This window comes from Astatotilapia calliptera, chromosome 7, assembly GCF_900246225.1.
Source record: "Astatotilapia calliptera chromosome 7, fAstCal1.2, whole genome shotgun sequence".
Classification (NCBI taxonomy): domain Eukaryota; kingdom Metazoa; phylum Chordata; class Actinopteri; order Cichliformes; family Cichlidae; genus Astatotilapia; species Astatotilapia calliptera.
In genome coordinates, this window is record NC_039308.1 from 50,028,848 (window position 1) to 50,138,602 (window position 109,755).

General features: G+C 40.2%; 3 protein-coding genes across 4 annotated transcripts; 2 read left to right on the plus strand and 1 right to left on the minus strand.

Moving 5' to 3' along the window:
* The first annotated feature begins 3,042 nt into the window (after positions 1–3,042).
* Positions 3,043–4,935, plus strand: szl (sizzled). The gene is made up of 4 exons (XM_026177060.1): positions 3,043–3,709; positions 3,811–3,977; positions 4,113–4,205; positions 4,315–4,935. Exons 1-4 carry the CDS (start codon positions 3,429–3,431, stop codon positions 4,623–4,625), a joined length of 852 nt encoding a protein of 283 aa, XP_026032845.1. The 5' UTR covers positions 3,043–3,428; the 3' UTR covers positions 4,626–4,935.
* A 2,127-nt stretch (positions 4,936–7,062) lies between these two features.
* On the minus strand, positions 7,063–11,421 carry dbx2 (developing brain homeobox 2). The gene is made up of 4 exons (XM_026177061.1): positions 10,947–11,421; positions 10,005–10,088; positions 7,928–8,112; positions 7,063–7,699 (listed from the first exon to the last, which is right to left on the minus strand). The coding sequence occupies exons 1-4, from the start codon at positions 11,221–11,223 to the stop codon at positions 7,514–7,516; spliced, it is 732 nt and encodes a 243-aa protein (XP_026032846.1). The 5' UTR covers positions 11,224–11,421; the 3' UTR covers positions 7,063–7,513.
* Positions 11,422–18,444: 7,023 nt separating this feature from the next.
* On the plus strand, positions 18,445–104,450 carry nell2a (neural EGFL like 2a). 2 transcript variants are annotated; one of them, XM_026175366.1, is made up of 20 exons: positions 18,445–18,912; positions 19,180–19,308; positions 30,220–30,370; positions 31,590–31,763; positions 32,738–32,834; positions 34,929–35,001; positions 36,024–36,106; positions 36,494–36,622; positions 38,822–38,924; positions 44,089–44,180; positions 45,753–45,858; positions 46,404–46,532; positions 65,238–65,363; positions 76,097–76,219; positions 78,747–78,842; positions 91,162–91,302; positions 94,337–94,530; positions 98,354–98,530; positions 101,422–101,646; positions 103,628–104,450. In XM_026175366.1, exons 1-20 carry the CDS (start codon positions 18,861–18,863, stop codon positions 103,667–103,669), a joined length of 2,442 nt encoding a protein of 813 aa, XP_026031151.1. In that variant the 5' UTR covers positions 18,445–18,860; the 3' UTR covers positions 103,670–104,450. The 2 variants fall into 2 exon arrangements, with proteins under 2 accessions (XP_026031151.1, XP_026031152.1); XM_026175367.1 differs by lacking the exons at positions 98,354–98,530; positions 101,422–101,646; positions 103,628–104,450 and adding an exon at positions 96,331–98,347.
* The last annotated feature ends 5,305 nt before the right edge of the window (positions 104,451–109,755 follow it).

Consider the following 109,755-nt stretch of genomic DNA (forward strand, 5'->3'; position numbering starts at 1 on the left):
CAGCATTATGTGCTCACATGTAGCACATAATGGGGACAGTCCGTGCCAGCTGCATTCTCACTAGTTTGTGCTTATTTTATTATAGCAGGTGGTGCTTGTAAGGAGGTAAGACATACCTGTGAATTCCTCAGAGCAGACAAGTTGGTTACCAAAGGAGGAGGGGGGTTATATCACATATGGAAAGATTGCATCAGCCCTTCAAACAAAAAAAACTACTTGCCATAAAGTGAAATGTCTTGGCCAGCTAAATATACAGCAAAAACGCAAAAGTTAAGATTGGTTAATAATGTTGGGGGGAAAACATGAATTAACTCATTAAGCAATAAGCTGTTAAAACAAGCTAGCATGGGCTGATTTTTTTTTTTTTTCCTTTTTTTCTTGTAATCATTAGTGAATGTGCGGTTAGAACTACTAGCTAAAATTTGTAGATAAGTAGGTAATAATCAATAAATAGTTAACTTAAAGTATTCTTGTTTTTATTGTACTTGTATAGATATGTATATATTAGATGTACTGTAAATACCATGTAGTTTTGTACCACTATTATTTTTGCACCATGACACCAAGACAAATTCCTCATGTGGGTAGAAACTTCGAAATAAACATAATTCTGAGCTAAATATGATACATTTACCTAATGAGGGACAATAAATTATATTTCTATAAGCTGTAAGCTGAAAATTTGTATTTTATGCATTTAAACAGGGAAATTCATTGAAAAACTAAAAATTCTGCGTATAAATATATATGCGTAGCTTACTCGATTTTAGGTATTTAGTGTAAGAATCACTTTAACTTAAATGAAAATGGTAACAGGTAATGATGGACTGTTTAAGTCCATATGACAGCCCTGAACTTAAAAGTTGATCGCTTGGTCGTACAGATCCTCTGCTCAATGTCTATGAAAGCCAGATGGTGCAGAATATGTAGGAAAATGGCTAAAGCTACTCTTAATTGTTGGCTTTAAGGGATAATTGTCCAAGCTAGACCGTCTACTGTATTAAGACAGAGCTGCTCAGGTATTAGGATCACTACACTATCACCTTTTCACTGAGGTAGGGGCAGGCAACACATTACCAAGACAGACACTGTGTCTACAAGGCATCCATTAGGCTCAACAATATATCCCTGCTGGGCACTCAGCAGGGGGAGCTTGTTAAATGTGTTGACCTATTCTCCCAAATTAGTCTTGAACTATTGTTGCTCAGTTAGTCCCCATCTTACTGACTGTACTCGTCTACCCAAGCTCTGGAACCAGTCTCCGCTCATCAGATTGTAAAAGTTGACTAAGCTGTTGCTCATTGGAGGGCTTGCAACCATGGAGGGCTCAATGGTGCATTGTCCTCACAGCAGACAGCGTTGACACACACAAATGTGGTCAGTCAGAAAGCACTTTACTTTGTCATCTCTGATCACCAGCCACAGGAGGCTGGTTAGGATAGAGCCTTCTTGTTTGTAAGAGAAAGTCTTAGTGGCATCAGCCTCAGATACAGATCTAAACCTAGAGACAGACGACATCAAAACAAACATGACGATGCTGTAATGGAGTTCTGTTGTATTGACAAATGAGTGTCTTTATCTATGGTTGACAAATAAAGATGAGACCTTTGGTCTGTTGAATGGGTTTTTGGGATGCACTTTAGGCATAATTCTCACTGACGGTGAATGCTATACATTGCTGCGTTATTAAATTATTTATTGTTATTATTTTGTTAAAAAAAAACAACTTAAAAAGGGTATTCTTTGACATATTTTCTCAGGATATTTTTCCCACCTCAAATGTACATAGGAAATTTATGGACATGTTACTAGAGAAAGAAGAATTGAAATGGTCTAAATTCTCTAAACTGATCTGGAATATGTCATTATGTCACTGCATTGGTTAATGAAACAGGAATTTTCTCAGCTTCTATTCCATGAAATGGATAAATTAAAGAGTTTACATCTGGATCTGAGGTTGGGTTATTGGTAGATCAAAGCCAGGTGTGCCAGAGGAGACACTGGTTTGCTAATGAGAACTGGAGGCTCTTCAGATGAGTCTCCAATTAGGAAGCAGGAACACATGAAAGAGGCTTGCCGTATAAGGGAGACAGCCTGACTGTCTACAAAACCTCATTTATTTATTTTTAAATAGAACTTTCAGAGATGCAAAACAACTTCATACACAAACTGCATTCCAAAAACGCTGGGATGCTGTGTAAACAGAAACAGAATGCAATGATTGTTATATATTAGAAACCCATATTTTATTAATGTTAGAACACAGAAATATTGTGGAACAGTTCCTTAACATAAATTTGTTAAGGACTGGTGAATATCTAATGAATCGTCTAAATAAAATTGTTTGAAAATTACGCAAATCTGGAGAAATCTCTGTGCGCAAGGCTGAAAATCATTGGAAATGTCAGGCCGAAGGTCATTTAAAATGGACCGAAGCGAACTGGAAAAATGTTCCACGGTTAGATGAATAGAAATTTGAAATTATTTTTGCAAAACATAGACTCCACATTCTCTACACTAAAGAGGAGACAGACCATCCAACTTATCACCACTCAGTTCAAAAGCCTGCACAAGTGAAAGCACATCATTAATACTTAAATGCACATACAACCCTTAAAACAGCATCCTGACAAAACAATTTTCACTCTTTAGCAAGACTATCCTAAACCTGTAACTGCAGCTATTACAACGTGGCTTTGTATAGTTGAAGAGTCTGTGCACTGAAATGGCCTAAATGCCATCCAGACCTTACACCAACTAAAACCATTCGGAGCATCATAAAATGAAAAATAGGAAAAGAAGACCCGGGACTGCTGAGCAGCTGAGATTTTATAACAAGCAAAAATGGGACAACACTCCCAAAAATCCAGCAGCTGCTCTCCTCAGATCTCAGACATTTACAGACTATTGTTTAAAAAAAACAGTAATGCTACACAGTCGTAAACGTGACCCTGTCACAACATGTCACACCCTGTGTGTGTGAAATGTTGCTGCCATCAAATTCAAAATGACCTTTTTTCCCCCTGAATACTGAAACTTTCCTTTTTTCTTTCTCATGAACATTTTTGTGCCCTGTAGACCTATAAAAGCGAATGCAGGAGACCGTGTGACTTAACTGAGTGGTGAAAGTTGGGGCTGGGATTCCCCAGTGTTTCCCCCTCCCCGCCCCCCTATTCCACACACCATCTGCTTACTGCCACCCCCCCTGTCGTCTGCGGTCATCACAAAACAAGTCGTTATCTCCAAAGACACGTCTCTGCATCTTTGATTGGTGGTTGATAACAGACCTACAGACTCATGGGGCTGGCTGACCTTGCTGTATATATATCATGCCATTTCAGCAGAGACTGGCAACAAGAAAGCTGGTTTAAAGCTCTCCCTGTTTATCCTTGTGTCCTCTCCTGGTTTGGCTTTCTGATCCTGACATTATGGCTGTTTTCTTCACTGTGGCTCTTATGACTATGGCTTGTCCTTTACTGGCATTTGACATGGGTCAGTCTACTCGTTGTGTTGCCATTCCCCACAAGATGCATGTCTGCAAAGATGTTGGATACTCAGAGATGCGTTTGCCAAACTTTTTGGGCCACAGTAGCCTGGAAAGCGAGGTGGTGCCACATTCAGAGGATTGGAGGCCGCTGTTGCAGACAGGCTGCCACCCTCAAGCACAAGCCTTCCTCTGCTCCCTCATTGCCCCTGTTTGTCTTGACACGTAAGTAGATTTTCTGTGTTGAGCTTTGCTTTCTTTTTATTCTTTCCTTTAATAATCATGACCGTTGTTCACTGTGTAACATCTTGTTGCTATTTGTTCAGTTTCATCCAGCCCTGCCGTAGTCTGTGTGTGGCAGTGAGGGAAAGCTGTGCCCCAGTGCTTGCCTGCCAAGGACACTCATGGCCTGATGTTCTTGACTGTGACCGTTTCCCTGCTGAGGAAGACATGTGTCTTTCTCACCATGGAAAACCTGGCATCTTTTCTAAAGGTAAAGACTACATGTTCATTATTAAGGATTATAATGTTTAATTCCACTGGAATAATAGAAAACCAGTTCCTTACTCTTTCAGGTTGTTTTATGATTACCACAGTTATTTTAAATAATGTTTGATTTTTATCGCAGGGTTGCCTAAATCTGCCTGTCAAAACTGTCCTTATGTGGAAGAGGCTCCTGAATCAAAAACAATCTTGGATTCTTTCTGCAGCCATGATTTTGGTACGTTCAAAAAATCTCTCAAAAAGCTGCGGTATAGTCACATCTGTTTGTTTTTGTCACAACTTCCGATTTTCCTGGTGTTTATTATTATTCATTTTTTCCTTTACAGCTGTTACTGCCAAACTCCACCGTCTTCGCCTACCCACAGGAGAGCCAGAATTTGAAATTGAGGGGCGGGTCGAGTTTATCCGTCAGGGTCCTCTGTTGCCTTATGACACCCAGCATCTGCTCCAGCAGTGGCTCCTTATCAACGTTAGATGTGCCCGTGCCCTTGTGCGTCCTGGGAGGTCACAGCTTTATGTGCTGACTGGTTCTGTGCAGCATGATGGGACCCTTTCTCTGACTCGTGTCTTCCCTTGGCACAGAAAAGATGCAAACATTGCAGTGGCATTTCGAAAATGGAAGCACCACAGATGTTGAAGGGACATGGACCAAAACAGGAGCTTGAAATCTGTGTTTTGAGGCACAGATGGAGCTCAGTGGCACTGGGTTTTAAGAAGCATTTGTAAAAGAGGGTAATTGTTATGAGAACAGACTCTGACTCAAGCAATTTGCTCATCTGAGCAGGTCGCCGTCTCATTTCATCTTTGTTAGTGCTTTTGTTAGCACACTGAATTAAGACGCACTGAAACCTGTACATAGTATTATACATATAAATTTATAGTAGATTATATTTTCTGTTAAAAGCTGTATTTATGATGTTCCGTGTGTTGTTTGGAATAAATGACAATAAAATAGTCGTCCTATGAAACCACATATTTGTGAGGTTTCTTTCCCTCATGCTTATGCTCAAAAGCCTTGCTTTAGCCTAGTATGTTTATCTCTTTATTACAACAGTTATTTAGTTATTGCTCTTACAAGAGAGAACTAATAAAAATCAGAAATAAAAACCACTTAACACTTATGTCACCACAAGGTGGCACACTAATGCCACTTGTTCTGAAACATTGCATAATACAATGTAAAACTAACACCTAGCATGCAGTAATGGTTACAAATTGGATTGCCTATAAATTGTTCTGCATAAGATGCCAAACTGTTTTAAATGTCTTGATCACTATGTTCACAGCGTGAGGCCCATTCTGTGTAATGCTAACGAGAAGATCAATCACTCCCTTTACATTTGAATAGTCTTGTTTTCACAGCTCGTCCAAACAGACATAGTTCATGAACAATGGATGTGTTTGGTACTTTTGAAAAATCTCCTTTTGGGTTTTATGTTGTCTTGGAGTTTAAAATAAATGCTAAATATTTGACTGTTTTGGTGAAAGCCAATTCAGCCTCGGGAATAGCTGTGAAGTAAAATCATCAGCATTCCATATAATACACAATGTGTCACATGTCTGATGTGATGAAGGTTACTTTGATAATGGTCATTTATTTAAAATCATTTATGTGAACTGAAAATGAATAGGAGACAAGCGCAACAAATTAAAATCTTTTATTTATCCCCAATAATAATGTTCTTTATTTGAAATGTCTGAGTAAGTCTAGTGTCTGTAATACTTTTTCCCGTGTGGGTACATTGGCTAAGTTGCTAAATAAGCAAATTGTATGACATGAAAATATCATTTTTATCCACTACAAACAAATTTGTGTTTGTGGAATTTAAGAATGGTGTTTTTTTTTTCTTTCTAATTGTTCATGCCTGAATTTTCAATGCGTGGCAACGCGCTGGTCCCGATGGACAGGCGGGATTCCATGTTCCCTTCCATTCAGATCTCTCTATTTCATAGAGTCACACAACAGTCTTCAAGAATGCATGGCATCTCACAGACCTGCATGCTAAATTTGTGGGGGTTTTTCATGCTTAACAATGATCATCAATCATTACCCATTAGCCTTTATCTGTCATTCATTTATCATCATCAACCACCCTCATTTGAGTTGCCATTAAAACAAAACTATAATTGTGTAGTTTGTTTCCCCGTGTTCACAAAACAAAAATATTATTTCTTTCTTAACCAACAGAAAGTTCCACACATGGTAACCAAACACCACGTGACCAAGAGAATACTCAAAGACTGAAAGTGAGTTCATGATGTTGTTAATGATAAAGACATATGGTTAAGATAAGTAATGTCACTCAATCATAGTAGCAAGACATTTTTTTGGTATGGTGACTGGAGTGATGTTTTAAAGCAACAAGTTATTTAAGTTTTTCTTTCACATGCAACAACAACAACTGACAGGGTTGATTCTGACGTTATCTGTGGGTCTGGAATGAGCTCCTGTCACAACTACTGGAGCATGTAACGGGATCACAATCAGGATCAACTAGTACAGCTTCAACAAGGGTCTAGGGCTCACTGATACAGTGCATTTTAATGATTCACACTGCAGTTGAAAATGTTTCACTTTGTGTTCACTGCAAATCTCAGATGATTTTTTATGTTTGCAGGAATGAAGTATAAAATATAATTATGGCAAATTATGAAATATATATTTTGCGTCTTCTTAATACTCAAAAGTTCACTTTTAGTCCATATATAAATCCATCATACAATGCATTCTTTGAAAGAATTTGTTTTTTCCCTTTTATTCTTTTCAGCACATATTCGAAACATGGGTTACATCTCTGCATAGAGTTTAGTTGTTCTTCAGACTTTTTCTGGCTATAAACAAGGAGGATTCAACCATCATAACCTGCTGCTTCTGCAGAGACTCCAATAAAGTCAAAAATCATCTCTGCAGCCTGAAATGCACTCAGCTGGACTGTGATCACGATAGCGCGTGATCTATATACAATTCTGTTTTAAACAACAATTCATTATGGTTTTTGATACCTTCATTGTAATTATGCTCTTCCATTAACAAGATTATATTTAAGAGCAATGAATAATATATAGTAGGGTGATCACTAAGCACAAACAATGTCTAAAACAGGAGTTATCGAAATGCTTTATTTACAGTTGGACAAAAATATTTACAAAATATAGAAAGTGAAACATGAGTTCCAATGGACTTGGATTACAAACAAAGCATAAGTGTAGAGCTTATGAAAATGTGAAATATAAAACAGCCTAATATGGAAGTGCAGTAAATGAAATGAATCATTCCGGCCTTTAATGGACTCCAATTACAGTCTCTCCTGGAAATACTTGTCAGGGTAATAGCCATGAAACTGCTTACTGAAGCCAGTGCACTGCAATGTGATTGACCAAGCAGCTGAACCAAATTGCATTTATCATGCCAAGAAACGTGCCATACACAGACAATGTTTCATCCATATATTTTTAGAACCATCAGAGTATTGTAGTCTTTTTATTTTGTAGATGTAAAGTTTGCCCTCCATACATTATGACCTCTCATGTGTCTTTGGCACTCTTTTGCTTTGATGATCTCTCTGTTTTTGCATTAGTGTAATTCTGTGGTTCTTCTTCCTGACCAAGACCGCGGGCCATGAGCTCATCCATTGGGGAACGAATGTTATGAACCTCCTTCTCTTTACAGTTTCGCCACTTCATGCGCCGGTTCTGGAACCAAATCTTTACCTAAAGCAGTGCGACAGTGTAAAGGTTTTAGTTCAGTTTGTGAAGTCCTTCATTATAATTATGTTAGCTTCTCATTTTAAGTTGTAAATGCAGTTTAGAGATCTTGGTCACTGTGTGGAATTTAGGTTTGATCTTTAAGGTGAGCTGTTACAGCTGTCACTTTCCCCTGCACCCTTTTGTAAGGCAGGATCACATATTCGAAACATGAGCTCATTTGAATTCGATTACCTGTGACTCCTTAAGGCTGAGATTAGCTGCCAGTTTGTTCCTGTCTGTCTTGCTAATGTACTTCTGTCTTCGAAAGGTCCTCTCCAGCTCTTTCCTTTGTTCTTCAGAGAACACAGCTCTCCTAAGGATCCCTCTACGTGAGTTTGGACTTGCATTAGCAGACCACATCTGAATGTTTGCTCCCTCTGAAAGTGAATTAGAGGAACAATAACATGTCAGTTTATTGACATCAGTTTCAAGTACTAGGCATATTCAATGGGCTATTTATTAGAGCAATAAAAATCAATGGTGGGTGGTTCATCTCTGCAAGGTAGGTTGTAACACATACTGTATCAGTTTAAACAAAAAGTGTAGATTCATGAAAAAACATCTTGGAGAAGGTAAGTAGCAGACAGTGGAACACCAAGGTAGTGTCTTATAAACGGAAACAGGTTATTCAAGCTTTGGATAAAATCGGATCTTCTCCACATTTATAATATATCCACTTACTGTTTCACATTTCCTACTTTTTCAAACCCAGTTGTCTTTGTCACACTTACTTTATCGCACATTCTTGAATCCTCTTTCTATTTGTCCAATTTAACAAACTGAGGGTGACTAAATGAGAATAGAAAACCATTTCAACCTGGAAAAAGGAGATTTGGTGACCTGAGAGGGCCAATACCACGCTGCTTCACTCACAGGTGCACACACAACAAAAGTCAAGTGAAACAATTTATCTGATCTATTCAACATTGCCTTTTTAATCTGTACGACAAATCTGCACATAGACCACCTCTAGAGAGCACAAAACTGGTTTGGACATGCTTTTCACTTCTCTATTGGCATTCAATAGCTTTTACTTAAATAGCTGATTACCAGGTCATTCCTGGGCAACGTGTGTCTACTCTAGTGGGCCAACTATAGAGCCATATGGGACACCAACAATAGAGCTGTTCAATGGAAATGCCATTACTCGATGGTTCAGTGGCCCAACACTAAATCTTTTCTCTTGCAAGTTTGAAGCCAGTTTGTATGTGAAGATGAGCTCAAATAAGTCTATAAAAGTCACTTTCATTGAATGCTTTATGTCCTAGTCAAGAGGTCTTCAATGGGCAGGAATGAGAGTTGAAGGACAGGAGAAAGACGGGGGGTCGGCGAACCAAGCCCTGTAGCCACACAATGGGTGGGGGATGTTACTTGTCCAGCCCTCTTCTACTGAAAAATGGGGGACTTTTTTGTGCTTAGTGGAGTTCATTGCTGGAGTGAAAAATTGCAGCGAGGTCGCGTGTGGATGGTGGAGTGAAAGTGGCAATTGGTCATGGCTAGAGTTGGCATTGTTTCGTTGCCGGGCACTGTGGGAAAGTGTCAACCTACTAAGGGGACCCCAGGGACTTGTGGGATGACGGCTTTCTGATTTGTGCTATTTTGCACGACTCTTGACAGGCATCACAGGGTGCAGAAACTAATAACTTCCAATTAATGAGGGAAAATGACCAAATATCAGAACTGCCTGACTTATTTCAGTCTTTTAAATGATGATGAAGAATTAGTACTCTTCACAAATCCTAAATTAGATACTTTGAACCATGCTTTAAAAAATGTAAATTTTCCTTCAGTGGAAGCAGTAATAGCTTTTGTAACTGTTGCCTCATTTTATTCACCTTGAAAGTTTTATTTCAAACTCTTTGTGTTGCCACCCAAACTTGTTAATGTGCTGAGGGAGTAAAGCTTTGAAACATTTGGCCTTACTCAGCAGTAAGAATCACCCACACCTGGTAATTATTATCTTAATATAGCAGAAGACAAGATGTTTATTAGTGCTGCATATTTGCACTATTAAATGTGTATTTGCATGTACAAAAAAAGGTGCGTGTCTGTGTAGGGGGGCCTCTGGGACTCTTAAAAGCCTTGCAGCCCACCCCTCTTTCCCTTTCCTAAACAACCGTGAATGCTTATGAATAGAGCTGTGCAGAACTGAACGGAGAATTAGCTCTTTGGCATTGCATCGGTAATTAGCTGTGGAGAGCATGGGAGACCCTGCTGCTAATGCTTAGAGAGTAGCTGAGGCATTGCTGATGAGGCATAAAACACTCACTGGAGAAGACAGGAGGGGGGCTGGACCCACCGCAGCATGCCAACAGATACTGCGGGCTCGGCAGGAAAACACTGCTCAGCACATCTGCAAACACAGAGACAGTCAGATAGGGTAATGCGATTGCCAGGTGTGATATCTGTGATCCCCAAAAGCACTTACCTGAATCACTAAGCTCATATTTCTGAAGGCCTACAAAACTGAGTCTCAGATTGTATTTAAACATTAACGGTTTTAAAATAAACTGGCATTTGTGCGAATTATGATTTAACATTTTCAACGATTTTTAGAAGTCAGATTTTGTAGAAACTAAGTAAATAGTAAAATTGATGCATTTACTTACATCTTTGCTTACCAGTTGTATGTTGACTAAGCTGTTATCAGTCACTAGTTTTCTGTCTTTTAACTGACATTTATTTGCAAATCTGCATAGAATTTAGAGACTGTTCTGTTAAATATTTAGACTACATGTAATGACATTTTTTAGCATTTACAAATTGATGTTAAAAAACTATTACTTTTTTTTTTTTTTTTTTACAAAATGTTGTTATTACTCAGAAATAAGTGATTATTATTTCTTTCATGCAAGGGTATAAATCTGTTAATTATCTGTTCATTTTTTCATGTCTTGGACTCACACATGACACTATTAGCAAAGATGGATATACTTACCTACTTTCATGTTTTATAAAACCTCTAAGCAGCATCAAAAGTAGCAGTATTACATTATTAATTGAACAATGTTTTTCCTCTACATATCTGGGTTTGATAGATGGTGCAAGACCGGGGGGAAAAAATTAGTGTGATTTGAATGTAAAGTTGTAGCTTTACATTCATAAAAAAAAAAAAACAAACTACATTACATTACAATCAAATTAAAACATACAAGGAAAAACAGTTTACATTTTGTTTAAAGGTTCACTTGCATAAAATCAATCTCTTTACCAGAACGTGGCAGATGTGGCCCTCCTAAGTCTTTCACTGGCCGAAGACTTTGGGTCCGACTTTCCAAGGCTCCGTCCTCAGGGCCCCAGGTTCTCCTTGGGTATTCACACGCTGCTCGTCTCAGGTGTCCACTCGTTGTCCATTTTGAAGCGGCTGAAGGTGTCTGAGACTGCAGCAGATTGTCGATAAGAAAACTCTTTCCTGAGCTCCCATATCCCGGTACAGCAGGAGGACAGCCAGCCATATTCTTCCTGGTACAGCTCTGAACTGAGACCATCCTGATCACACAGTGACCTGAACACTAGAGTTTCCTCTTCAGCAGTCACAGCCCAGTGACACTAAATTCTCCTTTAATCCCTTTTTGAGTGACTAGGCCAACTTCATTAAACTCTGAAAAAACAACCACAGAAAAAAACCAAAAAAACCCCCAAAAGTTGTCTGCTCTTCCTCCTTCGGGCCTGCACTATGCTACAGGACTGTGTCACGATTGGCCGAGGGGCTCTAATGTGCTTCTCAATTCAGATAAGGCTGGGGCCTTTCTGGAGTGGCAGAAGGTGGGTCTGGCTCATTCATTATGTCAACTAGCCTATTAAATGATCGACACCAGAGACAATGAAGTGCTGGCCAAAGTTTAGCATGCACCAAACACTCTTCTGCAGTAGTAAATAGTTCTCTCCTTTCTCCAGCCTCCTTCGGAGCGCTATTGTGCACCATGCAAGCACCTCCGTCGTTCATTTGTGCTCTGTAAGAGTTGTTTTCATTGCTGAAGGTTTAAAAAGAACATCTTGCGTTTTTCTGGAATATCAGTTGGCAAATTAATCCGATTGTAATGTTTTTGCCTCACTTATAAGCAAATTTCAGTTGGGTCATAAAAAGAAAGTGTCCAGTTGTTTTTCTAAATCACTTGCACAAGACACCTTGCACTGTTTACAAGATAACTGGGCTTATTTAAGCATGCAGTTTAATTTCTTAATAAATAATGGAAAAACCCTTAATTGTTTTAGTTAAAATAAACCTTTTGAGTGAAATTTACAATTTTTCATCGTATTTTTCTTCCCTCTGGTTGCAACTGATATTAGTTGCAATTTAGGGTATTTTTTTCTGTAACATATTATATGAAATAAACAGTGCAATGAGCAACATTTGTTTATATTAGAAGACAAACCCTCAGAACTATGACTTGTTCAGTTTTGGTAATTGTTGCAGAACTCTATTTGTCAGCTTTAAAAATTTTACATGTACAAATGATTTTACAGAGATCCATAAAGCTCCTCAGGCAGAAAAATCAAGCACTTAAATATTCAGTTTTCACTATATGGATTGTATGTGTTGCATATGAGTGTGTTGCAGCTTCGAGATATAGGTTGCCACCCAAATACACACGTGTGTTAGTGTTTTGGCATAAACACATCCAATAAGAGGCTTGTGTAACCTTTCACACTGCAGCTAATGATCCTCAACATTGTCATAGAAAGTCCAACAAGAGGGGCGACAGACCCGTAGTTTAGGCACAGTAAACAGGCATATCCACACTCATCTGGGAGCGTGTTTGTGTGTTTGTGGGGCCGACTGGGAGCGCCAGGCTGCGCGTGTAGATGCCTCATGCTGAGCATGGAAATTGGCCCAGACAGCTCAGGCTATTGTGTGATGGCCAGGGAGCCAAAGGTTGCTTGTAATCAAATTTGAGGTTTTATTCCTCAGGCTGGTGGAGAACGCATAGTGCTCTGTCACATGATGAGTGTTAGCGCGTCTGCGTGCACTTTCCACTGTTGTTAAGCGAGTTCATGTTAACATGCTTCACATAGACCAGTGGCTGTGATAGCCCCCTGAAGCTTTTTGTTCGCCAGAGAGTCATTTGTTTACATGACAGAGAGAAAGCAGGAGGGAAGCCTTGTTTAGTGCTATTTTTAACTGTTTTTGTTTCTTAAATAGCTTATTGTGTATCAAGGCATGTTTTATGTGATAACACTGAGGACTTTCACCGAGTCACGTTCTCTGTTCTTAAATTAGCATTTGAGCAAAAAATGTCAGTGTAGTAAGTTTAAAAGAGGTCAGAAACATGATGACACTCGTCAAAGCATTATGCGTGTCTATTAACTTTGTATATTTCTCTGTGTTCAGTGACTTTTTTTTTAGGTAGAACAAATCTCATCCAACTTTGTGCACATTTTAAAAGGCATCAGTAAGCACGTATCATTATTAAAATTCACCACTGTGTAATTAGCCAGATTCCAATAGAGCTCTCCAGGAGAGGGAGGTATAATTAGGCTTTTCTTGACGGGTAGGTCTTAGAAACACCCTGAAGCAAGTTCATGTGAATTTATTTGATGCCCATCTCTTTTTAGAACTGGAGGGAAAAAACAGGGCTCCCTTCATTCAGATTCCTCACAATGGGTCTGTTGAAAACTAGCACTCTGCAGACCGACTGAGATCCCTTTTCTCTCTTTTTTAACCCCACTAAAGCTCTTAAAAAGATACTGGCCCATTGCACACGCAATTGATATTCCACCACTCGAACTTAATATCGTGAATGGAGGGCCAGGTTCTATGAATCAGGAGGACAATGCGCTTAGTTTAGCAGCAAACTGGCACTTTGTGTGCAGTGTCTATGCCCCAGAACAGGAAGTTTCTAATGTGAGCCTCTCAATTGTGTGCCTATAGAGTTCTAATGAGCTTCTGTATGCTGAGTGAATGGCTGCGGGCCATTCACCATGAGGGCCCAATGAGCCAGCTCACTGCACATGTTCACAATAGGATCCTGGGGGAATGGGAGTGGCTTTGTGGAGCAACTGCTCTGCATGGACAGTCTATAAAGGCTTCAACATACCTAAGACCACATTTTCATTAAGAGTACGGCACATTAAGCTGATTGCAATGAAAAGCTTTTGTTTTTATCTCCACTTTAAAGCTTTGCATGTAGGACACATGAGTCTCTATTATCAAAAGAGAGCGCTGAAAAAAAAAGTAATGAGAGTGAATAAATGTATTAAATGAAATAAAGTGCCACTATGGTGTCTTATTGTGTACCTTTCACAAAACAACGTCATGCCTGTCGGATCATATTTGTGGAGCTGTGCGGCACTTAGGCATGAGAAAAACACATAATTTTCAGAATAAAAGGCTGTCAAAGCTGTGATCGAACTTTTCTGAGTTTTCAACGTGTACATATTGCTAATAAAAGGGCAACAATGCAGCCCCATTAATATAGATTTAAAATTATTTTTTCCCTTTACCATCTGAGGTTAGATATGAAATATCTATATATAATTTAATGTAAGTGATTTTGACTCATAATTTGTAATATTCAAATATAGTGTGCAAAAATGTTTTATTAAGCAGTCAGTTTCTACAGAAAATAATAGGGCCCTTAATACAGGGTGACTCTGCTCACAGAGATCTGGTAGTACATAGTTTGTCTTGCTCATTTTTGTCATTTATCTTGATTTATGTCTCATCCCTGAACTCACTGCACTCATAAGCCACTTAAATCCTGCTAGTACCAGGTTTGGCTAACTGCCTTAATTATTTGTGGCATGGATTCAAACCGGTGCTGCAAACATTCCTTAGAGCTTTTGGTCTATATTCACATGCTAGCATCATACAATTGTTCCATCAGCTGCACATAAATGATGCAGATCCTGTTTTTACCACATCCCAAAGGTGCTCTATTAGATTGAGATCTGGTGACTGTGGAAGTGAGCAAAGTGAACTCACCGTCATGTTCAAGAAATCAGTCTGAGCTCATTTGAGCTTTGTGACTTCCCTCTGATGACAGAAACACAGTGGTTAGATTGTGATGGCTAGATCGTCAACCATACTCAAGTAGGCTGTTGGTTTAAATAATATCTGTTGTAATTAGTCTAAGTAGTTGTGTGCTAAGAAAATATCGTCCACACCATGACATCATAAGTCAGGACACAAGTCGCCATGTGACTGGTTAATTAGGTATTAACGAGCAACAGTTATACCAAGTAAGTGGCCCGCGAGTGTATGTTGCCCATTTTTCGGGTAGTTGAGCATTTACCCTTTGGCATGGTCCAAGAGTGACACTGTCTGTTTGGCCTCAGTACTGCTCCACTGTGATCGAGTGCCTGCAATACTCTGTCATGTACCCACGATGGCGCTGAGAGAACGGGGACCATCAATATTTTAACTGCGTGATTCCCAAAACTCTGTCTGGTTTTTGCATCAGCATCAAATATTTAAAAATGCAGCTTTGCAACAAATAGCAGATGACTTCCATCAGTCCACCGCAGCTTAATTTAAATATTTTTCCATTTATATTGAAAATAATATTCATAATAATTAAAAAAAAAACATGTCAAAGCAAAGGTATTAGAATACATTACTGGGCAGGATGATGCAATAAAACGTTACAGGTTTAATAGAATATAATTCAAATTAGAAACTCAGAAAAGGACATTATAACATAGAAATATGAACCAAATGAATCCCAGGAGACCCCTGTGGGAACAATATGCAAAGTTTTTTTTCTTTCTTTTTTCCCAGCAGTTCATTCGTATTCCGTCACTGCTACTTTAAGTGATTTTAATTTTGTAGATCTTGCATTAGTATGTCTATATGGTATATTTATTTCCTAAGTGAACAAGCCCCTGAGAGCTTTGCAATGCATCATCCATCTAGTTTTCATTATTTATTTATTTAATTATTATTTTTTTAGATAAATGAAAGTACCGCTGTTCTTCTGCCTTTGCCTTGAGAGATTTGACGTGCGAGCGCAGGTGTGTGTTGGCAGTGCGCGTGCTTATTACTTTTGATTCTTTGCTGGGCGCATGCTTTAATGACTCTTATTTTCCTGATGGCACTTTAGGAAATGACAAGTTGTGGGCAATACAAAGTAATTACATTTCCTGTGTCTGGACCCAGAAGAAATGGAATTATTAATAATGAATAGTGGGTTGGTCGCCCTCTCAGACAACAGATGTGACACTGCATGAAGAGCCATTGCTTGTCTTTGTTTTGGTCACAATAGCCACCCATTAGCTGCATGCTGTAGATGCGCTCTCAGTTGGTACAGATAATAGCCTGTTTGTCAAAAAACATCTGTTTTGCATGAATTATAATTAAAACAAAACATGTTATTGGCATTGATGAAGGCTATATTGAAGGAGAGGCGCATTTAAATGGCAAATGTGCTGGTGTTAATCTAAGGTCCTTGGGATGGATCTGAGCACCACAGCGGCCCATGAATCATATCTGCTGATGCCCACTTGTCAGCTCGACTTCAGAAACCAGCATAGCCAGCAAAAGATGTTTCTTGTCATCCAGGGATTGGCCTGAGTTTGTTAAGGACTTATGATCGATTGCCTCTGGAAAAGTCTTCAATTTATGTTCCTCTGGCAGAAAATTGATCAGGATTTAATGAAAATGTAATAATTTCAAAATCAACATCACTGGCATAACATGGATGCTGATTAAACAGTTAGGTTTCAGAAGGTTAGTATGTGCCATGATAAAGAAGATGCGAGATAAATAAATAAATTTTCAACCCACAGAGCGCCTTTGCTTCAATTGGCACACAGTCAGCCAAGGACTCAATTTTAATTTGCTTTCTTGGCACCTGCTGAAAAGCCAGACGTCACCTTTACAGAAGGATTGAGAACGTGTGCTTGCAGCAGGTCACAACTCTAATCAAAAAGCAGTTTTAGCATATATGATAATCCAGTAAAATGTTGTGCTTTTGTGACAGGTGGCTTTTTCTCCATTGACTTCTTCACAAGGACAGGGAAGGCAGATGGTTTGGAAGAGACGTAAAGGAGGTTATCAACATCAACTGAAAAGAAAACCCAAACATTGCTAAAAAGGAAAGGAAAAGAGGGCGAGCCTTGACAATGCCTGAAGGATTGTTTATCATGGTAGGTTCCTACCATTTACCACTATAATCGCTGGGACTTTTAACCTCCAAAGTTGGTACACAACCTTGACAACTTCAATAAACAGGCATAACTCATAAAATAGCTTTTTGTGCTTGCTGGCCTTCCACCTTTCAATAGTAGTTAGGCCTTTTGTGCTGCAATGTACTTAAGATGGAAAATAAAAACAATTATGTACCTTTGTCTCAGTAAATTGAAAAGCAATATACTTATACTAGCAATGCTTATCTCATTTATTGTTTCCTTTTTCCCTTTTAGACTTTTTAGATATCCCATGACTTAGTTTATATATAAAAACTGAAATATATTGCTCGGTTAGCTAGTAATTATCCAATTATGAATGATAGAGAGCAAGTGCATTTTCTCATTTGATTGGGCCGACTTTGCAGCAGTAACTCATTCAAATTTCGTTTCAAACATGCGTATCTATTTATACTAGACCTATTACGGTCTTTTCAACTCTATATTTTCATTCTTGGACTCTAAAGTTGTTTTGTTTGACTCATAGTTCAAAATAATCTTTATTTATCTCATGTTGAGACTTGATGCAACCCCTCACTTCATCAGCTGCTTGAAACAAGCTGTGTCAGCCTCTCTACGGAAACACAAATGAAGAAGTAAAGTAAACAAAGTGTTTAGAGCAGCCTAAAGTCTAAGCTTTTGACTCACCTGAATTATTTGTTGATATGCTGACGTCTTCATTTGAAACTTTGATTACATTTAACATGAGTATCCAAGCACGTCACACCAAGTAGACTTCCAAATGGACAAATCCAAATAATAATTAAGTATGTAAATTGTACATCAGTAGCATATGGAGCTTATCTGCCACATATGCAGGTGCAAGACACCTTAAGGCTTTAAACACAAACAGTGCCACTGCATGATGGATTCTGTAATACACAGTGAGCCATGTAAGGCTGCCAACACTGGAGTAATGTGATCACTCTCTCTCTCTTTCTCGTTGTCCCACTCTATAATCTGGCTGCAGCTTTTTGGACTAATTGTAAGTGGGCGAGAGATGATGGACTAACTACAGCATGCAGTGCTCTAAGTAGTCCAGTTTTAACATAACAAAGTCAAGGAGTTTTTAGTCCGGAGATGGAAGAAACTGCTTCCAGACCACAGAATTCATTTGACTGTCAAATTTGAAATTGGAGTCAAAGATCAAGGTTGCTACCCAGTGTTTTAATAAGATGAGCCAAAACCCTAGGATTATCCCGTAATAATAACAATATAATAACATACGCGCACACAAAGCCTGTTTTTATTTATTTATTTATTTATTTTGCTTTATATAGAATAAAACTGAATAATTAGATTTTTGTCTTGATCGTCGTTACTTCTTGCTTTCTTAAACATTTAAACATTGACCCTAACCCTGAATTTCATGTAAGCTAAGGCACTGACAAAAATTCCTTTTTTTCTTTTCTTTTCTTTTTTTTTTTAGAGAGAGATTACAGTAGACATGGGCCAGGATGAGGCGTGGTTGCAATCGAGATGCATGTAATGGATATAAAAGCTTTTCCCATCTCAGGCCACCAGGGGGCTTTATTGCCCCTCTTTCCCCCCTGTCTCTCGCTCCTTGACAGGTTTCTCCTCTCCCTTCCTCTCTCTGTCTGCACTCCTTCAGCGCACACAGCTCGTTCGCACTGCTGTAGGAGCGTCTGTTGAGCTGCCGAGGCAGAGCAGCTCGCTTTGTCCGTCCTCTGTCAGCCACCTGTGCCGCGGATGATGCGGATGGAGCAGACCCTGTGTTACATGGAATAATTTCAGCATCATTGCTGTGTTTTTTCCTCCCCCTCTTTCGGATTTGCTTCTCTCTCCCCCCTTTTTTAAAAAAAAAATTCGCATCGCCGGGCATCTAAAGTTGTGATGATGCCTCCGCTCAGCATTTGGGATTGGTAACAGCCTCCCGTGCGAGGGTGATACATCATTCGCATGTGATTGAAGAACGCTGTCTCTCGGAAGTGGACAAAACATGGACTAATTTTGCTTTTGTTTTTTTTATACATTCATCATGAGATTATTACAGCTGTTTCTGATTTCCGGTGTATTTTTCGTCTCCTCAGGTAGGACAAAAGGCTGTCACTGATTTTTAAATGAACCGTTATGTCGCAACATTTTGCTTTTTAACATGAGATCAGCTTCATTAAATGATGTGCTGTTTTGCTTAACTTGTGACCAAACCTTCTCAGAAATAATCAGCTCTTAATCTTAACCTGACCTGACACATCTCCCCCTGAAACAAACATGATATTTTTTTCTAGCATCACAAGACTCTTTTTTTTAATAACAGTGGTTTAAATAAAATAAAATGTTTTCTGTTTGTAAATTAGTTATAGGTTTTGGGGTTGACCCTGCCCTGCGCATCAGCGTATTTGATGAACTAACGCTTGGAGAAGGCTTTGATGGAGTTACTCAGGTCCAGGGCTTCCACAGCGAGTCTAGAGCTTTCCACTTCCAAGGTACCATAACACACATTCACTCTGTCTCTGTCTGAAGTTAAAATGTAAAGCAGATGAGATGATGTCCATGCAAAGAACATGTTTTCCTATGATAACTACTCATTTCATTTTGTTTATTTCCTTTGTATGTTTTGTTTACACAACTAGAAAGGCCAACATGATGCAGCCCAGTAATCCACAGATCCTGAGCTGAGATGCCCGTAGATGTCTGATGTTAGATCATCGAATAATGCTGTGCACCAGATTCCTTTATATGATTCTTGTGTTTGTCTGTTCCTGTGTAACAGACTGTAAACTGCAACATACAGTGCATTATCAGTTTTTTCTCTCTATTTGGATTTAGCTGGGGGGGTGGCCTCAGACTACCACCTGCCTGAACAATAGGCATGTTCGGTTTTCATGAAAAAGTGTTGTGTTGAGGGCAGGCAGAGGGGGAGAGATGGGAGGATCATACAAAGAATCATAGAATGGCTGAGCTTAATCAGATTAGGCTGAGACAAAAATCCCACAGTCAGAGTTGATATATGAAGTGAGTCTGGAGAGTGAATGGGCCCCCTGCAAGAATTCACCCATTTGGTGATCTTCTGGAGTGTGTGAGTTTGAACAGTTTGCGTCGCTAAAAATGTGAATGGGCCGCAGAGTGATCATGTTGTCAGCTGCAAGGCAGTGCGTGTAGCGTGCAAAACAGAGTTGTCAAAGATGAGGTCGTGCTTGACTTTTTAAAATGCTTTTTCACTTCTTTTTTTTTTAAATTTCTGTCAGTGTTACGTCTTTGTTACTTGATGTCAGACGCTCATTACAATCCAAATGAAACTGTTAACAGCTCCATCACAGGGATGGAGATGTCTATCATAACCCAGGCAAAAGTAGCAAAAGAGGAAATTGTTTTTTGCTCCCAGATCAGTGGCAAAACAAAAGATATGGCGATGTAACACATCTCCACAAGAAGGTTCTCATCACGGATCACGTAATGTACCAAAGTGACGGCATTGTTTTGGGACAGAGAAACACCACAATCATTTGTCGACCCCGCCTCCTCGCTGATATCTTCTAATCTCCCTGCACAACCGCTGAGACAGCGGCACTTCTGCATGGAGCAGCAACTCCAGTATCTTTGTGAAGGCAGGCCATTTGATGTCCTCTGTGTAGACAACACTCAGAAGTGCTCTACACAGGCGGGTAGCAAAGGGAGAGTTAGAGAGAGAGAAACAAAGACAGTTAGTGAAAGAAGCTACCTGCAGGTTTCTTTCCACAAAATAAAAGGAGAAAAAGAACAACTATTCTGTGACTGGTACCCCTTTGTCATTGCGCTATCTTATTTTCCTACGATACCTTTTGCTAAGTACATACAGTTATCCAGGCGGAGACAGCAGTGTCTTATTTATGGTAGCTTGCCTCCATCCTTCATTTGGGATGTCTATGTTAAGTCGATGATGCTGGGTGAGGGGGAGGCGGGCAGAGCTGCAACGGCAGAACGGACCTGGGCATCTGCTTGTTTGCAATCAGGAACAGAAAGGAGGAGGCACGTTCTGTAAAAGAGAAAATGAGTGCGGGAGCTCGAGAGAAAGAAGCTGGGATGGGAAGGAGAAAGAGAGAGAGGAAGAGATAGAAATGCAGAGCAGAGCTGTCTGCCAGCTGTTTGATAGACTGTGCTGATTCCACATGTATGGAGGCTTGGCTAGCTGGGACCAGCAGACAGGCCCACAGTGACATTCCGACGCTCATTAGATAGCAGGCAGAACATATCCATGGCTGTCCCCTCCGCTGCTTGCCTGCCTGCCTGCCTGCCCAAAGGGAAGGCTGTTATCTCTGGGTGCTGGATGGAAGCGGGAGGGAGGGGGAGTAGCTGCTGAGAGCTAAGAGAGAAGTGGAAGAGTGTAATTCACAGTATAGAAATAGGTGTATGTCCACGTGCAGATAAGCGGCTGTTGTGTTGTGTGCTGTTAGTTTGCTGTATGCTGTTTCTATGCATCTCTGTTTGCTGAATGTGTTTGTTTTGAAAAAAAGGAAATAGGAAAGGAATGAGCAGTGGGGGGATTTCTGTTCAGCGAACCCCTGCTGATGCTTTTGAAGGTAGCTGTCAGAGCTACATTGCATGACATTAGGAGAGGTGGACCTCAGGGACGGGCATAATAAAGGCAGAAAAAAAGGCCCCCTCCCTGCCCCAGGCTGTGCTCCTCTTGTGCCAAGGTGATACTCAGGCTCGCCACAAAACCATCACATCATTAGCACTTCCCCCACAGTTTTTAATATCTAGACATCCGTATATCTATTGGTATACACGAGCAGGGAGGGGGGACCACACCCAGAAGCACTCCCTTCCCCCAACACACATACACCCACGCTCTCTCCCTCTATGGCTACAAGTGTATGGACCGAACTCATTCAAAGTGCAAACAACACAGTTGCTAGAAGCATTGTTTCAGCTGCAGCACAAGGCTCCCTTGTAATTGTGTTGGTCTGTGTTTATATGAATCCTGCCTGTCTCAGAAGCATGTTTCTGCTCAGGCTGTTTAAACACTGCCAGAGAGGTGTTTCTTTGTATGTTGTGGTGACGACGCCCCTGGCTCCTGTGACACTAAAGTGTAACAGGATGGAAGAGGCTCGTTTGTAATGCCTTGTTAGTGCGCGCGCTTATTTGTACATCTGTATGAAGCAGGGAGGAAATGTCGGTTTGTTGTCCGGCATTTCTGTGTACGTCACAGATGTGCTTCCAGTGCAGAGGCTACACTTACCAGCTGTTAGTAACTATGATGCAGTGGAGTACTGTGCTATAGAAAGATGTAGAGGTTCAGAGGGCAATTCAGTCCTTCAGCGGCAGAGCTCTGGAGAAAGCTTGCGTACAGGATAGCTGCACTCTGCTGAATTGTATTGAGCAGGTTCACCGGGTGCTGTTCTGCAAACCTCACACTTAGAGGAAGGACAATAAAGCAAAATGGGAAAGTGGCTTCAGGAAATAATAATGCAATTAACACTGGCAAAAAGTGGTTAGCGTAACACATCATGCTGAACTTCTGCGCACTTCTTTTTTCTCACTGCAAGTGCTGCGTTTGCTGCTTCTCTTTTATTGAAGTTTCACGATGCAAATAGATTCAATTAAAAGGAAAAAACCTCCTGAAATAGACAAGAAAATGTTATTTAATGTAGGAAAATGTGCCAAAAGAATCCATAAATAATTAAATAGAAAAATGTGCTAATGGGGTAAAACTAGCATGCCAATCTAGCTCTGCAGGAGTCCTTAAAATAACTAAGAATCAACACAACTAATTTGGCATAGAAAATCTACAAAACAGAAGGAAATTTGAGGTTTTTAGATGGAGAAAGATCCATTAAAAAACACCATTATTGGTGTATTGTTAAACTCTCAGTGCTTGCAGAAGCTTTCAGTTAAAATGAATATTCTACAAATCTTTTCTAAGATAATAGAATGGCTGACATCACTCAGATTTCCTTTGTCACACTGTCCATGACAGCTGCATTCACTTTCAATGAGATTGAAGCTTTTTACTCTCATATCAATACAAATATGCAGAGTTCAGCTAGATGCTTAAAACCATTTTACCTTCAATAAAACCATCTAGTTAATAACAGAAAATATGAATCCAAACAAAAACATAATCACTAAGCTCTGAGAAACCTTGGGTAAAGTTCCTCAGCCTTTTTTCACACTCTGATGCTGAATAGTTAAAAAGGTTAACTTTCTTTTTTGCTAAACGCATCACTGACACGTGTGTAAATTAAAATCAGTTACATGTTAATTTGTTGATCGTATGGACTTCAAAAAAAATCTATATCCAAAGTAATAGAGGAACAGAATCCACATTCCTCCGTGCTCCGTGTGAAAATGCTCTCCAAAGTGAATCTGAAGCTAACATGAAGCTCTTACAGCCTCAGACAAGTCAGTTGGGTTTTCCTGAAGTCAAAGAGTCCTTATTATGAAATTCCTTCTTTGTGGATTCACAGAGTGTTTCCTTGATGAGCCAACGTAGAGGGATGGGAAAAGAAAGTGATAATTTGGTACTAAAAGAGATTGAGTGTGGAAAATCCCTAGCTGACTGTCTCACACTGCCGTAGCCTCACATTAAGCTGAAGTTCTGCGTTTCTGTGTGGAACAAAGATTAGCGATTTTATCCTCATCACTCATATTCTAACAGCATGCAGAAGGCATCGCTTTGTGGCAATATGGGCTGGATTACAGCGACTAGTAACACAGGTTTATTGCATATTGCATACGTGCTGTAAGTGTCCAAGTGGTGTGTATTTTATCTTCAGCGGGCGTGCGTGAAGCTCTGAGGAGATGTAGCCTCTAATTTGTTGTGATCTGGTACAATTGTCAGTGCAGATACTACACTTTAAGGGTGCAAACTGTGCATGCAACTGCCAAATGGACTCTAAGGTAATATAGTGTAATCCCAGCCTTAAAATATGAATACAGGCATGATTGTATTCAGGTAGGATGAATACAAACCTAACAAGAAGACTATAATATGTACAGAAACTCAAGAAACTCATTCTTTCAAGAATTTTCCAGGACCAAGAGTAATTTTTCTTGAAAGTGTAAGGTAACAAAGGTCTGCTTTATTCTGCCTGAAGCCAATTTTCCCCAAAACATTTTGAAAAATTGTGCAGTGTGGACAATTTTCTTTAGCAGGTTTCAGAATAAAAACATTTTTAAGACTCAGGGGCTAATGTTAGACATTAGATGTTAACATAAATGTTAGATGTGAACTTTATTCTTAGCAATCTTTAACACCATAACATTTTGTTCTGCTTAAAGATGAACCAAACAGAATTGTCGGTGAAGCTGAAGCTAAAAGCAAAATTTACCTGAGGTCAGAGCTTGCTTGATCCATTCCACCTGCATTTTATATTCATATAAAATAATCCCATATCCTTCGATATACAGCAGTCGTTGTGTCTTGTGCTGTATTTCAAAGAAAAGTTGTCCAATCTTTCCTGATGACTGACATTATCCACAACTCCCTGTGGCCAGTCATTTTTGCTTGCTGCCTTCTGAGGCAAACCTGATCCTCTGTTCCACACAGGAGCTCCAGTGACCATGGAGGGGGAGATATTTCTATCCCCCCAGGGTTGTTATACAGTTGGGTGGCTGGAAGGCTGTCATTAGCTGTGTGTATGTGTGAATGTCAGACAGGCGGTCACCGAGGAGGCGATCTGAGAATTGGGAAAATATTGCTGGCCAAGGCACTACTGGAGGTGCCCTTGGCTCAGTTTAGTATTTGTTCCAGGAGAGTGGAGACACAGCAGGGGGGGAGATGGTCCGCCGAATGCAGATTGCCTGAGTGTGGCGGAATATCTAGGAGCTGTAACGACCTTTAGGGGGCTGGTCTTTGTATATGTGTCTAGTGTATGTAGAGGTACCTTACCGCAGACCTCTGCATCCATTTCTCTCTCTGTACTGACGCAGTGTTTGTTTAGAGTTGCACAGGCTAGGCAAAATGTTGGCATTACAGTGTCTGCGTATGTGTTGCTGTCCACACCTGTTCATCTACGTGCATGCGTTCACAGGTGATTGTGCGTGTGCATTGATAGTAATGAAGGGTTTTGAGTTTGCTTCTGGCGGAGAGTTTATCATTATTCTAATCCTCCAAGAGAGATATTCTCTTGCCTGTCCCTCCCACGCACATCCCTCTACACTCAGGCCAGCAGATAAAATGTCTTGTGTAAAAACATTGTGTAATATGACAAGTTTACATGGTTTATGGCAGCGTTGGGTCTTCCCTCCTCTGATTGCATCAATGCGTTATTTGGACCCCTCTTGGCTTTATACATTCTCTGCAGCTCATGGCTCAGTCCCTCTTAACTGATAGGAACATCGCTTATTTGGAAACTGTTGTTGAAGAGTTGTTGCAAAAGATGTAGGAGGTGTTATTTTGTTCTGGCAATCCACTAGAGACCGGAGAACGAAACTCTTCATTATTCGCATAAAAACGAGGCTGTAATCTTCATACTTAATATCAGCGATGGTGCTTTTAGTAGCAATTTCACTCCGAGAAATTTATAAATCGCTAACCAATGCCTTTTGCGTGGTGGGAAGACAGAAACTCGGCGTCTGTTCACTAGAAAAACTCCCATTCTGTGAGCGCAGGTCGACATGAAAGCAGTGTGTGAGAAAAGGATTGTGGCAAAGCTGGGCGTATCTGGCCTCTCACGCTGTGCTGTGGGGGCACCTGTTCGAAATGCTAAATGTGTTAGCTGATGATTGGTGCGGTTCTGCCAATATTTTTCTATGAGAATAGAGTGCGTGGGTGTGGGTGGGGGTGGATGGGTGAATGGGAGTGCTCGGCTTGTGTACCATGGGTCAGACAAAATAAGACCGTTAGACAGTTAAAGATTAGACGTGACGCTGAAGGATGGAAATCGTGGCCTGAGTATAACTAATAAAGCAGAATGTACCCAGGAGATAAGATTAGGCTGTAGCCCTAAGCTGCGCTTCCGAGGGATGCTATTGAGCCTGAGGCTTTTGGAGATCTTTAGTCAGCTGATAAAACTCTGTGTGTCTCAAAAGCAGCTTCTTCACTATCAGCTGCTCCTTATAGCCTGTAAACATCGACAACAGATGACGTGAGATGTGTTATTGCACCGAAAATACGCTGATTAGAATTTTATGCACCGTGTCATCATTTTCAAGCTATTTTGTGTCGGTAGCTCACATCAGAGTGGTCATTAGGAGCAGGTGGCTGTCCCATCCAGGCACTTGCCAATATATAATTGACCAAAGGCCCCCCTCAGCAGGGCCTTATTGATTTGGCACACGGGAAAGTTGTCCTACTCATCGCAGCACAAACTCATCTACTCGTTTTTCACGTATATGTTTAAAGGAATGCAGAGATGCTCCTAATACATATGCTAACTTAATCTTTGCTGGATTGAATTCATTCAGTGTAGACAGATCTTTTTGCTCCATGCCAACGTAGCCTCTACTCGACAAGCCCTTAAAGACCCATATAAAGATGCCCCTTCTCTTAAAGTAATAAGATGGGTGATGAGAGTTGTCCACATATAGCCAATGGCTCATAGCTGCCAAGTTGTAGAGCAGACAAGTAGTAGAGGTTCCTTGATCCTTACCATCCCCCCTGCCTCATCAACCCTGGGCCCCGCCCTGACAGATGCTCCTGCTGTGCTTATTTTGCTCATGATTGAGATGTCATTTTTACTTTCTGTTCAACTCATGGCATGGCAGTAGATTGACCGGTGCATAATATCAAAGACTATAAATGTCACAATCTGGTAGTAGGAACTCAAGCGCAGAGCGGTTAGACGTCTCCAAAAACAGTTTATTTACAGCACTAGTGCACGATATATACAGTGAAGGGAAATCCAAACTCCAGGGAATCACGGGGAAGCGCTCTCACACTCGCTCACGTCTTCTTGCCCAAACTTACACACGTTCACACGGCAGGGAGGTCACAGGTCCGGGGAGGAAAGTCTCTGTAGCAGAAGAGAGGGAAGTCACTCACAACGCACAGGTTCACAGGTGCTGGGAGAATCACTAACGTCTGTAGTACAATCATCCAGCGACGAGAGGATCTGTGTTCCAGCCTCAAATAGTGCTCCTAGGTGATGACAGCTGATTGTTGTCAGGTGTGTGGGCCAAGGGCGGGAGCCCACAGTGAGCTCCGCCCAGGCAGAGAGAGAGAGAGAGAGAGAGAGAAAACCAAACAACACATGTAGCCGGGCAGGAGACCATGACAATAAATATATGACTTTTCTTAATAAAAGCAATTAAATCTGACTACAGATTAAATTACCATTTAATAATTTGATGAAAACAAACTCATTCTGAGATTATTGTCAGCAGTGCCATTTGGAATTGGTTACTAAGTAGGATCTGTTGATAGCAGCAGATTATTGCTCAGCAGAAACCCTGTTGCAGTCATTGGGCCATCTGTCCCACCCCGGCCAATGTCACTGGGATGATACTCCACTGGTGATGCAAAATGCATGAATCCCTGCCCTCTGCATTTCCTTTGGTGTGAGACAAATCTAGTGTACGCTTTTGTTTAAAGAGAAATGACTCAAAATATGCACCTAATGGGCTTAAAAGCCTGCATCAGAAGAAAAAAAAAAGCTAATGCTTGCACTATAAGTGTACACTGCAAGTACCGCAACTGAATCGAAACAGGCCTTTTTTTTAAAGCATGCTGTCATTGTGTCTTATGTAAGTGATGAGTATGCGTATTCAGTCTTCATCACAGCGTTTCTTGAAGTTTCACATTGCATTGTGTTAATTGGCTACTCCCACCAGCTGGAAGTAATGCTAATACACTGAGGAAAAGCCACCATGCTAGCTTCCTGGAGCGCTTAAGTGTGCCAGGGCATCGTGCATGCATCCCGTAGCTGGAAGTGAGCTCTTTGATGTGATTGCTTCTGAGAAACGTCATCTTTTATTGATGCTTCCATTAAAGTAACATAGACATCTGTGTAGACTTGGTGGGGAGGGAAAGAGGGCACGCTGGTGGAACAGGAGTTTACCAGCTAACTACACACAGAAAATACCCTCCCATCCACACCAGCACCCGTATTACTTATTTTTCCTCTAGTCCTCAGCTTAATACGGCTATTCCAATACTACACCTAGGAGTAAGTAACTTGACCTGATTTTTAAGTTAGCCTGCACCAGTGAGAGAAATCATTATCCCCTTTGGCAAATGATGACAGATGATGAATAATGTTGATCTTTTTTAGCAAGAGCACTTGTTATTTTCTAAGATATATTAGCAGCAGTTAAGTTATAGTAAACATTAGGGTTGAGCAGTTTTCTCCATAGTCTAATTATCTTATGCCAATAACCAATACCATAGCTGCCATGCAGCCATTAAGATTGAGGAATCTGCTGTACATTGTGCATAGTATGTGGTCCAGACATACAGCTGCACTGTAACTGCTGGCCAGAGAGACAAAGACAGAGAAGAGGTTATGCCCCATTTCCAGCATAAAGAGAAAGAACCAGCTGGAGAGAGACGTTCACACACAGCCATAAATGATTTACACTTAAGTTTGCTTTAGGATTATAGTTCTTTTTATCATAGCTCTGCTAACTTGATCAGTCTGTTTGATGCATAAAGGTGGCTCACCTATCTCTTCCTGCTCTGGCTGTGCTCACCTCACACACAGCAGGGTCTTTTACCAGAAACTCACACAACACCTGGTGACATAAATAAGGTTAAAGACACGAGATAAACTAGCATCTCTGCAAACACACGGCTACATTAAGCTCCAATTTTAGAAATAGAAATGTTCCTCTTCTGTTTTCGCTTATTTTGAGATGAGAGTGGTTCACAACGGTAATTTGAAAGAGAGCAAATGTGGGAACGTGAACTTGTGTGTTCACACAGGAAAACAAGTCAAAAGGAAAAAAAAAAGAGCACTTTGATTGGCAAGCTGTTGTCACGCACTCTGACTGTTGTTTATCATCATCCACTGATACAGCCTTAGTGTTGTAGGTGGGTGTAAAGGCCAGAACAACAAGGGCCAAATCATTATGGTAGATGACTAGGTTAGAGCAACTCCAAAATGACAGGGCTTGTGGCACGCCTTTGACTAGAAGCGGTGAATAGCTGTCGAAGACAGTTTAAAAAATGGATGTAGCTACCGTGACATTACCCACTGTTTTCTGAAGTCCCATTTTGAAGACTTGATGAGATGAGTGTTTCTGACAAAACACAGGATGTGTGGGATCAACTTTGATGTAATTCACAGCTCTTTGAAGATGCTGGAGCTAAAAAATGTTTGTATCAGATACCACAGAGCATTCTCAGGTCTCTTTGTGTTTATGTGGGTCAATTATCCTACAATACAAAGGACAAACAGCATATTAGACAGAGGTGGTCATCACTGTCCAGCTGGTACAGTATTTGGCAGCAAAGGGTTGTTGCAGGCGGACAACTTCAGAAGTTTTGCTTGAGGTGAGATTTACAGCAGCTGGCCTTTATTAGGAAGCCATGAGTTTACAATAAACTATATATATGAACAATTCTTGGACCAAAAACAGTACTCAAGCTGTTTTCCAAATGAATGCAGTAAATGTCAAAGGTTTTATTTGGGAAGTATTTGACTTGCAGCTTAATAAAGCTTTTAAGCTTGGCACTTTTTTGTTGTTCTTTAGCATTTTGCTCTCACTTTAATAAATAAACTGTAATTTGTGCCAGTGCTCTGAATGTTTAGTGCTGATTTTTATTTCATGAATTAAAATTTATCAGGCTTGTCTTATGTCACTACATGAAATATTTATAAAATCCCAGCAGAATGTTGTCTAGTTTTCCACAATACAGCAGATTCACTAGAGCACATTTTACTCATAACTTTCACATCGACTAATTTGTTATTCTTACTAAATTGTTAATATTATATATCAATAGTGGCAATAGAGTTAACAACAAAAGGAAAAGGAAAAGTTGTGTCGATTCACTGTTTCAACCAGAACTTCTGTTTTTCATACATCGTTAAAGGAGCTGAAAAAGAATAGATAACTCATTTAATTTTTATTTATATAGAACCAAAGCACAACAGCAACTCCCTTTTTAATGAGAAGATTCCTCATGTTTCTTCCATCTGTGGTGACTGGTTTGGGAGAGAAGGGAAGAGGGAGACATAACAGGAAACAAAGTATGGAAGAAAGCCAGTAATTAATAATAATTAATGATTAAATGCAAAGTACGTAAGTAAGTAAGCACAAAGAGTGAAACGCAGTGAGTGAAAAAGAAAAACTTATGGGAAACCCCATAAAGACTCAGGGTCTCTTGATCCAGCTCTAGCTAAAGACACATTGTTAGTTCTGGAGTTTATTTTCCCAGTGGGGATGTTTTGGTCAGATGAATAGACAGTCTTTCTGAGGACGTACTTATTGATGGTATTAATAATTTCTTCTAATCCCTGTCTTTAATCCAGGGTCCTCCAGGGAAGTAAAAGCTCCCGTGGAGGTCTCAGAGCAAATGGTCCAGAAGCTAAGAGGCAAGAATGAGTTTACTGTGTTGGTGACCCTCAAACAGGATCACCTGAACTCTGGGGTGATCCTCTCCATCCATCATTCTGAACACAGGTAAGATCACTTCTCGTTTCACCACGTGTGTAAAACGGCTTTTGTCGTACACAGGTAAAGTGGAGCATTAGCTCATTTTGGATATATTTGCAGATACATGAATGGAATACACTAAATAAAATACATTTTAAGAAAGTTCAGTGATTCATGTGTATCACTGGGAAACTAAAGTATAGCTCATTTAGTACAGTGAAGCCTGTCAGAATAAATCTCCCTGCCCAATGATTGCAGTTTCGCTCTAAATTTAGTAACTCTCTGTTCTGTCATATGAGCAGACTGGATATTTGTATTTGATAAGCATTTAGATGTTTTACACACTAGTCAAATAAACAAAGAAAATCACCCTGTATGCCAGAGTATTATTCACAGTCCATCAACGATGCAAGCGTCGAGTCTGTAATTGTGAATCGAAAACTGATGAGACACTATCTGCAGTTAGCATGCTAATGTTTTCCATTACTTTGTGGTAGCTGAGCCGTTGGATGATCAGAACAGCAATCTAAATTCCACATAATGCGTTGATTGAACAGTCTGTACATTAAAGTCGGTCCTGAGAAGAGAGCTCACAGGGATGTTAATGACTTTCTCCCACTGATGATTAGCCTTCCCAGCCATTCATATGCAACAAAGCAGCACTGCATGGTTTCATTTAAAACATGGCAGAAATAATTCAGCATCCAAAGTGTTAGCCAGCGCGTTTATGGAGTCAAGATGAATGTGCATGCACGGCTAGGGGAGAGTAAATCTATTAGATGTGGTTTGCAGATAAATCAATTCCATTGCTACACTGTCTATTTTTCTTTTGAATAATGTTTCTTGAAAATGACTCTTGTTCAAATAAGTCTGTCTTTAAAACGCTGAGGTGATGAGTGTGTATCGGCAGCTCTTTCCATTAGTGTCACTGTGCTGGGTGAATCTCGGTGGTGTGGAGAAGAGGATTCTCCTGGAATACTAATGCTCTAACGTAAAGAGTTGAATCGCTGCATGCGGGCCATTGCTGTGTGCTGCTGATGTTGCATTAGACAGCAATACAGCACCCCTATGTTTAGCCTTTAATGTGATCAAATTCTTAATAGAGGAGTTCAGACAGTTTTGCATTTCTTTGTGTAACAAATACATTTTTTTAAGCAACACGACTTTGCAACACTGTAAGACGCAGGAAGGTGTCACAGAACTTACCATGGTTTTTACTTAAGTTGCTGGAACTATTGTGTTGCAGGTTCCTGGAGCTCGAGAGCAGCGGCCAACGGAGTGAAGTACGCCTTCATTATCGCACCAAAGGGCAGCAGGATCACACGGAGGTGTTCCCTTACAGCCTGGCTGACGACCAGTGGCACAAGGTCTCTGTCGCCGTCAGCGCATCTCACGTCATACTACATGTGGACTGTAACAGGTAAGATCCTGGATTGAGAGTCTTCGCTTTTAAAAGGAAAAATACAGATTTAAATGTCGCTTGTGTATCAGCTTCAAACTTTGCATGTACTAATCTCATGCAACATACCGCGCAAGGACCTTCATTATCTGAATGACCTGATCTGCCATAATATAATTAATTCACATAAAATCTGTTTTCTGAGTTTCTGCAATGAGTTGCATTTGTAAGCCTCCAACTCACACGGCAATAGATACTGCTATGTTAAATCATGTAAAAATTATTGCAATGACTCCAGGCTTAGAGAGATACCGATTTTAAATTTGGGGAAAAAAGAGATTTCTCATACTGAATTAGCATGTGGTGCTTTAATTTAAATAGGACTTTAAATTACTTTAAACTAAGTGATCAAATCTATTCTGGATCATCTTTCAGGGTTTTTTTGTCTGTGTCTTTGCATGGAAAAATACAATGTGTAATATCTCTCCAAAAGCAGAAACTCACTGAAAGACAATAGTGAAACCAAAACCTGTTAGGTAACAATACGGCGCTTTAAACTATGGTTTGTGTTTTTAGGCCATGACATGCTGCGTTGTGTATGGACCGTGTTCACTTGCTGACTCTGGCATGCACGTATCGACATCGGCCATATGTCTCATGGGTCCGGCGCAGGTTGAACTCACCTTGAGGAAACCGGCGTTTTTACATGCCTCTGCTGCTCACTATGACATGGGAGTCACTGTTTGCGTGTGATGATCCTTCTTGGCACGATAAGAGAACAGACGGCAACGCCATGTGCATCCAAGAAAGCATGTGGCTATCTATACCCTGCATAGGGAAAGAGTTAACAGAAGGATTTAAAAGGGCAGGACCTGCAGTGTGGGTGGGGGGTGGGGGGGGGGGGGGCATCTTTTCATCACATGAGCCAAACAGGTAGCATAACTGACTTTTTTGTGATTTTAGCCGTTGACCAATTTATGATCATGTTTTTTCAGGATCTATGAGCGGGTGGTGGAACCTCCCTACATGGACATACCCGAGGATACTTCCTTTTGGCTCGGACAGAGAAACGCTGCTCATGGCTTCTTCAAGGTTAATGCTGCAATAAAAACCTCTTTTCCAGAATATATGCATGCTGATGCCTCTCCTGATCTGTCATTACTAAGCCATAAATGATTCAGAATAGCACAAACAAGTAATTCATTTCAGCTGCGGCACCATCTTTTCACCCCGTACTCAGTCTTGGTTTATACTGTATCCTTTCCCTCTTTGTTTGGCTTGTTTGTTTTTATTTATTATAGCTGTTGGATTTAATTGCATGCATTTCTCAAGGCTTACCATTTTAATTTGAGGGCTGCTCTGCCTACCCTAGGAATTGACATTTTTTTGTCACTGTTTGTTCCCTGTGACTTAGTCTGCAGCTAAGCCCAGTGCAATTATCTCAGCAACCCCCACCATGCTTATTTGGGAGAAATCATTAAATAGCCTCTGGACTATGCTCATTAAGCTTAGTCTATAGTATTGTTTTTCAGACAGAGAGACTTATATCGCCTCTTTCAGACTAGACCGCACTCCCAAATTTCCCACCTGGGGAGACTTGCTGGGGCAAAATGTCAGCTTACTAGCAATTTTAACTACTTTAATCAATCTGCTGGTGACTAGGTCTGTGTTTGATGGTGCGGTGGTGGCTGTGTGTATGTGTACCTGTTAATGCTTTATACACTATGTCCTGGCATTTGAATTTCCTCTGTGTTAATTGGTTGATGAAAGAAGCTCTGGAGGTCACCCACTAATCTTGTCACACAGCAGCATCTTTCCTCGCCACTCTGTGAATCCTTGATTAGTTGCTGGGAAGACATCTCCTTTTTTTCTTTTTCTTTCGTCTTTTTTAAACACTACTTCATTAGGACACATGCACGCCCACACACATAGAGAAATGGTCAATATCTGTATGTGTTAGCTAAAAATGAGAAAATCATCATTAAGACTTTAGACAGAGCACATGCACTGTTGCTTCTTTACTCAAGAAGTTTGTTTGTTTGTTTTTTTACATTCAGACACTATAGATAACTAAATGTCTTATCTAGTAACTGAAGTTATTCAGTAGTTCACTTTTTTCTTGGCCTGGTAGGGTATCTAATTTTTGCAGATCAAAAACTGGATTAATTTTTTCTATGTGTTAATATTAAGTATTTTCTCACTGCCCATTAAAAAAATCCCTCTTTACTTTCTAAAATATTGTTGGGCACAGTTATTAAATAATAGCTCCCTTCTTTCACACAAACACAACAATATTTAACCACTAAAAATTTCCTATTCAGCGATGCAAGCAAATAACTGTAATTTGGCATCTTAGTTTAAACAAAACAATAATGTGCAAGTAATATGCAATACACATTATAACACAGTTTCTGTTTATGGTTTGTAGCAGTTGTATTTTGCAGAATTTATACTGTGCCGGTAAGTAAATAGTGTTATTTCAGATTTGATCGACACAGCTCCTATCTTCTGCCATTTCTGCACGTTACCGTAAAAAATCAGCAAATAATTTCCCCAGGATTTTACATTTATGGTTGGCAAATTGAAGTGGCGAGACAATTTAAAAAAAACAATTTCTCCTAAGTTGCACTGTTCCACTTCTGTAAAGGTAATAAATGCACCCATGGAGTGAAATGGACCTGGTTACTATGGCAACAGAGTGTCTGAACACAGGTATGTGTTTGGGATTCGGACGTAGGACAATTTGGACTTGTGAAATGATTGAATCTCTATCTCCTGTTTATGCTTATCAGAGGAGATTGGGGAAAAAAAAATCCACGTTCCAGCTAAATTGGCCACATAATTAACCTCCTGTAGGTTTGCAGATATGAGATGATTGATCAGAGCGACAGTCTGGGACACATATTATCCAACAATCACCCAACAACCTGTCTGTCATACTTCACAGTGAAAAACACAATTCTACCTGTTTATTTTTGTGAGGATACATATGCTTGGGTCCCACATTATCTCAAACATTAATTAGTTAGACAACTTAGAGAAATATTACCACCCTACCCACACTCCCAACTCTCAAAGTCCTCATGTATTTACTACACCTGCTTGATGTTTCTTCTATATTTTTCTTCTTTTTAGCATGAGGTGTTACTCCCTATGATCAAAAGGTTGTTATGTCTGTGTATGTAGGGAGTGATGCAGGACGTGGAGATCCTGGTGATGCCACAGGGTTACATCTCACAGTGTCCAGACCTTAACAGAAGTGAGTGCAGTAATCCCATTACTGTTGATTCTGAATAACCCTCAAACTTAGTTTACACCAATTTTAACTTATTTACCTGCAACCCCACTTTTAGATCACAGTATAGATAAAACGTACATTTTGTATTTATTTGATATTATTATTTATTATTAGTAGTATTTTTAAATCCTGAGTAGCGCTAAGGCGTTTAACAGTTGTGGGGTGTTTTGCAGTTAGTCAATCAGCAAAAAGTGGGTTTTCTTGTGTGATCGTTATCCTCATTGTTGCCACGATTTTGATGATGGTTCAGTTTTATTCAGTTTTGCGAGGACAAAGAAACCAGCTGTTTATATCAGTGCAAAAAGCTGTGAAATTTTATCTGAGAAAATATGCTAGATGAAATAAACTGTATCAGGCATATTTCAGAAATCGGTTTCACATTACTTTTAAGTGGCAATCTGTGAGACTATTTGATTTAGAAATGTTCTGATGCAATGTTTTTTTCCCCATTCAATCACTGGTTGTACAGTGAAATGTTTTATTGTGCGCTATGATGATGTGTTTTCACTAGGAACCTTTTTTATATTCCAGGTGGCTGTTTTACCTATCTCATTGTTAGAGTTTCTGCAGACAAAAACTATTTTTGCAGAGAGTGAAAACCACACACCCACACCTCATGCTTTAAAATGATTTTTCACATGGATTATATGTTCCTGTCCCTCAAAAAGTTTGCTTAATGCGTTTTCCAGTAAATTACACCCTTTTACAGAGAGGACATTTTTTTGTAATATAAAATAACAAGTGAAATTTCCTCCTTCAAAGAAAAAAACATTAGCAAGTATTATTAATGTTATTATTAATTATTAACTATTACTGTTAAACTACTGAACTGTTTCTACTATTAAACGTGTTTAAAAACTGTTATATGGTTAGACAGGTTTTTATCTGCTATAGTTATGATGCAGTTAACATAGATTTTTAGAAATGATGACCACGTTATTGCACGTACCTAAGTTACTTTTGTATTGTTCCTTGTATGTCAGCATGTCCAACCTGCAATGATTTCCATGGACTAGTGCAGAAAATCATGGAGCTACAGGATATACTTGCAAAAACATCCAGCAAGGTAATGTAATGTGTATGTTATTTGTGCTGATTTGACATTTAATCCAAAACAGAGAGAGGAACGGTAATTGCTCCTTTGAATTAAATGAGTAAAATATATCCCCTTGTCAGTACGGTTCTGTTATTAACATTCACTGCAACAGGCATTCAGAGCCGTATTAACATTTGGCTCTGCCTATTAATGAACTCTTTTCTCTTCTGATGGAGAGACTGAGAGTGTATGAGGTGTTAATAGTATGAGTTTTGTGATGCTACTGGTTTGCTTTTGAAGCTCCTTTTTTCATGTGAATATAGACATAGAATGAGGCTGACTCATGTCTTCTTTTCTACTTGGTTTTTGTCTTTCGGGTGTGTTGGGGGGGGGGGGGGGGGGGTGTTGGTGGTGCAGCTGTCCAGGGCGGAGGAGAAGATGAATGGGCTGGATGGCTGCTATTGTGAGAGAACCTGCAGCGTCAAGGGGGTCGTCTACAGGGAGGATGAAAGCTGGACAGATGGCTGCAGGAATTGCACATGCACGGTGGGGCTTCTCACAAGGGTGCTCGACTGCTTCTGCGTGCATGCTAGTGTGTGTGTGTCTGACCATTAAAAAGAAAGGGGAGGGGACATTCGGTTTTGTGATTGTGTGCATTTGAACATACTGGGTCTGAAATTATGTACTTGTCTCGCTGTGTGTGATTATATGTTTGCAGGCATGTGAGCGAGATATGAATGTGTGCGGGCATTTGTATGAATGGGATATGCATTTGTGTCTGACAACATGCATTTTTAATCATGCATTGTTGTATTTATTGTATCGTGTGCATGCCTCAGTTGATGTGCGACTGTGTGTGCAAGCGTCTGTGTGTAGACATACATTCTCTGCTCTTATTGTAAGCTGCCTTTTTGTCTTGAACCCCTGTTGATCAAGTGTGTGAAGATAGGGCTTTGGGTGAGGTAGAGGTGCAAAGTGCAGGGGCACCGTTGTTGACAGCTTGTAGTATCATTATTTTCATGCACTAGCTTGAGGGTTGCCCTAGTTACCCAAGAAAAGATACTGTATTAAAAACCTCCACAGTACTCAGGATTAGACGCATCAACAGCAGTGCTTAATAATACGCTATTCTCTCAAGGGTCTACTTTGTGCTGCACAAAGTGTGAATAATTGCCAAAAGAAGAATTATAAGCGGCTGGAGATCTTGTGCTTGTACTACATCGACAAACAGATTTCACTGGCTTTCAGTCTACTCAGCTTCGGAACATGAAACTCATTCACTGCTACTGAACTGCTCCAACCAGCCAATGAGATGACTTTGCGCACCACTGCCCAACATGCAAAAGATAGGAAATCACATATCTCTCAGTGCACCGCACCTAATTGCACTTGACAGATGATAATTATCATCAGGGATTTGTTCTACCCACTCATCCAATGAAATCGCTTCATTCGTCGGGATAGATGTTTTGCCACTCCTGGGCTGCAATTAAGGCATTAAATGGGATATGTTCTTACCTTATGTGTGGTAATTAGCTGTGACCTTTAAAATTCAAAGGTCATGCATTAAGATGTTATCAATTATGTGGATCAGGTTCATAAATGTTGCTGTCACAGAGCTTTCATCCGTGGAAACTATGTTAATTACAGTAACAGCCGGAGAAAAGGAGATAGTATTGAAATATGTTAGATATGCAGATTACTGTAGAAATCTTCAGTTTAGTGGATTCGCAGCACAGTATTCATAGTCCTCGGCTTGGCCAGAACCCTCTGAATATTTAGAAGATGCAACATAGGATTTGGGGGGTTGAGTAAGCTGCAAACATCTGTGCATCCTGTGATTTATAATGTATTTATAATGGCATAATTACAGTCTAAAATGCATTAATTTCAATAGCAGCCTTGCATGCATTTAGCCTATGCCAATTATACAAATGGGGTGAACAATATAATAGAAACATCAACATAATGTAGTAGTTCATCATTACCAAAAAATCAACAAATACTAGCTTCATAAAAATATAATTTATTGATGGACCACTGTGTTTAGCTTCAATTGTATGTTGGACAGTAAGGATTTAAAAATGGCTGACAGAAATTCCAATGTATGTCCAGGAACAATGTTATTAGCCAATATCAGCCTTTGATATTAGCTGTTTCATCATCATTTATAAAAGCCAGTACATAAATTAAAAAGGAAGAGATGTGAGAAACACCCTTCAACTATTTTATGAGTGTCGACACTGCATAGATTGCCCACCAGAGGGCGCTCTGTAACTTTCCTGCAGTACCCCACCAATTACCACCAAACAGTACTGCCAGGAGTTCTCGAGTATTCCAAGTAAAGATTATATTTAATTAGCATTGTTATATTATGTTAATGAGGACAATTATTGGGGAAATCTATTTGCGTTTGAAAGAAAAAACAATATTGGCCGACATATCAGATTTTTAAATCACCAAATATCATTGTGGGTATCGGTAAAACCCGATATTAGTTGTTTTTCAGTTTTTCCAGTCTTATTTTTTAATGTTAAATCCTAATTATTATATATCTTGTTCAAAATGTAGTATTTGCCCAATTTAGGCGATTATTTCCAAAAAAGAAAATCAATATAAATATAGTCAGATTTTTAGAATTGTTGATACTGAAGTAATATGTATCAGTTCAAGCACCAAACGCCCAGTGTCACTTGAGTTCTACTAGTCACTCTTTAAACTAAGTGTTGTGTTTCTCTCTACCAGAATGGCACGGTGCAATGTGAGGCCATCTCCTGCCCTCCCCCTCAGTGCCCGGCGGGCACAGCGCCTGCCTACGTAAAGGGTGCCTGCTGCAAGGAGTGCCAGCGTGAGTGAAGTACCCTTAACCTCAGCACCCTCCTACACTCATACAATCATAGACACAATTGCGCACAAACGCGCACACATAACAGCAAAACAACCTCCATCACCAGATTTAGAGCACATATAACGCCTCCACAAGGGCTGCCTGACAATTGACCAGGGCTCTGCTGTGTTGCTAAGCTACCTCCTAACATGTCTCTTGAGATGAGTCCATCCTTTTTGCATATACATGGACCAATCAATTATTCACTAGCTGGCTTTCAAAACACAGATGGCCACCAGTCACACAGACATGAGCCAGTAAATCTGGGATCGCTGCATGTGATGTAAACTAGTTCCTATTTATGGCATGGCATGTTGAGGCTGTGAGAAAAGTGAAGAGGAAGGGAATGTGAAGGGTCTAAAACGATGCTCATAATCACACTGGCAATAGTGTCTCCATAAATGTCCATTTATTAACTTTTGAACACTGATATGTTCTAGCTGGATAAATAATTCCATTTCATCACATTGCTACATAGAGGGTCTGTTTTTTTTCTTTTTTCCGAAAGACTTTGAGCTAAGCAATGAACTCTTATTAGCCTCTTCACCGCAGCACTCTGCATCTCATATTCTCTCAATTCCCCTCTCAATAAAAATGGATTTCAGTGGGTATTATCGTATTATCTTTTTTTTTTTACATTCTGCTGATAGTATCCCAAATGAAACTTTAACAGATGTGATATATTTTCTTTTGAGAGGCAAAAAGAACTGCCCGCCAACTTATAGAACACAATCTAGCACATGCATTAAGCAAAGGAATTTATTACCGTACGTCTGAGTGTTTTCAATAACTGGTGTTCTCACCTGAGATGTGTTGAAGGTTACACACCATATGAGCGATAGAAAAATGTACCAGACTTTGTGCGTGTGTATAGTATTTCTTAGCAGATTTGACTCCACGTCTTGTGCAGGCTGACTTCATTTGAGAGCTTCTTCATCACAAGCACCCACGCACTTCTGCCATCCCTCTTCCTGCTTTGCTTGTAAGCGAAAGACACAGTGAAAATGCTGCAAAAGCAAATAATAGACAAGATTTACTCTCTATCAGGAAGAGACAATTAGTCTGGGATGCTAATCATCTCGTGTCAGCATCTTTTTCCACGGAACCATAGGCCTAGGCCGATACGCAGGGGCTTTAAGCGGGACTGTAAATCTGCTGCCGTGTTACCCAAATACAAACACGTAGCAAGTAATGCCCTTAAACTCAATATCCCTATTCTCCCTTGTGTCAATGAGGTAGACAAACACACAGCTAATTACACGTGCTCTCGCTTTGGAGAGAAGTGTACCGCAAGTTTCCTTGCTACAAAGACATGATTTGCTCTCCAAATTAAAGGCTTATCTCACAGCGCCGGGCCTTCCAGGGAGGAGTTCTGAGTCTCTATGTTTTTGTGTGTGATTGTCTGTCAAGTAGAGCGCCAAATGGCTGTTTCAGAAGTCCTTCGCTTTTATGATACGCTGCTTTGTGATAGGGCCTGACCTCCAGTGTCAATCATTTCTCCCCCTTGTATCAGACTAGATCTGTCTGACCCCAACTGCTCATCAAACACACGCTTTCTGCCCATGTGATTATTTTAACCTCCACCACCCCAAGAACCCCCAGTTACATGAAATAGCTTCTCCTCAGTGCCTCACTCAGGAGTGCTTTCTCCCTCTGCATATTAATTATGCCATCACTTCTTCTGTTGTTACTTAATTGAGTTTGACACGCTTGATTTGGTTCAACTGTATTCACCTGAGGGCTTTAAAAAAAAGGCCTCACAAAAAAAGTGTAAATAATAAGGACAGAGTGCGTGATGCACGTTAAACAGCACTGTTAAATAACTCTTGACATCTAACTAGTGTTTGCGGTCACAGCTGAGCGGAGACGCACAGATTTGGGTTCAGCAGTTACAAAAAGAGAACAGTATGAGTCAAATCTTTTTCAGATGAAACAAGAAAAAACCTCACAATCTGAACAAGAGCCTCTATTCTTTACAAACAACAGCAATTCAGATCAACTTCCTGTTAGATCCACATCATCTACGAATTTCAAGAAAGGTCCCCTAAACAATTTCTAACACTCCTTACTTTCCCTTTAACTTATTATTTCAAATGGAAGCTCTCACATCATTTGTCTTTTTTAGTTTGTAACATTTGGTCATTTTCTAAAACAATGCTGTTAGCTTTGTGGCATTTAAAAAACAAGGGTCAAAATGTTTGCTTCTTTTTTTTGAAGTAATTTTGTTTGTCTGGATATAAACCAAGTAGAAATGAGCTCAGGGCTTGTGCAATTTCTGTTTGAGATAATTTTCTTACATGTCACTCTGACCTCTTTTCAAAATATTTGAATCTTTCTGCTCTGCCAGCCTGGAGAAAAATAGTGTCTCTTTATCAACTGTGTATTTAGCTTACGGGCGTGGTGCATTTTTTTTTAAATTATATTGATTTAACTTGGTGGGAGTTACACATGCTTGCATTGACCAGTTCTTAGTGTATTCACCACCTGCAACACATGCCAATTTCCTCTGCTTAGTTTTCAGCAACCGAATTGTTGTTCCTTGCGTGTAGCTTAAACTGTGAGCTCTCTCATGATAGGATGTAAGCAGATTATAAAATTCTGATGAGCCTTTTTTTAAAGAGCCTTTTGTCCTCATTATTTCAGCCGCTGGTTGTGAGGTCTAGTAAATTAGTTATGATGATGCGATTTTACAATTCAGATTAAATTTGTATTGGAATTCTTCAGAGAACATGCAGATCCCAAATCTTTTCAAGCCGTATAAGAAGCTCCAAACCAGAATGAAGCATCTGTTCTTCCTGGGGTGAAAAAGTGGTTACCCCTAATTTGGGTGATATTGTGACAGATTGTTTGGCTCTTTTAATTATTTTCCCACATCATACTAAATCATTTGTATGATGTCAGAGAATATATACACTGCTCAAAACATTAAAAGAACACCTTTTCATCAGAGTATAGCATCAGGTCAGTTAAACCTCTGGGATATTAAACTGGCTAGTTAAGTAGCAGTAGGGTGTGTGTGTGGGAGGGGGGGGGGGGGCGTTATTAATTAGTTTCAGCTGCTTTGGTGTTAATTAAATTAATAAGAGGTGCACCAGAGGTACAACAGTTAGACAACTTACAAAACAGGAATGGGTTTACTGTTAGCTGCCACTCTGTTGCTTTTGCTAGTTTTTGCAGTTCTGGATCCTACAAATTCAATTACACATTAATACGTGCCATTACCAGAAGGTTTGCTGTGTCTCCCGGCAGAGTTACAAGAGCATGGAGTAGATTTCAGGGGATGGGTAGTTACTCGAGGAGAGCTGGACAGGGCCGTAAAAGATCCTTAAACCATTAGCTGGACTGGTATCTGCAGGAACAGGATGAGCACCGCCAGAGCTACAAAATGAGCTCCAGCAGCACACTGTGTGAATGTCTCTGACCAAACAATCAGAAACTGACTTCATGAGTGTGGCCTGAGTGCCCAACGTCCACTAGCGGGCCCTGTGCTTGCTGCTTGGCATGATGGAGTCTAATTGGCATTTGACATAGAATATCAGAATTTGCAGGTCCACTACTGGCGCTCAGTGCTTTTCACAGATGAACACGTGCCAGAAATGAAACGTTCTGGAGAAGCCATGGAGAACATTATGCTCCTTGTAATACGGTTCAGCATGACTGGTTTCCTGGTGGGTCCATAATTATCTGGGGAGGCATATCCATGGAGGTATGCACAGACCTTTGCTAGGCAGGCTGACCACCATTAGTATCAGCACAACATCCTTGGACCAATGTCAGACGTTCCTGGTGCACAACAATACCCGGCCTCATGTGCTGAGGATATGCAGGGAGTTCCTGGAGGATGAACATTGTCAGACATAGAAGACACACATGCACTTAGGGGCCACACGAATCACTCAATACTATTCTGAGTTATTCTGGGTTGAAAGCCTGCTGCATCATTTTTTCAATTTGATTTTCGGAGTATCTTTGAATTCAGCCCTCTGTAGGTTGATGATTTTCATTTCCATCAAGTGATGTGGCATCCTGTCCTTCCAAACACATTACCCAGTCCATATGACTCATGTATACAGCATGATTTTTTTCGTATTGAGTGTTGCTTTCAGTGTGTCCCTTTATTTATTTATTTTTTATCAGTGTATATATGAAGAGACAGTTTTGATCATTAGGTTCGATCTAAGGTTTTACCGATGAATTAATTTGAAAAGAAAGAACAATAAAGAAAATTCAAATAGAAAGTCATTATTTTCCAATTAATGAGGTTATGAATTCAAAATGAATTATGGCCATCTTGTTTTTCTTTGCATCTGATTGGTAGCTGAAGACATTATTAACTTATTAAGGGCCAATCTGAGAAACCAGAAGGCTTTTGTGCTGGCTTAACCTATGGATAATATTTTTTTGAAGGGACCATGTCCAGTGGATATCCAGGCAAAGACTGTGTTATTATGTGGTCCTTCTTTACAAATGCAGATACATTTTTAAAAAGCTAATAAAAATTGTTTTTGTTTTAACTACAATAGATTACAATAACACCATATAAGAAAGTGCCGTCCCTGCTTTGCTCTCTGTGGAGATCATTGATCTGCATGTAGCATGAGCCTAGCTGCTCTACCTTATCAATAGAATCTGAATACTTATATGCAAAAAAATAAAAAAAATAAATAATGAAAATGTATTCAACAGCTGTTCAAACTCAAGCATCATAAGTACTGAGCTGTTATCTGTTTGGAAATGAAAGGTGTCATTGTTCGCATCCTTCCATCTCCAAACCCGGCAACTGCAAGCGCTTTGTTGCATTCTTCATTTGTATTTTTTTACTCACATGTAATTCTACGGCTTTCACACAGTTCAGCTAACATTTCTGCTACTCTTTGGTGATCATTAAATATTGTCTAAATGTCTTACACCAGCACATTTTTTGGACCTGCATTAATTAATTAAAAATAGGTCACAGCCATTTAAAAAAGGGAGATGTAGGGTTATTATCCTGTGCAGATGATAAACCAACGCAGATTTTAAAAAGCACAGTGTTTTTTTATATGCATATTTGTTTAATGTTTGTTCATTGTGCCATTTATTTATTTAATTATTTATTTGTGTGCATTTATGTGTCTGCTAACAGCTGTGTGCTTATTTGGTGGAAGAGAACTGGTGGAAGGAGATCAGAAAGCTGTACGTGACTCTGCTGGCAGGTGCCTGCTGTTTGAATGCAGGGTAAGTCATATCAGCACACACACACAAAGGCACGCACGCAAGCAAACACACACACACACACACACACACACACACGCAACCACTTTCATTTAGAAGGCTCTTTAGAACGTCTTTTAGAAAGAGACCCCACATTACCTCATGGACCTAAACACTTCAAGTCTCCTAATTTCCATATTGCTCTGCATGACAGCTTACTAAATACTTACGCTGTGTGACCCACTGTGGCAGGATACAATACCCCATCTTGTGAGTTTGTCCGCTTTAGCTCAATGTCATTGATCTGTCTTGTCGCTGTCCTACAAAAAAAAAAAGAAAAAAAGAAAAGAAGACTGAATCCCACTACTCAATTTTACATTTGGAGGCCAAAATGTAAAAAAGAGGTGTACCTGTCAGTCAGAGAATGCCACATCTATTCTTCAGTACCAATCATCAGATACCACAGTGGTCCCAAATTAGATTCATTCCCCAATTATTCAAAGTATTTGCTTTTGTCTGCCTGGTGCACCAGATGGGTGGGTTGCTCACTTTTGGGAGTAATTCGCTTGATGACATTATTCCAGGCAGGCCCAATCAATCACAGAAAAATGATTTGAAGTTTTTAATCACCCAGCTCTATCATATCATCCAGCTCCTCCATGAATTCTGCAAAGCTCCATTAGAATCTGCAGTTTCAGACAGCTGCCTGGCTTGCTTGCCCACACCTGGCCCATCTGTAGTCCCAGTTAACTGACTGGCAGTCACAGGCAGATCAAAGAAGTGCTGTCAGTCAGCCCACTGCTGCAGACTTCTGCAGGCTTCCCCTGACAGCTGCTTGTCACGTCTCTGATCTTCTGTCTGCCTGCTGGCTGCGAGGGAGGTGGGTTGGGTTGGGGGTGCAAGTTTTGGGTGGTGGGTGCCCAGAAGTAGATGGCAAGGCTTGTTTGGAAAGTTGTTTGGGGACTTTTGGGGGAAGACTTTTCGGCTCACGCACTTTACCTGTGCATGGCATATTGTGCATGGCATATTATAAGGACGCCTTTTTAACCTCCTGATTTAAGGTTATCCTTAGGAAAACATTTGTCCACTAGGAATTAACAGAGGAGGTCTGTTGTTTTTGTCGAACTATCTGTGGCAATCTGGAATCTAAAAGGGCATCAGCTGGAGGTACAAGGATGAGATCATCACATTGGCCTGCCAAAGGCATGCAGGGAAACAGAACCTCATAATCAGGTTTTACACTCTGACTAAACGCACATGCAGGGATAATCTAGAAGATTGATTCACTGTTAGTGTAATAAAGATGCATCATAAATCCTGATGTAAATTGCTGAGGATAACAAGAGAAGAAGAGCGTGCTTTCCCCTTCTTCTTTCCCTTTCCACAGGTAGTTTTTTTGGGGTGAAAAAATGTGATTGACCAATGAGTAATTGGCTTATAATGAACACAGCGGGAGCAGGGAGAGTGGGGCCATGAAAGAGGAAACACAATGGATGAATAATTACCTATATAATTACCTCTGGGCCCTTAGGAAATGAAGGGGGCAGAGTTCACCTAAGAAGTTGCTGACAAGGATTTTGCCTCCTCTCTTCACAGGACAGGACCATGCATCGAGTGGTCCCCAGTGAGCCTTGTCCCGAACTCAACTGTCCGGAGTCGGAGCAGATTGCTTTGAGTGGCAGATGCTGTAAAGTCTGCAGAGGTATTGAAGAAGCATGATCTTATGCTTCAGAAAACATGCAAGAATTCAGACCTGTTAATGCACGAAACCTCCACACCTTTGGAGCATGTTTATATGCTAACTGTTTGATTTTGACATTTGATTTCAGGTCATTCAGCATGCCATTTACACTTTTTTTTTCAAATGAATTCTCCCTACAAGGTGGTTGGGTAGTTTTTCTGTTCTTTTCTGTAAGAAAGATCTCCTTTATTTTAAAATAAATTGCAGCAGTTAAAAAGTGCATGTGAAAATTGAATTGAAAGTTGTAAAATAATAAGTATGGTCTTTAAATTTTTACCTACTCATTCATAGTGCAGCCCAGTTTTCTGTGAAGTCAGATGTAGAGAGCATATTTGAGTGTATTGCCCTCATATACTAGTAAAAACACCACAGTTAAGATACTGTGGAGGGAAAAAAAAAAAGGTGTGGAGCTATGATATAACCTTTCGACTGCCTCTGTATGCCTCTGTCACTCCTCTCCTTTTCTATCCTCTGAGTCTCACCCTTTTCCTCCCTGCCTCCCGTAGGTCATGACTTCTGCTCAGAGGGCAACGGCTGCATGGAGAACTCTGACTGTGTGAACCTGGAGGCAGGAGACTGCTGTGTTTGTAAGGATGGCTTCCGCCCACTGCGAGATGATAATGCCTACTGTGAAGGTATAGTGTGGTTCTGAATAACAATCTCTGTGTTAAAGTTTAGCAACTAGCTGCTCCCAAAAGCAGTGCCCAGACAAAGGCGAAGGTTTTATAGATTTATTGAAAAGCAGAGAACTTGAGTGGGAGAGGGTTTAGAGACAGAGGAGTGAAGAAAGGGTGGTCGGGGTTAGCAGTGTATGTCGGGTGAAAAGCATGATGAGGAGCTAAGTACACAGTAGACTGTCAAATTAAGAATAATGTGCAGAATGGAAAGTTAACATTGGCAACAGAAAGAACAGGAGAAACTGGACCTGAAGTAATGGAGCAGCTAACTCTGGAGGTGATGGTGGGATCTGGCAGGGACTGAGAGGAGAGACAGTTTGATATACATGGTGAGACAATATTATGTTGTGGTGCCAACCACAGGGGTTTAAGGCTGGAGAGGAATAGCTGTGCACACAGATATGTGTACACGACAGGACCAACAGACTAACAAGAGACAGAAAAGTCTTGGGACAAAGCGCTTTAGAGATGACATTTGCAGCGAGGTGGAAAATGAGGACGTGCTGATCAAAGGATATACTGGATATAAGTCTCTTTATTCTCTCTTACTTTTCTTATTTTTGATGTATTCATTCACTTGTTCAGTGTTCCAAAAGTAATACAGCATTTTTATAATGTTTTATATGAATCATTTTCCTTCCTTTAGACATGCCAACATAATAATAGCCAAGATTTTTCTTTTACTTCTGCAGAGGTCATCTTACAGTCAGTGTGACAGCTTATTTTCCAGCTTCCAAAAGAGTGTTTATGCTTTTCAGTCTGGAGAATTATAAAACGAACTGTACAAAATTTGCCTCAGGCCTTTGGTAGATAATCCAGCACAAAGAATCCAAAACATTAGGTCACCGTTTCTAAATGTTTATAGTTTTTATTTTACGAAGCAGCAGGTTATTTGTTTCCTAGTTTGACTAAATCTCATTCAAAAGGTTACCCCCCACTCTGTACCCAAAAATGTTTGGAAGCTGTAAATAAAAAGAGAATGCAGCTATTTCTGTAAATCATTAAAACCATAAATACTTGTCGAATGTAAAATTGTTTTGATGCTGACAACATGTGTCAGACTGAGAGAACAAAAGACTAAAAAGATGAAGAAGGCTTCAGCACTGTGAACGACTAATAGGGAAAATAGGTGAACATAGATTAACTTAAAAATAATGTACCTCAGTCTTAAAATAAGATAATTTGGGTTTTTCATCCTCAGGTTGCATGATGTCATTAAAGGATTCAGGGAATCTGGAGAAAGTGCTGTACAGGGGACAAGCAGAAACCAGCTCTAAATGGCCATAATCTTTGTGCCCTCAGGTAGCACCGCATTAAAAACAGACTGATTCTCTAGCTGAAGTTACTGCACTGCCTTCGGGAGCAAAAAAACATTGCCATCAAACAGCTACAGCAAATAGTTGCTTGCAAAATCAAAATCATGGACTCTGCGTGCGTTTTGATGCATAAATGGCAGAGAAACCATTCTGTACAGTATTGATGATAGTGTGAGGTCCATAAATATGAGTAACTTCCCATTGATGCAAATGATAAGGCCGGTTTTGGAGCAACATACTGTATGTCGCCATCAAGATGATGTCTTATTCAAGGACAGCTTTGCTAAACCACATCCTGCATTTCTTTAAACTTTTTGGCCTTGTAATCAAACACTCTTTGAAAATCTTCAGCTTGTTATGAAAAATAGAAAAGAATTAATGGTTCTCATCCTAAAACTCCAATTTTGTTATTTAATGTGTGATGTTTCAAGCACACCTGCTCTTCATCAGACTGTGAAACACAGGGCAGCGGCATCTTATCGCCTGTGACAGGTCACATGATTGAGCGTGATTGATAGCAATAACATCTCATCAGAACCGAATCGTGCCTTGTATAGGACAAACAGTTGATAAATAATCTACAGGTCATGCATATTGTAACTCAGATAAAGGTGCCTCAGCAGACAAAAGCACATTATGAAAAAACAAAAACTACAAATTAGGCCCCGAAACCCAGGAGAGTTAAATAATTTGCAAATGACTGCATTCTATTTAAATGTTATACTTTGCTGGTTTTATGCTTAGTTGGTTAAAGTGTCTGTCTTGTAAACAGGAGATCCTGGGTTCAAATCCCAGCAGTGCCTGATTCGTAGTGTTTGTTGTCATTGTTAACAGAAGGTAGATTTCCACAATTTCATGTACAATGACAATAAAGGGCTCTTCTATTCTATTCTGTTCTTTTCTCTCACACAGCCTGGCTTTCATCAGAGTCAGCTTTTTATATTTTTTACCTAAAAAATGGAAACACATGGGAGCATTTTCAAAATATTTTCCCATAAACCCCTTAGTTGAATTCATGGTCTTTTTTTTAACATAATCCTGTTGTGATGGGAAATGTAATCCTCTCATTATCTGTGTCCACATCAACAATAACTGCTTTTCATAATACAATTCGAGACCCTTGTGTTTGTCTTCTTAGTCAGTAGATTAATTACTGATATAAAAACAAGCTCAGAGTTTGTATGCGTGCATATGTTATTGGTCTCTCTGTTGGCCATCAGATCGCTCATCACTGAGGTCATGTATTACTAAATGCCTGCAAAGGTTCACAAGTCTGCTGCCTTTCTGCGCTTTTAAGTCAAACACAATGGGATTAATTATATCAGCGCTCTTCCTTTACACAAAGAGACACTGTTTTCCTTTATTGCCTTTTGAACGCCCCACACTTTTAAATTGCCCGACTGAAAAACACTGTCTCCACCTCATTGAGCAGGTCATTTTATGTTGATGGGGAAGCTATGAAAAACCTGCTCACAGAGTTCAAACGTTCACCCTAGAAATTGATGGCGCTTCAGATGAATTTCTCATCTGCCATCTTGGTGGAATCTTACCAGATGCGTCATTAAAAAATGATAACTTTATCATCTCCAATGCTATCCTGTACTAAAAAATGTAGCAAACATCATGTAATAACTGCTACCCCTGTGTATCTCTGGCGTTAATGAGCAAACAGGGTATCAAAGTTATTTAGATTCATCTGCTTTTGACCCCGACAGCTGCCCTGTCAATATTCAGCCTTCTTGATCTTTCTTTTTTTTATTGTGTCTGTGCAGTTTTAGACCCTCAGTCCGTGAGTTCATGCCTACAGTCATCGCTCTCTCTCTAATGTAATCAAGATGTGGCTCAAGTGTCACATAAGAAGACAGGCTTCTTATTTTTTTTTTTTTTAAAATTGTAACAAGGGTGTAAAATGATTGAGTAGTAGTACTTCACAGCTTCAGTGGATCGCACATTAATTTAGTGATGTGAGCAGTTGTCCAGGTAATTAGTCAGAGGGAATCTGCATAATTACAGATACTATCTGACTTAAGTTAATGAGGAGTAATGCTGTGGGTTGCAGGTTGTAATCAAATAGTAAATGCAACCCTCATCCACCATAGCAGTGTATCTCCATGATGTCCTTGAAAACAACATTCAGACAATGGTGGACAATAACGAACATTAACGGCAGCGCCGTTGCTGAGCTGGAACCAGTGTCACAAAAGGTAAGTGTAAACAAATGTGCAACAGGAATAATTTAGCACAGTGCTAAATAATTTGTTTTCTTAAACATTATTGCTGTTGTGTGTTTGTTTACACCTGTCCAGTAATAAATCCCACAGTGGTGGAGGTACTTGCTACTTACTAACATTAGTTATAGAATATGAAACATTGTACAGCTTCTCAACAGGAGAAAGGAATTTAAAATGCTATACCTAAACCATTACCTTGAAAATATTGCTTATATTGTAGGCAGTACATCAGGAAGATTGTGAGTATGAGTCAGACTGAAGCAAAGGATTTTGTATAATAACAAGAAGACTGAATTTAAACTTTCTGTTGAATTAGTTACATTAAACTTATCTAAACCCCTGTTTTGAAGGCTCGTGTTGAGCTTTTTGGTTGCCTTCATATTTGTATTTTTTAAGTAGACGTTCAAAGTGAGCATCAAGCAAAAATTTAATTATATGCAACATTCACTGACTGGAAGAAATTAGTTTAACATTTAAACCTATTTTCTGCACATTCCAGCACATAAAATAAAATATTTTTTTGTGTTTACACTCAGTCTTTCAAATAGATGCAAGTAAAACACAACAGAAAATAAATAAAATCAAAGACTAGCGGTCCTGTTGCTCTATTTTCACCTGTATAGCAGGAGTGACGTAGGCGGAGGTTTACCCTGGTGCAGGTGTGCCGCAGCGGTCAGTGGAACAATCCGCGAGTTTCTCTGTGAATTTCACATTACGTGGTAGCGCACTCGGTGCTTGCTCGGAAGTTAAGGGGTTTTCTTCCCACTCAGTGAACAGCGGACACTAATGTTTTTGTCACTTTTTATGGAATCAAACTCAAAGTAAGGTCAGTTCTTCCACGCTTTAAACGCTGCACGCTCATACTCTCTCCCGCACTCGATATATTATCCATTGTTGATCTGCACACAGCTGTTGCCACGAACGTCGCACTTGCTTACGTCACTGTCATGAGACATTCTCGCAAGAAAATCACGGTTTTAGTAACGCAGTAACGCAACGTGCTTACGGGAAAGTAACAGTAATCTAATTACCGTTTTTGCAATAGTAATCCCTTACTTTACTCGTTACTCGAAAAAGTAATCGGATTACAGTAACGCGTTACTGCCCATCTCTGTTGTCCACACAAGAAGTATGTGAAGTAACAATATTATAAAAGCAGGAAAACTCTTGCAAGCATACAGAGGTGTTAGTGTTACAGGCATAAAATATCTGCGCTGACCATCTTAAGACTTTGAATTGATGGAAACTGAGCTTTCTTTTAGGTCCAGGAATGGGTTTCACCTCTCATCCGAGGGACTTCTTCAGTTCTAAGAAGTCCCTCAGATCATGTGACCCTTACGACTCACATGATAATAGGGTGGGTCAACCGCTCTCAGGGCCACCTCAAGTGACAACCCCCCACTGGAGGTTAAATACCTGCTATTCCCCATCAGCTTTTAGAACTGAAGAACCCTCACAGATAAGAGAGAAACGTGTTTATGATCCTAAAGCGAAGCTCGGTTGGCTTCAGTTCAAGCATTTAAGACTACCATAACCTGGCTGACTGACTGTGATATTTACTGACCCTTTCCTGTTAGCTTTCTTCGTGGTATGTTAGGTCTCCTGCTAGCAAACAGTCCACCACAGGTAATGTAGTGAGTTGTAAACACAGACCAAAATAAAATTGAATTAGATCGATCGTGTCTGCTGTCACTGACACTCGGCCTGGCATTTCAAGTTCGGATCAGATTGATGTCCCATCCGAATAACTGATCAGTGCATCATTTATACAGAGTATTCAATGTAACAACAAAGTATCACCTATAAAAGCACAACATTAAGTTCTTATAGGATGCACAATACATTACTATACATAAATAAATGTGGGAAGCATACACATGTAGTGTAAATATCCCAGCAAGTCTTTAATTCATTTCAATTCAATTGAATTTTATTTATTTAGTGCTAAATCACAACAACAGTTACCTTACGGTGTTTTACCTTAATTCAACAGTACAGCTGCTAGCTTGCTACACAACAGATGTAGTTACAGATATTTGTAATTAGTGATTGTTTTTAGGAAGGAAATAAAAGAAATATCCCATTTTCCTAAAAATATATCCAACAAGATAACCAGCATAACAGTGTCACTTAAGCTGAAACAGCTGCAGTATTGTAGTAGTGTGAATTGAAAGACTCAAAAAACATGTTAAAAGTTTGCAGCTTGATTCCTTTTGCTCTTTAGTGATCGCAAGTTTATCACACAAGCTCTTTGAACATTTTCAGCAGTTCATTCTTGTAGAAATAAGGATGTAGCCACCCATGTCATTACCAGCGTAAAAGTGAGTGCAAGCAGACAGACCTGTGCCTCCAACATCAACACTTCAGGCCCCAAGTATTCGTCTCCATTCATCTCGAGAGCAGGCTGACTCTTGCTATGAAATTGGATGGCCGTGATTGTGGTTAGTTTTTGCATCAAAGACTGCACAGAGAAACCTGAAATTGAGTCAATTTGATGATGGAGTTCTCTCAAAAGCAATTGATTTTTTCTTCATCTGTCTCTGTACACAGTACATGATTGTGTGTGTGTGTGTGTGTGTGTGTGAGTGAGTGATGCTCAGTTCAACAAAAGAATGTTAGTGTTCATGCACCATTTTGTGGCTGCAATGAGATGTAAAGAAAGATGAATGAAACCACCTGCTTTCAATTCTTAATGAGCTTCAATGCAGCAACACTTGTAGGTGGGATTATAATTCAAACTTTAAGGCAATTATTGTATTGAACAAAGTAGGGAGATTAAAAAAAACATAAAAGAAAGAAAAGCATGGGTACACAGCATACAAGACTTTATGTATATGTACACATATGCATATTTTTGGGTTATGTCAAACATAACGCCAAAGATCACTAAAAGCAGAAGCAGATACTAGCTCTTTAAAACATTCCTAGGTCAGAGATGCGCTCAAAATAGCCGATGAGATCACTTCTGTGTAAATTTTTCATAGAAACAGCAGTAGGGAAAACTCAGGGGGATACTAGCCCTGCCTTTGTGTAAGTCTGTGTGGGTGTGTGTGAAGTTGCATGTATGTGTGTGTGTTTGTCTGTGTGTTTGAGCGCTGAGTTCCCCAACAGAAAAAGAGCCCAGTTTTCTCTCCATCCTATTCTCACAGAGCAGTCAGGCTGAAGGCCTATTTTGCTACATGCGTGCATGTGTTTAGGACAGAATTAGACAGAGCGGCGAGCAGTGGAGAAGTGACAGACTGTGTGATTGTCTCTAAATTGAACAATCAGTATAGTTCAACGTGTTGAGATAATGCCATTATTCATCTCAGCATTGTAGAGGACTGCAGGCAGAGAGACATCTCCCATTGTTGTCTGCTTTTTGAAATGCCCTACTTTAGAAATTCACTGTCAGAATTGTGCAAAAATAAGAGCTGTTTGATTTTTTTGGTTGCAATCATATGGGAAATGTTAAAAACGGAACAATATTGTGTTAAATGAAGAAGTGGAGTATGCAACGGGGCTTTGTGTGCATACAATATCGCAGATTGTGGCATTTTATTAACTCACTTTACTCGCTTTACATGCAGGCACAGCCTCATTATTGAATTAATCATGATTTAATGAACCGCATTTAGACAAAAGCACTTCCAGTGTTAAATAGTACAACAAGAAGTGAGGTAACTATATAAGCGTTATGGGGTCATTTGATCCAATTTAAAAGTAAAACACCCTACATGAAAGGTATCTAACCATGAAGATATCAGCCTCTAAGATTTCCGTCTCTACTGCAGCACGGTGCTGGAGAATGGAATTTAACTGGGAATGCTTACGACGCGGAAAGTACAGAAGTATCGGAATAGCAGTAGTCTGTGTTTCATTATAAACAAATCAGCAAAACTAGTGACGTGTTTGCCTCAATGCTTCTGAGTGTCTGGCTTGTCTGTTTTTTGAGCCTGAATTTGTTATTTAGATCAAATGTAACGGATATTTAAAATAGAGGCAAATTCCTAAAACAGCTGTGCATTGAAGTAAACTTAATCTGGAGTGCTCGGGACTCCTATAATCTGTGCATTATTACATATTTGCTGTGATAATGATTGTTTATCTTAGAAGGATGATGTAGAGCAAAAGGATGATGCATTGTAAGAGTGGGACATGTTGACTACTGATGTGGAATTAGAGCAGTAATAATAGTAATAATATAGATATATAAGCCAGGATTTAGGTTCACAGGCAATAGGTGTGGAGTTGTTCCCCTAGCTATCTGTTTGTTTGTTCTTGTGATATTTTGGACACTAAGTACAACTTTACAGCTAGAGAAAAAAACAAAGAAACAATAGTCTGGAAGATAACATTTGAATACATTATATGTGATATTTGGGTGAATTGGTCCTTAAATGCACACAGGATACAGCATATATGAAAACAAGCATGTCAACACATGAACATCAATTACGTACTTGAACAAATTACAATTGTAAACGGGGAAATATAACAACTGTATATAAAAGATGGACATACCGAGAGGAAAATTAACAGTTTCTAAATTTCATGGTAATTTATTTTAATGCAAAGAGACAAAAAAAAATCCAGAAAAAACACATTACATAAAGGTTATAAATTTCATTGACTGTCAAAAAGTATTTTATCCCCAACTCCCACAGACTGTCTACAAGTAATCAATCAGTTACAGATAATCCGGATCTCAACTCATTATACATATAGAGAACACCCATCCACAGAACCAGTTTCTCCCATTCATTTGCAATTACTTGGAAATGAACGAAACATAAAGTCAACAACAATCGCACTCAGTCTGGAGTGTAAGAACCTGCCTCATGGAGTGAGGATGATCACGAGAAAGGTGGTGGATGTGCCCAAAACTACTCGGGAGGAGCTGGGTAATGATCTGAAGCCAGTTGAGACATCAGTCACCAAGAGCACCGTTAATAACAACCCTATATTGTAATGGAATGAAATCTTTCAGAACCCACACGGTCCTCATACTCCTTATACTCCACAAGTACAGAGAAGACTTTGGAGAAAGTCCTGTGGGCAGATGAGACCACAATCAAGCCCTTTGGCGTCAACTCGACCCGCCGTGTTTGGAGGAAGAGAAATGCTCATTTGGAGCCAAGGAACATCATCCTCACAGTCAAGCAAGGAGGTGGAAACATTATGCTTTTGGGCTGTTTTTCTGTTAATGGTACAGGATGACTTCACCACATTGAGGTGATAACGGTTTGGGCCACATACCATACAATTTTAGACGAGAACCACTGTGTACAAACCTGGTGATCAACTACAAGAAACCGCTGTACTTGACAACAAAGGTTTAATTACTATGTCACGTTTTGTTTATTAATCACCTAATTATTCCACTCAATGACATGCAAATCAATTGGTAACTTTTACGTGATGCGCTTTTTTTCCGGATTTCAAGTTGATATTCTGTCTCTCTCCATTAAAATGAAACCACAAAAGAAATTCAACACATCTCGTTTATTTGCGAGCGAGCAGTCTTACAAATTCAGCTGAGAATCGAATAAGTATTTCCCCCCACTGTAAATGACAAAGTGAAGTCACTGTGGAAGCACCTTAATCGCGCACTCTCTCTAATTGCCACCCCACAACAATGGTTGCAAAAAGAAGTCCAATTGTATCGAAGTCTATGAGAAAAGGAACCCACTTCAAAACTGATTTATGAGCGCAGTAAACATTTCCCCGATGAGTTTATGGTCTCCATCAATAATTTGAAATCTGATGTAGTACAATATGATGTTTGTTTTGTAAATGATACTCTTCATTGTTTCAAAACAATAAAGATGATAAAGCAGGGTATGATTTAGTGCATGGCTAGCCTGTGATTGATTGTCCTCCGTTTCTCAGTCAGATTCACCCTTTCAAAGATGGTAGCAGTCAGTTTGTCACAACCAGTTAGCTTGTGCTAATTTTATATTTTTTTGTTAAGAATATTAAAATCAGCAAGGAAAACAAAATTGCACATAACATGTCCTAATGCATATTTTTTAAAAATGATAAAGCAACCACAGGATAATGAGACTGTTGGGCAGAGAACAAAAGCAAGAATTTTAATAATTGATTAAAAAGGACTGGACTACTTGCACGCAGAATGTGTTATCACCCATAAGCCATGAATGTGTGTGTATGTGTGCGCATAGTCGAAGTACACCTTGTGTTTGTGCGCAGACCAATCCCATTGCTGCAGCTGTCTTTTAAATGTCACAAGGTGGCAGCAGGCTAATTGGCACTGACTGAAGAGCACAGCCCGCTCCAAAACCCAATCACTGCTGGGATGAGCCCTGAGCCTTTGGGCTCCCCACCTGCTAGGGCCCTGACCCCCACGCACTTTGATGAATGGCACACATGCACACTCAGGGAAACATATACACATCCTGACTGGTCATGTGTGTTTACCTCTGTGACCCTGCCGAAATGTCACCCACAACAGATGGTACCACCATCACTGGGATAGTTCCCTCCTGTGTAAATAACAGTATCTCAACAAACTCACCCACTACCCTTTAAATGTCACATGGGAGATCACTCCTCTGTGGTTCTTTTCCAGATGGGATCACACTCAGCTCTACTTTTTATCAGTGCGTTACGGTTACTTTGATTTCAGTGAAGAGTCAAAATATTTAAAATTGGGGCTGTTAGAGTAGAGGGAACTCTTTTAAAGCTGAGTAACCACCCCAAGCTATTTTCATGCATCCCACTAAGTAATTACTAGGTACTGTATGCATATTTTAAAAGCAAATCAATAAACTGCCACATCTTAGAATAACTTTAGAGTTCCCTATTCCAGATAAAATCAAAACTATTCTACAAAGATCCTCATGTAGCTCTCGATACAACCAAAGCTCTGCATTGAAATGCAAAACCCAGGAAAAAAGCAAAACTCAGTACGCAGCAACACATGTTTCAAGACTAAGCATGATCTTCCAATCAACCTTCCAGAGAGCTCTGATAGCTGTTAATGCTCCTTTGTTAGTGATTGTTTAGACCTCTGGCCTACAGGCTACAAATAGTCACAGAGTGACGTGTGATGGATGATGATGATGCTCGATTGATTTACGCATGGTTGAAAACACTTCCCAGATTAATGACAGCCCTGATGGAGACCAAAGCCCCATTCAGGCTTGCCGCACATAAACAGGGCAGTTTTGTCCATGACATTCACTTGAGTCATTCCAAATTGAAGTGAGTAACGTGTGTGTTTAAAATAACTTTATTGACACACACCTACGTGCACTTCAAGCCTATTAGATGTTTGCAGGTTCGAGGATCGTTGCAAAATTGGATGAATCTTTATTCCCAGGTGGAAATTCTAAGTTGCTGTTGAATGATGTAGATTGTGTGCAAAAACTGACAAGAGAACAAAAACACATGGTCTAACACACACACCTTCTGGCAACTCTACTTGCAGCGAGGCTCTTCCCAAACAGGTAGGCTTCTAAGTATTTACAGTGATTGATTACAGTGTGTCTGATATTTAGACGACTGCACTCTCAGAATGATTTATACTCTTGTTGCCTCCTAATGGTATTCTCTCCACTCAGTCTTCTTAATTGGCTCCCGCTCCTACCCAAATTGACAGTGACGTTTTGCATATTTGTTTTGGGTGTTTTCAGGCCGGCTTGTTTAGGAGTGATTGTCCAAATTGGCAAGTTGAAAATGTGCTGAAAACAGTTTTCTGCTGATCTGTAGTTCATCTTTAGGTACCGGCTCAGAAACGAATCATCTTTGTTCCATTTCCAAGAAACGCATTTGACTGTTGTTCTTTCGCACTCTGATTTCCCTACGGGTGTAAATGAAAGCAAGTAATTGTCCCTAAAGATTGGAAAAGTTAAAAACCAGACAGATTTATAAGCACCTCACTTCAGTGTTTCAAAAAAGTACTTTATTTTGAGTAAATTCGTTTCTTGATTAGTTTTTCCCAGGCTCACCTTCCAATACAACTTGCAGCATCACAATGCACAGAGACTCCCCCCACACTAAAACGGGCCTTTTATAACATTCTCCAACGCATTCATCCGTCCACGAGGAACCGAGGCCAACAGTGGAGGTAATCTGCTGAGTGGAACACAGATTGGCCAGCAGGGACAGCTTGTTGTCTATAGCGGTTTTTCTTTTCACTGTAGTACATTTGAAAGGAACTGGCTACTGAGAAATATCAGACAACATCTTGGCAAGCCTGGCTCCTCTGCTGTTTATTGGAAACCATCTGCGTGAGTAAGTGAGCTGGTTAGAGGAAGGAATGAACAGATGAAAAACACAAAAAAGAAAGAGTGGGAGAGGAAAAGAGTCCCTAGTGGAGTGGGACAGAAATGGGGTTCCTTTGTTGGATGTCCAAAGGAAATAGCATTGTTATCTCCCTATTCCTACATCTTGATTATACTGCAGTTTGAAGCAAAGATAGTGACGGTAGTCCCTATTAAATACTACATGCTATGCAAGCGAGCAGGGATAAGTTGCTATTTCCTATTTACAAACTGTTTGTGTGCTATCACTTAGCAGTAGAGGGAATATTTAAATGTCAACACAACAGCACTTAGTAAGCAGGTTTGTGGTATCATTATCCAAATGAAAGTTGCATTGGAATGCATTTATATTTATATAAACATATATAAAGTTTGGGTACACAGGCATCATCTTTTACTGAGATAGTAGTTGCATTTTGAAAAGTCAATCACTCATCCCAGCATTTCTCATCAACCACGTGCACTTTAGTCACACCCCCTTCACACACACCTTCACATCATGACATTAGACTCTACTAGAGTAGCTTTGCATGATTCACAGTTCAAAATAATCCACATTTACCTTATAGTGAGCTTTGGTGCAGCCCCTTAGTTTATTAATCGTCTGAAACAAGCTTCTTCTTCTTTTAGCTCCTTTTAAGCTATCTTTTTTCCTGATTGGCTGCCTCTCACAAACAAAAGGTTTGAGCAGCAGACCCAGAGTGCTGTGTCTGTGGTGACTGTATAAAACACATCTTCTCTTTAAGCCATCATATATTGTCGATCGAACAGTAAAGAAGAAGCTCTCTGAAACCAAATGCTTACACATGTCTGCAGCTTCTCCTTACAGCCATTACTTACATCCTTAAGTCATTATTTTGAATTTTGGTGATGCATAATATACATAATAAATATTGTAACAGTATATATACATACCCTTCAATCAGGGTGATTTTGCTGCTTTTTGCTGGCACAAATATTACTCAAAAAACATTTTGTATATTTTTATTGTTCATATTTTCCTAAATAAGTGACTTGCACATTATCTCATTGTGTGGCAGCAGGAAGTAAAAGACACATCCTTCTCTAAGCATGGGAGATATATTTCTTGTCTAGACAATGCAAAGCTATTCCTTCTCCTCAGATATGACTATGATTGATTCAGTTGTTATGCATGAATATACAAAGATGAAAAAAAGAAAGAAAGCACAGCCACTTTCGAGCCATCAGTCGCTGTGTGGCAACAGATTGACCCCGAGCACTCCGTTCAGTGATAAAGGCTGCAGCTGACTCCTGGCCAACCTTCTTTGCCTAGTGCATCACGTATGTCCATGTGACAAGCCAATCAGGAAAATGGAGTGCATTAATGGAGATGGAGATGGTTTCTCTCCCCCACGCAGTCACACTGTGCCCCTCATCATCTCACCCCCTAACATATTGTTTTAACATACGTAACTGCTGTCACCAGGGGCAGGATGGATGGTTATACTTAATAGGCTCTAAATCAAAGCTGCACTATGGACGGCCAATCAGAAAGTGGGAAGCTGTCACCAGATCCGTGCTCAAGGTTACTGCTGCAATAGTGAACACACTGAATTTTTCTTCCACTGCCTCTTCAGTTAATACCTTTTGGTGCCTTCTCTCCAGTTCTGTTTCTCTGCCATCTAAAGTCTCAATTGTTCACTCTCTAAGACACACTACACCATTTCACAACTTTTTTTTTAACTTTCTCACTCTGTATGTTTATTCTACAGGTTTACCTGCTCTTTTCTTCCAACCATCTTCTTTATCTCTCTCACTTCTCAATCTCAGTCGTTCGCTCTTTGTCCCTATCTGTCTCATCTCATCAGCTCTGCATTATAGCTTCTTGTACCTTTGTTTCTAATCCAGTTCTTCTACTAACCTGCCCTTTTATCTGCACCTTCTCTTTTGCTTTCCATTTTCTTCCTGCCTTCATCACCTCCCTTTGTTTTCCTTTTTCTTTCAGAGCTAGTAAAGGTTTGGCCTCCATCCATATAGTGAAGGACGCATGCACCTTCATAGGTGGTTTGTGATTGTCTTCTTGCTTTATTTATCCGGGAAGCCTCTGAATAGCTTAAGGCAGCAAGTATTGATGGAACTGTGAAAGGAAGAACACCAAGTAAATGTGAATGCAACAGTTGTAGGCAGGTGTTGAGCTCTTATTTTGCGGGGTGTGGGTGGTGCGCTACCCAAGGACACGCAAGCTGAGTGAATGCCAATGCAAATCTATTGAAATTCAATTTGAAGTGCTCTTCGCTACAGCATCTGGCACAGAACATATTCAGCGGTTTTGTATCCTTTTGCTCACTTATAGACACTGAATACACAGAATTAATAATAAATTGGTAATGTCAAGAACTATAGAACTTGTCTCTCATAAATTGTTTTCAATTGACCTGTATTGTCAGTAGAAATAAAGCCCTGATGGATGTAACATGGCTGAGTTTGTTCAGTTTGACTGAATTGCATTTGATTGCATCACATTATCTAGATTATTTTGTTTACCCTGGCAGTATTTTGCATCTTCTGTCTGAAGGTTTGGCATGCAGTTTAGAACCCAGGAATAGCTGTTGCCTTAGCAACAGCTAATATGGATCCAAAATTGGAATCATGAGAGTGAGAAGGAAAAACAAAGGACAATCTAATAAATTATGATCTTGAAGCTGCACTAGCAAAGTTTCTTCTATTAATTATCATGAAGCATAAAGCCGCCAAAAACAAAGCCACGGCATTGGTTAATGAAGTTGTCATGGTAACATGTTAGGGAATAATTGTTTACACATCCAACTAAGACAGAGTAGCTAGAGTTCCAGAGAGCTGAATGGATGAATCAGTGCTTTCTATTTAGATAAATGGCTGACAAATAAAAGCTTGGACGTCATCTTCCAAGATAGCCAGCTGACTGCGGTCATAAAAAATAACAACAGCTTTAAGTCAACCTAACTCAAAAATAGCTCTCAAGTCATCATACTCTACCCCATACACACAAACATTTGTGTGTAAATGATGCTCAGTGGAATGATTGTTTTTCATTCCTTATGGAAAAATTTATCTTCTTAAATTATGTCAGTATATGCTATTGATCTCATGAGAAAATGTCTTCCAAACGCTAAGAAGCCTTTCCTGCTTGGAATAACAGATGCCCAAGGCTAAAGTGGTCTTTGTATTACTGACCATATGACAGAGTAAGACTTGGATGTCCTAATCCCACAGTGATACTTCTGAGCTATTAAACGTCCACTGCTGCGTTTCAGTTTTGAAAAAAAAACCCCACCTAATAATCCTGTTGCACTGGTTATGATGAATTATATAATACTGATCTGGCCAGGGGGTGTTAATCAGTTTCAGCTGCTTTTGTAATAATGAGATGAACAAAAGGTGCACTAGAGGTGCAATAATGAGATACCCCCCCAAAACGGGAATGGTTTACAGGTGGAGGCCACTGACATTTTTCCCTCCTCATCTTTTCTGACTGTTTTTTTAAACTGTTTTTGGAGTTGGCTAGGGTCAGTGCATGAAGTGATGCCTGGAGCCTACAGATTTGCACAGGTAGTCCAGAGTATCCTCCAGGATGGCATATCAGTACATGCCATTGTCAGAAGGTTTGCTGTGTCATCCAGCACAGTCTCAGGAGGATACAGGAGATTTCAGGAGACAAGCTATTACTCTAGGAGAGCTAGACAGGGCTGTAGCGGGTCCATAGAATACCACAATTGGCAAGTCCACCACTGGTGCCCTGTGCTTATCACAGGTGAAAGCAGGATCACCCTGAGCACGTGTGACATACCATGGAGCCATGTTATGCTGCCTGTAACATCATTTAGCATGACCAGTTGGGTTGTGGGTCTAAGCTGATCTGGGGAGGCATAGCCAAGACCTTAACAGTCTAGGCAAAAGCACCTGACTGCCATTAGATATTGTGATGTAATCCTTGGACCCAACGCTGCTCACGAGAGTATATACAGAAGGCAGGAACTCATACCCATTACTGCAGCAGTGGGCAACTCCAGGCCTTGAGGGCAGGTGTCCTGCAGGTTTTAGATCTCACCCTGGTACAACACACCTGAATCAAATGATTAGTTATTTACCAGGCCTCTGGAGAACTTCAAGACATATTAAGGAGGTCATTTAGCCATTTGAATCAGCTGTGTTGGATCAAGGACACATCTAAAACCTGCAGGACACCGGCACTCGAGGCCTGGAGTTCCCCACCCCTGCATTACTGGTTCCCATGCTTGCCTGACCTAAATCCAATTGTTCACATCTGGGACATTGTGAAGTTGCACCTCAGGCTGTCCAGGAGCTCAGTGATGCCCTGGTCTACATTTTGGAGGAGATCCCCCAGAACACAATCCGCTGTCTCATTAGGAGCATTCCTACAAGTACAAAGTTGATATTTAACACTAACACATTACCCCTCCATATCAGTGGATCAGTACATATCCAGCATGATCCACCCCCCATTGAGACATGCTGTATTTTAAAGATTTAATTTAATTTTGTAATTGCATAGGTAATAAAAATCATGCAATCTTGAGTTGCAGTGAAAAAGTGTAACTCTAACCTTTATTTGAGACTAGAAAATAGAGAGATATAGCAAAATGGCAAATATATATTCAATACATAAACAAGAATAAACAAAGATAAATGCAAATAATATGTATAGCCAGACAAAGCCACACAGAGCCCAAGAGTTGATGGCAGAGCAGATATTTGAAGTTAAATGTCAGCCATTGAGATGGATCATTCAAGTTGTACAATTCTCTGTAATATATTTTTAAACAGTCTTAAATTATTTTCTAGATGGCAGTTGCTTTAAAATTTGAGGAGTGCTGATATACCGAGGTAGCTTTTGGAGGAGATCTTTATAAATAAAAATGACAGAGTGTGGGTTCTGTTCTTGTTGCCAGCCTGCTTTTTTCATAGGTTGCACAGTGATGAGTGTGAAATTTATCCCCTGTAATGAAATGCACAGCACAATGATAAACTGTATCAAGGTGTTCAAGGTAGAGTGAGTAGCATGAGAATGAGTCAAGCATGGACACGATGCTCGTCTGTGCGATCATGTCCCTGTCCTGAAAGCACGGAAACATGTTTCATTCAAATTTACGAGAACAATTCTTATTCACCGTTGGTGTGAAGAGGTTCGATGTTGCAAATAAGAAATGTAAATCCAGTGCAATACGGTCGCATTGTAAGAAAATACCTAAAACGCTTAGACAGCCAAGTTATGCCCTAACAGGTGCTGCTCATTTTGCTCAATTAGACCTCTGTGGAGCCTCTGCATACACAGTCCTTTATTGACATCACTCCCATTGCAGCTGTTATCCCACTGTTATTATCATTGTTTTTTGTACACAGTGTTATTTGACTATCTCTGCTAAGCTTAGGAGAGGCTTAATCACACAGGATGAGTAAAAATGTATTTGTTTATGTGCACACCTTTTAAATGAACTTCTCCAGTGGAGTGGTTCTGTGTAAAAAGTGGTCAAAGCACTGAGATCATCTGAGTGAGTGGGAAAAATGCAGACAAGCCGCTTTGTGCAATGATTCATTTTGACTGATTGAAAATCGAGCATTGCAATCTTAAGTGTTTCAATCCCCACCTCTTATAGACCCTCTGCATCTTTGTGACAAAGTGGCTAGGACAGAATTCATTTGCTATTTGTCACTTGCATATATTGTTATTTTGTGTTCTGTTATTTTACAGTCAGCCATAATGCTTTAATTTAGACATTGTTGGTGTAACTTCTCTTAACACACAATATCCCGGGTTTTGTTTGTGGTAGCAGTAGTTACATCCTTTACATCCATGCATGTGTTTTAAAGCAAACACTACTAACCATCAGATCATCTGAATTCTCTTCTGTTTACAGGCACATGTCTGGTAAATGATGTTTCTTTATGTTGCTTTGGTTATACTTACCATGGTGTCCATGTTGTGCATTCAGGTCCTATATGTGAGACAGGTGTATGGGAAGGGCCGCCCACTACTTCCTGTTTATATAGGGTCATGAGGTCAATGATTGCATCACTGGGTGTAACCAAATGGAGGATTTTTCATTTTGTATAGTATTGTTTGTTTTCTTTAAAGTAGCCTTTTGAGTTATATTGTATGCAGTGTTTTACTTTACAAACTATTTAGTTGAGTAAATGAGTTTGTCAGTTTCATGCATGACTTTATTCCTGTTCTTTGTTTAGAATTGTATTATTTGGTTTGACCTATTTTGTTTCAATGGTAGGGATTAACGAGGTCGGGTGTGGGCAAAGTCTTGTATAAAGCCAGTGGGATTTTTGCATGCCTGATTGATTGTTTTATGGTAAAAGGGAGATGCCAGCAATAAAATATGCTTAAAAAGAACTTCAATCGTCTGCTAATGATATTTACTTATCACCTTCCTTGCTGCTTAAGTTATGCTACATCACAATCTTGACCTCTGTCTCCCACTAATGAATTCAAATTCGTTTCTCAGTGGCTCTACGTGTGCAAAGTATTTAGGCCTACTAAAGGCCTAAGTACAGCAAGGAGGCTAAGTTTAACAGCGATGTACATGAGCTTCTTTTATGCTGAAAATCAAACCTAAGAAAAAAAACAAATGATTTCTTTCAGCAAGTGTCCAGAAAAAATATATGATTATGTTCAAGTGACAATTAATAGTAATATACAACACCCCAGATAATAGTAATCAATAGACCATCAGCCTTCAGCATGGGACATAACTGCTTGTTTTTTTATCTGGCCAGTAATTTCATTAGTTTTCAATTGAAAGAATTCTCAGTGAGCAACCCACATCTCATTTAGCTTTGTTCTCACCCCTTCTCTGCTTTTCTCTCTCCCCCTCTCTTCAGATATTGATGAGTGCGCTGAAGGAAAGCACTACTGCAGGGAGAACACCATGTGCGTTAACACCCCTGGTTCCTTTATGTGTATCTGCCATACGGGCTACATCAGGATCGATGACTATTCCTGCACAGGTGAGTTCGTATGCTAGCCTTTTGACAGTCAAGTACACAAAGTTCTGGTTTCATTCTACTTCTCTGTTTCAGCTATTTTGTGAAGACATTTATGAGACCTTCAAATCATATGCACAAGGATAATGCCTTTGCATGGGCGTGAACAATCTGTCTGCATACTTACAGCAAGTTACTGCCAGCTAGAAATGATTTCATTAACATCTTTAGTCATGCACTGGAGGATGGTATTATGGTATTTTATGTCGTAATAAGTACTTCAGCCAAAAGCTGCACAGAAGTCTGGAGATATAGAAGAGCAAGAGTCAGCCAGTGCCAGCAAGAGTCAGTTCAGACATAAACATTGTGAGTTATCAGCAATGTTTGACAGAATGAGGAAGCTGTGTAATATAAAAAAATCATGTAATGACAGGAAGACATAGGTATCAAGCAATACCTGCAAAACATGTTGTAAAGCTTTGCCATGCGCTACGCCTCCTCTAACTTTTTCTGTCACATCCCAGATGGTGGCTGGTTAGACACGTGTCTGCAAATCTGCCACTTGATGTGCATGTGGAAGGATAAATGTCAGAATTTCATTTGTACACCTTGGTCACTTAACATCTACAGTCACACTATGGTAAACAGTGGCTGGAGACCGCGGCATGACCAGGGTTGAGACAGCATGCAGTCAACTGCCATCTTTGAATCAAGTTTGGTGCTACGAGTTTGCTACGAGTGAACTGAAGTTACCTATTACATGCAATGTGTTTGTGATGATGAAGCATTTTACTGTGATAAATCAACAAAAATCACAGACGTGTTGTGTCTATCTAAATATACAGAAATTTAGATTACTTGCATTCAGAGTGAGTTCTGAAAAATTCTGAAATTCCTCTAAAGATAGTGACATAGTTGCAGCAAAATGACCTATGCACTGTATAAGAATTTTACCAGCTGGTAACCAGTTGCAACCACAACCACATGCAACCACAGATGCATTGTAGATGAATTGCGCTTATCAGTGCAGACTGACTTTGATTGATTGCAACATGTTGGCAATCTGTCTACATTTACAAATGAAGTAGAAATTATTTGCAATTACCAAACGCTGGCTAATCTGTCTGAGAATGACTGAGTCAATCCAAGTCAAACTGGTTTGGAGATCAGTTGGCTCCCACAAAGCAACCTGAGCAATTGCCTTGTAATTGAAAGTAGTCCCTCAGAGGTCAGGCATGCAACACCCTCATCCCCTGGGAGACCAGCTGGTTGCCACAACTACTGCCACAACTACCAACCCCCTGAGTGACCGTGGCTCAGGGGGTTGGGAAGCGTATCTGTAACCGGAAGGTCGCCGGTTCGATCCCCGGGTTCTCTGTCCTGGGCAAGGCACTTTTCCCTACCGCCTACTGGTGTTGGCCAGAGGAGCCGATGGCGCGATATGACAGCCTCGCTTCTGTCAGTCTGCCCCAGGGCAGCTGTGGCTACAACCGTAGCTTGCCTCCACCAGTGTGTGAAAGCGAGACTGAATGAATAGTGGCATTGTAAAGCGCTTTGGGTGCCTTGAAAAGCGCTATATAAATCCAATCCATTATTACTTGCAGCCAATCACTAGATGTGAATAAAATTCCAACTTAGTCGCAAGGAGGTTAGCATCCTATTATTGCTTTAGTTTAGCTGAGCTGTATCCCACAGTGATAGAGAATACAACCATGGAACACTTAGTATTAGCCTGACTGCTTGATACTATAAGTCAGCACAAGCTGATAGCAAAGAAAACACTGACAGCTGAGACGAAGTGTTAAATCAATTTTCAGTTGCCTTGAATTAATAGAGATTACAAATTCTGTCTTTGTTAAAACTTCAGCTTTGTCAAACTGCAAAAGTAATTACATATATATATATGTTATATATATATATATATATATATATATATATATATATATGTTTTATATATATATATATGTTTTATATATATATATGTATATATATATATATATATATATATTTATGATATAGAAAAACTTTCCATCTTTCAACCCTATTATACTGTCAGTTGTTTGTTATATAACATATTTACAACTCCAAACTTTTTCTAAAGGATTCCAATAGTTGGCTCAGACTTTATCCTCACACTAAGCAAAAAAAGAGGAAGGCTGTCTTCTTTGTGTGTATGTGTGTGTGCAGTCTTCATATGGTGTGTGAATGTACTCTGTGTATGTGTATATGTGTGAGGAGAAAAACGCCAAAGAGAACCTGAGAAACAGCAAACCTGTACGTGGAGGCGGCAGATCCGTTTGTTCGTGATCAAAGTTGGAACCAAAGTCATTTTCAAAAGATTGCGTGGATGATTTGCATTCTTTCTTATATGTCCGTATTATATGTAGAAAGAATGTCTTTGTGTAGCACTGCTGGTCATACCAGCTGGTCATTTTCTACTAGATGGATGCACTGTTGTATGTAAGGGAAATAGAGCCATGTCACATCATTTTATTTTGATATTCCATCGTGCAAAAGCACAACAAAGGAGTAATTTATCTACATTTTTTAAAAAGCCACATTTGCACATGTACTTAGCCAAGAGAAAACACAACATTTATGGATTCAAGGTCCAGACAATGGAAGCTTAAGGCAGTGCTTTAGAGAAGGAGCTCCTACCAGGAGGCAGTTCGGTTTGCTAACCCGCCACTTGCCTTGTAGTGTTTGTAATATTATTATTATTGATATTTATGCTCTCACTGTCTTAGCCCCGAAGCCATGGATGTTCCCTAGATATGCACTGTGTACACTCAGTTGAAGATCATGAAATTATTGGCAATTTTTCAGTTTCTAAATCTAATGAATGTTCTGTATTTTAACCCTGAGGGGGGCAAATTTCCCAAATGTGATCAAGATTTGCAAATTTGTACAATATTTTTTTTGCACTCAGTCAAAAAATAACATAATAATGAAAGCCAACTGAAATATTTATATATATGAATTTCACTTGGCACAACTGATATATTATTATTAATATTATGTAGTATCCAGTAACCTTTGAAAGAAAATTAAACAACAAAAATCAGTGGACAAAGAGGTGAAAAGATTCTGCAGTGTCAGAGATTTACTCAAATGTGAAGAATGCTGCAGGAATATGGGAAGTCATATTTTAAATGGATTATGTAAAAGCTCACCTCTATGTGTCACTTTTAAAATACCATGTGCACATCCACACTTAAGAATAGAATATAAAGGGGGAAAAAATCAGTAATCCTTTTATGATGTAATGTCCCTGTCCTTCTACGCAACTGACACAATGTCATTCATCAGGGATGAGCAGCAGATCTGCCTCATTCCTCAGCAGTTGTTTGCAGCTTGTGATACACGATGCTAAGTAGCTCCCTCTGCGCATCATTTCCGAAGAGGAGGCAACATGCTGCATTTCCTCTGTGCCTGTAATTAAAAACGCAATTTGCACCAATGCAAACGAACTCAGTGGCAGCACAGCGAAGGAGCTGGCAGATTTAGGCTCGCAGACTTCCTGCTGTGCCATTGGAGTTTGAATTAAAGCTGTGAGACTCAGCAACATGATGACTTTGAAACCTCCCATTTCCTGTTCCATTCCTAGCTGTAGTTTCTCTCTTACTTTATTAATGGAAATCAGGGAATGACAGAGCAAAGTTACTTTTTTTCCCCCCAAGTGTTTTTAAAAACAGGCATAAACAAGTTAAAGTTGAGAATGAGGAATAGCATTTTTGCGGCCGCAACAAAAGCACATTCATCTTTTTTGTCTTGTGCGCTTGTGATTTATTTAGAGAAAGAAACATCCTCGCTTACTCAGTCGTTTTTCCACATTACCTTTAGACAGCCACTGTACCTCGTGTGATTTCAATCACTGTGTTTTCTCTAGTCTTCTGAGCTGTGGGCAAGTTATATTGTTTTACCCATTTGTCTTTCTTCCACTGTGTGCTCAGGCCCCAGATTCACAATGAAGATTAATTCCACAAACCCAATGGATTAAATTGTGTCACTATATTTTATGTAGTCTCCTATTAAAATGCCTTCAAGCCACTGTAGTGGAACACACAGCTATGCGCCTCCTTATAAAAGTCAATTTGTGTGATTAAACCTAGGCTTATGCAAAGGCTTGATGTAATGACTTTCCCCCCTTGCTTCAGTCAAATTACCGTCATGATCTCCCTGCAGTTTTATTGGACTGTGTTCTTCCACACAGCTACTATCACTGTCTGATACAGTGTGCAGTCAGTGGTATGGTATCACCTTACCTCTTAGACTAATTAGTAAGCCAAATTATAGTCAAATTAGGTGCCTTTATTCCTTAATGGAAAGTATATATGTGCCAGAAAACACACTTCTCCTAATGTATACCTGTGTGCTGAGATCAGTACCACCTTGGTAGTTGCAGTGGCAGTAACTGACAGTAACAACAGGAAGATGCTAAGTTACTAGCTGCAGGAATCTACCGCTTCTTAGTAATTGAACATCTGCTTGTGTTTGAAAATAGTCCAAAGGGAATGCTGATTCCTCTAAGTTGCTCACACATAAAATATTATAGCTGCGGAAGAAAAGATTAAAGCCCCCCCCGCACTAGCTGTCGCATGATGTATGTGTGACTACATCATTTATGGCGCCTTTCACCAATTAACAAATTGCAATCTCAGCAGAAACAATGGTTCCAGCATTGATGGACGAATTTCTGCACGCATTACAGTGTTGCATGTTAACCAGTCTGCCTTGGTAAAGAGGATTAAATTGACCCTAGCTCATTTCATGGCTCAGTGTTTATATGCACGATGGTGTATTAAAGGGCTGATCTGCAGATTTAGGCCTGAGAGAACCAGCATGGAACTGTGGTTTTATTTATCCTCAGCTTATCAGGGGGTCAGCGAGCTCAGACAGAAGACCATATTTTACATGAAAACCACCTGCGGTGAGGGAGGTGGATGGGCTCAGACCCCAGCTGGGGGTGGACTGGAACATGTGGACTTTGTGTACTTGTTTAAATGAAATATGTCCAGCCAAAAGCTGAGGCTCTATATGGTTGAGGGTACAGTGAGTAGGGATGGGTATCGAAAACCGGTTCTTGCTGAGAACCGGTTCCCACTGTTTCAATTCCTTGGAATCGTTTGCCATTTTTGCAAACGATTCCCTTATCGATTCCAGTCGCCCCGAATGACGTCACCACATTGCGGAGCGTCATTTACCTGGCAGGAAACACGGCGCCTAAGCGGCTCAAACGCTCAAAAGTTTGATTATACTTTATGAGAACCGATGACAACAGGGCAACTTGCAAAGTAGATATTTCATTTAAGGGAGGAAACACTACGAATATGCAAAAGCATTTGCTCACAAAACACGCGATGACACGCGTTTTTAATTCCGCTCCGGACTCGTGACTCTCAACCCAGCAGCAGCGCTAACGTTTGCACGTCCTCTCCCGTTAATGCGGCAGGTAAATAATCAACTAACAGTGCATATTATGTTAGCGCAATCTGCCTTATTCCAAAACCTGCCATTACTGTACATGTAGGTGACCATGATGAGAGAGACAGACAGAGTCTGGCTGGCGCTCGCTGGTAGTTCTCGCTGCAGTCTCCTTTCAGGCCAGGATAGACTAATGTCACCGAGCAGTGTCTAAGTTTGTGGTCAAAGGCTTGTACCCATTTGCCACAGCAGATGCCCCCGATTTTTGGTAAGTGAATGTGTTTAATTGTGGGCAGGGACATTACTGGATATTCTTGTGTAATTGCCACAGAACAATTTATGTTATACTTTGTTATTGCTACAGAAGAATGTTGCAGCTTTAAGGCAGGGATGACTCCTGGAGTTGCTTTCTCACTGCATATGCTTTATTTCACAATCAGATCGATTCGATAACAAAAACATACAGCAGCTCCTCTCCTACTCCTAGCCCTTCGCTGCGGTGGAAAAAAGAACGACTTCAATCCCCTTCAAGGAACATACGTACAAAATAGTTTTCCTGATACACCAATGGGGCGTTCAATGCCATCTTGTAAATATGAGTACTCTGGCAGAGTAACAGTTCAAATGAAAAATACACCAGAACAAACAAGCAAACAAAAAAAGAAGTGTGGGGTACCTTTGAACCAATGAACAAAGTATAACAATTTATACTTTTTAACATAACCCGACCCCGTCAATATGTGATATGTCTCACAAGAATATTTATTTTATTATTTTACATTTACAATTTTTTTTCCTGGGGACCCTGTGACACCCCATTGAAGAGCCGTAGGCTGGATCTCTCAAGATCTCACTGTTGGGTTTGTAAGGCCATGTTACTCCTAAATTTCTATCTTGTTCAAAGAGAAGATATAAAACAAAGCTCTGAGCTAATCGACCTTAGTGTTCTCCTTTTTAAAAAAAAAAAAAGAATCGATAAGAGAATCGATAAAGAATCGAATCGTTAAACAGAATCGAAAATGGAATCGGAATCGTTAAAATCTTATCAATACCCATCCCTAACAGTGAGAGAAGCATGTGCAACTTTCTTTTGCTACTGTATCCTTCATCTTGAAGGTCAAGGTTCCGCCTCCTTTCTCCCCCTCCACCCATTCTTCATCTTTTCCCCAAAGTGCCCGAGGTGCTCCCGGCTCTGTGAGATTAGCAGCTAATCCATGAAAGGTAGGGGATTGGTTGTGCTCTCCGTTTAAACGTTATTAAAGAAGGCTGTCCTGAGGTGTGTGTTTTTGCTAGGTGTATATGTGGACGCCTCCCCTTGTTCCTAAGGTGCCTATGTAGTTAGTGTGTGTCCCGGTTCTAATCCCCTGATAACCAGACCTGGGCCCCTGAGGCTGAGGAACCGGCTGAGGGCTGGGATGGCGGGAGACAAGGCGTAAGGCATGGACGAAGGCCACAGGTGGAGCAGGAGGTTTGTCAACAGCAGAGATCAGAAAAGATGACTTTTAATCTGATGACTCAAAAGGTCTTGCAGCTGACATGGAGGGTTTTTTCCCCCTCTTTTTAAAGGACATCTGTATTCTGGTTGAACAACAGGATCCCATGGGCACTTAGACTTAAAAGTTTTCAATTTCTGCTGGTCTGAACAGTGTTATGTCTTTGGCATTTTAAAGGTGCCCTAGAGAGTTTTTGTTGCAGAAGTTGCTAAGAAGTACAAAAACCATAAAAACACTTCTAGTTAAATTCCTCTCACCTTTAAATATTCTCCTAATCAGTTTCAAAACACAGTAAAGGATTTACATTAAAATTTAATTTTGTTTTTGCTTGCGGTCTTTTTTTTCTTTTTCTTTTTGCATCGTGTTAAATTTCCTGGTAAAGAAATAGTACAAAATCATTGACTGGACTGTGCATCACATCATCCAGGTGCAGATGTTAAAACAAAATGGGAAACATATTGTACAAAAATCCCCAAAACTGTGCTCCAGTCCTGGCTTTAAGTTATTAGAGGAACAAATAAATATTGGCTCTTCATCATTTAGTTTTCTTTTTTTTTTATCGTCTTGGTCACCAAAATAGGCAAACTGAGAAAGGAACAGAAGTTTTTCTTGTTGTAAAACATTATAAGATCGTAGTCTTTTCAAGCTTGGGATTGTAAAATTAAATCGGAGGTTACATTGTTTTGGGGAAAGCAGCTGGAAGGTCAGACATCAATGAAACTGGTGTTGTTTTGGCAGAAGGTGGATGGAGTCAAGCGGGAGGAGAAACAGACAGCTAGAGAGAGATCCCTGGTGACAGGCTGTACATAATTGATTGTTTATCTGTCTACAGCCTGAGCAGCAGCAGCCAGCGAGGAAATGCTTCTCTCACGCTACCACACACGTACGCATTTTAGGGATTTAGTTGGTGATTAAATTAGGAGTTGCTTACACTGAGTGCAGGAGTGTAATAAGCCTAAATTTATAAATAACCCAAATTACCAGGAACCAATACTAGAACTCAAGGGTCGTAGTGATGATGCACATTCTGGATTCCCTCAAACACCCGGTGGCTCTGCTGCCTGTGTGTGTGTTCAAAGAGACAGCTTGGTGTTTGCTGCTCTGGCAGATGTGACCTTGGCAAGAAAAAAAGAAAAAGAAAAGCACCTAATTCTCTTTCCTCTCTCCTGTGCTCCTATTACTGTTTTTATATGCCCATGAGCAGACTTTAATTCTGCCCAACAGCAGGAAAGTTGTGTGTGTGTGTTACAGGAGCAGTGCAGTGGGCCCTACTAAGTGCCCTTCAATCCATCTCACACACACTTGCACGCATACATCATATTCTCGATGGAGGAGCTCATCACAATGTCACTTTCAATTTGGAAGAGCCCACGGTCTGCTCAGGAGATATAATGGATTGGGTGATGGCAGGGAAATGGATGATGCGGCTCAGGTCTACCGCAACAAGCATTCGGGTTTCTGATCCTTTCACCTTTCAGGTGCCGTCTTTAAGTCTTGACTGTCTTTACAAAGTGCAAGCATAAAAAAGCACAAAAGTTGAGCAAAATAAATAAATAAAAAAGAACGCTCCAAAAGTTTACTTCATGTCTGAAGAAAATATATTTGAGAAACCAGCTCAGAGAAGTTTGTTTATTCCCGTCCCCTGGCAAGCTTGAAGCTACCCCCAAATCCTTAAAATAACAAGAAACGGTCCAAACGGTTTACTCCAGATTAGCACTAAAAGCTTTGTATTTGTGTTTTTCAAGAGTCTTAACCCTTTTGGAGAGATTTAGTTGACTGCTTATCCGTTTAGCAACCATTAAAAGTTTTCACCACAAACAACATGATGATATGAATTGAAAAACAAGATTCTCCAGCTGAGAGAGTGAACACTGTACTGTATGGACCTTTAATGAACGGCTTGTGCTCTGCAGCCTCTCGGGCTACGATGGGATACAGAGATGTTAAGTATGGAAAAGAAGATTTCAAAAGGATAAAGTCTAGAAGGTTTTTGAGACTTATTCTGTGCTTGGTAAGCAAGTACATATCAGAATGCAATATTTATGTGAATCTCCCAAATACTATGGATGAGTATTCTTCTTTTGTGTGATTCTCAGAGGGATAAAGATCTGCTTTTATGTTCAGGGGCAGATGAAGGACTTGCATCAAGATCCATCTTCCCGTAGCAAGGGAACGGACTTAAATGCTTTAGAGTTCTTTAACTGTTTAGTGTAGGTCAGCTTCAAATAAGATTTTTTCCAATAACTCGTCATTGCATTATTGCTTCTATGTTTATTTACTGTGTAAACAAACACAGAGGCCTCGGAGGATAAAACAAAAGAAGTCAATAAGTGAGCACAGGCTAAAAACTTCTGCCACTGTATTTTTAATGACCCGTTTGAATCAAATAGTATAACAAAGCTTTGCAATTCTACCGGTGTAAACAAATTTAAAATACCGATAACTCAGCAATGGTAGTTTCTCACTTTATTAATACGAGTAATCGATAGAATGAAGTGCTTGTGAGGAAGAGACCGAAGTGGTGTTTGGTGTAAAACTCAGTACTTTTGTGACACTTGAGCATGATTTTGTTTCAAGGAAGTGTTAAGATCCACCAGCCACAAGCAAATGAAATCTCATTTGTTTCAGAACACATCTTCTTGTGACAAACGAAAAAGCAGACACACAGAGAGTGATATCATCAGGATAACGTCTCCCCTGCTGCTTCAAATGGTTTCATTCACAGCACTCCTTTTTTTTAAAGAGGCCTATTTATAAGTTCGGATCCCTCAAGTAAAAATATGACAATTAATTGAGATTTCTTGTCAGCTGTCACAAGACATTGTCTTCCGTAAACAGCTACTTTCAAATTAAATGTTTTTTATTTTAAATTTGTACCTACTAGCCCTAATGGCTTAATTGTTTTCTTCTTTATGTGGCATCATTACATAGTTGCAACTGGACTGTTTGTTTTATTAGCCTTCACTCCAGGTTTTCATTTGATTCTGTTTTGCCACTTCAGTCTTCCCGAAGTTCTCCTCACAGAGGAAAAGAGATTTGTTTGCCAGTTGGATACAGTATGTTGTCACGGGCTGTAGCCATTAGTCAAGCTTGTCAGTGATTCATAACACAGCATATCACTAACTCCACAGTGATGGGAGCCTGGGAGTTCCAGTTCTACGGGGACATTTTGTTAATGCTTGTATAAAACATTTCCTGTGGGTACTTAACACGCCAATTGTGCCAATTGCAACGCTCAAACTAAAGGCTAATGGCTTATGTACTGTATGTAAACTGCTACACAAAGATGAACCGTATTGGTGTGTGCGCGGAAATTAAAGTGTTTATTTTCTGCTATTACGAAGCAGACACTGAGACGTCTCCGTCCCTCATGATGTGCAAAAACAAAAACGGCAAATTGCAGCAAAACATCTGAGACAATTTTTTTCACGACAAATCTTGATGGAAGAGAGAAAAGTGACTCATCCTCCAGTTGGCTGTTTGTCACTGATGTCTTATTACTAGACTCACAGCTGTCTAACTATCAAGTCGTTTAAAACAAGGCACAGTTTGAAATCTTGTCCTTGTTTTTTTTTGTTAATGGTTAGTAAAACAAATTACCAGCTGGCTGCGATCATTTCTGATATTTACAAAGGAGGATAAACGCTCACTTTTCTTTAATCAAGTGTTATTTTCTTGATGCCTGTAGGTCTTTGCAGATGTGAAGACGATTTCTGAACTGTTGCTAGAGTGTTTTCCTCTGCTTATTTGGGAAGATGCTGCATAATACGAAAAGTATACTTTGTACTAGTGAGGAACCTGCTCGGATTGATGCATGTTTTATTATTGTGTTGTTTGCAGAACATGACGAGTGCCTCAGCGGACTCCACAACTGCGATGAGAATGCCTTGTGCTTCAACATGGTCGGAGGCCACAGCTGCTCCTGTAAGCCAGGCTACACGGGCAATGGGACAGTCTGCAAAGGTAATCTCACCAGACTCATTTTGTTTTGTTAAGTCCTGCTTCACTTGACCACTGTTGATGTTGTATCACATACTATATATATATATATATATATATATATATATATATATATATATATATATATATATATATATATATATATATATATATATATATATATATATATATATATATATATATATACGTATATATATATGTATATATATATATATGTATATATATATATATGTATGATAAAACATTTAAATAGTCTTCACTTTCGGGGGGAAACAGCATTGTTTCCAGTGACCGTGTAATATGAAAAAATAAGTCGGAGTGTAATGAAGTCTTCAAGAATGTCAGTGTATTGTGTCACACAATGCACAGCCAAGAAATGTAAACAAAAACAGAATAATTTCTAGTTTTATTAATTTATTTTATTTTTTATGCTGGTTTTAATGACACCCTGGAAAAAAATACTAAACGTTCCATCCTTTTTCTCTGGGCCAAATTAAATTTAACCTCCTAAGACCCGAACTCTTCCACAGCATGCATTTTTAATTTCTCTTTGATATTTGGGCTGATTGGGGCCCGATGCATGTAAAATCAGAATTACCAGAATTACCAGATTTTTTTTTTTTTTATCTGATTTTTGTTTCTAAGAAAAATGAGAGCCACAAATGAGGATATTCGTTTAAAATTTTGATAGAACAGTAGCTGTCCTCGTAAGTGGATATCAGGCCCTTGTAGAGCAAAATTGAATATTTTGGTCTAAATAACCCAAAATGTGATGTCCACATATGTGGACGCAGGGTCCTAGGAGGTTGAAATTGACTGTGGAAAGATAGAAAATGATTCCCTTTTAGTCCTCGCTGAGGTCACCTCTATTCATGCCTTTAAGGCAGATGACCTGTGATGACATATGCAGAGCCCCACCTGCAAACATATACCCCCTGGTGATTCACTCACACCCAGAACTGTGACATATGCATGCTTACCTGTTGAGAGGTCAGATTTGATAGCTAAAGGTCTGCCCCCAAGCGTCGACGATCCAAAGGGCTGGAATCACCAGAGAGTCTTCCCTTTTCTAAAATTAAGATTTATTTGGCAGGTATACCTGCTTGTTATATTGGCTTTGATGTGGTGATGCCAGGTGCACATCATCTTGCCATGTGTGGTTTTTTTTGTTTTTTTTTGAAAGAGTCTGTCAGCTGAGACCCATGTGATTAGGTTGACTTTGGTGCCGGACACCTTTTGTCGCCCCCCAACTTTTGAACTCATCCAGTCTGTAGATATGACATTTCTTTCATGTAAGACTGCATTGCTTCTCACTCTGGCATCTGCAAAGTCTTTGGTTTACTTTCATGCTTTGAATGTGCATCCTTCTTGCACAATGTTCTCTTCTGATGGCCTCAAGGTCATATTAGGGCTGAATGCAGGGTATTTATGTGAGAATATTCCTCAGGCATATAGCTCTATGGATTTTGAGCTTCTGAGTTTTTGCCTCCTCATAGAGAAGGCTATATTACATCTGTGCAGTACATGTGATTACACAATTTGCGAATCCAGCAACAGTAACCTCAAGGCACATTCTATTGCAATTTAAAGACCCTACAATAATACAGTCTTTTGTACAAAACCATTCAAACAAAAGTTATGAACAGGTAAATTAATGATATAAAATAAACATTGCTACCATCTTCATCATCAAATTTCTGTCAAAGATCATTAGTTTTAGCCATTGTTCTGTTAAGCATATCATATCATAAAGTATATGATGGTGATTCTACTCTCTCCACCACCCACTGAAAAGCCCTCTGTGACCCAGATTTAATGAGTGCCTCTGTCATGTTTGCAGTTCTATATGTGATCTCTGTGCTTTCTAGAAAATTGACCTGACCTCAGCTGGTTAATCTATTTCTTGAGTAGAAATCTATTTATGGTGGAGCTGCACATTAAGATAACTTTGCTTGGTCATGATGAGCACTAGGTACACTACACAAACATGCACATACAAATACATGATAGAAGCTGGAACCCTTCACCCAAAACTGTGCTATAATAATTTATTATAGTTTAGACAGACTCTTGCATCTGTCTTTTGGTGTTTTTTTGTATCCCCCAACTTAATGAAAGTGCAATTCTTCATTTTTGGAGTGCTCTTTTTAAGCACTGCTTTTACACGTCTTACTAAACAGGTTTTCATTTGCTTTCAGTACTTTTCACTCTTTATTCTGAGGAAGCATGGTATGATTTTTGCATATATTACATTTATTTCCATTTCCATTTGTGTCAACTTCAGTGACTTCTCTGTGTTTTGGGGACACATTAACTAACAGCCTACCCACGGATAATGAACATTTTTGAATTAACCTTGGTGAGATGCATTAATCACGCAAAATAATATTGTGCAAGCCTATAATGAATCACATCACCAAATTAGCTCTTATTCTGTATGCAAATACATATGCTGCTGCTGGTCTAATTACATAGTTAATGCTCGTTAATCTTAGTGAGTAATGGCTCCTCTCCTCTGGTGTATCTCCAGCAATGTGTGACGGATTGTGCCAGAATGGGGGAACCTGCGTTTCACCTAACAACTGTGTTTGCCAGCAAGGATTTACTGGGAAGAGATGTGAAACAGGTAAACATTTGTTTTCGTTACGCTCTTACATTTTTTTCCCCCATAAAACAAACAAACCAAAAAAAAGGAACTTTTGATTGAATGTGTAAGAAAGAACATGTTGCAGGGCGAGGAGGTGTTTTACACTCTTGAGAATAAGACTAAACGAAGGAAGGAAAATGGGAGACTGTACTGTAAATGCTTTTTTTTTTTGCAGTGTTCTCACTAAGCTATATTAACTACCCCCGTGTGCATTTGAATGTGTTTGTGGCGGTGTGCATGTCCGTGAACGAGTCTGACTGTGTGGGTCGGGCCTCCGTGGTGAGCGATGAGCTTGTGCCTCTCCCAAGTGGCCCAGTGGAGGATTTGAACTGCAGCTGCAACAATAATAGGCGTTAGCCCATACATGTCACAGCCCATATTAATCAGCATGGCATTCTCCTCATAGGCTTTATGCTACATGCACATTACAGCTGTGCAAACTCCTGATGCACCATATCAAATAGGACATAATAGATGAACTGAGTGTTAAGTCAGCTAGCAGCCATTGAGATATGTGAAACATTGTGATAAGACTCAGGGCTTTCTATGTGTGTTTTTCCCTACAGTGTTGCTGATTTAAGGTAACCAAGAAACACTGTATTTCTTGTACTTGTATTTGATGCATTATATGTCTAATCTACAGCAGCAGCACCTTTCTCATAACCCATTTCAACCTTTCATGGAGTGTCCTTCAGGAGACATGTAGCCAAAGCAATAGAAAGCCATGACAGCTCTCTCACTGTGCGTGCTCGTGTTTGAATGAGGCAAGCTGAGCCCCTTTGCTTTCTCATTGGTTCAGGTATTGATTGCACATAAAGGACCTTTTTTTTACGAGGCGCCCTTTTTACTGCCCGTCTTAAAGTAAATGAATTTCCCGAGATGCTGAGGAAGGAGTGTGTGTGTGTGTTTGTATGTGCGTGTGTGTGTGTGTGTTTGAGAGTGAGAAAGAGAGTGAGAGAACTTGTGTTAACACACCTAGCCAGCCATAATGCCTTATGCTTTTCCTCATTTTGCAGCAGAGAAGGTGCTGAGAACCTCGTCCCTTAGTAATTGCACGTTCCAAGCAATCACACATTTCATTACTTTCTTTAGTGTTTTAGATCCCCACTTTCTCTCCTTGCTCCTTGTCTCCTCTTCTATTTGCCTTTATTCATTCTCCCATATCTTACAAAACCCCCCAGAAAACTAGCCAAAATGTAAAAAAAATATGGAGCATATTGCACATTTTACTGCATATTGTAAAAACGGACACCAAGACATAAATAGAGGACACTCCTTTGTTGTAGCACAACTTTCTTCTTCCCATACTGTGCTATTATTTTCTGGGTTACTCAATCACACTTGAGACTTTTCATGCTAGCGACTTGATCCTGCATTACATCGGCTCAGTATACAAGGAAGAAACACAATGTCATGATAGAAAATAGACATCCCAAAAGATTTTTAATACCAAATGAAAAAGATATGATGAGAATTTTTTTTCTTCCTTTTTATGTGCTTTTGTTTTAAAGCTGGTCTACCTGTTTCCCTTTGTTTGCTTCCTTTGTGCTAAGCTAAAGTGGTCGTTCACTTATGATTTATATTTAAAGAACATAAAGGAATGAACTTAATCTTCTTATTTTAAACCTGGGAATGAGCAAATACAGCATGTGTCATTCCCAAAATGTTTAAACCTTCCATTTTTTGTTTTCTCTGCAATGTTTTCTCTGAAAAGAGAAAACAGTTCTTCTTAATGATGAGGCCACTGGGGCTGAATGACTGGTAGCTCAGGGATCAATCTCCTCCTTGTTGCGTCTGATTAGAATCTGAGGTTCAAACAAACGGGATCTCACATGTACACCCAATCATGCTCCTCAAGCCTCAGGCAGTGGGATTTTTTTTTTGTCACCACAGATGCCGCTGCTGTCGTTTGCACGCCTCCCTCCCACGATCTGACTCCCTCTCAGTCTTATCCAAGTCAGCCTTGTGACAGCTACCATATTGATGTTTTGTTTTTTTCCATCTGGGACCACCATCAGGGCCCTATTCTACAGGGTGAAAGCCTCTGGCATTGTTTAGTGACTCCACCAGTCATTCAGAGTGAAAAGACGAAGGTCTTTCTTACTGTCTCCTCAGCGTGACAGGAACTCCCAGTGACGGACGCGTCTGCTGCAGAAGCTCACAGAGATGTATGGGGGTTAATGTACTGTTGGATATTCTGCTCTACTGGTGGTAAGGAGGTGGAGAAGGGATGGGTAGGAGGAGGGAGAGGGGAAACTGGGTTTGGGAGGAAGAGATGGAGATGTACGGGGAGAGTGACAGATGCAACATTCAAGGAGGGAAAGAGAAGAGAGGTTGTGGGCAGGAGGGGGATGAGAGGAGGTGAAGTGGAAAGGAAGATACAGACATGTTGGGGAAAACTGACTGATGCAGAGATGGAATGGATGAAGCGAGGGGATAGATGGGTGGTTAGAGGGTAGGGGTTAGCAAGTTTTCTCTGCATTTGGATGCGGAATGAGGCTGCTAGAGTTCGGGCTGCCGGAGGAGGAGAGGCAGAGCTGGTGAATGAACATGGAAAAGCTTTCACTAAGTCTGGGATCCTCACCCCCCCTCACAAGAACCCTGTGAGCTTTTAGAGGTCTCCCCAGGGACTCCACCGCTTCTGCTGCTGCAGCGGCAGACTGACGGCCTGTCATAAGACACCAAACTTCAAGATCCACACGCACACCTATAAGCATGCATTAACGTATGAGAGGATGCCAACAGTTTGCAAATTGTCAGCTGGCCCCCTTATTTCAGGTTTCAGTGTTTTGTGGTATGCATAAGTCGAATATTCCGCGTCTGTGTATGCATGTGAATGTGTTGTTGTCTATTTTTGCTCATGCGTTCTTGTAATTGTGTGCAGTGCACTCACTGCCTTGTCATTGCCATTCAGGGGGAATAGATGGGGAGGGACAGGGGACACGCAGTGCTGACAGACAGACACCAGCTAGTGGAGAACTCTGACACATCATGAATTATGCAGGGTACAGCTGTGGCTGGGCGCATTCACTTCAGTCATGGATATAAATGTACGCGGGGCCAGCCATGTAATATGTGCCCTGAACATGCCGCATAGTCAACATGGTAGCCCCAGGCTGGAGCTGTATATGTTGTATGGCTTGGGAGAGACGCGCACATGCAGAAATATTATGTTTATTTTTCCGTAATGAATCTGCTTGTTTTTTCAGTACTTTGCTAAGATGTTTTTTACCTACAGAAGTGAAACAAATCGTATTAAAGAATGTCGAGGTCATCTTTTTCAGTGCTTTGTATTCTTATTGCTTATGTGTGTGATGTAGTATAGCACACTAGTCGTTTGCTCACCAAACGAAAACATATTTCTTAGACCATCGTCGATATAATCGTCTAAAAGTGTTTTTATCTTATGAACGGTGGTTAATTCTTAACACACTTTTCTTAATACCCCACTCAAAATCAAACAAGTATACACATCTTCTTAAATCTGGCTGGCTGTGCTATGTGGTACAGTTTAATACTTTTATGAAAACCATAATGCATCCTGCTGTAAACAAGCATAAATGCATACATCAAAAAAGTAAATGAATAAAGAAAAAAAAGAAAGAACTCAGAGGCACTGAAAGCATCATAAAATGTAGCTTAACTTGAAGTTATCAGAGCTTCAAGCTTTCAGCATCTTATATAATCTATGTTGCTAGGTGAAAGTGTAAGAAAGTAAACCCAGTCTACTTTAGTAAATTGGCTGCTTGATGTTGCACTTAAGCCAGATTGGAGCTTCAATTTATGTGAATTATTAAAAAAAAACACAACATAGGTAGAATAGTGCAGTAAAATGAAAAAAAAGAGCAATATAAAAAAGGAAAGAAAGTGGCATTTCTGATGAGATTAATGTAATATTGAAAACAGGTCTATTTGGGCATTGGCAACAACTTGCTTTTCAAGGTTGAAGATGAAATATAAGTTATGTACACACACACACACAGGTGGATGGATGGATGGATGGATGGATGGATGGATGGATGGATGGATGGATGGATGGATGGATGGATGGATGGATGGATGGATGGATGGATGGATGGATGGATGGATGGATAGATAGATAGATAGATAGATAGATAGATAGATAGATGTCAGAAGTAAAGAAATCATCGTGACGCATCATTTTAGACCGCTAAAGGATATTATTACCTTAAATAAAGCCTTTCAGTTGTTTCATATTTACTTCTGAGAAATTCTGCCTCCTCTGTTTTTATACCAAATATTGTTACTGACGTGTTGCCAATTAGCCTCGATAGTTGGATAATGTTCTTCTAGCTCTTTCTTTTTAGTATGATTTACTCATTTCTTAAAATTGTACATTTTCTAAATATTTGATATGTTTCAGTAAAATATGGCTTCATATTTACCTTGCAATATAAAATCCCATAACCACTGTTTTGTATGAATAAAGTAAATTAAATTGGATGCCTTTGCATAACTAGTAAATTGGTAGATATGATGATACCTGCTCATGGCCATGTGATTCAAATCCAGTAATTCCCTGTAAAAAGAAAGTGAAAGAAATTATTTTCATTTGTATAATTAATTTTTTTCCTCTATCCAGTCCCATCTAAAGGTACTTAGCCTTATTAAGATAAGTGGGCAGGAGGAACTATTAATCTATGCATCCTAAAGCATCTCTAGATATGAAACCTTTAGGAAAGCACCTCGTACATGTAAGAAGATTTTGTAAGGCCTTTATAAATATCGTAGCTCTGATAATCTTTTAGCTAACCAAGGACCTGCAATACCTCTATGAAATAATAATGGAAATCCACTCCTTGTTTAGGTTTTAGATTTGTGTTTGCCGACCTGTTCCTACAAGATGAATGGGGAGGTTGTGTCTGCATTTCCTTTATTTTCAGCTCATTAGCTTTTCCTTTCAAGCCTCTCTAAGCCTATTAGGATGCTTGGCCACCAGTTAAAATTTTCTGTCACTGTTCTGTCAGATCTGTAATTAATGGCCATCTCTGCTGTCCTCGGCTGGCCTCTTGCTAGTTTCTCAAAAGGACACTGTGGGATGCTGAAGGGAGAGCAGCATTTGATCAGATGCTCGGGATGGACACCTCTGCCTTTCATCTCTCAATTCATCTGCAGTCTCGAATCCTTGTGAGCAGTTTTAATCAGCAGGTCCAAATTACGCAGAGGCTATTTTAGCATCGACAAAGTTCTTTGAGGACAAGGAGAAAGAGATAAAAGATTTTTATGTTTGGTGTTAATGATACAATTTAGATTTGTCACTCCTACACACTCCTGGAGGCTAATGTTCAAGAGCACGATCAAGGAGTGCTGGTGCAGCACACCTACACTGTAAAATGATGTTTTATTGAAAGAAAAAAAACCCACACTTGGTTACTAAAGTTACAATCATTTGGCAGCACACGTCTTCCTTCAAAGTCTTGTTCTCATGAAGAGACTTAATCTAAAGAGAATGTGTCTTTTCATCAGTGTTGCTAAATTGTTTGCTTTACCAAAGAAATATTCTACGAGTTTTAGCAACCTTTGCTCAAATATTTCTTCCTGTTGTGAGAAAAGGGAAAAGAAGAAGGATGGGAAGTGAGGAAATCATTTGTTTGAGGAGGCAATGGGTGAATAGTTGAGTGGGGAAGAAATGATATTTAATTAGTGGGTGATAGCAGATACGAGGGCATAAGAGTAGAATAGAAGAGACAAAAAGTTGGAGAATAAAGGAAGGGAATTATAACAGGGTATAAAAAATGGAAGGGGCGGGTGGGGGGGAGCAGTGAAGAAGAGGAGGAGGATAGGAGGAGACGCGGGGATGGCCAGTGAGTTCATGAGGAAACCTTGAAGGCAGTGAGAGAGTGCTGAAGTCATGCTGGCATATTGACTGGGACAGAGAGCAGAACGGGGCCAGACAAACAATTTGTTCCCTCAGACCTCATTTACATTGATGTTGAACTCGAGGAGGGTTGTCAGAGTTTTAGACAACATGACAGATTAGACAGAGAAAAAAGAAGAGCGGCTTGAAAGACGGACTAAACGGCAGATAAACCAGATATCCGACAACCCCAGTCACGCAGGCCGGAAGATAAATATCAAATAAAAACACATTCAGATGATAGGGCCAGCACTAAGTGTTTTATTATTATATACAGAGAGATGGGTTGCATGTGTATGAAAGCGGACCACTCCAGGGTAAATTTTATAACACTGCCAACAGTTATTGGAGCTGCTGATTGTTATAATTTGAAACAGCGAGAGCAACGGTGTGTGTCCCTACAATAGCCTGCATCTTTGAAAGCTTCCCTAGGCACCTCCCACCCACCACTAATGAATATCTAAAACCACATTCATTTTTTTTCCACCCTCTTGACAGCTCCCGTGATGCATCTCTGACAGCTCCCATGATGCATCACTGCAACGCTCCCTCCTTCCCTCCACAATTTACCCACAAGGCCTCGGGGCCCGCTCAAGCGGCTTGTTTAAGCACAGTGATTATGTATTCATTATTTATTTAGCGTCGGCCTTTCAAAACACTCTCTCCATCACCTGTAATTAGTGTGTCTTAATTAGGCCTCGCTAATGGCCGGAGTTGTCGTTTAGCTGCGCGCAACCTGCTGCTTCTACCTAAATTACACATCTCACAGGGATAGGCGACCACTGTACCTGCTGCAATGCAGCGATCTGCACTGGCCACAGAACAGCTAGAGTACATTTAAATTAAAATGCTTGCTTTTACTCTGCAGGCTAGTATACACTAGATCTGTAAATGATATGTTTTGTGCTCTCCTTTGAGAGAGGAAGAAATAGTCATTATTTTGAAAAACGCATATGTGGAGCAATGTAAGCATCCTTTTGGTGTTTATATCAGTCTGGCATGAAATCAGTAAGATTTACACTGATTTTCACTGAACACAGCTACATTGCATTAGGTGAAAAAACTTACTTTAACAGTGAGAATAAAACAAACCTTAAAGCCAGAACAACTGGATTAAAGCTTCTTAAATATTCCACTAATCTAATAGCAATCGTCAATCGATCTGTGGGTTCGTCATCATCATGGGAAATTGCACATTCCACTCTACACATTGCATTTTTTATGTTATTAGTATTAAAGCTCAAATATTTGCCTTTCAGTATGACCGGTTCAATTCATTCAAATTTCCTTTGACTCAAACTTTGAGTCATAGTATTGTAAGAAGCATTTTTATGCAGACATGCATGCATTTCTGTGAAGAAGAACATTTTACTGTGCACCATTTGCTGTCTATCCACCACAGCATGCTAATCTTGAAGTGCTGAAAGGCGTGCAGACACATGGCAGTTTTATTAAATACAGTACATGTACAATACCATGTGATAACTTACACTACATGTAAATGTAAACTCTTTAATCGGCCTTCTCTTTTGGCCTGGATCTACAACCTGCAAATGTCAATCACAAGCTGGGGCACACCGAGCCTCTGGCCGCTTTGACCACTGAACAAGAAAAAATAAAATAAAAAAATGACTGTGTCCTGTTTGTTGTAAAATGAGAGAGCAGCAGTACTTTGTGCAATTTTTAAAGCAGCGGTCCCCAACCCCCGGGCCTCGGACCGGTACCGGTCCGTGAGTCGTTTGGTACCGGGCCGCGAGAGTTGAGGCTCAGGTGTGAAATTTATGGTTTTCAGGGTTTTATCGGTTTTCAGCGTTATTTTGTTATCGCTTTTATCGTTTACTCGGTTTTCCTGGGTCTTTTCACATGTGTTATGAATAAATTTTCTTTTTTTCGGTACCGGTACTAGTTTTATTTGGTTGTATTTATCCGCGACACCTTAAAGGCCGGTCCGTGAAAATATTGTCGGGCATAAACTGGTCCGTGGCGCAAAAAAGGTTGGGGACCGCTGTTTTAAAGTACTGAAATTACTGTGCTGGCCTTAATGGTTAGTTTGAGGTAATTATAAATTGCTGCACTTATCTTGATGGACATTTTTAATTTTATTTATGTTGAAACTTTGCATATTGACAGTTTTCAGTTCTTCAGTGCCTTAACCTTTATAGCAGAAAATGTGGACAATTACAACTTGTGAAGGTTATGTTCCTTCTTTTTTTAAAGTCCTGTCTGCGATACAGTGAACCAGTCATGTACATGGGTTGACTTTTAATTGTTAATACAAATAAATACTGTCATTGCAGATTCAAAAGTCCCTTCTAGCATGACTTCTGGTATTATAAGCTTCAAATTAGAAGTTTCCAGCACATGTTTATTTTGTGTCTCAATGCTCTTGTTAGCTCATCTATCAAACACATCCATACTCTCAGGCAGACGTTTTGCGATTAAAGGACCTCTCTGGGTTTTTTCCTTCTATTTTTATAACTAAAACAACCATCGCAAAGCAGTTTGTAGTCTCAGCTGTAGGCCTGCTTTAAAGGGTTGGGGAGACTTGCATGCAGACTGATTGCATTCTGTATGCTCTTGCAGCTACCAGTTGTTCACCAGACTTGTTTCCAATTTGCCGTGATTACTCATCCACTCTCCTACTCAAGTGCTTGCAGATATGGATTTGCTTTTCAGTGTCTGTTTCATCTTCAGGAAGTCAGTGTGTAACTAAGTTTGCCTTAGGTTTCACAGCGATTGATTTATGTGAGTTCACTCTTTCTCTTAATGAAGACTGAGGATCAGTGACAATCACTCAATTACACTTCACTATACATAAAAGAACAGCGATCAGCAATCCATTTCTTACGTTATCGCCTCCGCAAACATTATTATCGACTCTCCGGTCTTTTCTCAGCCTTTATTTTAAACCTGATCTGACATGACAAATTCAGCCCATTTTAAAATCCACTTATATTCCACTGGCATTTGACTTGACAAATGGCAGGGTGAGCTGTTGGTGTGAATAATTCTTCCCTGTGCCAATCAGGATTATCAGGTGGACTTGCAGGGAAATGGAAATCCTTTTGAATTAGGTTACTGTACGGGAGATGTACACGTGGCAGCAGTGACAGGCTTTGCAATGAGTGATGCAAGGCAGCAGAATTGCATCCTAACCCCTAGGGCTATCTGTCAGTCAAAGAAGGGAAGAAAAAAAAAACAGGGGAGGAAGAATAGTGAAGGGAAGGAAAGCTGGAAGGGGAAGTCAAAGAATTGCACCTTTTATGCATCAGAATAGCCAGTGAGAATGATGTGAAGTGGTGTTCAGGAGCAGAAACAATGAAAGGTAGACATGAAGAGAAGAGGTACGCTAAACTCATCTCTAAACTCTGGCTTTTTCTGCTCAGAGGGGGAGAAAACCACAGGGATTAGCAGCGGTGACAATTAGAGCACCTCTATTTTTGCATTAGATTTGAGACAGGCGGCTGGCGGAAAAAGGTAACACACGGACAGGTGAAGGCAGAGAATGAATATAAAGGGAGGAAGGGTGGTTCGTGGCAGAGTGGCATAACAAGCCCAGGAGGAGGGCAGAGAAAAGATGGTCCTCTTGTTTCTCACTTTGTCCTCTGAGAGCTGCCTTAATAGAGCCCTTGTTTCCAGGCTGCCACTCAGGATAACGAGTAGAATAACTGCAGTGTCTCTTCAACGATTCCTCCTCCATCTCCTCGTCTTTCTAATTTTTCTTCCTACTCCTCTTTCTGTCCTCCACCTTCTTGCGTTTATCTTTGTTCTCCTCCTCATCCGGCCCATCCTCTTCCCCTGCGTAGGTATTTCTGTGTTGTTTTTCTAGTCTTTCATGCAGTGAGGTAAGTCCAAAATAACTGCTGTACCGCCGCCTTGACCTCTCCAGGAGAGAGAAGCATTTTTTTATTTTTTTATTTATTTGTGATGGTGATGGGGGTTTTTTGGACTGGGTTTTATTTTTCCAGTGCAGAGAGGTAAAAAAAAAAGAAAAGAAGAAGAAGCACAACATGATTTAACAAGTAAAAATACAGCCATCCACTTCTGTGATTCAACAAAAGCGAAAGCGCCATGATTCAGTAGTGACGGCGCTCCTCGGCAGCGCCCTTGTCTGACTGTCGCTGTTGATGGTTTAATTACAACGATCCTCCAGATGATAAAAGGGGAGGCAAGACTTTTTGTGTGTGTGTGCAAGCGTGCCGCATCTCCGCTGCACCTCGCACACCGAGCCTTGTCGGATCCAAGGTGCGACAACAATGAGTTGCATTGTCCTAAAACATTGCAGCACTTTAAAGGTTGATTTGACAGAAGGCTGAAAAGCGCTGCGCCATAATTGTAGCTGACAAGGTTTGCGAAGATAAAAAGGGGAAGAAAGACAAACCTTTTGCTGAAGGTGTAACCCGCTGTTGTTACAACCAGACAGCCGAGCGTTTTAAATACACCTGAATGAAACTGGCTGAAAATAACCCATTAGCATATTTTTAGACTGACTTCGCCCTCGGTGTTTGTTATAAATAGAATCTGACTACTCAGTTGTACTTTGAACTACTTCACACAACGGCATTGGAGAGAAGAGAATCATTCCAACAAATTCAGCATGATTTCTTTTTCATATACTGGCAACACCACCTCACGCAGCTCCTCCCTTTAAAACCTCCCAGCGCTTTTATCGCCCCTGGAATTCACAGGCAACAAAGAGCATTGGATATTTCTCTTCAGGAGTGGGGTGAATTCATATTCATTTTCAAAGATCGGCTGGTTATGCTATTTGCTGCAGACTCGCGATTTAAACAGCGTCCTTTAAAGCCAACATTGCTGTCCTTAGGGGGGGGAAATAAGGTGCTCCTTTCTCACCAAACTGATATAATTGGTGAAGTGTGTTTCACTTTTAAAGTCTGCCAGCTTGTAGGAGCGAGATTTTTTTAAACCTCACCAATGTGGAAAGTTTTTTTTTTTAATTTTAGAAAACCTGCAGTTCATGCAGACAAATGCGGGTGATTTTTAAATAGATAAAACCCTAATCTGTGGGACATTTGATCAACGATTAATCTGCTGCAGAATTCTATTAAAAGGCTGAGGGCTCATTAGCCAATAGATCTTAATCCCATTACTGCCTGGGCGGTGGAAGGGGGGGGGCTCAACCATGAGCCCGTCTGCCTGTAGCTCTGTGGGGGATACTGTTGCAGGCAGTCGCAGAGAAGGTCATACACGGCACACTGCCATTTTCATAATGAGAGCAGAGCATCATGCATCATGCACAATCATAAAAAAGCCATCACTGGCTATGCAGACACATTTAATCACGGTGCATGTCTGGACCTAACATATTTAGCCCCACTGCGTAATAACAGGCTTTATTTCCTCTCTCGTGTGGGCCCGGTCCTTAGTTTAATTAAATGCGAGCTAAAATATCAGAGTAATCTTTCTCTCTGTGTGTATTAGGCTCATTGTTGAAACCTGTATTGGATTTGTTCTTGGTTGCTGCTTGCAAGGCCGCTCGTCGTAATGAAAGGGTCGAAGGTTGGCCAGCTGTAGGCAGAAAGACTGAAAGAGAAAAATGAGAATTAAACAGAATAAAAGAGATAAAAGCAAAAGAAAAATGCACCCAAGAAGAAAGTCAGAACGTGTAAGCTAAACAGAAGAGCTGAAGGAGGCAGCGTCAAGGATATTTCTAAGTGGACCTCTGTGAAAACAAACATCACCTCCATCTATTGACAGCCACCCACAGGTTGTTAGAAGCTGTGCCAAAGGCATTATAGAAACTCCTTTGTCCGAGCAGAGTTGTAGAAAACTGTGCACGCACTGTGGAATTTATTTGTTTTACTGCATATTTTGATGAGAAGATGAGACTGCAAAGGAGCTTTATGGCCTCTTCAGATACAAGCTAGTAACATCTCTGTCTTCCTACAGTAAACTATTTTTAGTTGCTTCTTTACTCACAAGTGGGTTGCCATGGAAGGTAGCTCCACGTGTTTGATTTGGCAGATTTTCTTTATGCCAGATGCCCTTTCTGACACAACCCAAAGGGATTTGTGTCTCCTCTCAGGATCGAACCGGGGATCTTTCGCGCGTATAAGCCACCATACTGCGGAGCCGCTCCCCGCCGCTGTCTTCCTAGAATAAGCTTGTTATGTTAGATTCATTCATTCCCTGCTATCTTTTATTGATACAGATGTCCTTCTCTGGCTGTGAAACTATGCTTGATCAATAAAGCCTTCGGACCAGATTTACTGATATGCTAGACATGTTGTTTTATCAATTATGAATCAGTCGGTGTTGAAAATGCCTGCCAGGCAAGAATGCAGCTGAGCACCCTCATTCACTGTACAAAACTATTTTGAACCAACATGATATGTTGACTAAATCCGAGGTGACTTTTCTTTTTCTTCATTTCTTTTCTTATCTTCTCTCCGTCTCCAGATATTGATGAGTGTGCGGACGGCTTTGTCGAGTGCGACAGTAAATCCACTTGTGTCAACTTGCCCGGCTGGTATCACTGTGAGTGCCGGGATGGGTACCATGACAACGGCCTGTTTTCCGCCAATGGGGAATCATGTATAGGTGAGTAGCCCGCCTTCACATACACAACACAAATATTGGCGATAAAGTTGTTTCAGGTTAATTACGTCTTTATTTAGCACACCACACGACACAGTAAAAAAATGAACACATAATTGTGACATTTCACACACTAAAAAAAGAAAATAAGTCGAATAATTCAGATCATTTATAAAAAAGTACATAAATATGATCGTGTAAAATTCTGAAAGTCTTAAAAGAAGTTGGTAGAAATTTCACACTTACCAAAACTAGACCTAAAAATTTTTATTTTAATGTTTTGTTTTTTTTAAGAATTGTGTTTATAAGTCTATCCGATTCTAAAAAAAAAAATGCCAAAAATGTGTCCTGTTGGAATTGACATAACGCTACGCCATAGAGAGAAAACTGGAAGCTGTTTCAGGCAGGAAACATACATAACATACTTCACTCTCCTCACGTTATATAACAAACAAACAATCCCAGTTATACAGTCCCAATCAAAAGTTTAAAGCCACACCTCCTTAAAAAAAGTACACCCCCCCCCCCCCCCCGAAAACAGAAATCAAAGTTCCAAACATTAACTCATTAATGATTAGCTCCACCGTTATTGCTGATCATTTCAAAAATTCAGTGTGGCATGCTTGATGCAAGTGTTTCCATGAGGTGAGTGGGAACATTTCTCCAAGTGGTGAAGACGGCCGCATGAAGGGCATCAAAATGTCCATTTTTGTAAACTTCCCTGCCGTCCATCCCCAAAGCTTCTCAACTGGATTTAGATCAGGGGAACACACAGGATGGTTCAAAAGCGTGATTGGGAAATCACTCTTTTGGACCTGGAAGAAGTCCCTTGTCCTGTGAACATTGTGTACTGTAGCATTGTCCTGCTGATAAACCCACTGGTTACCACACAGACGAGGGCCCTCAATCATGAGGGATGCTCTCTGCAACATCTGGACATAGCTAGCGGCTGTTTGACGCCCCTGCACCTCCTGAAGCTCCATTGTTCCACTTAAGGGAAAAGACCATTATGGCGCCCCCTCCACCGTGGCGTGTAAAAAACATCTAAGGTGGGATCTGCTCATCATGCCAGTAACATTGGAAATCAAGAGGACCAACAAGGTTACATTTTTCTCATCAGAGAATAAAACTTTCTTCCACCTTTCAATGTCCCATGTTTGGTGCTCTCTTGCAAAGTCCAAACGCTCAGTGCTGTGGCATTCAAGCAGACGAGGCCTTTGAAGACCTTTTTTGTTTTTGAATCCCTTCAGTCTCAGATGCCGTCTGATGGTTATGGGGCTGCAATCGGTGCTAGTAACGGCCTTAATCTGGGTCGAGGATCGTCCAGTGTCTTGGTGGACAGCCAATTGGATTCTCTGGCTCAGTGCTGGTGAAATTATTTTTGTTTTCCACTTGACTTTTTTGTTCCATAACCCAGATCAGGATCATTTAAGAAATTCCAGATAACTGTACTACTGCGTCCCACCTCAGCAGCGACGGCACGCTGCAAGAGACCCTGCATATGCAGTTCAGCAACCCGACAATGTTGAAAAATGGAATGGTTTTTTTTGGCTTTGCCATCAGAACGTCATGACAGTGTGACTACCTGACAGAAAATGACAATGAATCCACATTTTTACACAGATTTTGCCTTTCAAAGGCATGTGGTCTTTAACTTTTCATCAGCTGTAAAACAGCCTGTTTCAGTTAAAGCATTGTTTTCAATAAATTGCATGCTCAAAAAAACATTTTGTCTCTCTCCCATTTCTTCTTGTTGCATTTTGAAGCTTACTTTGAACCTTGTTAAGATCCAACCATGCAAAATATGTTTGTTTTTTTTTGACATTTTTCAAGTGGTCCAAAAATTTTGATATGGACTGTTGAGCATTTCTCATCTGTCTGCTATTTCAACCCCTCCATCACCCCAGCATCCAACCTGAGTGATCTCAGAGCACAAATGCCCAACTTTACTGTAGCAACTCAGTTTTCAAGTTATTTGACTTAATTAGAGTAAAGCCTGCTCAAGAGGATAAGGCACCTACTTTATCAATATTTGACCTTAATTTTTTCAAGTCCTTGCATTAATTGAGGATTAAATTCCAGTTCATACATTTCAGCAATGCAAGAATGCCACAGACCGCTATTAATGGCAACACCCATTCATTTTCTATTGACAGGCTTTTTATGCCTCATTTTTATCACATCATTAAGTCCCTCTCTTTGAGTCCCAGTATCAGGATTGAGGGCTTCAAATTACAAAAGCCGGCACTGAAAATAGTGCTTCTGAAATCTGAACTTTAAGAAAAAAAAGTCTTAAGTGATCCACTTTGAAAAACTCACTTAACTTTTGAGATGTTTTTTTTCGGTGTTGTTTTATTTTTGAAACGTTTGTGTGCCTGTATGATTGCATAGATATGTTGTTAGGAGTTGCGTTTTCCTTCCTAAAAATATCACATTTCCTTTTGCAGCCTGTTCATTTTCGGAAACATTCTCTCTGATTCAGCCTGTCAGAAAAAAGTGTCAGCTGTCAAAACGGAAACCCTCAATCTACAGTAACACTGAAGCGTTGCCTGTAACAATAGTGCTAGCGCTGCTCCACTCGTTGACCCAATCTTAGCTGTCAGTTTGAGTTGTGAGAGGAAAAGGAGGGAGAAAAAAGTGCATTAAAACCACCCTAAAAAAATAGCCTGTGTGTTCGTCACAAAGCAAAGTTATAATTTTGCCAAAAGTGGGTTTCTGGGTTACATTACAGCTGTATACTGCGTGTTCCCAGCAAGATTTGAAAAATGTTCTATTGCTGCACGTTACAATTGCATTTCAAATCCTCTATTCAGCGATTTTCACATACAGAGAGGCAGGGCACTGTTGTCCTGAAAGAGATAAAAGCATGGCTGCTCACCGACATATAAGAGCATCAACGTTTACAGGGAAAACTGCTTTTACCTTATCGCCCTGCTATTAAAGCAACATTACTGGTCTTGTAATAAAAAAAAGAAAGAAGAAACTGTTATCTGCACAGAGCATATGTATGATGTCATGCTTTTTGTATTCCCTGCAGATATTAATGAATGCAAGACAGGAAGGAACACCTGTGCCAACGACACAGTGTGCTTCAACCTGGAAGGAGGCTATGACTGTCGGTGCCCCCACGGGCACAACTGCACCGGCGACTGTATCCATGACAACAAGGTCAAGCACAGCGGGCAAATCTGGGTGCTGGACAGCGATAGGTGCTCGGTGTGCTCCTGCCAGGTAATGAACAGGCTGAGACATATGCAGAGAATACAGAGACAAGGAAAGCTGAGAGGAAAAGCAAAGAAACAAACAAACCAAGAACAGAGTAACAAAGCAGAGGTAAATGGATCCCCTGAAACAGAAAGAGGCAGACAAGTGAAAAGACGAGGAAACGTGTCCACGGCTGTATATAGCCGAGTAATGATTTCCCCTGTCTCTCTGACGCGTGCACACTTTTACAGTATGTGCGTTCAGCTGATCCAGGCGTGAAACGTTTTCAGCGCTGTTATTTTTCACTCTGCTTTCCAAGTGTTTAAACCAGAAATACAATAATATAACAAAGCAAATGTAAACCTGGTTTTCTTTCGGAATGATGTTGTTCCCCACAGGACCAATCAGCAGCAAGCGTCACTTTGTTTTATCCTGTAGTCAGAGTGCTTCTCTTTAAACAAGCAGTGACATTTTATTAAAACAACAACTAAAGCGCAGCAGTGCAACAAATGATTCTTTCCCTTTTTAATTTTTAATTAGACATGACATGTGATAATTGATGTAGGACAAATGGGAGACCACCTTTGGGCACTGTCACACCCCATCAACAGCAAACATTTGCACCCAGCTTTGGCAACTTTGAAGTGCGAATTAGCTCCTGAGTGACCTTTCGAAATTCAAAAAGTCTAAAAATGTAAAATCGTCTTAGCAAATTGCATTTCATTTACTGCCTCTGTGGAAATTGGAAATTGTAGCATTCACCCAGTCATGGTAAACAGATGGCAAGAAGTGCAACTACAGATTTTCGTCATGCTACAGTGATTGCTGTTGATTTCTTAGCAGCTAAAGAAAGAGGTACAAGTCTCAAAAAGCTGTTGGAGATTAAAACAGAGGTAGAAAGGCTCAAAATTGACCGTAATACGCATTGTATTTATTATTTTTCCCAGTTTTTGCTATTTTCTTAATGACAGAACAGTTTTAAATCTTTGCAGTATTGTACAGAAATAGCTTGATTCTTTATTAATGATTGGCTTTTACATATAACAAGCCACAGGTGAGGATATTTCAGTTTGTCCTTCTTTGTAAAGAGATCATTAAAAGTCACCAACACTGACTGTAACCAGTGGCTAAGGGCAGTAAAGCAAATGTATTTCAGTAATAACCAGAAGGCTCCTGGTTCCAGTCTCACATCTCCTTTTTCTTTTTTTAGTCTTTTGGCCTGCCAGCTTCCTAAATGACTCTTCCCTTAATATTAATTTAATAATGTGTGTGGAGCTAAACATTTATTACCGGCAGAAGATCAGACAATTTACCACACGTGTAACTTTCAGTCTTTATTACCTCTGTCTGGGAGGTTATGTTTTTGGTAGCATTTGCATGCATGGCGTTCTGTCCGTTAACACGATAGCTTGAAAAGATTTGAATGAATTCTGATCAAACTTACATCCACCAAGGTCTCCAAGGTCAATGTAATGATTTCAAAAAGCTATTTTAGAAATTATACTTACAATTTTACATTTGACCCCCAACCTCTCCTTCCTCTCCTAAAGGTCAAAACAATAATAATACTTTTTAGTGCTATTTATTACAACTATGTTTGTTCCTGCCGTTGTTTGTATTGAGAACATATAGGCATATAGGGAATGATATATGGGGATTGTAAATATCATGTTAGTTTGAACCTCTGGCCACTTCTTTAAGGTCAAATAATGCCAACCTTCATAAAATGTCCCGTATCTTATTATATTATATAATAAGTTTATTCATGCTCAGTTATTTACAAATGAAAAGTCCATTCATCAATTATTTTCCGCTTGTCCAATTTAGGATCGTGAGGAGGCGGGAGCCTGTTCCAGCTTCCATAGGGTGAGGGGTAGGGTATACTCTAAACAGGTCGCCTCCTACATAACGTTTATATACAAAATACAATACTCTTCCCTTAAAAGTAAATACAGCTCAGATAGGGAGTTGTCTTGGCGTAGGTTTGTGCTGTCTGAGTGCTTTTCGTCTTAGATATGCAGTCTGCTAGGCTAATTCTCTAGCTAGTAATGTAGCAATAACGGTAACTGAAAATGCATGAAAATGTGAATGAATTTTGATCTGATGCTTTTTGCATGACTAGAGTCCTAAAATCAGGATGTATGTATGGGTGGATGGATGGAGATGATGCAGTAGTGGTGAGCAACTTAATTAAAGCGCATGAGCTACTCTCTCTATATAGTCCTTTTTAAAGGTCTATCAGAGTGATCGGGGCTCTTGATGTACTTGTTTTGATTGATTCCTGACATCAAAGTGACAAGGCATCTGGGAACAGTTGGTCCAGAAAACTCATTCCATCATCTTAAACACATTTTTTTCCTCCATGATTATCAGGTCACAGAGCAGTCATACTTTGCATTTCAGCATTTCACTCAACCTAATGCCAAGTGTCTGGCGGTAGTGGAAGGTGATTATAGTGGATTAGTGTCGGTAGTGAATGATCAAGCAGCAAATTATTCATTTGATTACAAAGGTCCAGGGCAGAAATGGCTCCCTAATTAAATGAGTCATATTAATTGATTTGAGAGATTGAAGAGCTGCCTGTCAAAATTAGTTGTATTGAGCAGTTCAGTGAGCAGAGGAGTAAACATGTTATTGTTTTGGAAGTGGGTGGACACAGCCGGATATTACATGGAGAGCTGCGATTAACTGAAGAGGGGAAACCAAAGTCAAACCCCAGAAAAAAGACAAAGAGCATCCAGCCCGAGGTCAAGCAGTACACAAATAGTTCATTGTTTTGCTCTGATTGCAGTGCTGACGGGTGGAGTGTAACCCATCGATGCATCTGGACCAATTTCAAAAACATGTTCAGAAAAAAATATCAAAATACCAGGTTAACTGGCAACATTGAATGCATTCCTGACAATTCTTTACAAAAAATGTAAAGGAATGAAAGGTAGACTTTATTGTCAGTTTTGTTACAAAAAAGAAATCATACTCATGCTCTTTGAAATCAATTTTCAATCCATTCTATTAACTCCTTTTTCAGCTCAGGGCTGGGCACTCAAGCCTATCCGAGCTGTCGTCGTGCAAAATGTAGGGGACCTTTAAAATACTCAAATTTAATTTTGTGCTCTATAGTTAATTCGGACTTCCTATTTTTACAATCGTCTGTATCCATCCTGAGCCGGGAAATATGTAACCGTATGAATATCCACAGAAAAATATCCAAATATTAGAATTAAACAGTAACAAGAAGGCAAAACGGCGATTAAAATGGGATTGGATGGAAAATTTGCACGCTATTATGAATGGGTGCTGTTGGGCTCGGGATACTAGACATGCGTTTGAAACACCGTGATTAATGCACATATAAAGATTCTGTGGAAACAATCAACAGAAGTACCTGTTCCTTTCACCACCTTCTGGCTACTGCAGGGTCGTTCTGATTATTTTCATTATCAATTATCATGCAATTCTTTTTTCTTCTCTCTCAACCAATTCATAGTTAATTCTTAAAATCTTAGAAAATCCTAAAAAGCTTAAAACTCCTACCACGCTTTCTCAAAGCTGCCGATTATTTCCTGTACTCTGATGAGTTTGGAAGGAGTCTGAAAACACTGAGAACACCACGCTGATGAATAGAAACTATGCATCAGTACGCATAGAGTACACACTTTAATCTGGCGTGTCATAAATTGCTGCTTCAGAACAGTTTTCTTGGCATGAGCTAGACTGCCTTCATTACATTATTAATCATCAACATGTATGTTTAATGATCCCATCAAAGCAGAGGCCTTTGTCTGTGCGTGCAGCTGTTTTGGCCCATGCGTCATCCTGTGCTCAGTGCTCAGTTGTGCTCCCCACGCAGGCCGGCCAAGTGATGTGCCGCAGGATGGTGTGCGACTGCGACAATCCCAACGCCGACCTGTTCTGCTGCCCCGAGTGCGACCCTCGACTTAGCAGCCAGTGTCTGCATCAAAACGGCCTGCTCACCTACGGCAGCGGGGACACGTGGGTGGAGAACTGCCAGCAGTGTCAGTGCCTGGTGAGTAAAGGGCGCTTGTACCAACCCCCTCCTGCACGTTGATAATATTTCAAAGAGCGCAGGTATTTAACGCTTTCGTGCAGTGTCGTTTAAGGTGATAGCGAAGACAACATAGGCATTCGTTGCCGTGCCGCAGTGCCCACACGAGAGATGTATCAAATACTCCAGTCTCCATGGAAATGCTCATGAATGAGAGATGTGCTCTGCGAAAAAAGTCAAGGAAAGATGTGATTACTGAAATTTTAAAGAATTCAAAGAACTGTAAGGGCTGCTCTCTGCTGTGCTGGAATTACACGTTTTACTGGAGAAGACATTCAAGGTTAGGGGAACAGTGTCGCCTATGAGGTGGGAGGGTGAAACAGGGAGTGTTATTCCTGTGCTTTGAGGAGGTTCTGCAGCGTGTATGTCTGAGGTGCTAGTTTCGAGTGTCCTCTACATCTAATCCCATTTCCCATTCAAAACAAAACAGCATTTCGTTCACTACACAGATCTTTCTCAGTCAGACGTATGCGCCGCTTTCTTTGTGTTCACATCTTCTGCTGCGTTGACCTTTTCAAGGTTTTAACAGTGTTTATGTTGAAGCAACAGGGAGGCGTTTTGCGTTTCCCAACAAACCTGACAAAAACAATAAATCTTCCCACCTGTGTTGCCCCTCTTACCATATTTCCATATGCATATCACATGCAAATTGAAGGCTTTAGATTCTACACCACTGTCTTCTCCTAACCCCACCCCCTCCTCCAACATGCTGTAACACTCACCCACACCAGTGTCAGTTCCTCTGTTGAATGACTCACAAACCATCTTTGCTTTGGATCTCAGAGCAGCACTTTACAACTCTTATTTTTCTATTTATTTCATCCTCTTTTTGTTGCCTTTAAAGATCAGCTAAGATCAGCTTACTTGCAGCTAAGATACCATAAGTTGGCTCCACTCTGACAGATTTATGGTCTGAGTAGCAATAGCAATGTCATTTCCTCTCGCACCCCTCCCTCCCTCTATTGTAATGCCGTCCTGATGCCTGGACCTGAGAGCTGCTTTTTTGGATTTCTTACAGCGAGCCATTATAGAAGAGCTTGAAAATCACCGCTCAGCAGAGGGGCAGCGGGGAAGCGCAGTTGGCTGAAAATGGGTTTGCTTCAGCATCGCTCTCGCTGAAACAGTACTCAGTGTAGGCCCTCGTGTTGACACGAGCAGACACGAGCACATTTGAGATTGCAGGCACGCCTGTAACAACACACACACGCGCACACACACACACACACACAATGTAAACATAGTATACGTGTGCTTGAAAATCTGCACACATCCTACATATGTCCACATGTACGCACAGATAGACATAAAACATGCTCAGTTTAAGATGCACAGAGGCACACGCAGAGCAAAGGGCCACCAGCACACGCAGTACAAAGAGCAGCACTTGAAAGGGAGAAGGCTGCTCCCGCGATACCGTACTGGGGCTCCAGTAGCGTGACAGGGACGTGAAATGAACCTTGAATGCTGCTACACTTAGCAGAGGCATGGCTGTCCAGACTCAGCGGGGGCCTTAAAATACACAGTGACAGCAGGGAGATGGGCAAAACATTCTCTCAAGTCCAAGATGTGAATCCTTTTGTATGAACCGTGCAATCATTTGAAATCAAGAGTGTGGCCTTTGCAGACCGCGCACACGCGGGCCACTTGCAATTTGCCATCTTGTTAAATCACCAAAATATCAAAGAAACCATTGATTTTTACAACCATACATGTAGATAGTAGCTTCATTTTTGAGAATAAAAATGGCATAATTATTGCAGGCTAATTCCCAAGCAAAGATAAATGTCACCAGTTCTAATTTCCCAGAGGCATTTTGTAACATTCAGTCTTAAAAACAGCAAATCTTTACATCTAGAGATTAAATAGCAGTGAGATATCGTGAATGGAGACATATTAAAAAATGATTTCATCTGAAGTATCACAAAGATATCAAAGTCCAGCGTCAGTTGTTTGTAAAAAGCTGTGCCCGACATCAGCCTCTCCTGTATGATAACAGACCACATCTGCATAAACAGACAAAGATGACATCGTCCCCTATCACAGTGTGGAACAGATACCTGAGGCTACACTCAATCCCTCCCTCTGGCAGCGAGCAGAAAGTGCCACTCGGGGGGATTTCCCACTTCGAATGTTTACACACAGCACAGAAGCAGGGAGTGGGCATTAGCTCTGTGTGAGAGCGCGCTTTATAGCCAGCCTAATTTACTACAACATTTTTGAAACGCTGAGTCAGATGATTTTGAGAGATATTGAATATCCCCGGTGGGACACTTGCATCAAACCTCACCATGCGTGCGCACCCCTTTTATATCTGCTGGTGTGCTTAAACATAAACAGTCTGAACTCATATTTCATTTCAATAAGGCGCGCGGCAGATATGCACATGTATGACAGCACGAGCAGAAGTGGGTCAGGACAGAATGATGTAGAGTACAGTTCGGTTAAGAGTTGCAAGGATGGACAAAATCTATGACCCGTTTTCTCAGGCCAGTGAAAACGGCAGCGGCAAAAATCCAAGAAGGCTTTCTGCGCCGAAAGTTTGCTGTAAGATTAATAGGAGAACAACGAGACTAGAACAAGTCAATTAGAAAGGTGGAACATTTACCTCCACAGTCTGGAAAAACTGCTGACGCTGCCGGAAGACTGTGCCGCTCATCTTTATTTTTCTAGCTTCCTTACAAGTCGAGACGGTCCCTCCAGCATACAAATACACTACGTCAGGAGAAATGTGCATTTGAGTGAATAACTTGTTTAGACACAGGAAATGCAAAGTGCATTTGCAGTGATTATTTTTCTTTTTCTCTCTCTCTCTGCTCGGCTATCCTTTTCAAATTCCATCTCCACCTTCGCAGCAGGGGCAGGTGGATTGCTGGCCTCTGCCGTGCCCGCCTGTGGACTGCGAGTTTACTGTGGTGCCCGAGGGCGAGTGCTGTCCCCGCTGTGTCACCGACCCCTGCCAGGCCGACACCATCCGCAACGACATCACCAAGACATGTACGGACGAGCACAACATCTCACGCTTCAGCGGCTCCTCCTGGATTAAACATGGCACAGAGTGCACTCTGTGCCAGTGCAAGGTAAGCTGCTAGTCCTGCCGGCAGCATGGAAACAGCAAATTACAGTTTCTCTAGTTCGTGGCAGGCAAGACACAAAAGAAAAATGGCTTGAAAAGTGAGAACCCTTTGTGCTTTTTCAGGGGGCAAAAACAGAGTACTAGTATTTGCAACAGAAAGGCAATTTGTGCATCTTTAACACCTCACAGAAGTTGAATTTACCAGTTGTTGTAAAAGGGCAGTTATTGGGAGCTATTTAGTTAAACCAAGATGCACACAGTAATTGCTGTGGGGAAAAAAATGAATCTAATATTCATTCTAAGAACAAGACGGCTGCTGTATCAATTCAAATAAATAAGATATGATGTTCTGTTCCGCAATTATTCCCTTTCTAATTTTGAGTTTATTAGATCATAGATTACATGTTTTATTTATATTTATTAACAAGAATGCAGTTTTCTGTGAAGCAGAACTTTGATACTTTCGGGAAATGTGCTTTTTATTTTTCTTGTTTAGGATTAGATGAGAATGTCTTACTCGGATGCACTGCACTGTATTTCTGCTAAATATGAAGCTGCAGTCGGTTAGATTAAAGCTAGAAACAGGCTCTGTTGAGTGGTAATAAACCTACCAGCTCCTTTAAAGGTCACTAATTAACATTTTTAATTAGTTGTTAATTAGGGTGTAAAAATAAGTTATAGGTTTACAATGTAACGTGCTGGCCTGCTTCTTGGTTCGGAGCGGCAACTTGCTGTAAATCCACTGGTTGCCTCGCAACCTCAGAGTGATGACAAGACTCCTGTTTCAGGTCTGTAACCTGAGTTATAATGAGCAATTTTTTTTTTAAATGTCGAACTGTTCTTTTAAATGAAAATGAACTGAAATTCTGGCAGCGTCATTTTTCCTGGCCTCTGGCTCGGCTGCAGCAGGAAATCATGGATGTATTCTTCCCTCTGCTAAAGGAGCACACAGGTTTGAGGATGAAGTGCTGAAAACGTCTGGAGAAACACTCACATCAGCAGCTCAAGTAAATCAGATGGAGAAAGCTGCTCTTCGTGAGTTTTTATTTTGCAGCACTGAGCAGTCACGGGGAGAGTAAACTATGCAGGCAATATCCTCTTCATTACCAAATGTGAGCGTAAATTGTTTGCCTGAGCTTTAGGACTTAATCCACCAAGGCTGACTCCCTCACTTGAAATTCTACTATTAAATATTCTCGTCGCGCGTGCCTGCAATGATGTCCGCATCTCAGACAGAAAATAACAGCTATTCTCTGAGGACTTTCAATAAACATCATAATTTTTGGAATCTCTACCATCCATTCATCTATCCAGCCATTTTCTTCTTCTATGCGAGTCAGGGTCGCGGGGGAGGGGAGGCATCTTTAGGTTATGCATCTTTTTTTGGGGGGGGGGCAAATTTTATTTAAGCACGCAGTTTTTAAATTCACCTAAAAACAGTCCTTGGAGTAGCAGCTTTACAATGCAAGCCTAAAATTAAAAACCTTGACCTCTTGGATACTTGAAATGCAGCATCCTCACCCTCATCACCAGGCCAGCTAGAGATTTTCGACATTGCTTTGTGGAAATATCAAAAGTGTAAATTTGAAAGTAATTATAAAGAGTCAGTTTTCTGATTCAACAGAAATGAAGCACAGCAATTTTTCATCCTTTTAGTTTTAGCATTAACACTCAGCCTCTTCACTGTGCATGAGTTTTATTTTTTAGAACAAATGCAGCATAGTCCCAACTACAGGGACCTCCGGGGTACACGCATCGTAGAAGGGGTTAAACCAAAGTGACTCTGTGACCGTTCACATTTCTCAGTGAGAAATCGCCACCTTGTATCAGTTAGCGCCCAGACAAACTCTAAATACCAAACCAAGTCTGTGTGCCGCAGCACTGCTGTTACCCAAAAATATTATCTGGTTGAAAAAACGAGCTGCCCTGAGGTTAAATTGTAACAAACTTGTGCCTCTCTTCTTTCTCTTTCTTTGTGTTTCCAGAATGGACACATCTGTTGCTCAGTGGATCCCATGTGCCTTTAGTCCTGGCAGATCTGAAGGCACCTGTACAGTGTTCTCCATGTAAAAAAATACAAAAAAAATACATAAAAAATAACACCATCCCTGTGTCTCTTCACTATCCTCCTCACAGACGTGGGTCACATAGTGTTTGCGTTGTAAGGATTTGTTTTGGCCTGCTGAATCAGATGGGTGGAAGTTCAGAATAACACACCCAGTGTCACATTGTCAAATACAGACAATTGTAAAAAAAAAATGTAACCTTTCAGGTATTTTTCTTTCCCTTCTGATTAGCCACAGTTGATTGTATGTTCTGTACAGTAAACTCCACCCATCTGGTGCTAAGCTTTAACTCGTAGAGCAAATACTCTATGACCGGCGCCTGCTTCCTCAACTCCTTTATACCAAATGCAAATGTATATCATACCAAACAGATGATGGACTACGGTTTCCTGAAACCCACCACTTTGTTATGTCTCACCACTTAGAGTGAACCTTTAAGGATCACCATTCCCCACTCCCAATCATTGCTACATGAAACTGTAAAATATTACTATTACTGGCATGACTCTGCTTGATGTCCAAATATTTTTTGATTTCTAAATTCTCGATGATGATGATGATGATGATGATGATGATACATTAGCTAGAGCAAAGGCAGTTAGCATAAGGTTCCGTTGCCACATTTGAGTCGTCTAAATTATGTGGTGCTTTGCAGCATTTTGTTCCATTTCTCTTTTTTTGTAATTTTTTTTCCAGCTTGTTATTGTGTAATAGTGAAATAAAGTATTTCCATTTACATTAATTGCTTGTCTTTTTCTTATGTAATTTGGATTTATCACGATTTAACAGATATGAGATTTTATTGGCCATACAGTGGCTTCAATTAGATTTTTAGGTTTCTGGGTTCACTGTTAGTTTGTAAAACACAAACATGCATTACAAAATGTTTGCGATTATTCCAACAAAGAAGACAATCTGATTAACTTTAGGTAGCAGACGTGTTTGTCTGTACTCATCCTCCAGCATGACTGCACCGATGAATGTATAGCGTGGGAACAAATGGAGAAGGGATTGTAACCATGTGCTGTAGCGCCTGAGCAGATTAGACTATATCATCTTACAGTCTGCATACATAAAACTGGATTTATTAGATCCATGTGGCACAGCATGACATGCAGTAAACTTTGCTGAAGTCTCAGAGTGTAAGACACTGTGACTGTTCAGAGGAAAAGACCCCTAAAAAGGAAATCAGGCAGATTAAAGTCTTAAATCCATTTTCTAATCATTTCTAGGAGATTGAAAATATGCAAACAAAGGTGTGGACAAAAAGTTAAAAACCTCCCCTCTTTCTCATTGCACATCCCCTCCTTTCCTCTCCTTCGATCCTAGTCACTCCAATCAGAGATGTGAGCTGAGCCATTGAGTATATAACATGATGTAGTATTGCTCCAGAGCCTTATTTTAAAGCAATCTCAAGCCCAACTACACCTGTGCTTTGTGAAGTCAGAGGTAACACTGTTTGCATTTTTTTAAATATTCATGGCTGTTTTAATTAAAGTTGCAAAGTGGCAAGATATCACACCCTCTGTCTCACACACATACAAATACTGGAAAAAAAACCCAAACCCTGAATCACATGCCTCACAATCATCTTAAAAACCGAAACAATACAAATCACTGCTTGTTTGAAGAATCACCCACCACGGTTTATGTATTCTGGCTGTGTGCCACGCCTCTTTTATATGCTGATGCACAGGATACACCTGCGCATCCTCGATCATAGCTCCTCTGCAAGCCCGCCTTCTCCTCTCTGATCCATTTTAGCAATTCAGAAATCCTTCAACATGGGATACTGAGATTGATTTCCGGGTCCCAGGCAGGAGGACGTAAAAAGAGGAGACGAGGAACCCTACACATAAGAAAAACAGAGGGAACAAAGAAAACCCACAAGCAGAGTGAAAACAAAAAAATGTCTGGACAGCTTGAGATTGTGAAGTCGATCGGACAAAGAGCAAAAGGGCAGTGGAGGACTTTATAGACTATGTCAACTGGCAGACTGGCTACAGGTGAGGCAAGAAACGGCTGTGGAAACTAAACATACAGGGAGTGACTTGAGCATGAAACAAACACACTACTTATGTAGTTATATTTTACAGACAGATTACCCAGTTTATAAAATATGACGCATCATTAGTCGATTCAGGTAGCCATGTGTACATAAAACACTTAAAACGAATTTCCCTTCCACGGGTTGCAGCAGTAAAACATTTTAATGTGAACGCATCGGTCATATTATTGCAGTCACACATTAAAAATGAAATAAACACTGATAGATTGACTGATTATGAATGCTGGTGTATATTTGATGCCTTGCACATAAAAGATGGTTTGTAAACGTGCCCTTTTAGAACCATCGCCAGGCTTGTGTTAAGATTAGATATAAAAATGATCTGCTTTGAATAATATCTTTTTCCATTAAAAAAAATCCAATGCCTTTTTACTACTCCTAGTTCTGTGAAAAAATGAATAACCGGACACAAAATGCGTCCTACCACACTCAAAGACCTTGTTCTCAGTGTTTGTGCCACGCAAGCTTGGCTTTAAGTTTAAGCTGCTCGTGATTCACTTCCAAACTAGCTGTGACGGTGCACACCTTACACTCAGGTTGGGGGAACTTTACGCTTTTGACTGATGAATTGGAATTAGTGCCACGCTGTGAACGTACATTATTCTGCACAGTGAAGCTCAAACAATTAAGAGAACAAACACTGATCAAAACTAATTTGTTCTGAGGAAAGTCAGAGATTTTGTCCCCCGCAGATATTGTACACTGGATAAGTAAATTTGTGTGATTTATAGATCTAACAGCGTTCTATCAGTGATTGGATTTTATACAAAGCCCCGTGTGGTGGATACACTTTCATGTCTGCATATTTGGATGCAGAGCAACGACTGCCGCAATTGTAGCACATGGATTCCTCTCTCCTCCCGACTTTGTCCTGTGCCTTTGGAGATGGTAGTAATACTTGTATCGCAGAAGAGCACTTAAAGCTCCTAATATAATTATCTATCCCTTCACAGCCACAGACAAATGAGTTCAGCCCGGAGATGGCTTTATTTCCCTGTGGAAAAGTCTCTCTCCACGAACTGATTCTACCTCGCAGCTGCTTACATTAACAAACACGCAACGTAATGGGGGCCCATTTATATTCCAACACACACTCTGCTCACTTGAGCCTTTTTTTTTTTGTTTCTGCATTGCTCTCGCTCCAAAAACTTTTTTTAACTCAGGTTATCATGACTCCAAACTCATCCCTGAGTTGAATGATAGGGCAGTGGACAGTGTGCAGTGGACAGTTCACAGCGGCTGCTCGTTGGTTGGCAAGGGCACCATCTGGCCTGCTTTGGTCCAGTGGCTTCTAGCTGGTGGTGGCATGAAGCCAGTGGGCACCTGAGTAGTGGTGGCACAGCAGGGCAGACTGGTCCTCCAGCTGGCTCCTAAATGTCCAATTTTCCATGGCAGTGCTGAACCCTCTGCAACAGATGCCTGTACCCACGGGGAGTCCACTTCACTGCCTGTCCTATATTCACTGTTAATGACCACACATATCATTGTGATTGTAGCTGGTGAAGCAAGGCAACAGTGAAAAGTCAGTTTTACTTTAAGTGTGGAGTTTAAATCAAGAGAAAAAAAAAACGCATTAGTAATACATTTGGGCTGACATGTCATTTTCAGTGATCTTATAGCCTTCAAATTGCTCTAATTGGTCTGCAAAATCCACTGCACTCTGAAGAATGAGAAGGGTCTTTATCTGACAAAAAGATACCAGGAGCATGCAATAATACAATCACCTGAAAATCATCTTTTTTGGACTTGGCAATCTCATGCATGTACTATGTGTAGGGAATTACATGGACATGTGCAGTTTATAGCATTTGCGTGTATTTGTACCTCTTATCGCTGCAGGGTAAACTCTGTTCATTCTGCTTATTTGTCACAGCTTGTGCGGGATTGACTTAATGCATAAGCATGTAGTGCATGAGCCAAAGCAAGAATGGAAGCCGCTTTGAATTGTCTGTGTTACAGCAAACATCCACACAAGTGCTCACTGTGCCCACAGCACCTATAGCTTTTGGTTCCAGCTTCAACTGTGGGTGCAGCCAAAGGTGCTACAATCAGGATATTTAGTACTGATTATTTCATATGAACTTGTTTTTAATCGACGAAGAACCTCCTCAGGAGATTAACAAAACTGTATTATACAGTTTAGTATACAGACCCCCATTTTGGTTTCAGAACTGTCTTAATTCTTTGTGGCACTGACTCAACAAGTTGCTGGAAACCAGGAGGTGTGCTATCCTGCTGGAAGCAGCAGTCGGAAAGCAGGGAACGCTGTGGTCACAAAGAGATGGGCACGGGCGGCAACAATGCTCAGGTAAGCTGTGGTGTTTACGCAATTCTGAATTGGGACTAAGGGGCACAAAGTGAGCCAAGAAAATATCCCACACACCACCGATAGCAAATTTGGTGGATACACGCGTTCATGATGGTTACACCAAATTCTGACCCTGCCATCTTAATGTCACAGCAGCAATCAAGTCTCAACATTTCTCCAGGCTTTTATTGTCCAATTTTAGTGAGCCCGTGCAAACTGAAGCCTCAGTACCAGTAGTGGTACCCAGTGTGGTCTTCTGCTAGTGCAGGCCATCTGCTTCAATGTTTTGATGCTTTTTTCCTCAGTTGCAAAGAGTGTTTTTTTGTTTCTTTAATTACTGTTGCCTTCCTATCAGTTCCATGCATTCCGGACACTCCTCTCTGACTGTTGGCATCTGCGTAATTTTGTGCTGAACATTTGGGGGATCAAGGTCTCTGTCTAAATAAATAAATAAATCTGGGTAAATTCCCAGATGATTAAACATAAACATGCAACTATTTTGCTGGTAATACCTGAAATGAGTAAAGAAAATCAACAGCCTATTTATGCAAGATAATTCATAATTTTATTGGGGAGTTATATTGGTTGGATCTCATTATTGAAGGGGGGGGGGGGGGGGTCATAACCCCCCTAACCCTCCTCGAAATTACACCCCTGTCTCTTGGTCAGTTGCTATGACTTACTAGTATTTTCTGGTATTTCAGTCACCTGAAAATATCAGCTGATTTAAATCTCAGTGTGCTTAGGTCGGGAGATGGAGCTCAACTTTAACATATTATATAAAACTATTTAAAACAGTGCAGTGTGTGAGTTTTGCAGCAAGGCTTACAATGTCAAGATCAACTTTTTCCACTGTTCACAAAGAAATACGCTGCACAGTGACAGATATCTTTCTATTAGATATTTTTCTGATTGATATTTTCAGTTTTGTAGGTCCAATGTTGGTAAAAAAAAAAAAAAAAGAGACATTTTTCCCCAACACTGGATTTTATCGTCATTTACCTGCTGCTCCACTGAAGGACATTGCAACTGAATTTTTTTTTAATATTCACCAAGCAGCTCTTCATTTTATATAACTTACGAACAATTTGAATAAAATTTGATCCTCTTCCTCGACACAGGAAGAGTAAGGCAGACATCATTATCACAAACCCACCCCTGGGGTTTCAGTCCTCTGAGTGACTTGTTGGAGGTTCTGAGAGATTTATCCGAGCCACATGTTCCTCTGTTAGGTATCAGAAACCCGCAGAAGGAATTGCTGATGAATTCTCTTTCCCTTGTGGCCACTGGGGACAGAAACCATCTCAGACTTGGTGAAAAGACTGAAGGGAAACCTTGTAGCTGGCTGGGACTGACAGTACTGATAAATTTCACAAGGTCTCTAAGAGTCACGGAGCTGCCAGCACAGAGTGATGGGCCATGCCAGGACATGATACACTGATCTAATTGGAGGATAGCTCAAAGACAGTAGAGAAGATTCCAGTTGATCTGTAGCTATGGCTCATTCCCTCTAGAGAATTTTTCTGGCTTATATTTAGCTCTAGGTCCAACAATAGTGCTTCATATCCTCCCTCAAAAAGCAGTTCTTATGTCTTTTTGGATTTGTAGACATGCTATTGGAACAAATAGTAAATAATGGGGAACATTTCAAAGGTGCCTGAAGTCAGTTTG

Excerpts from the sequence above, each read along its gene's own strand:
- szl (XM_026177060.1), top strand. The coding sequence starts at position 3,429 with ATGGCTGTTTTCTTCACTGTGGCTCTTATGACTATGGCTTGTCCTTTA. Across the intron at positions 3,710-3,810 it reads GCCCCTGTTTGTCTTGACAC|TTTCATCCAGCCCTGCCGTA; the intron begins GTAAGTAGATTT and ends CTATTTGTTCAG. Across the intron at positions 4,206-4,314 it reads TTTCTGCAGCCATGATTTTG|CTGTTACTGCCAAACTCCAC; the intron begins GTACGTTCAAAA and ends TTTCCTTTACAG.
- dbx2 (XM_026177061.1), bottom strand. The coding sequence starts at position 11,223 with ATGGTCTCAGTTCAGAGCTGTACCAGGAAGAATATGGCTGGCTGTCCT. Across the intron at positions 10,089-10,946 it reads GCCACATCTGCCACGTTCTG|ATGTGCTGAGCAGTGTTTTC; the intron begins GTAAAGAGATTG and ends CTGTGTTTGCAG. Across the intron at positions 7,700-7,927 it reads TCAGCCTTAAGGAGTCACAG|GTAAAGATTTGGTTCCAGAA; the intron begins GTAATCGAATTC and ends GCACTGCTTTAG.
- nell2a (XM_026175366.1), top strand. The coding sequence starts at position 18,861 with ATGAGATTATTACAGCTGTTTCTGATTTCCGGTGTATTTTTCGTCTCC. Across the intron at positions 46,533-65,237 it reads TGATAATGCCTACTGTGAAG|ATATTGATGAGTGCGCTGAA; the intron begins GTATAGTGTGGT and ends CCCTCTCTTCAG. Across the intron at positions 65,364-76,096 it reads CGATGACTATTCCTGCACAG|AACATGACGAGTGCCTCAGC; the intron begins GTGAGTTCGTAT and ends TGTTGTTTGCAG.